This window comes from Podarcis melisellensis (assembly GCF_964234715.1).
Source record: "Podarcis melisellensis genome assembly, chromosome: 13".
Lineage (NCBI taxonomy): Eukaryota > Metazoa > Chordata > Lepidosauria > Squamata > Lacertidae > Podarcis > Podarcis melisellensis.
In genome coordinates, this window is record NC_138545.1 from 21955979 (window position 1) to 22095816 (window position 139838).

The 139838-nt window shown below is 45.1% G+C and overlaps 9 protein-coding genes and 1 long non-coding RNA gene across 23 annotated transcripts in view; 3 read left to right on the top strand and 7 right to left on the bottom strand.

Moving 5' to 3' along the window:
* The window catches only part of LOC309355973, a 5651-nt gene extending 4787 nt beyond the window's left edge, over window positions 1-864 (bottom strand). The window contains exons 1-2 of one of the 2 annotated variants that reach the window (XR_014162670.1): window positions 816-864; window positions 1-125 (exon numbers count right to left, since the gene is read on the bottom strand). The exon at window positions 1-125 is cut by the window's left edge and continues 58 nt beyond it. This is a non-coding gene — a long non-coding RNA (uncharacterized lncRNA). Of the gene's footprint in view, window positions 593-815 lie in introns of those variants that run through there. The other variant, XR_014162671.1, reaches the window with a different exon arrangement.
* Window positions 865-22147: 21283 nt separating this feature from the next.
* ELOB (elongin B) lies at window positions 22148-27779 on the bottom strand. The gene is made up of 4 exons (XM_081887159.1): window positions 27625-27779; window positions 24171-24305; window positions 23391-23499; window positions 22148-22510 (listed from the first exon to the last, which is right to left on the bottom strand). Exons 1-4 carry the CDS (start codon window positions 27625-27627, stop codon window positions 22398-22400), a joined length of 360 nt encoding a protein of 119 aa, XP_081743285.1. The 5' UTR covers window positions 27628-27779; the 3' UTR covers window positions 22148-22397.
* Window positions 27780-27874: 95 nt separating this feature from the next.
* On the top strand, window positions 27875-39160 carry LOC309355063 (serine protease 27-like). 8 transcript variants are annotated; one of them, XM_081885510.1, is made up of 7 exons: window positions 27875-27962; window positions 31263-31523; window positions 33898-33924; window positions 34024-34192; window positions 36321-36598; window positions 37671-37846; window positions 38698-39160. In XM_081885510.1, the coding sequence occupies exons 2-7, from the start codon at window positions 31472-31474 to the stop codon at window positions 38935-38937; spliced, it is 942 nt and encodes a 313-aa protein (XP_081741636.1). In that variant the 5' UTR covers window positions 27875-27962; window positions 31263-31471; the 3' UTR covers window positions 38938-39160. The 8 variants fall into 8 exon arrangements, with proteins under 8 accessions (XP_081741636.1, XP_081741639.1, XP_081741635.1 ...); XM_081885509.1 differs by lacking the exon at window positions 27875-27962 and adding an exon at window positions 27995-28255; XM_081885507.1 differs by lacking the exon at window positions 27875-27962 and adding an exon at window positions 28440-28575.
* A 108-nt stretch (window positions 39161-39268) lies between these two features.
* LOC309355062 (serine protease 33-like) lies at window positions 39269-49070 on the top strand. Of its 4 annotated transcripts, none has more exons than XM_081885502.1 (6): window positions 39269-39896; window positions 43082-43108; window positions 43652-43817; window positions 45345-45622; window positions 46245-46423; window positions 47845-49070. In XM_081885502.1, the coding sequence occupies exons 1-6, from the start codon at window positions 39725-39727 to the stop codon at window positions 48097-48099; spliced, it is 1077 nt and encodes a 358-aa protein (XP_081741628.1). In that variant the 5' UTR covers window positions 39269-39724; the 3' UTR covers window positions 48100-49070. The 4 variants fall into 4 exon arrangements, with proteins under 4 accessions (XP_081741628.1, XP_081741631.1, XP_081741630.1 ...); XM_081885505.1 differs by having other exon boundaries at window positions 39269-39366; XM_081885504.1 differs by having other exon boundaries at window positions 39768-40250.
* A 1377-nt stretch (window positions 49071-50447) lies between these two features.
* On the bottom strand, window positions 50448-59207 carry LOC309355074 (prostasin-like). 2 transcript variants are annotated; one of them, XM_081885535.1, is made up of 6 exons: window positions 58791-59207; window positions 55884-55904; window positions 54161-54323; window positions 52735-53003; window positions 51861-52030; window positions 50448-50878 (listed from the first exon to the last, which is right to left on the bottom strand). In XM_081885535.1, exons 1-6 carry the CDS (start codon window positions 58846-58848, stop codon window positions 50633-50635), a joined length of 927 nt encoding a protein of 308 aa, XP_081741661.1. In that variant the 5' UTR covers window positions 58849-59207; the 3' UTR covers window positions 50448-50632. The 2 variants fall into 2 exon arrangements, with proteins under 2 accessions (XP_081741661.1, XP_081741662.1); XM_081885536.1 differs by lacking the exon at window positions 58791-59207 and adding an exon at window positions 54582-54623 and having other exon boundaries at window positions 55884-55901.
* A 5222-nt stretch (window positions 59208-64429) lies between these two features.
* Window positions 64430-74155, bottom strand: LOC309355072 (serine protease 27-like). 2 transcript variants are annotated; one of them, XM_081885533.1, is made up of 7 exons: window positions 74056-74155; window positions 70664-70805; window positions 69615-69635; window positions 68398-68563; window positions 67711-67985; window positions 65926-66095; window positions 64430-64758 (listed from the first exon to the last, which is right to left on the bottom strand). In XM_081885533.1, exons 2-7 carry the CDS (start codon window positions 70719-70721, stop codon window positions 64513-64515), a joined length of 936 nt encoding a protein of 311 aa, XP_081741659.1. In that variant the 5' UTR covers window positions 70722-70805; window positions 74056-74155; the 3' UTR covers window positions 64430-64512. The 2 variants fall into 2 exon arrangements, with proteins under 2 accessions (XP_081741659.1, XP_081741658.1); XM_081885532.1 differs by having other exon boundaries at window positions 70664-70808.
* Window positions 74156-84949: 10794 nt separating this feature from the next.
* Window positions 84950-96429, bottom strand: LOC309354748 (serine protease 27-like; the record flags this gene model as incomplete). Its single annotated transcript, XM_081885019.1, has 7 exons — window positions 96309-96429; window positions 91241-91382; window positions 89886-89906; window positions 88756-88921; window positions 88049-88323; window positions 86022-86191; window positions 84950-85315 (listed from the first exon to the last, which is right to left on the bottom strand). Exons 2-7 carry the CDS (start codon window positions 91296-91298, stop codon window positions 84950-84952), a joined length of 1056 nt encoding a protein of 351 aa, XP_081741145.1. The 5' UTR covers window positions 91299-91382; window positions 96309-96429.
* Window positions 96430-104067: 7638 nt separating this feature from the next.
* Window positions 104068-112387, bottom strand: LOC309355073 (serine protease 27-like). The gene is made up of 7 exons (XM_081885534.1): window positions 112260-112387; window positions 110436-110589; window positions 109285-109305; window positions 107945-108110; window positions 107310-107584; window positions 106342-106511; window positions 104068-104781 (listed from the first exon to the last, which is right to left on the bottom strand). The coding sequence occupies exons 2-7, from the start codon at window positions 110491-110493 to the stop codon at window positions 104542-104544; spliced, it is 930 nt and encodes a 309-aa protein (XP_081741660.1). The 5' UTR covers window positions 110494-110589; window positions 112260-112387; the 3' UTR covers window positions 104068-104541.
* Window positions 112388-116157: 3770 nt separating this feature from the next.
* On the bottom strand, window positions 116158-122169 carry LOC309355963 (prostasin-like). Its single transcript, XM_081887154.1, has 4 exons — window positions 122072-122169; window positions 120882-121156; window positions 119071-119240; window positions 116158-117966 (listed from the first exon to the last, which is right to left on the bottom strand). Exons 1-4 carry the CDS (start codon window positions 122083-122085, stop codon window positions 117688-117690), a joined length of 738 nt encoding a protein of 245 aa, XP_081743280.1. The 5' UTR covers window positions 122086-122169; the 3' UTR covers window positions 116158-117687.
* Window positions 122170-132982: 10813 nt separating this feature from the next.
* Window positions 132983-139838, top strand: part of LOC309355071 (serine protease 27-like) — an 8032-nt gene continuing 1176 nt past the window's right edge. Inside the window, exons 1-4 of the mRNA XM_081885531.1 lie at window positions 132983-133620; window positions 137130-137150; window positions 138386-138545; window positions 139015-139286. Of these exons, the coding sequence (XP_081741657.1) occupies window positions 133566-133620; window positions 137130-137150; window positions 138386-138545; window positions 139015-139286 (508 nt within the window). The 5' untranslated portion in view covers window positions 132983-133565. The remainder of the gene's footprint in view (window positions 133621-137129; window positions 137151-138385; window positions 138546-139014; window positions 139287-139838) is intronic.

Sequence of the window (139838 nt, forward strand, 5' to 3'; positions counted from 1 at the left end):
TCCAAGATCCCCAGGCAATGATCCCAGACCAGCTCATGTTTCATCGAAGAGACTCTTGTGGTCAAATGCTGCTGGGACGGGCATTCCTGCCAAACTCCACACATTTCTGCAAGAAAGGAGCTGCCCTAAAAACCAGAGAGAGGAGGAGGACAGGTTAGGAAAATGGCTGCAAGGTCATATAACTGTTGCTTTCTTCAACAGAGGTGTTCGTCTTCTTTCCTATCAGTAGAGGGCAGGCATGTTGAAATTTCACAGCGCCCTTTCAGTGAAGGGCCTGAATAAGCATGAGTGTGCACCCACTGACTGTGCACAGCCGCCATATTTCCCCTTTGCATAAGCCACCCGTGTGACATCTTCTTTCGGAACTTCCCTATTCTTACTTCCCAGTCTAAGCCTGTTTAGGAGGCGGGTGGAGAGTTAGGACTAATAGCTTACATGCCGATGAACACCCCCGCATGCTCCCAATTCCTCATGCCCCTCTTTAAAAATACAGGTTTTGTTCTTCGAACAAGAAGACGGACCAAAATTAGCTTTGGCCCAGATCCCCATCCTTCCGTCTCCCAAACACCAGCCTCATTCTTCCTCTTGTTCCTTCCTAGACATCATGATAGAACTCCAGGAGTCCTAGAGCTTAACATCCACCCTGCGCATGGATGCAGCGTGCTCTCTCCAAGAGCCTCAGCTGCCTTATCTCTCATTGCACAGCCCTTTCCTGCCCTCCTGCATTCCCAGCTAGAACCCAGGACTCTTCAGTCAAGTAGCCCCACTCTTCCCAACTCCCCACCCAGGGATCCTGTCAGCCCACAGCAGTCTACCTCTTGGGTCGCTTGCAATCTACCGGGCCAGACGGGGAGACCAGTCGCCAGCTGAAGTCAAGAGATGGAAGTGCCAGTGCTTGGCCCATTTATAGACGCCTTACCGCACTGAGCCCGCCTCGCGTCTCCTCCCACTTGGGGAGAGAGATAATCACATGACTGTTCGCTATCTCTCCCCTCCCTGCCCCAAACCACAGGAAACGACAAGAGGCCTCTCTCCTCGAACTGGGGCAGGAAATTGCAAACACCCCCCCTCCTGCCCCGAGCTCAGAGTCTTGCACACCCCTCCCACCTGATGCACCGAGGAGCTGTGGTTGATCTCTTTGTGGGGGCAGCTCCTGGCTAGGCTTGCCTCCAGCAAAACGAAGGGGGCAGAAGGGTCCCGGGGGGCCGCAGACACCTGCATCCTCTGGTAAAGCTCAGGGCGTGTACATGTGGAACAAAGGCCTGACTATAGAAGCATCTTACGGAACCGAAACAAATTTCTCTTGAGCCCTTTCTTTTCGTGGGGGGCGGGTGGAGGAAAGGGGAGGCACCTCTGGGGCCCTTTCAGGGCTGTGTTTGCGGACATGGAGCTACGACTGTGCTATCGGGCACTTTATATGAATGAGTGCTTAGTGAAGGCTGACCTTGCAACAGTTGGCTGGTCTCTGTCACCCATGCAGTGTTCAAATGCAGGTTTTTCTGTGCACATGTTCTGACCCTCTTGCAAGTGTGTGTCTGGCCCTCTTACAAGTGCCTAAAGCAAAGCTAGCTTGAAGGGTGTGGAAGTTGCCAAAAGAGGGGCAAATCTCCTGCTGTGCTCCTCCTAACCCACTTCATCAAAACTAAAACAGACAGGACCTTTGGGTTTGGCCTAGAAGTTGGATGGTGTGTATGAGTGATCGTCTATTTTATGGTTTTGGGAGGCAATACATTCAACTCAGGGTTTCTCCACAAGGGTTTCTGGATGTTGTTGCTTGCTGACATTCCTCACCACACTTCTGTCTCACTGAGTAGCTCATTACTAGATGGGGAGAGCAAATAAAATCCTCACGAGATTGCTTAAAGTGCTCCCTTTCTTACCCTAAGCCTTTGCTAGCCTGGTGTCCTATGTAGGCTTTGGACAACAATGCAAGCTGGAGTTGATGGGAACCGTAATCCAAATCATCTAGGGTTTGCCGAAAGCTGCCCCAGGTTATCTCATAAGGGCCCTGAAGTGAGAACTTGTGCTAGCTCACAACACTCTTCCTCATTCACAAAGTGCCTGCGTGCTGATTTGTGTTGGGCGTGCATCTGTGCCCTGCTTTGCAAATGCACTTTTTGAAGTAGTGCCGAGAAGCTATGCTGAGGCGTAGGCAGAGTTTTTTTCTGTAGTGCAGGCATGTCCCAACAGGTAGATCGTGATCTCCTGGTAGATCACTGGACGTCTGCCGTAGATCACTGGTAGATAACTGTCTCCCCCCAAAAAGGGGGTAGATCACTGCCAGTTTTTAACTCTGTGAGTAGATCACAGTCTCTTGGGAGTTGGCCACCCCTGCTGTAGTGGAATCCATGCTATGGAACATGCTTCTTAGACATCCACACTTGGTCCCATCTCTATTTCTTTCCCCGCACCCAACCCTCTGCGAGTTGAGATGTTCTTATTTAGGATAAGCCTTTCTATTTGTGTAATGATTGTGGTAATGTTAAAACTTCTGCCCAATGGCTTTTGAGATGTTCTTAGTGAATTGCAGAAGTCTTTCCTCTTCCAGTAGTGTTATGTTCCAACTGTGTGTTAGTTTTGCAGCTGGGAGGTGTTTCATGGTGGCTTTTGGTACTGTGCTTATTCTACTTCTGTATTTTGCCTTGAATAATTATGTGTGTGTATAAATACTCCTTGCACACTAACTTCTGCATGTGAGTTTGTGTATGCCCAGGCTCTGGTATGCAACCATATATTTAGCTACCAGCCTTGGATAGATCTGGAGAGGGGTATAATCAAACTCCTAGGTTCCTATATCAAATTTCCAGGTAACCTGCTGGCATGAGGAGTTGTTTTGACTGCAATTCAGTTGACAAGAGAAAAACAAACTCTCTGCAATTTTTTTTTATTGAGCAATCCTATATCCTATCTTCCTTTCCCCGCCACTACATCTCCCTGCAGCTTTGCTTAGAGCCCGGTGATATTCCCATGGTTTTGGAAGAGGCCTCTTGCTCCTACCCTCTCCCATCCTATATGTCTTAACTTTTTCTTTTGGTCTCTTTCCCCTTGTATTTTCTTTCTGGTCTCTTTCCTTTTTAGATCTCTGCATGCCTACAGCAGGTATGGGGAACTTTTGTCCCTCCAGCTACTGCCATTGGCCTTGCAGAGACTGGTGGAAGCTGTTGTTCGGCAACATCCGGAGGGTCAAAACTACCCCACTACTGGCCTTTAAATGTTGATGTAGAGGAGTGGTCTGAGGCACCATTTTGGGAAACCCCAAGGGAAGAAGGCTCAGAGCCAGGGGATTGGTTGTGGGACCACGATGAGTAGTCAGAGGGAGCAGACTAGGAGGAGGTGGTGTTGGGAGATAAAGAAGGTTTAGTGAGCAGGAAGAGTCTGTGGCAGAGAGCAGTTCAGAATACAGTGGTACCTTGGTTTATGAACTTAATCCGTTCCAGAAGTCCGTTCTTAAACCAAAGCGTTCTTAAACCAAGGTGTGCTTTCCCATAGCAATTTACAAATGGAACACACTCAGCAGGAAGCGGAACAGGTTCTGCTTCCAAGGCAAAGTTCACAAACCAAAACACCTACTTCTGGGTTTGCAGCGTTCTTAATCCAAGTTGTTCATAAACTAAGCTGTTTTTAAACCAAGGCACCACTGTAAAAGGCTGGAGAGGAGGGGAGCCAAGGTGGGCTGCTGGAGAAGCCAGAGCATCTCCCTCTCCTGTTGCAACCAGCTGCCCTCCCTGCTGGTCTCCCAGAACCTGAAGAGGTAGGAAGAGGACAGAGCAAAGATAGACAGGATGCCAGAGGAGGAAGAGGAGTTTTGGATTTGACATCCCGCTTTATCACTACCCGAAGCAGCCTCAAAGTGGCTAAAATTTTCCTTTCCCTTCCTTCCCCACAACACACACTCTGTGAGGTGAGTGGGGCTGAGAGACTTCAGAGAAGTGTGACTAGCCCAAGGTCACCCAGCAGCTGCATGTGGAGGAGTGGAGACACGAACCCAGTTCCCCAGATTACGAATCTACCGCTTTTAACCACTACACCACACTGGCTCAGAGTCTTATATTGCTTAGGAAAGACCCAGGAGGAGGAGACTTGGGGAACTTCAGTCGTTGCAACTGCCTCACTGGGGCAAGATCTACATGGAAGAGTTACTGTATTCACTAAGCTTGGCCTCCTGAGCTGTTTGGTTTCTTTGACTAAAGAGAGTTAACTTTGCTGGCACTGTGTGAGTTAATTCTGCTCTGCTCCTGACACCCGCCCTGATAACTTAGGTGGACAAAGAGGTTAACCTGATATAAGGAGCTTATTGGCTGGGCCTGACTCGGATGCTGTCAACTCTCCCATGTCACAGTTTACAATGTGAGAATGTCGGAGATGGTTAAGCTCTCTTTTGAGCAACTCTTCCATAAGTACCACACTTCTCATTGAGGAACCGTGATAAGGATTCTGGAGAATTCCAGGTCTTTCGGGGGAGGGAGGAGGGAGACAAAAGCAGTGGCTCGAGGAAAACTGGATGCAAGGGAATAGGAATGGCGAATGCTGCTCCCCCCTCAAATCCTGAGATGATTGCTTCTTTTTACTAGGGAGACCTCTCTAGCAGATTTTTAATTCTTCCTGCCATCTGCTTGTGACATGCTATAATGTGGGAGCCTACTCTTTAATACATGTATGCACCTAATTCTGAATATAACCCTAACCCAACCTGATACAATTTGAAATCACAGTTTTGGAGGTGGGAGTAGTACATTTGTAAAGGTTTTGGAAAGTGTTGGGGCACTGGAAAAATAAGTTGGCTGAGATAGAAGACTAGATATGTGACAGCTGGAAGGTGTCATAATTGCTGGAACACTCCCCCCCCCCAACTTGTTGGGTTGTGTAAAATCTGTGGGCCATAGCAGACATTTTTTTTCTGCAGGCATTATGAGCAGAAATATATCCACTAAAACTTTTTTGGTTTGAAGGTGGCATAATTGGCATGGTTATCAGAGATTTCCCTGAATAAAACAAGGAGAGCTTGCTGGTCAATGGCCCATCTAGTCCAACCAGATGCCCATGGCAAGACTGCAAGCAGAATCTGAGTGCCCACCTGCAGTTGCTACCAACTGATAGTAGCCATTGACAGTCTTATCCTTCATTAAATTGTCTAATAATCATTTAAAGCCATCCCCCCAATAGGCCTTGAGGCACCTGGTTAGCCAGTGTTGGGTGTAGGGGGCAGAACTAAAGCAGCTTATCTGGCAGACTTGATCCCATGTTTTTGCTAGCTTCCATCTGTCTTGGGAGACAATGGAAGAGCGTGGGATGCCACCTTCTTCCCCCTAGAAGCCTAAGACCATCTTGAGACCTGTGCAGAATACTGGCTAGGGGACAGGTATGTGCAAAAAGGTAGTGTAGGTGGCAGAGAGCCAACTTTACTCAATTTGTCATATTCTTGGTTGACTTGCCTAAGCAACACATATCTTGCCTTTTCACCCCTGAAGGTTCAAAAGATAGAGAACAATCACAAAACAACAAAACAACATTGGGGTCAATAATAGTACGCTAACCTAAGAGGAGTTACAAAACTATTATATATGTTAAAAAAATTATTCCACCCTCCCTCCAGAGAGCTTGGACCACTGTACACCCCCATCCCCATTTTGTTCTTGCAACACCCCTGTGAGGTAGACTAGGATGAGATAGTGCCTACCCAGAGAGCTTTGTGGCTGAGTGGGGACTTGAGCCCAGCCATCCCAAGCCTTGTTAAACACTTGCTACTTACTGTTCCACACTGACTCTCACAAATGCTCACCCCAATCCAACTTGGGGGCCCCTTTTCAAAATAAATGTCAAGCGATGGGAGGTCTGATCTTGGAACTCCAACATCTCATCTCTCTCCCCCTTGACCACCACCCTTTGTGGAAAATCACACCCCCTCCCTCTCCTACCCCCGCTTTGCTCCCATATTCAATGAGATCTCATTACATGATTCCAGGTTCTCCCTAGTTCCGTTTTCTAAGGAGGAAGTGCTCTTCTCTGTGGTAAACGTGGGCACCAAGCCCAGCTCGGTAAGTTTCTCATGAAACTACAATTTGGGAGTCTGTATTCCTGCTAATTCCCTGCTTTAACTTGCTTTATGAGTGAGAACGGTACTGGAATCTGGCCAGAAGCTTTGTCAGGGATTGTTCTGCTAAAGTTTGTGTGTGTGTGTGTGTGTGTGTGTGTGTGTGTGTTGTGCGTTTTACAACTTTATGTTTCCCATGATGCATGTGTGCTGAATGGATTGGGACAAACGAGGATGTTTAGGAAGTGGAGAGACTGCAGTTCCATCACTCATTTGAGAATTGGGATTCTTTAGGCCTGTCTTGGCTTCTCCAGTGAAATCACCAACTAGACTCACACAAACACCCCACCTCCCCTAGGCAACATAACATTAGTCAATCTTCCCTCACTGTTGCTTTCAGAGCTTACCAGGCAGGACATCTTATCTGATGATAAGGGCGTTATTTATTTATTTCATTTTAGGCAAGCCAAGAAACAGTGGTTGCAGAAGCCGAAATGTTCACCCTTTAACAACTAGAAGCACCCATTCGTTTCTCACGTCAGAAAGCAGTAGAAGGTATGGTCAGGTATTGAGGCATTTGGGATCTCTGTTTTTCTTCTTCTTTTTCCCAAAGCAAGAGTAAGGTTCTGCCCTTCCAGAGGCATTTGCAGTGTAATAAGAACATGTGGCCCCAACTGTCTACTGCCGTGACCAGCTGAGAAAAGTGCAGGGATAAGGATGGTGAGATGAGGCTTTATGGCTGGTTGGAGAAGCTCAGTGGGCATTTGGTGGCATGCTGTCTCTGGATATAGTGGTCCTCTTTAGTCGTCGTTGCTGTGTGGAACTTCCTTCCCCTTGCCTCATGCAGTTGGCCACTAAATTCCAGCCCCCGGGGGGGCAACAACAGGTGAGGATTATTGCCTCAACACCTTCCTGTGGGCATCCAAGAGACATCTAGCTGGTACCTGGGAAGCAGGGTGCTGAATTAAATGGGCTGATCTAGCAGGGCTGGAGGCAGTCTAGGGAACATGGGCTATTCCATTTCCTGAGCTATGGCTAGCTGAGAGACCATAGCTCTGCAGCAAGAGGAATTAAACGTTTTTCCACCAACATGAGAACATAGAAAATCCACCTAGCCCAGTTTTGTCTACTTTGACTGGCAACAGCTATCCAGGGTCTCAGGCAGGGGTCTTTTCCATTGCTTGCCATCTGATCCTTCTAAACTGGTTAAATGCATAGATTGAACACAGGACCTTCTTCATACAAAGCAAGGGTTCTATCCCTGAATTCTTATTCTTACTTTTACATATGTATAAAACCAACTTTACAGCCTTAGGCAATCGTGTGCAACAAGACAAAAACAACACACACAAAAATACAAATTCTAAAAACAAAACCGTTCTTACAGGCTCTGAAAGCAATGAAACCATTCCTACAGTTTCCTATGGAAAGCCTTAAACAAATATGTCTTCGCCTGCCCAATTTTGGCTGGGAATTGATGCTGGAGTTGGCCACACCAAAAGCCCAGTCTCTAAGACAAACTAAATACACCCTTTGAGGAGCATAGTTACTGGGCAGGGATATATGGGGTGAGGTAACCCCTTAGGTAGCCTGATCCCAAGTTGTTTAAGGTTTTAAATGCTAAAAGCAGAATCTTGAACTGATCCAAGCTGCTTATTGTGGTACCTCACTCATTAAACTTAGAGAAGCGAATCATGGCAATATTTGGGAATCTCTGTTGCAGAGGCCTTAATTGGGAAGTTTTCCAGGACCTGAGATTTTATTCTTCTGACTAATTTGCAAGGTTTGGAAACTCCTTGGCTAGGTGAGGCACGCTTCAGCCACCTTGATTAATCATCAGTGGGTTATTTATATCTTTGTGGAAACTACAGATATAGTTGACCAACACCACCCACCATTTTGCAGTAGTGAGTTCTAAAAATGACTGAAGGAACTGGTTAAGTAGAATGTCACCTTTCTTTGGTTTAAGACTTATTTGTCTTCTATCTTTACCAAGCGCTGTTGGTGGCATTCCCCTGCTTTCTCCTCAGTCACTTGTTTCAGTCCAATTCACAAGTTCATGTACTACTGTAGTAACCCCCTGACCCCTATTAAATAATTACTTGAATTGGGCAATCCGTTTTATGACTTGCTCTTTTGCCAGTCCTTTTTGTCATTCTCCTCTATGCATTTTCCTGTTCTGAAGTAGGAAGTAAACACTCTGTTCTGTTCTCAAGAAATAGCACAATGAAGCGTTAGGAAAATCAACCGTGAAAACAAGGGTATGATTTTTGCCGTCAATCTTTTTTTATTGTTGTGTCCCTCATCAGTTACTTTCCAAAGTAGCAATGGAAAATCATGTCAACAATAGTTGGTGAGCCGTAGCTTAGCCACCCCTGATCTACACCTACTGGCAGCAACATCCTTGCCTAAGATTTCAGACAAGGGCCTTTCCTGGCTTATTTGGAGTTGCCAGGGGTTAAACCTTCAGCTCTACCACCGAGCTATGGCTATTTGGCAAATTCTTGGGTGTGATGGCTGACTGACAGAGACTTGTATTAAGTCATCTTTTTTTAAAAAAAAAAATAGCCTGCTTTTCCAGTTACATGTTCAAAGAGAGATGAAATAATTATAAAAATAAAAAAATAACAACATGATTAGAAAATGTATTTGTCTGAAAAGTATCTAGGGACAAATCCCACATGAAACGGGGATTCAAATGTTAAGATTTGAATGGGGGCTTCCTCATTTTTAACACCCACTCAGCCTTGAAGCTAGCTGGCTGAGTTACCGAGGGCCAATCGCTCTGTCTTAGTCTAACAGCCCTCACAGGGTTGTCGTGAGGAGAAAATGGAGAAGAGGAACAAGGCCCATTGGCCTTGGCTATTGGCCACCCTGGCTGGGGCTGATGAGAGATGTAGTTCAGCAGCAGCTGGAGGATCAAGGGTTCCCTTGCCCTGTGCTACATGATAAACAGACTTGCATGTTAAATTGGTTCCTATGTCCAGTGTTTCTAAAAGTATATCTAGCATGTGCTCTCCAGAACCTGCTGTGCTTTTTGGTAAGTCTGCTTCACCCCTCTGCTGTCTTGAGGTCTAATGTCAGCTTCAGGCATTTTTTTCTGGAGGGACTGGCTTGGGTGAGGTGTTCTCTGTCCCCCTCTCTTGAGAAGCACTCCTTATTCACTCCCTACTGTTCTGCTGCCCTGCCTCCTGCCTCTGGGCCATTTCTGTATCGCCACTTAGAGACAAGAGTTTGCTATCAGAAGGAACAAGTGGGACTTGCGCTAAAACATTGCTGTGTAGTCCCACCCCCAAAGGATGCGCTTGTTTAGAGCTTGGGACAAGAGTCTTGTAGGGCTTCATCCAACCTTGGGGCAGTGGGGAGTATGCAGGTGTTAAGGAAGGGGTCTAGCATCTTCTCACAGTAGCCAACCAGATGTCTACAGGAAATCTGGAAGAAGAACCTGAGTGCAACAGCTCCCCAGCAGCTGGTCTTCAGAAGCATGCTGCCTATTGTAGCTAGTAGCTGAATTTGTTTAATTCTCTTTGGAACCCACCCAAGTTTTTGTCCTTCTCTTGACTCCTGAGGTTGCAAATTCCATTGTTTAGACTTGCGGTATCAAGAAGGCTAGAGTGTTGTGTTTCTCTAGATTAGATAGGACAGAGGCTGATGAAATTATGTACCTAGGAAATATAATTTGTTTCTTCGTCCCTCTTTAACGCTATTTACTTGGGGGCACTCTCAATCTGATTGGCAGGAGATTCAGAACAGCCCCAATTCATAGAGCGGTTGGTGATGGGTAAACAGAATTTCCATGTACAGAGATACAAGTCCATGCCAGTTAATGGCTGCTGTTGTGTGTGTGCTGGTGGGATGTTTCAACAGTGAGAAAGACCTGTTGCCTTTATGCCCGGCCTGTGAGCTTTCTAGAAACTTCTTTCTGGCCAGGGAGCTAGATGGCTCTGTCAGCAGGCACTCATGTTCTTGAAGCATATTAGGTCACCCTGCCCTATATGCTTGTGTTCTCGCCTCTAGTTCCCTTTGCAGGGAGTTTCAGCTTAGCCTGGGAGAGGGAACTGCAGAGACCCAGAAACATTTGTCAGAAGAGAGACGGGGCAACCACATCCTGCCCAGAGCCTGAGAGAGGAAAAGCAAAGGCAGGCTCGCACATCGCTCTGTCTCTTGTCTCATGCGTAGTCTGTCTTGCTCTGGCTCCTCCTCCTTCCTCTCAAATTCACAGTCTCCTTTGCTCAGCAGGGCCTTGCTGTACCCACATGGCAACAGCCCAAGGTCACAATCCTGTCACACATCTGCTTAATAACTGGGGAGAGGGGCTCAGGAAGAGAGGCTTATTTGCGCTCTCTCTCTCTCTCTCTCTCTCTCTCTCTGTATGTGTGTGTGTGTGGTGTGCACTCATAATATGAGCAAAGTTGGTGGATCTAGCAAGGAGGACAAAAACTGGAGCTAGCCGGTTGTAAGCCTTATAAGCCTCCTGTTTCCCTCAACCACTTCCTCATAACAAGGATGGACCTGTGGCTCTCTTGGCATTGCTGTAATCCAACTCCCATCATGCTTGACTGTTGGCCGTACTGGTTGGGGCTGATGGGAGCTCAAGCCCAGTAACACCTGGAGGACCAAAGGTTCCCCACCTCTGAGGCAGTGGATGTTGGAAATGACCTCTGCCCTGGGACTCAGGAGAGAGCTGCTGCCATTCAAAGCAGGCACCATCAGGCTAAATGGTATTAAACAGTTGGGTGAGTGTCAACACATGGCACCCTTAGGGAACTGTTGAGTTCACAACATCTTGGTAGGGTCCAGTGCGGACACATGCCTTTGTTCCCTGTTTAAGAAAACAAAAACACATTGACCTGGCACTCCAGACGATGCTTCTGGGGTGCGGTGGAGAGCTGAGTGTAGCCACCATTTAAATATCCTACAGTGCTCTGTAGTAATGCTACACTGGGGGCATTGTGAGAAACTAAAATGGAGGCTTGACTCAGCGGCCCGGCACTGATGGAGATCTGCTGCTGTCTCCATTGCCAGATAAAGCCGCCAGGTCCCAGTGGCGGATGAGGGGGTCCTCCAGCGGGTGCTTTCCCCAGGGACCCCCTCCCAACCTAGAAGCAGCCCCATTAAGATACTCCCCTGTGTTAAGGGGGAAATGTGTAGCTTTCTTTACTGCAGAGCTGTGATCTGCCTGATGCTGCCAGGCTGCTATGACTCCCCTTCTTTGTTTAGGGGGCATGTAGAGGGAGGGAGGCTGGTGAGCCAGGGCCCATCCCCAGCTAGTCCTGTGCCTGTAGTGCCCTGCTGCCCATCACACCTGTCTGTAGGCGACTAGTGCTGCTGGCGGCATATCAGACTCCTCAAAGGGCTGGATTTAACTAGGGGAGAGGCCTCTAGTTTCTGATCTCTCATCTTGTCCCCTTAGGTGGATCCCAGCAGGGCAGCAGGGTTGCCATCTATTCCACTCTCATCCTTATTGACCCAGCATTGACTGCTGCTGTTCCCTGCGGCTGTCGCTGCCTCAGCAGCCTTGTTGACCCTATTTTCCTAAGAGGTGAATGTCTAGCAGCAGCCTGCCAGCAAAGGTCACAAAAATTGGCAATGTCTCCCCACTCTGCCATGTTATTAACCTCCCTTGCCATCTCTGCCAGTCGTTTTGCAGCCTACTGGCTCCCAAAAAGTGTTGGGGGATTTGTGGGGCAGGGAGGTGAAGCTCTTCTAGTTTTCAGGTTTGGCTGCCCAGTTTGGTTGTTTGAAGGCAATTTTACCTCAGGTACATGCCTGTTTTACAACATGAAATTGTTTTAGAATTGGATCTTCAACGCTGACAAATCTCCCACCCCACAATTCAGTTGCCTCCCCATTTTACCACAGCATATATGATAGAGAATTTAGGGGAGGGCATTCTCACAGTGTCTCTTCCCCCCCATTTGTCCTAGTGTGTCCTTAAAGCATCCTGACATTTACCAACTGAGGCTTTCCCACAGCCTTCAGATACAGTGATGGGGAAAGCACCACTTGCTAAATTTCAGACTGCTGAGAAAGAGCAGGACCCATAAAGAGGTTGACTGTCTTGCATAACAGGCAGGGCTTAAGAGTAGGACTGCATCCGACGAAAGAAACATTTCTTATTTTATTAAGAATTTCTTGTAAGTAAATCGAAACAGATAACTTTGTCCATGAGTCATCGAGCTGATACAAATTAATTGAGTCTGCGTTAATTTGCGTATGAAGAAAACCAGCTTTTTCCGAACAGAAAGTACTGTTACTTGATGCCCGCAATACCTTTCCTGGGGCCCCATTTCCTGTTGCGCTGAAGATTGGTGTGTGTGTGTAAGAATACCTCTTCTAAAGTCATTTTGTATTGGGGTATGTGTATGAAAATAATTCAATGTTAAAAGCTGCACAATTTTGCTGGGGGCACTTTTCTAATGAATCCAAAGGCTTTCCACCGAGCTCTTCTTAGGAGTTTGTCTCTAGGGCTAACGCAACAGTTACCACTTGAGCCTCTCAGCCCGGGTGGGAGATGTCATGGGTGCATAACCCCCCAGGCTTTCAAATTTCTGCTTTATTGACTGAGCTAAAAAAGGCCCTGCTTGTAAGCCTCCCCTTCCCCATCAGAAACCCCACCTGCTTCCTCTCCAGTTGTACCGTTCCCTTCACTTCCCCATTCTCTCAAAACTTGGGGGGGGGGCAGGCCAGAGGGGGCGGATAGGGCAGAGTGGTCTCTGCAAGGGCTTAAATCAAAACCTGTGAAAGTGAGTGAATGTTGGGGTGGGAGTCGGGGAAGGGACTTCAACTCCCTGCATACTTGTCGCTGGGACTGTCACCAGAGCCAGCTGCAGTTTCATCGTTTTCTGAGAAACATCCCCCCTCTCCTCAGAGAAGCAATTTCAAGGTTTGTTTGGAAAAAAGAAGTGCAGCTGGGACATTGTATATAAAGGTGTACATCTGGAGGATTTAAAGAACCCAAGGCTGGCGTGGCCTCATAGGCAAGAGACCTGAACGAGGATCTAAGATCCCCCCAACCCTCCCAGGATTCGTACTGTGCCCTTGGGCAAGTACGATACGATAATCTTTATTGTCATTGTCCCATACAGAAAAACGAAATTGAAAAATCTACATCAGACATTCAAAGACCAACAAGCCTGCTATCCCAACTATCCAAGCCAGGTTACTCTCCCTTTGCTTCAGTTCTCATCTCGTCTGTGAAATGAATCTAAAGAGAAGTTACCTCCTAAGGCTAGTGCCACAAAAACCTAAGAAAATAAATAAAGTTTTTGTGGGGTGAGGAGGGTTTATTCTATTAAGGGTCAATACAAATTCACAAGGACTCAAATGATCAATGGCTATGAGCCCCCTTTCAAGGACAGAATAAATATGGCTACCCAGTTTAAGGCACGATGCACAAAAAACTCCTGGGGGGCTGTGGTTGAAGCAAAAAAAATAAATGCTGGAGTAAGGTGCAGCTTTTGAAGAAAAGGACATTTGTGTGTGTCTTTTAAAGCATCACCATCATCATCATTATATTTATACCCTGCCCATCCTGCTGGGTTCCTCCAGCCACTCTGGGCTGCTTCTAACACATACAGTATTTGAGCCAGAATGGGTCAGAAAAGCAGGGTATGGAGGAAAATTTGCTACTTCTTCAAGATGGAGCAGTCAAAGTTAGGTGGAGGGGTTTTTCTTTGAACGCCTCCCAGTTACCAGCTTTTGTTTGCACATTTGTTTGGCTTGCTTTTGCCCTGGAGATGGAGGTGGCTGTTTCACCATTTGAAGGCAGATTTGCTGCCACCATCTCAGTAGCTTTTTTTCTTTTCTTTTTAACCTCATGGCAAATGAGACAGGAAGGACCCACCCTTATCCGACAGAACTGATCTTCTCCGAGCGATAAGGGACCGCTGGCGGGGGGGGGGGGATGTGGGGGCCGCCGGTTTTGAGATGAGCATGATGGTTCTGCGTGTGCAAGCCTACTGAATTCTATAGTCATCCTGGGTCATTTGCCCCTACTTGCTCCTTCTCTAACCCTTGCCTTGCAGAGCTGGGGCATGTATAGTTTCAAAGAAAGCAGAAGTCTGAACCCTTCCTTCATTCTTACTCTCTTCTCCCGAAGCTCTCCTTTCTCAGAGAACCCAGGAAACCTCAACTCCTAGCATCACAAAATTTCCTGCAGAGAAAACCAGGAGTCCCAGTTCCCAGACCTGCACCTCCCTTTCCTCCTCGCTGTGACCTACTAGATTCATCCTCCCCATGCCCTCTGGCCACCAAGTGGGGCAGGCTTGAGCTGTTGCTAGGCTGCTGAGCTTTGACTTCCCATGGTAGGCTGTGGGGCAAGCTGTAGCGCTGCATTGATTGCCTTATATGGGCAGAAACACACCAAGGACGGAGGGGGAGGGGAGGGCGAGGCCTTTGGCGCCATTTTTGTGAGGCAGGATGTGGTCGGCCTGTGGCTTCGGCTACTTGCAGGAAGACATTCAGTTATGTGCTTGTGGGGGGGATGGGCAGTTGTCACCTGTTAGCGTTTTAGACTCAGTGACCTGTTCTGAAACTTTCCTGGCGTTCTGCCCGCTGTGCATCTCCATTTCACGCTTGCATCTCTTCCCCCTCCCTCCCCAGCGCCCGCAGCTGGATCTCGAGCATGCAAAAAGCGAGCGAGAGATTGAACTGCACTACAGACTGCACCCTGGAATTGTAGAGTGGGAAGGGGTCCCCAGAGTCATCTAATCCAACCCCCTGAAATGCAGGAATCTCAACTAAAGCATTCATGACAGACGGCCATCCAGCCTCTGCTCAGAAAACCTCTTAAGGAAGGAGAGTCCACAGCCTCTCGAGGGGGGCCATAAATTGTGGTGATAGCAGTTTGCACAATGCTGTGTTTGGAGGTTCAGAAATTCTAAAACCTCCTGATCAAATTTGGGTGATAAGCACAGAACTACAATTGCAGATCTATGATTTTTGGGGGTGGGGAAGCTGACAGGAACTGTGTGTCCAGTTTGGAACAAATTTCCCCTCGGGATGAATGTGATAAAAGTGATGCACATTTTAATGGGGGAGGTGTAGAACAAGGCATGGCAAGGGGAGGGGCACAGGATAGCAATTCGGAAAGGGCAAAATACCATGGGACAAAATACAAGTGTCAAAGGCACTCAAAGTCTCTGTTTATCGATGATAATTATTGGAGAAGGGGTGAGGTCCATGTGGACTGGAGGCGACCAGAAGTTGTCCCCAGCTTCAAAAAGGGGTGTGGGAATCTGGGCAGAAGACCCAAGTAACTGCTCAGCTTGACACTGATACCAGGAAAGGTGCTAATACAGATAAAACAAGTCAGTTGGTAAGCACTTAGAAAAGGATGCTGTGTTTATGAAGACCCAGCATGGATTTCTCAAAAACAAGTCATGCCAGATAAATCTCATCTTTTTTTTGATAGAGTTACAAGCTGGGTGGATCAGGGCAATGCTGTGGACGTAGTGTATCTTGATTTAAGTCTGGCTTTTGACAAAGTCCTCCATTATATTCTTGCAGAGAAGCTGGTAAAATGTGCGCTGGACAAGGTTACTGTTAAGTTGATTTGTAGCTGGTTGATTGAGCCCAAAGAGTCCTCACTAATGGTGCCTTGTCCTAGAAAAAGTGACATGTGGGGTGCCACAAGGTTCTGTCCTGGTCCTGTTGTTGTTCAATGTCTTTATAAATGACTTGGATGAAGGAGTTGAGGGGATACTCATCAGATTTGCAGATGACACCAACCTGGGAGCGGTGGCAGAAAACTGAATAGGGATGCACTATGACTAGATTGGAGAACTGGGCCCAAACTAACAAAATGAATTCCAATAGAGACAAATATAAGGTTCTGCACATAGGCAGAAATAACCAGCTGCAAAAAGATGGGGGACACCTGGCTGTCCAGCAGTACATGTGAAAAGGATCTAGGGGTCTGAGTAGACCACAAGCTGAACATGAGTCAACAGTGTGATGCAGCAACAAAAAAGGCTAATGCAATTCTAGGCAACATCAACAGAAGTCTAGTGTCCCAATCAAGGGAAGTTCTGGTCCATTTTGCCTTGGTCAGGCCACACTTGAACTCCTGTATTCATTTCTGGGCACCACAATGTAAGAAGGAAATTAACAAGCAGGAATATGTGCAGAGGAGGACAACCAAGCCTAATGACGAAAGGTTGAGGGAGCTTGGTATGTTTAGTCTGGAAAAGAGGAGACTGAGAGGAGGTACAGCCATCTTCTAATATCTAAAGGGCTGTTACATGGAAGTTTGAGCAATCTTGTTTTCTCCCGCTCCTGAGGGTAGGACCCGAAACGATGGCTTCAAGTTACAAGAAAGGAGATTCCAACTAAACATCAGGAAGAACTTTGTGATGGTAAGAGCTGTTCAACAGTGGAACGATCTCCCTTGGGAGGTTGTGAGCTCTCCTTCCTTGGGGTTTTTAAAGCAGAGGTCGGATGGTCATCTGTCATAGATGTTTTAGTTGATATTCCTGCATAGCAGGCGGTTGGACTAAGTTACCTTCCAACTCTACAATTCTATGATTCTATGGAGAAAGATACTGTATACAAGTGGTTTTTTTCATGATAATACTAGAAGCCTCTGCGCCAAGATAGATGAACTGGAGTCTTACAGGGTGGCATTGATATAGTGGGCATCATAGAAACCTGGTAGAATGGAGAGGACCAGTGGGCGCAGAAGATAAAAGATGTACTGGAGGTGGTGTCAAGGCATTATGTTCAGCAAGCTAGAAGTCCTAAAAATGCAGATTCCTCCACAAAATGGTTGTGGGTGGTGATACTGGACCCTAAGAGCAATTTAGTACTGAGGATGTGCTAACGTCCCCTAGATCAAAATGTCACTGAGGGTGGGGAAGATACGTTGTAGATGAAAAATATTTTCCACCAAACTTTTGATACATAGGAATTGGAAAAGAGTCTGAAAAGCATATTATTTTTGTGAACTGGATATGTGGGGACCTTACAGCCCTGTGCAACACATACTTGGGTTTTTTCCCTCTTGAGTCATTCTGCCTTGCCATTAGGGAGTTGGAGCAGTGACACTCTGTATAGGATTCATTTTAGTGTAGCTTATTGCCCAAACTTTGCTAAATCCCACTCTGCTGTGGCCACATGGATTTACTTCTGCTCAAGAATAGGTGAATTGTGCAACTTAAATTCATTAACTACATTTGCATGCATTTTTTTAGACCTAATTTTATCTGCTAGGCCTGAGGAAGGGCAAGGAGCAACACCCAGTACAGACATCTAGCTCCATAACAACTGGAAATATTTATTGGCAAAATATTTCAGCAAGCATCACCATGACTTTTCATCATTTACTTTTGTAACCTTAAGGACCTGATGTTTGCTTTTGTTGGGGGTGGGCGGAAACCCCAAAAGCAGAGATTCCCAGAACGAAATCCCGTGCTTCCACAACGCTACTGTGCATACACAGGATAAATTCCGCTTGAAAACCTATTGCAGTTGCACACTCCAATCCTGTACCTGGTTTACTCAAACAGGTCCACTGTGTTAAATGAGGTTTACTCCCAAGTGGGGTTGCCATATTTAAAATAGTGAAACTATGGACAAAAAAGGTGTTGAGCTTTTCTTGAGCTATTTTTATGAGAAACCGGCAAAAACAGCACTGATGACATGGACTGCCATACGTCCATTTTTCCCCAAGACATTTGTTACCGATTTCCACCAGGACACTGCTGCCGACTGCAGTATTCTGGATATTTCCGGGAAATCCTGGACGTATGGCAACCCTTCTCCCAAGTAAGCTTGGATACATAACTCAGTAATGTATACTGGAGGGATTTCAGAGTCTTAAAAGCTTGTTTTCTCTTACACGAGGACTGCAGCTTCTTTTCAGAGTCACACAGCTGTGCCTTTAAAAGGCATTTGCACAGGGGCCCAGACCACGCTAACCATTTGTGGTGAGTCTCCCCTTCGCACAGACACCGACTGTTACAGTAAACTGCTGCCACCCAACCGGGACGTTGTTCTCCCATCTTAGCTGTTCCGTGACATGGTTGATTCGAAACCAAACCAACGTCTTCTACCCACATGCCTCGTTGCATGAAGTCAACCACGTGGTCTCCAACCGACGGCAGCGCTGCAAGGGAATTTGTTAACTCGGGCGGAGATACTGCAAACCAGAAACTTAGCATTTGAAATATAAAAATGCAGTTGCTAATTTTGTGTCAGTTCATGTGGAGTAAATGCTTCCTTCCACTTCTGCACTTGCAAGCATTAAATCCACCCCTTTTTCTTTTTAAAAGAAAAAAAATGCTTTTTTACTATTATTAAAAAAAAGATGATTTTGACAGACTCCGACTGGCAAGTGCCAGTGATAATTGCAGATGGGAGCCGTAGTTCATTGGCCCCTTGAGGAACTATTGATTGACTTAAGACTGGGGAGACCAGAGTTCAAATCCCCAGTCAATCCTAAAGCTCACAGAAATAGGCCAGGGATCGTCTCTCAGCCTCACCTACCTCAAAGGATTGTTATGAGGATTAAAATGGCAGAGGGAGGAGCCGTGCACACCACACTAAGCTCCTCAGAGGAAGGGTGAATTGGGGCTTCAAGGTTTGCAGTGCAATTCTATATAAATCTACTCCGAAGGAAGCCTCATTGATTTCTGTGGGACTTCCTCCCAGGTGAGCATGCACAGGATTGCAGCCACAACTGATAAAAAACGAACACTGCCAATTCAGAGACAACATGGCCCTGTTTAATTGGGCAATTTTTAATTAAAAAAACAAGTTACAAAACTTGGATCTGGTTAATGCCACCTTGAAAGGGGCAACTCTCCCTTCATTCACATAGCAGGTAATGTCTCTCTTAAGCTAGTGTACAACAACACATATAATCTAAAAACAAAGTTTATGTTTCTATTTCTCACCAACCTCCCCTGCTTTGAACCACTCCTATCCCCTCTGCTTGAGCCCCCTGTTTTAATGCAGCCAGCATACATAGTTGTTATTTTTTAATCTCCAACAAGTCTGTGAGGTGTCTAAGGATGGTTGGTTGAGGCGAGAGATAACAACTTGACGTTCTTGACAAGGCTAGGCGGTTTGAATCCAGTTTCTAGACCAGCACGCCTCAAAATGACTCTCCAACTATCTTTTGCTTTTAAAACTGTTTTAACACCACCTGGTGGTTTGTTCCTCCTATGTATGAGTTTAGACTTCTACCCCTTGGAAGTGAAAGCGAGGGCTGTGAAAACCTGTGATCCTTCTCTTCTCTGCCTCCCACCACCTTGCCCTTTCACATAATCTAGGGGTAGGGAAGATATGCCCCATCAGCTCCCACCCAGCTTGATCATGGCCAGGGATGATGGAATCTGTAGTCCAACAATCTGTGGCAGGGGGCGAGCCAGTGTGGTGTAGTGGTTAAGAGCGATAGACTCATAATCTGGGGGACTGGGTTCGCGTCTCTGCTCCTCTACATGCAGCTGCTGGGTGACCTCGGGCTAGTCACACCACTCTGAAGTCTCAAAGCCCCACTCACCTCACAGAGTGTTTGTTGTGGGGGAGGAAGGGAAAGGAGAATGCTAGCCGCTTTGAGACTCCTCAGGGTAGTGATAAAGCGGGATATCAAATCCAAACTCTTCTTCTTCTTCTTCCCCATCCCTGATATGCACCTTCCGTGACAACAGGACAGTTGGTTCAGGCTGCCACCGATCTACCGAGCCACATTAACATGTTTGTTTAGGAATAGATTTGTCATGAAATTGCTCCACAAAAGAGCCCCCTCTGAAAAGTATCCTGAATCCCTCTCTCCAGATGTTCAGCGCCAGATGTGGAGTCTATGTGCAAATATAGCTCAGATAGTAGAGCATGAGACTCTTAATCTCAAGGTTGTGGGGGCCAGCCCCATGTTGGACAAAAAGATTCCTGCATAGCAGGGGGCTGGACTAGATGAACCCATGTGTCCCTTCCAACTCTACGATTCTATGAATTAAAAAAAAAAATCGAGCAAGAGCTGTTCTTTTAAGCACATTGAATGGCATATATTTTAATAGGAATCTGTTCTTGCAAATCTTCTGGTTTCTGAAATGAGAGAGCCTGACACAGATGGGATTGCTTTCTGGCCATGATTTAGATGGGCAATTTTAATAGCCTTGTTTCTTACCTTGCAACTATTTTAGCACACATATATATATATATATATATATATATATATATATATATATATATATATATATATAAATGGGAATTTGAGGCTGTATGAAATACTGACAAGGAACCCCATGGACTTGTGAAAAAATAACAATGGCGCTCTGTGGTAGGAACCCTTTAACGAGCTGCAAAGGGTTTTGCTGCGTTAGTCTGGTCCATCAAAATCAGCAAAGCCTTGTGAAATCTTAAAAGACCAATAAATTAAAAACCAATACCCTTATAGAAGAAAAATCTGGGGCCCTCCAGATGTTGAATGACAACTCTCCTCGTCCCTGACCATTGACTATGCTGGATGGCTGATGGGAAACTAGTGCCTTAAGTTGTGTTTTATTTCAATTTTTTAAAAAGGCCCAGTGGCTGGGGAACAAAATGTGCTGCTTGAAGACCTTGAAGAATATCCTTGAAAATTCTGGGAACTAGCCACGCTGAAAGATCTTAAAACAAGGGTTTTTCCAAGTACAGTCAGCCTGCAACTTACACACATTTATATTGTGTACAATCAGCTTTGTGCACTTGGCAAAAAAAAAAGTAAAAAGGGAGCAGAATAGGGGTGGGTGAACTTTGGCAATCTTACCCACCATTGTACCCATGTGTTTTGGATATACGCGATTTTGGGTTTAGGCGGGATCATTGGAACGCAACCTCCGTGTGTTGTAGGCTTACTGTAATTTTAAATGCTATACCAGATAGATTACAGGTAAGCCCTTAGCTATGCCTAGCTCCCTTGCAAAAACATCATTCCCAGGTCCTTTGAGAATGATGGAACTATGGCAATTGACCCAGTTTATGGTTTCACTGTAGATGAAGGATGGGGAACCTGTGGCCAAGATGTTATAATTTATTACCCACCCTTTATTTACCTCAGGGCCACAAGGTGGGTTACAACATCAAAACGCATTTCTACAAACCGTTTAAAACAAATTGTCACCACAGAATTAAGGTGAGTTCTAAAAATATACACCTTAAATGTCAAAAGCCAGGGTAAAGAGGTGCATCTTCGGCAGTTACCAGAAACAAAAATAAAGGTGCTATAAATGCCTGTGTCAGGAGTTCCACAACTAAAGGGCTGCCATAGAAAATGCTTTCTCCTGGGCTACTGCCTCACAAGCCTCTGAGGGCAGAGGAACTACCAAGATGGTCCCTCTGCCTCTCAGCACTTGAGAGGGTCTGTAGGGAAGGAGGTGGTCTTTCATGTAGCTGGGGCCTGAGTCATTTAGGGCTTCACACATGAATGTGAGCACCTTGAATTGGCCCCAGAAATGAACTGGCAACCAGTGCAGCTGTTTTTAAAGGGGTTCTATGAGATCCAACAGAACCCAAGTCAGTATCTGGCTGCTGTATTTTGGACTAGTTGAATTTCTGAGTCATCTTTAAGAAGAAGAGGAGTTTGGATTTGATATCCCGCTTTATCACTACCCGAAGGAGTCTCAAAGCGGCTAGCATTCTCCTTTCCCTTCCTCCCCCACAACAAACACTCTGTGAGGTGAGTGGGGCTGAGACTTCAAAGAAGTGTGACTGGCCCAAGGTCACCCAGCAGCTGCATGTGGAGGAGCGGAGACGCGAACCCGGATCCCCAGATTACGAGTCTATCGCTCTTAACCACTACACCACACTGGCTCTGCAATGTGATAATCCAATAATAAAAAAGTTGTTGGACTCAAGTTCCCACCAGCATGATGGGAGATGGCCATTAACATTTGTTCGGTGACAATATACCTACCCTGGGGCTTAGAAGAGCATTTTTAGCACACAACAAATTCCAGAGTGGGAGCCTGTCCTAGTCTTTAAGGTCTCGTAAGACTCTGCTTGCTGGAATCTCAAAGACCACAACAAATTCAGTGTGGCATAAACTTTTGCTAGTTGTCACGACATGATCCCAGTCCCCGAAAGCAGGGTTCTTTTTGTGTTTCATAGCACAGGCCCACAACACAAGACAAGGGGAAAAAAAAACCAGCTGAACTTTTATTGTTTCCAAAACCAAAAATGAAAACATTGCTCTGTTTGATGAGTGGGGAGGGGCTTGGAAGGAGGTGTGGTCTTGTATAGAGAGGGGTGGAGTAAAAGGGGAATCTGGATTGGAGGGGTGGGACAGTGCCATGTCTCTCTCCACGCCGGAGGGTTGAGGGAGGGAGTGGGTGGTGGGGAAGGGGCGCCACGGGTTGTGCAGCTCGCTCTGTCGCCCTCTGGCCTCTCACTGCACCGCTTGCTCGTTGGCGCTGCTGCCAGAGTCCTGGGGCTTCATCACGTCTGGGAGCTCCGGGGGGCTGGAGAAGGGATCAATGCGGAGGGGCTCAAAGGCATCTTCTGCACGAGAGGAGGAAGAGGAGAAGACGACACAGTTTGAATTTGAGCAAGCTGGTAACTAGCAAGGCTGGAACCAAACAATTCCACAAGCCACATGCCAGTGGTGGACAAGGCCTGCGGTCAGAGCAACAAATGCAATTTCCCCATTTGCACAGTAGGCTAATTTTCAACACACACTCGCACACCCCTTTCTATCTAGGCAAACAAGAGGCATCGTCACAAATTCAAGGACAGGTTTCAGACAGTCAAAAAGACACAAGGAGGATGCAAAGCATGGCTGGTGTCCTGGGGAAGAGTTCTGAAGACCAGGCAGAGAGGACCGCATTAGTATCCCAGGCCTGAGGTTTCCAACCCCTTTACTGAAAGCTTTTGTAAAGGCACGGGTGAGCAGAGTGCAATGCAAAATAGCAGCTGCTTACTCCCACATCAGCCCCAACACATGTCTTTCTTAAAAAGAGGCTTTTACTTCTATACTGTTTCGCACAGATGCTTTGAATTGGGTGAAATTATTGTAGCATTTCTCTGCGTTGCCTCCTGCAAACTAAGGGGAAAGAAACTACCCATCGGCTTCCCCTATATTCCTTTGCACTGCAAGACAGCTTTTTGCCCCAAAGCAGCAGCTACACACTATTTGCCTTGTCAAAAAGGGTCAGGAGAAAAAGCCAAGGATCCGGCAGCACCCAGATTCTTCCCACCGACTCATTCCTGCACAAGGCAACGGGTGGCCTGATAATTTCTACCAACGTGAATGGCAACAGGTGATTTAATGGCTAGTCAGCCTAAAAGTACCCAAATTGTAGGGCAGACAACAGATGCATGGAACAAATAAATTTTATTCCTTCCCCTTCCCAAATCTAGAAAGCAAGACACCCCAACTCACCACTGGCTCTGAAGGCCAAGCCAACTGTTGCTGGGGCCTGAGGTCGTGCCGTCTGGCTGGTGAAGCCACAGTCTCCGAGGGTTTTGCTGTCATCCAACAGTTGGTCATCCTGGAGGGTGAAGTGGCAATTGCACAACAAATTAAATCTTAGCAATGCACAAAAAACCAAAAAAAACTAACCTGTTAGCACAACACAACTTCTGCTGCAGTGGGGTGGGTAAAGATCAGCAGAGATTGCCTCTGTGAGGACAGGCCGCAATGTGGCCCCATAACACCAGCAGATTGGAGCATGCAAAGGCACACACCATTGTCACAACAGCATGCATCCTGGGGGGGAGTGATGGGGATGGGTGTTTAATGAGCAACAGTAGGATCGAAGGGTAGAGCTGATATTTCAAGACTTGTTCTGGGGCATTCCAGCAGGCTGTGAGAGAAGCGGGGTTAAAAATTAAGCCAATGTGTTTGGTAAATCCGCAACCCTATACTTTTCACAATGGGGAGGGCCCCCACAGCCTTGAGCCCTGCTCCACTCCATTTGTGAGCAGTGGCATTACCCTGAGAGGGCAGGGACTAAGGACGAGGGGGAATCCCAGGGGCATCACTGCTGCCCAGGGTTGGCCCCGAGATAATTTTGCCCCCCCCAGGCAAAGGACGTTATCTCTCTCTCCACCCACACAGTATACAAAAGTTGACTAGACCAGCCGTTATTATAATAGCTGCAATCCACAGGGAGGGGATACTGGGGTATGCTCTGCAGTGAGAAAAAGCATCCCCCATTACCTTGTATAGCCTTTGTTCTTCTGGGGGTCTCTTAAGTATCCCCTCAACAATTCTTTTCAGCTCATACACCGTACTGGACTCCTTGGCGTCTGTGAAGATGGTCGTCTTGTGACGTCGGATCATTAAAAAGACGTCCTGTCAAATGGAAAAGTGGCAATGGGGGGTGAGCAAGTATTCGCTGCACAACACCTTTTCAGGAGCTTGAGCCATGGAAGCCATTTATAACTTTAAAAAGAAAGAAGAGAGAGAACCTCTAAGTTCTCAAGAGCGTTCCTACTCACTTCCATAAAGGCAGTTATGACCTTTCACAAGTGTCCATGTGAGTGGCTATTTACAGGTTGGAGCAACTCATAGAAACCTGCATTATACTATGTCTGACTATCTGACCAAATAGCTCAGCTCTGATTGACACTGGCTTTCTATGGCTTCAGCTTTCCCCACCACCATCTCCCCAATCCTTTCAACTGGAGGCACTAACCCGGGATTTTTTTCCCATGCAATGAAGGCGATTTTCTCCTTAACAGTTGTTTGAACCAAACAAAGACACCCTGAAAGCTGTACAAGTTGGTGGAAAGCACTGAACCACTTCAGACTGTAGGAAAAAGCAACATTTTCAAAATCTTCCCCAAAGCTTAAAAACAAATACTCCTCCACTTTTGTTAGAGAACTAGCACATCAGCATCTAGCCTAGAACCTATCTTTCTAGTGTTCTAGTTTTCTGCTTGCAGGGCATTTTTACCTGGAGGATCAGTCCAAAGTGTGGTGTCCCACCTGCGTCCTGACGTGGTAAAGTCTGCTCTATCACCTCAGTATCCAACCAACTCATTCTGCTGCATGTGTAGACTAGTCCTTAAAATTCTTTTGGCACAAGCTGCACATCCTGTGGTGTTTATATTGGCTTTTCAGCACCTGTGGAAGACTTACTTCTCTCAACAAGCCTTCTACGTGAAGGTTTTTTTTTATTCTGATGGGATATGGGATCCAAAATTATTTTTTACATATGCAATGGTTTAATATGTTTTTATTGTATTTTAATTAAATCACTTTCAGATGTTTCATAGGAAAAAATTCATAAATAAAATAAATAAATATCCTTTAAGAAGTTAAACTAGCATGGAACAGTCTCCATTCAAGTTGGAACTGAAAGAATCCCAACTTGTCTCATTATCGCAAGGTCAGATGTTCATGCACTGAAATACGGTAACAACAGTGATAAAGGTAAAGGTAAAGGTAAAGGTACCCCTGCCCGTACGGGCCAGTCTTGACAGACTCTGGGGTTGTGCGCCCATCTCACTCAAGAGGCCAGGGGCCAGCGCTGTCCGGAGACACTTCCGGGTCACATGGCCAGTGTGACATCGCTGCTCTGGCGAGCCAGAGCTGCACACGGAAACGCCGTTTACCTTCCCGCTGGTAAGCGGTCCCTATTTATCTACTTGCACCCGGAGGTGCTTTCGAACTGCTAATTTGGCAGGCGCTGGGACCGAGCAGCGGGAGCGCACCCCGCAGCAGGGATTCGAACCGCCGACCTTTCGATCGGCAAGTCCTAGGCGCTGAGGCTTTAACCCACAGCGCCACCTGTGTCCCCACAACAACAGTGATAAAGAGCTCCAAATGCAGACTGTTTCCTCCCCATTGGCCCAGTATTTTGATTTCTAAATCTGTTCACTGGATCTTGTTTCAGGGGAAGACTCAACATCTTTCCTCTTTAGGGCTGACAAATTCTAAAACAATAACATCCCACAATAGGTAGTGCAGCAGTTTTGACACTGCATATAATGCAGATACATAATTTCAAGTATCCACATTAGCCTTTGTTCTCACATATGTGGGCATCATTTTCCAGCTCATTTTCTTTGAGGTGTAATCCACAGTCTTTTCTCCTCTGCTGAAAATCTTAGGCCTGTCTTGGATACCTTTCCATTAAGAATTTGAGGGTCTCTGAAAGGCCATTTAGCTTCTCCTACCATACCTCACAGGGTGGTTTTGACGATAACATTGCGTGGGGTTGGGTGAGAATGACTGTGTATGCTTCCTCAGCTCCTTAGAGCAATTGTCTCCTGCATTTTCAGACACAGAAGCCACCTTCAAACACTTCCCCCCTTCTCTCAAGTTTAATTAGGAAACAAGAAAAGATTGGTGTCTTGACCCACCATAGGACAGGATGAGACCCAAGTCCCACCCCACCCCTTGAAGCCCAAGGAAGGATGGAGTAAAATAACAACAAAAACAATAATAAAACAAATACAGCTTTCTCTCACCCAACTCTCAGTGGCTGTAGGTTGGCATCTTGCTTCAAGCAACCTCTTATATTGAAAAGTCTTATCCCCCCACCCTGCTCCACAAACTAAGAGCACTCAGGCTCTTCAACCTTTCCTTGCCACTCCTGTAATCCTGAAATATCACTGAATGCATTTTCCACTCCCCTCAACTTCTTCTTGGCTTTTCTGTCAACATAAAGCAGCATGGACAACCTTGCTTGAGAAGCGTCAAACATTTACATTTAAGCTTACTAGGGAGTGGGTGGAAATCTTAGATAAGAGGTCACCTAACATAGGAATCTCATTCTCTTCCCTATTTGGTAGTGATGCTCCACAACGCAACACAACGATAGTCTGTGTGTGTTAACGTGCATTTGTGGCATGCCATAATTACCAACGCAGGATAGATGTTGGTGGGTGGGTGATGGTAGAAATGAGGCATGCTTTGCAGAAAGACAGAAAGGACTATAACCAGGTCATTGGGTGTCATGGGTACATTCTAGAGTGGGGCTTGAGTTCAGATTCTCCCAGAAAAAAGGGGTGGGGACTGTGAAACTTCCTGCTCGACCGTGTGCCAATCATCTCTTCCCAGCCCAACCTACCACACAGGGCTGTTGTAAGCATTAAATTTCGGGGGCCGGAGCAGAACTACAAACATGGCCCTGGGCTCTATGGAGGAAGGGAAGGATAAAAAAAAAACACCGCCTGGACGCTATTATTAGTGTGAACAACAACAAGGGAGCGCACACACCCAATGCTGGGCAGAGAGGGAAACAGGAAAGGGAAGAAGAGGACGAGACGCGGAGGGACCTCCTCCCGTTTTGACAAGGGGGGCTGGAAAGGGTTGCCACCCAAAAAGGGGAAAGGGATGGTTGCCACGAAATAAGATTGTAGGGGGTGGCAGAGAACAGGGGGACTGGAGGGTAAGAGGGCAAAAAGAAATGAATATACGAAGAAGATGGGGCGGGGTGGGGGGAGCCACAGGGGAGGCGCTGGGGGGTCGGGAGGGAGATGCTTAAACCTGGGGTATGGGGGGTGTAGAAAAAGGTGAAGGGGGCCGGCGGAGGGGCGGGGGCCGGCGGAGGAAGTGGGAGGGAGAGTATCCTATCCCTGCCACTATTACTACTACCAGCACTATTGTTATTATTGCCGACGGCCCCCCCTCCCTCCTCTCCTGCTCCCCCTCCCCTACTCACCATCTCTGCAGCCGCAACCTCAGCCCAGACCCCCCAGAGAGGAAAAAGCAGCAAAACCCCCAGTATCCCAACATGCACCGCAACCTCGGGACGGCCCAGCCGGGTTTGACGGAAGGAGCGGAGCGGCGCATGCGCTTCGGTAGCGCTCGGCTGCTTTCGATTGGGTGCGGAAGACCATAGACAACTAAGTCAAAGGGACGTTCGAGAAGGAACCATAGAGATAAAAGAGAGAGCGGGGAGTGGTGGTGGTGCGGGCGGGGCGAGGAAGGCAGGCGGGTTATGACAGGAATCGCCGCCATCTTGCGAAGGGCGCGCTCAAACGCAGCCATGCTGAGAAGGTCTCCTCCGCACATAATTCTCCTCTTCCCAAGCCCCATTTTATGAGGCTTGCTTCCGCCAGTTTGGGGGAGGTCAAAGGTTGCCGTCATGCTACCCGTCTGTCAAAGCTCCTGCGTCTCTCTGGTCTCCGGGGAAGCATTTAATCCTTATCTCTGGTGTTTTAACCCTGTTTAAGCCTTGGCAGCAAGCCTTGCAAGGAAGGATAGAAACGGCGATCGCCGGGAGCCATCTTAGGAAGGTCGTTTCCGCATCCCCGAGCCAAGGGAGGCTGCCCAACGACCACTGGGATGAGGTGGTCAAGCGCAAGATCGTTATGTAACTGTGGACTGAGGCTGCTGCCATCTTGAGAAGGACTCCCCCCCCCACTTCTTGGAAGGACCACCATTTTGTAGCATTGTGTTTCATGGACTCTATAGAGTCCATAGCTTCCTCATAACGGCAGCCAACTGACAGTTTGGATGCTGGCTGGAGAAAAGAGGCTCTTCTCTTTGCACCAATCTTTTACTCATTCATTACTGCTTGTGGAGGAGACCTGTGGAGTCCCTGTGCGATTTTTATGCGTGACAAAATGCATCGTTTCATTTACATGTAGCCATAACCTGACAACTACAGGTAGAAAGGGCCAGCTTTTTACAAAATTACTGGAGTCACAATGATAAGGGATTATTCCAATGTGTGGTCAGTTAAGACTGCAGGGAGGTGAGGATTCCCTAACACCTGTGCACAACCTCTCTCCCTTTGCCACAAGCTTGCGTGTGTAAACCTTGCATGTCAGGAAAAGGCCATCTCCTGACATGTACGCTTTGTGATCCCACGTGAGATTTGCACTTGCTTCTGCCTATTGTCCTGGTGACTGGGAAATTGCTATTTCTATTGTGTTGTATGGATCAACGTCCTCTTTTCCTCTAGCCTAGGAGAAACCCCAGCCAGGGAGCTGCACAGGACCCTGCTTAACAAACCAGTTTAAGCTCCCAATCACAGTATTGAGCCTAAATTTAGGGCTCAAGTTTCAACAAAGTGTACATTTGAAAACATCCGGAGAAATGTTGGGAGTGCCTTTTGAAAATATTAATCTGCATACAAATACAACCAAGTTCTGTAAAAAACCCCAAAACAAATGTAGCCATGTTGCCCCATGAGGAACCACACTCCTCTAAAATCTTAATACATTATTAAATGCCACAGAAGCGTGGCAAGCTTTCGGATTCCGCAGAGCTCTTCATCAGGCAAAATGTTATATGAAGCAAGGGGATGAGGCAAAATGGGGTGGGTGGGGGGAGTTCATCAGGCTGATGTTATAGCCATGAGGCCACCTTCCAGAATCCAAAAATAGTACAAATTATTGACATACAATGACATACAATGAAGTTGGGCAATGGAACCAAATGGCTGCTAAGCATATCTGCATGTGTCTCCACATCTCGCCACCAGGGGCCAGCAGGCACTATGTTGTCCAATCAATATTTTATTTGACCAGTGGGAGGTGGAGTGGGGTGTTCAGTCCACCATGCCCTGTCCTACCCCACCACTCCACTCCATTCCATTCCTCCACCCACACTCCATCCACTTTGGTTTGAAGCAGTCGTATTGTTTTGTTTGTTAGAAATAAAGATTGGACTTGGGAGTGGTTCAAGTCATAAGTGCCAACTCCCTGGGGCCCTGGGTGCCCAAGCACCCATAAAATTTCAGGGCCAAGGCCATGCACGCTGCATGGCACCCACGGCCCTGGGCACCCACAGTTGCGGGACCAAGTTGGCACTCCTAATTCAAGTAGCTTGGAAATGGTGACAAAAAGAAGTGTATTGCCTGTGTGAGAGAAGAAAATAGGCAGGAAGAGATCAAAGAACCATAGACTTGCAGATTTGGAAGGGGCTCTGTGGTCATCTAGTCCAAACTCCTCTTATGCATGCTCAATTTGAGCAGTAACTTGGCATAACTAATAATAGTAATAGTAATAATAATAATAATAATAATAATAATAATAATAATAATAGTAATAATAATAAATTTATTAATACCCCATCTTTTTCACTGATGGGACTCAAGGCAGCTTGCAGATACTAAATTGACCTCATAGCCCCCATGAGTGGGTCAGTAGCAGTGGTAAACCCTCCAAAAGGAACTGGCATAAGTTCCCCTCATATCCCGTGTGTGTCAGTTGCTGTTCTTTATCTTGGAATGGGAATAAGAGTTTCAACAGCAATCTGGTATGCACTCTGTAGCAAGGTTAGGTTAAAAATGAATGAACTGAAGTTTCTGAACCAATATGTGAATAGGAACACAGCTGTCTCCTTTGAAAATTGCACTTGCCTGAATAGTCAGATGCAGCTCTTCAAAAGAATGTGCATCCAAAAATGTGTGTATTAGTGAAAATAATGTACAAGAATGCATTCTGTTAAGGAGGTTTTGCTTGCATGCCTCTACTAGGAACAATTGTGCACAACTATACAAATATTAGGAGAAATGTTCATTTTTGAGGAGGGAATGTGTAATGACTGGGAAAAGCTGAAATGACAGATTCATCTACCCTGTTGCCTGCTGCTGTTACCTTACAGCAGAGTTTTGACTTTCAGGGGTTTACAACTTTTTGACATCATGTGGCTCTGCCTCATCATGACACCACAAGCCCCACCCCCTTGCCCTTCAGGCCTTGGGGTGCTGGGGGCCTTGAGAACTTTAGGGCTGGGATGTGGATAAAGGCTGGGAGGAGATGGGATGGTGTTTGAGTTTACACTGAGTGCTACTGCGGGCAGAGCTGAAGATCATTTACCTGTTGGGTTTTGTAGCACAGTGGCTGTGCTTTGCTGGCTTAAATAGAGGGCAGGGCAGACCACAACCTGTGATCAGAAGCCATCCCCCAAATTCTGCCTTGTATCAGTCCTCCAAATTTTATATTATTCCCCCAAATTCTATATTACCGTATTTTTCGCTCTATAAGACGCACCAGACCACAAGACGCACCTAGTTTTTGGAGGAGGAAAACAAGAAAAAAAATATTCTGAATCTCAGAAGCCAGAACAGCAAGAGGGATTGCTGCGCAGTGAAAGTAGCAATCCCTCTTGCTGTTCTGGCTTCTGGGATAGCTGTGCAGCCTGCATTCGCTCCATAAGACGCACACACATTTCCCCTTACTTTTTAGGAGGGAAAAAGTGAGTCTTATAGAGCAAAAAATACGGTACCTCATTTCTCCTACCCCCCCCCCCACCTATGAGATAGGTCAGTATTATTACTGTCATATTTTACTGTTTGTTTTATGCTGTTCACCAACATTATCCTTTTTCTCATTATTGGTGGTGTAGAAATTTCTGCAAATAAATATCGTGAATGGAGTGGTAGATGTTGAAAGAACAGCTAAGCAGACTCCACCAGGACAATAACCACCAGCTCTTGGGTTGTGCCCTTTCCCTGGTGCACTGATCCTGCAAAGGTTGCTTGGACTAAGCAGCCGAGCCCAGCAGTCTCTTCTCTGGTTGGCATCAGAGTTGGATGATCCAGGGCTGCCCGGACTATGCTGAGTTTCTGCTCTTCCCAGATTGTGCTCCTCCTCCTGTTGCTGAGAGGTGAGGCATCAGGAGTGGTGTATATTTGTCTGTGTGGTCCCCTGGGAATGTGAGAACTACCCCTGTTCTCTTTCCCTCCACGCATGGCAGCCATTCTGTGTCCCATCTGAGCTGCCAATTTTGCTCGTTTTGGGGAAGGAATGATCCAGGACTCCTGGATTCTCTTGGAGGGGGTGGGGAGAGGAATTGGGGTTGGGATATAAAGTGGAAGAAGCAAAAGGGCAAAGATACTTTAACTGAGAGGACAGTGGGTCATAGCAAGAGGCCCTAGAAGCCAGGGGATATGCAGATTCCTAGATGCGGACTCTAGCTGTTAAAGCAGTTGTGTTAGTAGATGGGGTGAAAGTTTGGTGGGAATTAAGGGGGCTTGAGAAATGAGATCCAGGGCCCTAAATACCTAAACTATATCCTCTGCTCTGGGAGCACTTTTTGCCCTTGCCAGACCCAGCGCAACTTATGCAAACATTCAAATGGGTTGCTTTTCTTTTGGAGATGCAATATTGGGGAAGATTTCACTTGTCGACCCCTTGCAAGCAGAAATCAAATGCACTGGGACCCTGCCAGAATCTGGCTGGCAACTCTAATGTGGGGAAATGTGTGATTTAGAAGAGATGTCTTTGTGTATTCGGAGCCCAGAGTCTGGAACGTGGGAGGACTTGAATTCTGTTTTCTGGTTCTGTATGATCAGACTTGTGGCTAATCCTTAGCTGGACCAAAACATGGTCTGCCTTTCAACGACTTTTGGGAGGTTTGGATTTCCTCTGTGCACCTATTTCTGTGCTACCGAACTCAGAAGATGTTTCTTATCAACACCCCAGAGGCAGATTAATTGCTGTGTTCATTGGAGCCATTGCTGGCTTTTTAGTGGCTTGCTCTGTCATGCTCTTGACATGGCCACACTTCACCATAGAGCAGCTTGGCGTTCCTGTGGGCTCATCTCCATGGAGGCTATCCATCACATCAGTCTGCCCTCAGGCAAACCTCAGCTGCCTCCTTCCTTCCTTCCTTCCTTCCTTCCTTCCTTCCTTCCTTCCTTCCTTCCTTCCTTCCTTCCTTCCTATGCCACTTTTCATTCACACGAGTCACAAAGTGGCTTATAAACAATAAATATCAATAACATAATGTTGTTGTTTAGTCAATTAGTTGTGTCTGACTCTTTGTGACCTCATGGACCAGAGCACGCCAGGCGCTCCTGTCTTCCACTGCCTCCTGGAGTTTCATCAAATTCATGTTGGTTGCTTCTATAACACTGTCCAACCATCTCATCATCTGTTGTCCCCTTTTCCTTGTGCCCTCAATCTTATCCAACATCAGGGTCTTTTCCAGGGAGTCTTCTTTTCTCATGAGGTGACCAAAGTATTTGAACCTCAGCTTCAGAATCTGTCTTTCCAGTGAGCACTCAGGGTTGATTTCCACCAGAATGGATAGGTTTGATCTTTTTTCATTCCATGGGACTCTCAAGAGTCTCCTCCAGCACCACAGTTCAAAAGCATCAATTCTCTGGCGATCAGCCTTCTTTATGGTCCAGCTCTCACTTCATACATAACTACTGGGAAAACCATAGCTTAAACTATACAGATTTTTGTTGACAAGGTAATGTCTCTGCTTTTTGAGAAGCTGTCTAAGTTTGTCATCACTTTTCTCCCAAGAAGAAGGCGTCTTTTAATTAATTAACAAAAACATAATAGAACATCCCAATTACAACACAAATCATATAAAATAATTAATAAGTCATCAGTGAGTAATGACAAATAATCAGCAAAACAACCGCCTTCTGTAAAACACAATTAACAAAACAACTAAAAAAGAGGATAAACAGCACAGCCACAATAAAAGTCATATTATAAAATTCAAAGCACTACATCTGTAAAGCAATATTAACAACGTTAGCAAACAAAGAACCAAAAATGAGCTAAGCATGTTTGAATTCACTCACACTCTCTTCCCACCCCCGTGACCCATGGTCTTCCACTCCGTTCATCACAAGACACACACAATGCCTGTGGCAGCAGCTCCATTCTGAAAGCTCCCAGGGTCCCCTGAGCTGGAGAGTGGGGCAAGCAAGGTGGAAAAAGCCCTTCCTGGTGGTCAGCACAAAGTCTCATTCCCCTTCCTTGCTTCTAGTCCTGAAGGTAGCACTAACTGGCAGCTTTCTCCTCTTTAGTCTTGGTGTTGCCCCTTGTAGAACTCAGTAGGGAGGAGGATGGGGGCAAAATGAAAATTAGTTGGCTCTGCCAGCTCTGGCGCCACCTACTGTTGGCCTCCTTGCCTCCCACCCTATCAGTCCCAATGGGGACCAGCCACCACTGCTCCACCTTAATGCTCACAATTTCCCACCCTGCCTTCTTGACTCCTGTCTCCTTTCCTTTTGCAGGTACCAATAAAAATTCTGCTCAACCAGGTGAGGAAGATATGTGAGTCCATAGCTACAAGGGGCAGGTGTTCACCAATCTTAGCTTTGCTCCCTGCCCCTCTGACTGCTCCTGGTTCCTCTCTGCAGCCTGCGGCCAGCCTGAAGTGAAGCATACCACTCGTTTAACTGGGTGGCAGGAAGCTGATGAAGGGGAATGGCCGTGGACCGTCAGCATCCGAAGGAACAGGGTACATGTGTGTGGTGGATGCCTGATCTCATCCCAGTGGGTGGTGACAGCTGCCCATTGCTTTGACGGGTGAGTCGAAAGCAACCTGTTGGGAAGATCAGTGCAGCCAACCATTATTATGGGGTAACTGTGCCCCTGAAGGACCAGGTGCGCAGCCTGGGAGTCATTTTGGACTTACAGCTGTCCAAGGAGGCACAGGTTAATTCTGTGTCCAGGGCAGCTGTCTACCAGCTTCATCTGGTATGCAAGCTGAAACCCTACCTGCCTGTAGACTGTCTCGCCAGAGTGGTGCATGCTCTTGTTATCTCCTGCTTGGACTACTGCAGTGCGCTCTACGTGGGGCTACCTTTGAAGGTGACTCAGAAACTGCAGTTAATCCAGAATGCAGCAGCTAGACTGGTGACTGGGAATGGCCGCCGAGATCATATAACACCGGTCCTGTGAGATCTGCATTGGCTCCCAGTACATTTCTGAGCACAATTCAAAGTGTTGGTGCTGACCTTTAAAGCCCTAAACAGCCTCAGTCCTGTATACTTGAAGGAGCATCTCCACCCCCATTGTTCAGCCCAGGCACTGAGGTCCAGCACAGAGGGCCTTCTGGCAGTTCCCTCATTGCAAGAAGTGAGGTTACACGGAACCAGGCAGAGGGCCTTCTTGGTAGTGGCGCCTGCCCTGTGAAACGCCCTCCCATCAGATGTCAAGGCAATAAGCAACTACCTTACATTTAAAAAACATCTGAAGGCAGCCCTGTTTAGGGAAGTTTTTAATGATTAATGCTGTATTGTGTTTTTAATATTCGGTTGGGAGCTGCCCAGAGTGACTGGGGAAGCCCAGCCAGATAGGCGGGGTATAAATAATAAATTATTATTATTATTATTATTATTATTATTATTATTATTATTATTATTATTATTGTCTAATCCAGTGTTTCCCAACCTTGGGCCTCCAGCTGTTTTTGGACTACAATTCCCATCATCCCTTGCCACTGGTCTTGCTAGTCAGGGATGATGGGAGTTGTAGTTAAAAAACAGCTGGAGGCCCAAGGTTGGGAAACACTGGTCTAATCAACCATTTCGAGCCATACGATTGGCCCGGGAGGCCCTGTTGGTGGTGCCACTTCTGGCTGCTGCCCAGTTAGCATTGACCTATGACACAGTGTGACAGGGACTTCTCACTGGTGGTTCCTCATTTATGAAATGCCCTCCCTGGTGAGATGCTCCTGTTTCCCTCTGTATTGGTTTTCACTTGAAATTTAATAACATTCCTGTTGACTCAGGCATTTGATGGCCGAGAGGTACAAGACATGGCAACCCTGAATTTGATGAGGGTATGTAATTGCTTTTAAATGATTCTTAGAGGCTCTAAATTCTTTCAGACGGTTTTAAATTGTGTTTAAATGCTTTTTCTTGATTTTAAATTTGCAGTGTTTTAACATTTTGCTATTTTCCACCCTGAGCTCCTTTGGGATGAAGGGCCTGATTACAAATCATCATCAACACCATGTGATCCAGCATCACCACTGAAATTCTTCAGTGCAAGAAATCCATGTTGCTGATACCAAAAATGGCAAAATTTGGAAACTATGTTTAGAGTTAACAACTTGAAATGTGACTCTCTAAAGTGTAATATTAATTCACCTTAATAAAATACAACATTAATAATAGTTATAATAGTTACTCATAGTTAAGAGTTCATCATGTCAAATGCAGACTTAACACTATTATGCTGGCAACTGATTCATAGAATTGTAGAGTTGGAAGGGACACTCAGGATCATCTGGTCCAACCCCCGGCAATGTAGGAATCTCAGCTAAAACATCCATGGCAGATGGCCATCCAACCTCTGCTTAAAAACCCCCGAGGAAGGAGAGTGCACAGTGTCGGCTTAATTTAAATCCTTATTTGGTGTATTATAATGGTTTAGAGCATATGTCAGAAGCCAGGAACAGTGCTTGGGTACTTCATCCATTTTTCTCTGAATATCTAAACCTGTTTCTATGGAAGTAAATCCTATGTGGGTGTGTGGGGGGATAGGTTTTCTTCTGAGGAAACTACTTGATGATTAGCCTCCCAACAACCCCTTGAAGACAGAGTGGGCTCCTTTCCAAAGGACTCCTAGAGAACTTCAGAGCTGAGTAAGGATTTGAACACGAGCCTTCCCACTGCGCAAGTCACTGATTGCTCCTTGTCTCCCACAGGCCACTGAATGTACGTGAGTACAGAGTAAACCTGGGGGAATATGAGCTCACTGCACCCACAGCTGCCATGTTCTCATCCAATGTCAACAAGATCATAATACACCCATTTTATGCTGGAGTTGGCCTTAGTGCCGATATTGCTCTGGTGCAGCTGGCAAATGCAGTGCATTTCTCCAAAATGATTTTGCCTGTCTGCCTCCCAAATACTTTTCAACCTTTTGTCTTCTACGGAGGGATGATGTGCTGGATTGCTGGCTGGGGCGTCCCCTTTAAAGGAGGTAAGAACAAGCTTGGGGTCTTGCTAAGTCATGCTGTTTATTGGAGATGGTGGCACTGCTTTGTGGCTTTAGGGGAGAAGAAGGGTTTAGGCAGAAGGCTGGGAATCATATTGTCTAGGAAGACGGGAATCTGTGTTGATAAGAAGTTGGGAAGATGGCAGGAGCGCCCCATAACTATGATCACAAGTAGGGGAAAGCATGATCAGGGACCAGGTTTCAGTGCCCCCAGAAGCAGTTCTACCAGAGGAACCTGTAGGGCCAGCATGACCCCAGCCAAAGGAGGTGGCACTGCCATCTTTGGACTGGGAAGACTCCATGGAGGGCCAAGCGTGACCAGAGACTCACCCAACCCCATCACAGCATGAGGCTAGTGGAGAGAGCTGGCCTCCTTTAAGCAAGGTAGCATCTTCCAGGATGTGTGGGGTTCACCATGAAGACTCAGCTGTGCTGCTATTCTAGAGGGCTGAGACTCAGCTTGCTCCCTGCTGAATCAACATAGCAGCTTTGTGGTTGTGGAGCATAGCCTGGGTCCCTGCATTCAGCTTTGATGCTGCCTGGTGCCCAGCTTGAACCTCGCCCTGAAGCCAGTCTAAGTTCCACCTGGCCTTGGCAGAGAGCATGACCCAAAGAATGCAGGTGGATACAGACCACCTCCTCTTCTGGCCCTTCCCTCACTTCTCAGGGGTGTAGTTGCACAGCTAGTGAGCTGGCCTTCTAGCCTGGTGGAAGTGCTATTGACCACAAGTTGGTTCCTAACAGAATCATAAAATAGTAGAGTTGGAAGGGACCCAAAGAGTCCTAGTCCATCCCATTGCAATGCAGGTATCACTGTTAATCACTTTGTTGTGATTTGATGAAAGAGCTAGTGTGGTCTGTATCACTGAGCTGCAGAATTTTTTTGTGGGGAATGAAGCCTGATTCAGAACATGCCCATCCTTTACAAGCTGGGCAACTTTGTGTTCCAAACCAGCAAACTACGTGCTGGTCGGCTCTTAAAAACCATTAAGGCTGTAATGAATGTGGTCTGGTGAAATTTCAGACTGTGCCTTATGCTTCCTTTCTTTTGCCCAAGGCTCCCTAGTCACTCAGACCCTACAGAAGGTGGAAGTGCTGATCGTAGAAGCTGAAGACTGCAACGGAGTCTATCACAACATAAGTAGTGACAAGGCCATCCCCAAGGGCTACAGGTTCATCTATGATGACATGATCTGTGCTGGGTATTCAGAAGTTGGGAAGCATGCCTGCTTTGTAAGAATCATGAACCAGAGTATTATAGCAATGATGTAGGATATTGCAGGGCGGGGACAGGAGCAGCTTGTGAGGCTACGATGGCAGAAATATTGTGAGTTTGTGATCATTGCAGCTGAACCAAAACTTGTTTTCAGTAGCAGTGTCCAGCCCTGGAAAATATAGACGGTGGTGTAGTGGTAAATTTTGCGGTATGTGTCATGACAGAGCCATCCCACCACATTCCAAGAGAGTCCAGAAATACAGGCAGTGGTGTTGATGTTATATTATCTCAAAGAATAGCAGCAATATGTCACATAATATAATGCCAGTTTGTTAGGATAGAGAAGGGAATTTTTTTTTATTCGGTTTGCATTTAAGGCAAAGCTACCTTATTTGCACTTTGCAAAACAAACACAGCCATCCTTTGAAATATGTTTTGGGGGGGCTTTTTTGGCAGTGTAGTTCCCCAGTCAAGTAATATGTTCAAAAATGCATGTGCCAAAGCAAAGTGTGCGCGTTAATACATACGTTAGTCAAAATAACATGTAAAATTGAATTATATCAGAGGCAATTGCTTTGCAAAAAATGTGCATATTAGGCAAAATGGTGTTCAAAAATATTCATATCAGGAGAAATTTGCTCTCAAACGCTGATTAAATTTCATGAGGACTTTTTTTATTAAAAACAATTGCAAGCTGATGTGGAAATGTGGAGAACTGAACTTCAAACTTGAAATGAAAAACAGGACTGGATACCAGTGTGATAAATAAACACATTCATACAATTTGTTTCAGGTTATCAAACCTTCTGTACATTTTGGTGCCTCTTCTCAAGAGAGTAATGGAGACCCTGTCTCCTTTTCTTGGCAGGGCGACTCAGGGGGACCTCTAGTCTGTCAGCAGAATGATGTCTGGTTCCTGACGGGAGTGAGCATAACATTTGGTTGTGTGGAGAGCTCTCAACCCGGCATCTACACCCTAGTCACCTCCTTCATGGATTGGATTGAAGACACCACACATGAGAAATTGGCAGCCACTAATGTCCATACCAGTTTGGCTACCCTCTTGATTCCATTCCTTCTCCTGGCCTTAACCAATGTCCTTTTGTGACCCACCCTACCTTCTCCCAATGTGTTTCACTGTGGCCATCTTGCTTTGGCGTGCGAGTTGGCCTGTCCTCAGAGAAAGCTTGGAAGGTCTGAATGCTGACCCTCGAAGACTGAGCTTCTACTGGGGGACCGATCTGTGTATTTCCTTCTTCCTTACCTTGTTTTGCTCAACTGATGAGAAGCGACTAAGCTAGATTTGAAAAATAAAATGTCTGGAAATGTAAGGAGGAACCAGAGTTTTAAAGGCACAAACACAAATCAAAACAAGGTAGCCAATGTGCCTTCCAAATGTTTTATGGACTACAACTCCTATCATCTCTGACCATTGGCAATGCTGGCTTGGGTTGATGGGAGTTGTAGTCCAACATTCGTCACAAGGGCACCATGTTGGTTAGCTGTATAGGAGAAAGCATCCAGAGAAAGAACACAGGTAATACCAATAAAACCTGATGGCTGAATATGGGGACAACCTTGGCCCCCTGCAATAAGCCAATATTAGTACTGAAATTCTGTACTGTACTTAAGTGGTGATTTTCTATTCTTCTAGAGAAAAAGGGATCGACTAGCTTGGGGCAGACCCTCTTCCAGGAGTGGGGAGTTGCAACATTTGCTGGAGAAGTCCTTCCTTTGTTTATTGGGGGTGCCTCCAAACCATCACTATGAAATTTGGGTCCTGGGCATAGGATTCCAGGAATGATTGGTCCTTTGAGTGCCCATATCGCAAACCATTCAAAGGTCAGTCGCAGCAACTTGAATGGAGCCCAGGAACAAATGTGTAGCTTTGTACGATGTTGAAGGAAGAATTTCTGTGGGCGTGCAGAACAGCTTTCCCCTCTCTGTTGAATAATGAACTACGCCAACTGAAATTCTCTGTTCCACGTGACTTTAAAGAAATAGGAGCCCCATCCTCCGTAGCCTATGGTGATCCTACAACAGGCACACATCTATGCATGCAAACAGGTAGGTGTGCACATGTTTCATGAACTAAGAGCTCACTAGCCCTTGCTCCCCAACCAGAGAGACAGTGGTGGAGATGGAAAGAGCTAGGGAGCCTTGCTCTCCCAGTGGTGAAAAGTAGGCAGCTGAGTTGGCTTCACTGGGTGGCTGTAGGCGGGTGGTGGACGGCAGCACCCAACAGCTTGGATTTAGCTACTTGGCAGCCAGTGACACCAAGAGGCTGCTCTGGGTTTTGTGCCAAGGGTGCTTCAGCAACCAAGCCCAGCGCTCTCTCCTTCCTTCGTTGACCTCGGAGCAGGATTACCATGCTGAGTTTCTGCTGTTCCCAGATTGTGCTGCTGCTGCTGTTGCTGAGAGGTGAGCCACTAGGCGGGGGGGGGGGGCTGGGGCTGTGGTTGGCGGTTCGAATCCCCGTGACGGGGTGAGCTCCCATTGCTCTGTCCCAGCTCCTGGCAGCCTAGCAGTTCAAGTAGATAAATAGGTACCGCTGCGGCAGGAAGGTAAACGGCATTTCCATGCGCTTTGGTTTCCGTCACTGTTTTTCGTTGCGCCAGAAGCAGTTTAGTCATGCTGGCCACATGACCTGGAAAGCTGCCTGTGGACAAGTGCAGGCTCCTTCTGCCTGAAAGTGAGATGAGCACCACAACCCCATAGTCACCTTTGACTGGACTTAACCGTCCAGGGGTCCTTTACCTTTTTTAACCTTTAACCAACCTGGGGAGGTGAGAACAACCCCTGTTCTTTCCCAGAGGGGAGCAGTTCTTCCACATCTCACCTGGGCTGTCCATTCTGCTTTTCTTTGGATGATCCAATTCTATGGGAGAGGAGTTGGGGGGCTCTGGTAGGTTGTGAGATGGAAGGATCTGTGAGCAAGGCTACTACAAGAAGCATATTGGAAGATTTGGGACACACAGAAGAAAGGACTTCTCCACACGGCACATAAACTCCGGAAGTAGCATTGGCCGCTGACTTGGATGGCTTTAAAAGATCAGACCAATTTCATGGAGCATGGAATCATAGAACTGTAGAGTTGGAAGGGACCACAAAGGTCATCTAGTCCAACCCCCTGCAATGCAGGACCCTTTTACCCTATGTGGGGCTCAAACCCATGACCCTGAGATGAAGAGTCTCATGCTCTACCAACTGAGCCAGCCACAATGTCTATGCTCTCCCTCCATTGTTGGAGGCAGGGTGCCTCTGAGTACCAGCTGCTGGGAATCTCAAGTGAGCTTTTGCTTTTAGGCTTCCCACAGAGAGCTGCCCCCGACGAAAACAGGATGCTGTACTAGGTGGGCTATTGGCCTGATCCAGCAGGGGTCTTCTTATGAGAAGGGAATGGGCCACAGCAGGGAACCCTATAAGCTAAAAAATTCCCAAATGATATACTGGGATGCTTGCGCATGATGATTTGCCTCAGCTGGACCAAAATGGTTTCTGCCTCCATACCCCTCATGAAAGCTTTGGGTTTCTTCTGTGTTCCGTGTTAGGTGATGTTAGTTGTTTGTTGTCAGTGTGGTATAGAACGTTAGACTAGAACCCACTCAAGTCATGAAGCTCACTTCAACAGGCAGCAGGGCCGGATTTAGGTTTGATGAGGCTACTGAAGGTAATGGGGCCCTTTACAAATTGCCACTGTTTTTTGTTGTTGAATATATGCTATATGGTAATTTATGGACCTAATACAGGGGTCAGCAAACTTTTTCAGCAGGGGGCCGGTCCACTGTCCCTCAGACTTTGTGTGTGTGTGTGGGAGGACTATATGTTGCCATGATTATGACCCACATTTCTGGCAAAAACCCTTATTGGGACTAACCCCAATGTTGCCCAAATGTGATCCTTTTTTTTGGGGGGGGTGCTCCTTCATATACCCATGCTGCTTCCTTTGCATTTTACGCATTGACAGTTATTATTTTCTCGTAAGGTGGGGTGGGGGGCTGAGGTAAGCGTGCCATTCTTGTCAGCCCTGGAGAGCATGTTCACATGCGTGGGTGAAGGGAAAAGCCATTGGCCACGTTAAGTCAGGCTGGTGCCGCTCAAGCAAAAAAGTTCTTTTCCCCGTGTGAAGGAAGACAAGGCGTTGGCTATTTACCTTTCCATGGGTTGCACCTTGTAGCTAATGAGCGGCCTCCCCAGCAGAGCGCAGAACTGCTTCCAAGTGCATAGCTGCCTAGGCGCTCCCCGCTTCCTTTGGCGGGGAGCACCACCGCCACAGACATCTGTGGGCATCGCTCCCGAGGCGCCTCTGAGCCCCTGCCGCCGCAACTAGCCTTCCTGAGGTCAGTAGCAGGCAGCTCCATGGTGGAAATCCGAACTGTGGCTCCTTTTCCCTCTTCCCCACCCCTCATCCTGGAGGAAAAGATTGCTGCACACGTGCGACAGATGGAGAAGGGGCTTGTATCAAGCAGTTGCCCTCCTCACTTTTGACCCCCAAGCCTGACTGAGTCGCAAAAATCATCGCACGTGGGCGCTATGCTGGCTGCCTGGATTCCGGGATTGTCAGCGGGCTGGATCTAGAAGGCAATTGGGCCTGATCCGGCTCACGGACCTTAGTTTGCCAACCCATGACCTAATAGGTATCCAAAGCCATGTATTTTATCAAAGTAATTGTTGAACTGAAATACAACTAAGAAGAAGTATATTAATAGTGAAATACAATTAAGAAGAATTATATTAATAGTGAAATAATTATTAAGCTCTAACTTAAAATGATGTAGGATTTATTTTATTTGTTTTTTATCCTATATTTTGGAAATGTGCATCCAGTTTTCCCCCCCTTTAATTTTTTTTGGGGGGGGGCCTCCAAGAGAGTGGGGCCCCAAGCTATAGCTTGTTTAGCTTATACGTAAAACCGGCGCTGCCAGTCAGTATCTCTCAGCCTAACCTACCTCTCAGGGTTGTTGTGAGGATAAAATGGAGCGGGGAGAAGCATGTAGGCATGCTACCTTGAGCTCCTTGGAGGAAAGATGGGATAGAAATTTAATTATGAATGAATGAATAAATGAAATCCAGTGCTGGAGAAGAAACAACCCTTTGGTGTTCTGCCACACCTCAGGCTTAGTGGCAATTCACCACGGACCAGATTTTGGAATGAGGGAGGGGGTGGGGCTGTCAGGAATAGGACAAAAGTGTTCGCCTTCTAATACCAATCACCTCCCATTATTTTGACCCTGTCTCTTTTTCTCTTGCAGGTGCTGAAAATGCTTCCACACAAAGAGGTGAGAGGGGATTTCTGGGAAGGGACACCTACACCCCCCTCCTCCAAGAAATCAGTGGGATCAGGCTCCAAGGTGCCTCTGGAAAAGTTGCTTCCATTTCTCTGGACTCAGAGAGATAGACCTCTTCTTGTTTAATATCCCGGGTCCCCTCCCCCCCCCCACAACTCTTTCTGCCTCTCTCCTTTTAAAAAACAACAACAACCAAGAGAAAATTTTGGTGGGTCCACCAGTTTGAAGATGGACATATTTCTAAGGCCACTGGAAAAACACAGGAGGACAGTGATCTGACTAGAGCGAGTGGCACGCCCTTGTGTCGTTTTATTGCCATCTCAGTCCTCCACCTGCAGGCAGGTTCTGCACAGCAGCATCCCAAGCCAGAGCTGATACAGCTCTGCCCTGGGAAGACAAAACTATTAGCCGCAACATTTAGCGTGGCTTACATTTGCTGCAGAATTGCAATGGAACCCCATCGAGGGTGATGCTCGCCCGCTTCTCCTCCGCTCTCTGCCCCATGCCTGACGCCTCTCCCTCGTTCCTTTGCAGCCTGCGGACGGCCCCACGTGTTCGCCCCTCGGATCATCGGGGGGAAGAAGGCCGACGAAGGGGAATGGCCGTGGCAAGCCAGCATACGAAGGAACCGGCTGCACATTTGTGGAGGAAGCCTGGTCTCGTCCCAGTGGGTGGTGACGGCTGCTCATTGCTTTGAAGGGTGAGAGGGAAAGGACGCGGCTTTGCACTGCTCCACGAGAGGGCGGTCGAAGGACGGTGTCAGGGAGAAGGAGCAAATTTAGTTCAGGAAGGGACAGATCTGATGCTTGCAATGATTTAGGAATATATTTACGGGACTGGCTCTGATGGTCTTCTTTTATCTCAGTTATTGAGAATTGCCCCACTGACTTCATTCAGCGCCCCCTGCCTGCTTGCCTTCCTTTTTTCCAGCCAGTAATGGGGGTTGCTCTGCCTGTCGGCTTTCTTTGCCTCACTCTCAGTGATGCCCTTAAGGGAACTCAGCAGGGAAGAGGACGATGAGAAGAAAACTGTAATTAGTTTTCTCTGCCTGTCAACCCAACATACATGGAATCCAATAAACGGCTCCTCAGAAGTAAGTTCCGTTGGGTTTCCCCAGGGATGACGCAAGACAATTTGGTGCCTAGTGTAGAGCAGCAAATGGCAACTCCCTCCTTCCCCAAGTCAAGCCAAGTCAGTTCAGTTATTTTATTTTTTTATTGATTGATTATATCCCACCTTTCCTTGCAAAGGAGCCCTGGGCAGCATTTGAGACCACATCGACAAAATACAGACAAACACGATTATACCACTTTAAACAGTCATGGCTTCTCCGCCCCCCCCCCCAAAAAAAATTTGGAAGCTGTAGTTTATTAAGTGTGCTGAGAGAAGTTAGGAGCAGGGCATCCCGTCCCCCCCCCCCCCCGGTCAGAGCTCACTGCAGCTCAGTTCTGGCACCTCCTTTTCCAGAAAAATAGCACTGGTAAGAGGCCTCTATTTCTTTCATGGAGCTACAGTTCCCAGTGTTCCCTGGGAAGAAGAAGAGAAGAAGAGTTTGGATTTGATATCCCGCTTTATCACTACCCGAAGGAGTCTCAAAGCGGCTAACATTCTCCTTTCCCTTCCTCCCCCACAACAAACACTCTGTGAGGTGAGTGGGGCTGAGAGACTTCAGAGAAGTGTGACTAGCCCAAGGTCACCCAGCAGCTGCATGTGGAGGAGCAGAGATGTGAACCCGGTTCCCCAGATTACGAGACTACCGCTCTTAACCACTACACCACACTGGCTCTCAGAGGGATCAATGGTTAAGCCATTCTGAGAATTGTAGCTCTGTGAGGGGGAAGCCACGACTACTTAAAGTGATAACATAGAACTTTACATGTATGGTGTAAATATGGCCTAAAAAGTACTCTGTGTGGGCATAAAAATGCCACAAGAACAAATGTCCTATCAATTGCTGCTCTTTAATTACAGCTGAAATAATCTGCCTTAGGCAGCTGCCTCACTGTACCAAATGGTAGGACTTGCTCTGGGCTTCCTCCCTCCAGGTGGCTATAGGATTGCAGCCTTAGGGTGCAAAGTGCTTGACGGTTAATAACCCCGAGTTACCCACCAGGCAAACCTGTGAGGCAGAGTAGGATTAGAGAATGTCTTTCATCAGGGCTGAGATGGGATTTGAATCCAGGCCTTCCTACTGTGCAAGATGCTTATTGTTCCTTGTATCTCACAGGCCACTGAACCTACCCGAATTCCGAGTAAACTTGGGAGAACATGAGCTCCCTAAGCCTGCGCCCAGCATGGTCTCCTCTGCTGTCAGCCGGATCATAGTGCACCCGTCTTATGCTGGAGAAGGACTTAGTGCTGATATTGCCCTGATGCAGCTGAAGGAGGCAGTCAATTTCTCCCGAACCATCTCCCCTATCTGCCTTCCGAGCTCTTCGGATCCTGACACCTTCCCTGTAGGGATGGCGTGTTGGGTTACTGGCTGGGGCCTCATCTCAGCAGACGGTAAGAACGGGTTGTAGTGCCATCTGCTTCATTCACACGAATGGTCCTGAGTTGGTCATGTCCTTTAATTTAAATGGGTCTACTCTGACTGGCAAAGGGATGAGGGTGGTGCTGTGGTTTAAACCACTGAGCCTCTTGGGCTTGCTGACCAGAAGGTTGGTGGTTCGAATCCCTGCGACAGGGTGAGCTCCCGTTGTTTGGTCCCAGTTCCTGCCAACCTAGCAGTTCGAAAGCACGCCAGTGCAAGTAGATAAATAGGTACCGTTCCGGCAGGAAGGTAAACGGCGTTTCCGTGTGCTGCTCTGGTTTCAGTGTTCTGTTGCGACAGAAGTGGCTTAGTCATGCTGGCCACATGACCTGGAAAAACTGTCTGCGGACAAATGCCAGCTCCCTCGGCCTGTAAAGCGAGATGAGTGCCGCAACCCCAGAGTTGCCTGTGATTGGACTTAACTGTCAGGGGTCCTTTACCTTTTTAAAACTCTGACTATGACTAGAAGTTACCCAAAGGGGAAATGCATTTGGGCTGAAAAAATGGGTTCACTATGTCTGGTCTAAATGGTATATCCTGTTAAGGGACATTGAGTCTGTGGCTGATCTTGGTCCTTTGCTTTCCTTGTCTTAGGCTACTTCATGGCTCGGACGTTGCAGGAGCTGGAAGTGCCAATCCTAGGCACTGAGGAATGTGACCAGATGTTCCACGAGGACTCCAATGGCACCGAGACTGTGCCTCTGGGCCACCGGTTGATCTACAAAGACATGATCTGTGCTGGGTACCCAGATGGGAATAAAGACACTTGCCAAGTAATTGTGGATCAGAGCAGCAGATTAAGGGCAATGGAAACTGGGGAGGGGTCAGGGAGGAAGCAACTGGCAGCTAGGATGAGAGGGTGACTGTGGATTAGGGTAGATCAGGGCAGAGCCAGAATCTGGCTTCAGTACAACAGTTCAGTCCTTAAAAATACAGATTCCGAGAAAAGTGGATCTTTGGGGCACTTCCAGATAAGCCACTGCTTTTAGGTGGCAATTCAAGTCACATACTGGCAAATTCAGGTGGTACAATTATTATTGATTGGGAGTTTTCCCAAAACACTATCAGACTGTTGCGATCAAGAAAGCATATGCACTGGAAAGTGTGGGACATAACACTTGCATCGAAGCAACCTTGTCTAGCCTCCCTGCAGACAAATCAGAACGGATGCTCATTAAATAGCCAACATTGTCTAATCTCCCTGCAGAGAAAGCAGGATGAGAATGCTCAATAAAGAGGTTGTCTGGAAGTGCCCCTGATTTCTGCAAGAGGTTTATCTCAAGATCTTGGAACCTTCCAACGCAAGAGGGACAGTGGGTGCTTCCAGATGAGTGCTTAATATTGCAAATTCAGATATTGCAAATGGGCCATTGGAAATAGAGATGGGGGAGAAATCTGATTCCACTGGTATTTAAAGGCTAAGTTGCCACATTTGCATCATCTGAAACAATATGTGGACTGAAATGTAGTTCTCCAGCCAAGCAGTATGTGCAAAAATGCATATACTAGGGTAAAACGTGCCTATAGATGCATATGTTAGTGAAAATCACACACAAAATTGCCCTTGGTATCTTCACTTTGATCGCTGGAGAATTGATGCTTTTGAATTGTGGTGCTGGAGGAGACTCTTGAGAGTCCCATGGACTGCAAAAAGATCAAACTTATCCATTCTGAAGGAAATCAACCCTGAGTGCTCACTGGAAGGACAGAGGATCCAATACTTTGGCCACTTCATGAGAAGAGAAGACTCTCTGGAAAAAACATCTGATGTTGGGTAAGATTGAGGGCACAAGGAGAAGGGGATGACAGAGGACGAGATGGTTGGACAGTGTTCTCGAAGCTACCAGGATGAGTTTGACCAAACTGTGGGAGGCAGTGGAAGACAGAAGTGCCTGGCGTGTTCTGGTCCATGGGGTCACGAAGAGTCAGACACGATTATATGACTAAACAACAACAATGTCCACTTTAAGGATCAGGCGGCAAGTGATAAGAAAGTCCCTTGCCTGCGACCCTGGAGAGGTGCTGCTGCCAGCCAGGTAGACAATACTGGGCTAGATCACACAGTAGTGAAAAGAGATCTACAAATACTGGAAAATGAATGAATGAATGAATGAATGAATGAATGCACAAAAAGGCTGGCCTTTTATAAGGCAATCTGTTATATTTCCTTGTCTTTCTCTCTCCCTCTCTCTAGGGTGACTCTGGGGGCCCTTTAGCTTGCAAGCAGCATGGCACCTGGTTCCTGGCTGGAGTGGTGAGTTTTGGGGTGGACTGTGCAAAGCCCAAGCGGCCGGGAATCCACACACGGGTGACTTCCTACATGGACTGGATTCAGCGCACCATGGCAGAGAAAGCAGCCCATGGTGGCGGCGATGCCCATCTCTTGAGTGCCAGTTCTGCCACTCCCTTGCTTCTACTTCTTCTCCTGGTCTTGACCCACAGCCTTTGATGACCCATGCTGCCTGCACACTTGGGGCTTCAGAATGGCCATCTTGTGTTGATAGGTTGGATCAACCAGCTCAGAGTGACCGGACTCTGGTCTTCTGTAGGCTGAGCCTGAAGCAGAGGACTTCAAGGACAGAAGAAGAGCCCTGCTTGACCCATCTAGACCAACATCTCATTCTCATCAGGGCCAACCGATGCCCAGGGGAAGCTTGCAACAGCAGCTCTTCCTACCTATGATTCCCAACAACTAGTATTCAGAAGCATATCACCTCTGAATATTTTAAACAGCTTTGCCACCATCTGAAAGATCGCCCTGTTTTTGTTCAATAGGTGAAGAGAAACAATGTGTAACTGAAAGAGGAAACAGAAACAGAAGTAGGGACAAGAGCCATTAAAATAAGATCAGAGCACATGGATCTGCAAGGGGTGCTCTTCTTCAATGTGCCAGCCAGCCTGGCACGCCTTCTTTCAGGCTACTCCATTCCATCTGTCTTCTGTCCTTCCCCACCCAACAGCCAATCAGCATTCTGTGGCTACTGTACTTTTTTTTATTCTGCAAAACTTTGAGTGCCTTCAAACCTGCAAGTACCACCCCTGCTGTGGGTGGATAATGCCATTTTGGTTACATAAGGATCATAGCTCTCAGAGCAGGAGGTCAATATTAGTACATAGGATTAGCGGATGGCAGTAGAAAGAATCCAGAGGAATAACAGAGAAATGAAATACAGATTGGTAAAAGATAAATGTTAATTCAACTGGTTGAAATTAAAAGGGTACTTTTCTGTGTAACAATGGACCATTTCCCCAGTTCACAAGTAATTCAGACATAGGGGGTGGAGCCTTCATGGGAGAATATCCTGGTGGCTTTTGTCCAAAAGTGACCAGGCGGCAGATGTTAGGGCAGCTTTTGCCAACCTGGTGCTCTCCAGATATTTTGGACTGCATCTCCTATCAGTGACAGCCAACATGGCATGAGGCTGCGGGTCCGCTTCAATTTTAATCATACAGTCCTGTGAACATGAGCAGCAGCTGGTAACCGGCCCCTGTTTGAACACCCAACCAACAAGAAAGCCCCACAGGTATGCTTCAACTGTCGGTCTTTATCTGAGACAGTCCCTGTTTCCCTGTACCCATCCCTTGAAAACGTTCACTGCTAATATTTTGCCTCCTGGATTGGTTTTCGGAGGTGCCTTTGACACATGTGGGTTAGAACTGGGTGTCGGTCTGTCTGTTTGTAGAGTAAATGAACACAGGAAGGGGGAAATTCAGCCATATATAATGAAGTGCCATGTTTCGCTGGGATGGAACTAGCCAGACAATGTTGGTATCGAACTATCAAGCTGCAAATCTTTAGAACAGAAGCTATGAGGTGATCTCAGCTAAGACAAATGCATTTCACAGACACCACACAGTACCCAGGAAACACTCTCCCAGGTAAGCTGCTTATTTAGCACAAAATTGGCTTGGAGGTTATACGATGTCCACTGTTTATTGAGCATTCATTGTTTGCACTCATTCGTTTTCACTGAGCTATGGGGAAAGGGCCGTAGCTCAGCAGAGGAGCGTCTGCCTTGCATGCAGAAGGTCACAGCTTTGATCCCCAACATCTCCAGGCAGGACTGGGCATGTCCTTTGCCTGAAACTTTGGACAGCTGCTACCAGTCACTGCAGACAGTACATAGCCTAATAGTCTGACTTCATAAATGGCAGCTAGTGCCCCGTGTTTCAATGAGATTACTGTATATAGCTCCCTGTCAATCAGTGGTTATCCCAGTGCATTTTCCTGTTGCTTTGCATACTCCAAAAATCCTGTCTCTTTTGTATTTAGTGGGTTTGTTGCACTACAGCGCTTTAACCCCCTTTGACTGTGAAAATTTACATTTTCAATTGGATTCCTTCTGCAAAACAGTGACAGTCTAGATCCTCCCTTTAATTTTTTCCCAATGTGATAGTACCAAAGCATTGCTACACATGCTGAATACACATTAAAAATTGTGCAAAAAAAAAAAGTTCATAAGGAAGGTAATTCTCCAAAAGGGCTGACAAATGACACTGTTTGGATTGCAAAACTACCTTTGGTAATCCCAGGTATGCAGCTGAGCGACGAGAGGAAAAGAGTCCGTGAACATTCAAAGAGTGCAAGAGCCAAAACATTTGTAAATATAGCAGTAGATTGATGATGTAAACAAATGTACCACAGACAAACCTGGACTGCATCAAAAACATCCACATAATTCAAAGAAATTAAATTCAACATTTTTCTCCCACCTCAGCTGCGGAATTGATTTGCGTAATTTAAACTCTCTCCAGGGATTTCCCCTTTAAAACTGAGTGATTGACATTAAACACCAGCACTATCAAAGAGTTTATTTTTTCTTTAAAAAATGGGTAATGCCGATGTGCCCCAATTAATTTGACAGAAGTGGGAGAAGATTCCCAGAAACTCTACCCTACTTCACACAGTCCTTTTGGATATTTCTTAACAGAGTCCAGTTGGCAGTACCGTCTGGGTTGCGGGCCAACAGAGAGATGGCACCTCAAGGGAGGGCCAGAGCAAGAGGCGCAAGGAAGAGTGTCATAATGGGGGCACTGTGCCATCCAGCATGGTTGCACGCCACAAAGCTTATGGTGGGTATGTTGTCGGAGATCCAGTTGGCATAGTAAGGCACTAAGGTGTAGACACCAGGGTGTTTGGGTTCGGCACAGCCCTCTCCCCAACTCACAACCCCAGCCAGGGTCCAACCTGCATCACACCTGCAAACCAAGGGTCCTCCAGAGTCACCCTGTGGAGACAAAGAGAGAGGGGGAGATGGCAGCTAGAACGTGACTATGGGAAGCCTCCTGAGACCAGATTTGGGTTAATAAGTTGGAGTAAGGCTCAGGTCTCACTTGCAAGCCAGGTGCTTGCAAGCCCCTATAACTGAACTCTCATTCCTACTCATGGCCTTCTCCTCAAGGAATTTGTTTAATTCCCCCTTTAAAGCCACCCACGATGATGGCTGTCGCTGCAACTTGTGAGAACGAATTTCCGTTTTAACTATGCAATGCATGAAGTCGTATTTCCTTTCATCCACCCTGCATCCCTCAGCATTCCACTTAATTTGATGGTCCTGGGTTCTAGTATTATGAGAGAGGCAGGGAGGCGAATTGTCTCTCTATCCTTTTTCTTTATACCAGGCATCATTTTATACACCTCTAAAGCATTTTGTTGAGTAGTCATTTGCTCTTGGCTCCACCCCACCATGTTGACCCAGACCCCACCCAGTGGCGGTACAGTTTGCTACTGAAAGATTAGCTCCTTGATCCCCTAAAAAAAAGCTTGCTGGTCCCAAACCTCCAACATGCCTCAGTGAAATCGAGACATGTGCCTTTCGGAGTGGAGGCCCTGCATAAGTTAAGTGACTCTTCTGAGATCATGCCCCCCCCAAACATTCATCTTTTGGGGCTGTGCTTTTGTGGGAGCCAAATTGGGACACCCCAGGAGCTCATCAGAAGCTGAGGTGTCAGGGGTGTCTGGGACAGTTGACGGGGATGGCTGATCCATGGACTAGGTCCAGGCCAGGAAGACATGGCTTGGGGTTCTATAGGCACACGTCTTTTTACAGTGCATTTAGTTCCCTGTCTTTTCTCAGGATACTGTAGAGTCGGGAATAGAAGTTCCCACTGAGTGAACTTACAACACTTCTGAACAGTTGGTTTTCACTAATAATACTAGGCCCAAGACTGGCAATGGTTTTATGACATGTAGGATAGGGAGTATCTTACATGACAGGCATCTTTCCCGCCTTCTGGGTAACCAGCGCAGATCATATCATCTAGGACAGGATTCTGAGGCAGGTCTGGCGCTGGGGCACTGTTGAAGAGAGAGTTGCATGTGTCTCGGTCAATGAGGGGCACCTCCAATTCCTGAAGCGTTTGTGGGGGTGGCAAGGCCTCTGCAGAAGAGAAAAATTGGACAGCTGAATGAAAATGGAATAGAGGGTCTCTGGGGCTGGATCTAGACACATCCAAAAAAAAGTTTCAGGAAAATGCGTTCTAAACTTCATAAAGGGAAATCACGTTGACAAAAGACGGGACCCCACAGCGCCATCTGGTGTCACAGTGTTATAACGCATATAAAGCACTTTTTATTTGCCAATGTAACTGAGTTCTGGGTGCCTCACACATACTTTTAACAGTGAGCACATTGTGGAAGAACACACCACACTTTGAACACTCAGACAAACCTCCGCCCCTGGTAACCTGCACTGGGGAAGCCTGTTCTGCTGCTTTTTAGAAGTAAACAGTACTTGGCTTGGAATACAGCAGCTGTGAAAGGCTGATTTTTCAGCAGTAATTGAGTTTGGAAACGCTTCCCTGCAAATGTGGATCACGAACCCAGTTGCATACTTTCCCTCCAAAATAAAAGTAGTCATTCTAAGCAAGCATGAACAACATAATATTTAGTTTGGCCCTCAAAATTTAAAACAGATTTCTTCAACCAGGTTCTCCCTGGATACTTAGATTGCAACCCCCCATTGTCCCTGTCCATTGGCCATGCTGGCTAGGGATGATGGGAACTGTAGTCCAAACCATCTAGAGGGCACCATGTTGGGGAAGGCTGGTCTGCATGAGAGCATGCCCTGTCTCTTTTCCTCACCTCCGTCTTTAACCTGCCCCCAGCCTGTGACCCAGCAGGATGTGTCCATAGAGAACTGTGCAGAAGAGTCTGGCAGACAGACTGGGAGGATGTAGTCGTTCAAATCCAGTGAGTCCTTCAACTCCACTAAAGCGATATCCCCGGGAGAGCCATCACTGCCGTTATAATTTGGGTGAGAAATAACCTGTTGCACAGTAGTTATCACAAGGCTGGAAGGGGGGATTGAGAGTTGATAGGCCCCCAGCAGCACATCATACTGTTCGTAACCCCTGGAAGAGGGAAAACAAGAGTGAAAAGCAAGTGAAGCAGGGATTTTGGTTTCTGTGCAACCTGAGATCCTGTCTTGCTGAGTCCGCAAGCAAGGCTGCTTCCTTTGAGTGGCTATGCTTTGTTGACCATGCCTTATAACACGGCACATCTTTAAACATGCCACTCTTCATAACATTCACCTCTACTCAGGGCCGTCTTAAGTATATCCGGTGCCATGGTGCAAAGATCCCTCTGCCCCCCCCCCCTGTTTCCTAGAGTTGCCAACCTTTTTACGGCACTACTGGCAGCTTTGTGGGGCTGGAGGAGGCAGGCAGCAGCTGGAGGGCGGCTCCTCCAGCAGGGAAGAGGCGGAGGCTCCGGGCGTGGTGCTGCTTTAGTGAGGCGGGCGAGGGTGGCAAGCTGATACCAGGAATCACTGCGCCTAGCCTCAGCCTCTTCCCTGGTCCCATGCCATGGTGGGCACGGCAGGTGGAGGCTCCAGGCATGGTGCTGCTTCCGCGTGGCATGGTGGAGGTAGGCGAGGGCAGCGACCTGATGCCAGGAGGCTCCGCATCCAGCCTCCACCTCTTCCCTGACGCCCTCCAGAACTTGGCGCCCTGGCACCCTGTGCCACTTGCCTCTATGGGCAAGTCACCCCATGCCTCTACTTTCCACTAGTCCTTGTCATAGGCTTGGTGGGATATACACTGTGAAAGAACTGCTCTATCATTGGACAGAGGGAGGTGGCCACCTTGGGCAAAAGGTGCAATGGCAGCAGCTGTTCTTCCTGAGTCTGTCAGGTGTTGAGTGGACATGGCTGTATGTAGCATGTAGCTTGCCTCAGACTCCTAAGCTAACCTGCTTCGCTTAGGTGTGGTGGAGGAAGCTGTCCCACTGCCTGTGTTGTAGGAAGATTCAGCTGCCTGTCTAAGTCACTTGCGTACATAGCCTGGAGAGGATACCATCTTCCTCTTCACTTCAGTCTGAAAAATATTGTTGGGCCCGCCCTGACACCATGGCTCACCTCATGGAACAGCAGGTTTTTGGTTCTCAAATGTTCCATCGTTTTTGCAACTGGTCTCTCAAAGACCTCCCTCCATCTGCCTGGCCTTACAGCTGCCTCTGGGACAAAGCTGCATAATGGCTCCCCAGTGGCATGCAGGTATTGGATACTCACTTAGTGAAGCAGTGAGCTGCAGACACCACCCACTTCTCGTTGATGAGGGAGCCTCCACATATAGGCTTGTTGTTCTCCATAAAGCTGACTTGCCATGGCCATGCACCCTCGGGGGCTGGATTCCCTCCCACAATACGTGGAGATATCACAGACTGTCCACAGACTGTGAAAAAGAGAGAAGAAAGAAAGGTAGATTGTAATGATCACAAAAACTGAAATTCTTACAAGGCAAGATGTGAAATGAAACGTCTCAATTTGCCTTGGCAAATTTATTTGTATAATAATTTCTAAGTAACATTTCCAGTGACTGCTCCTTTTGGGTATTGAGGAATATTTCCCCCCGGCAAGTAAATACTTTTTAGTGCGGTCTTATATATGTCCTATCCAGAAGTAAGTCCCCCTGGAGTCATCTGGTACTTACTCCTAGGTGTGAAAGGATTGCAGCCTTATGATTTTGTTTCCCCTGAAAAACACAATCCTATGCACATTATTTTGCAATGTTGAATGTATGAAACACGTTTTATTACATTGCCGTCTGTATAAACAGGTTAGACAGCATATAATCAAACCAATACTAACAGAACAACCTGGAACTGCTGACTCTTTTCATGTCAAGGTTCTCCTTGGGGATAAGATTGATACTATTACACTGGCGGTAGCAAAATTCCCAGGACCTTGGAGTAGGGAGGGCACCCCCCATCCGATAGACTAAAGATCCAACCCAATGCCATATTTGACACCAAGTTGTGACAATTGCTATGAGGCTGGCTAATTGCCTGAAAGGCCCAATTAGTCTGAAGGCAAATTCATCCCTGGTCCCAAATATGGCAACTGAAGGGTAGGTGGAGGAAGCTGCCCATGACTGAGGCTGGGGCCTAAGTGCAATTGGCTTTATGGCCAGGGAAGTGAACCAGAGGGAAGAAGTTTCCCTTCTGGTCCGCTCCCTACCAATGCCCCCGAGGTTGCCTGTGATTGGTTGCAAGTGTGGGTGAGCCCCACCACTCAGTGCGGCTGATGGAGGAGGAAGTGATGTCCTCCCCTGGCCATGTCGAAGCCAGAAGGCTGCCACAAAGTGCCTCGGCTGCACCACTCCTTTCCAGCTTGCGGTAAGCAGTCTTTCTGGAAAAATGAAGTTATGTCTGTGGGACACCTTGTTTGCTCTGGCTGTCTTGTGGTCTAGATTCAGTACAACATGGGTGAATTGGATCTACAGCAGCCTCACACAACCTGTGGCCCTCCAGATGTTTTTGGACTGTGACTTCTATCATCTTTGACCATTGGCCAGGCTGGCTGAGGCTGATGGGAACTGGAATCTAACAACATCTAGAGGACACTAGGTTGTGATAGGCTGCGATCAGAATTTGGACTGGATGACTGTTAGGTTTGTATCAGCACAAGAATTCTGAGAGAGCTTATTTTTGTTTAACCATTCACTCTCCCTCCGGCCAGTGAAATTCCTGTACAGTGGTACCTCGGGTTAAGAACTTAATTTGTTCTGGAGGTCCGTTCTTAACCTGAAACTGTTCTTAACCTGAGGTACCATTTTAGCTAAGGGGGCCTCCCGCTGCTGCCGGGCAATTTCTCTTCTCATCCTGAAGCAAAGTTCTTAACCCGAGGTACTATTTCTGGGTTAGCGGAGTCTGTAGCCTGAAGTGTCTGTAACCTGAAGCATATGTAACCCGAGGTACCACTGTACAGAAATAGTTTCCAATATATTACATACCTGCTTCGGAGCCAGCAGCATCTGGGGGAAAAAAGAGAAAATATATTTCAAAAAAGAGACAATGCACAAAAATAAGTTTGTAGGTAAGAGCAGAAGGAAGACCCTGCCCAATTTTGTTAGAAAATTAATACTTCTGACTTCATGCAGCGCATAGTTAAACTACGGGATTTGCTTCCCCAGGAGGCAGCGATGGCCACTAACCTGGACTGTATCAGTGATGGCCCTGACTATATCTGTGATTAATGCATCTCAGGTGTATTTGCCTATTAGTCAGTGTTACTTGTCCAGTGAATTGCTGAACTTATTTAGAGCAACAGAGTAACTTTTACTTGTATGTATCTGTATCTGTATACTGTATATCTACATCTGCAAAAGCCTACAAGCTGTATATATCTACAGCCAGAACTTTTTGAGCCTTATCTTCTGCAGGAGTAAACTATCTGAAACTTTCTCTTGATTGTGTGCGGTGACTGGCCTGGTACTGGGAACAACTTTTACTGTGGGGGTATCTCACCTCAGATTCCCAACAGGTTTGTCACGAAAGAGGGTAAGTTTAGCAAGGATACATGCACACCATAATTTGCATTACAAGATCGAGAAACCCAGCCTATGCATTCCATAAAATGACACATATGAAATATAACTGGAAGATATCTCTTTGTTCTAAAGGTCAGAACATTATTACAGTGGTTCATCATTAAGAGATAGCAGAATGCTGGAAGGTCTTCAGTTAAAGTTAAACATTATATCAGCAAGCTGTGGGAACTTGTTCACATTCACGGCTACTTAGTGGTCCTGAGCAAAGGGCTCTACAGGAACAATATTTGTACGAATGAAAGTGAAAGCATGTCTGGCTATCTCAAGGAGCCAAAACAAAAAGAGCTTGGGTGAAATTTAGAGAGGAGAAGCAAGCTGGGGTGAAGATGTGCAGCCATGGGTGTCTGGGTGTGGGGTTAGTTACTCCTTGATGAACCATACCACCCAGCTTCCATTTTAAAAAGATTCAATTTTTAACAAACACCCACATCTAAATATTTTTGTGCTAATGCTCTAGATCTTCCATAAATGTCAGATATGGGCAGGGTGATTGTAAAAAAAATGATGGTGATGTCATGCAGACATGGTGTAAACACAGCGATGAAACTGTCTGGCAAATGGTATAGAAGGTTCATCTGGAAACACTCCAAGTTTTGCACTTCAGTGGATGTGTTTTCCTTCCTTGTCAAAGGAACAAGTTGATGTGTGCATAAGAGGGAAATTGTCACGATGACCCTGCCCATCCCAGGTAGTAGAAGTTGGAGGGCCAGGGAGGTGGCACTTATCTGAATGCCCATCAACAATGTCACTGTGATGTATTGGGTGTGTGTGTGGGGGGGGAGGGTAAGGCAACACAGTTGACAGGACACAAGCTAAATGCTTCTGCTCTGCCTCTGTGACTGCTATTGCCAAGGGCATGGCTTGAAAAAGGCACAGGATACAGAAGCTTTGCGGAAGCTAAGCTGGACTGTGTGGGGTCAGTGCTTGGATGAGAGACCACTGGTTAACCCTGCTCATGTGACCTTCAGTTCCATGGCTAATGGGAAGGAAAATTAATAGCTAAATAATCCTGAAACCAGGAGTGCATTCCACATCCTCCTCTTTTAATTTATCACAGAGATGAATATGTTAATAAACAGACTAAGACAATGCAGAAATTATACCCCAATTGCTGAGATGACTGAAAACGATATGAATTTGAACAAGGGTTGCATTCACAAGGTAGTTTGTTCCATTTTCCTGATGTTTTCTTAACTGTTAATACCCACACCTGAGCTTTCACATGGTGTAAAAGCCATTTTCAGAAAAACAATGGAATATAGCACATGTTTAGGGCTCATTTCTGGGTTATTTGATTCCAGAAAAAAAAAATCTGTTTGTAGCCTCCTTAACCCTGAAAATCACAGACGTAAAGTGATGGAATTTGGGGCAGTGTATCAGCATGCAGTGATGCCCTGCTGTTTTTGTGGGAGAATAATAGGGGAACAGAAGCACCCGTGTGCAGAAGGGGAGGGGAAGTAGAAGCATTGCCTGATGACATTGCTTGTTGTGTTGTACACACCCACTGGTGTGAATGCAATTGGGCAAGACATGCCGGTATATTGGTCAAAAAGCCACAGTTCCATAACACAGCATGTACTTCAGTGGGAAAGGAACATTAGGAAACAGGACAGAATCTCTAGCATTATATAAAAAAAGGAAAACTAATTCAATATTCCCCAGGTGTGAATGCACCCAAGGTCTCATCACATTTTGGTGTGAAGAAGACAGACATAGATCCTAAGTGCCTCGAAATGGCTTCTGAAAACAGATTCTCTGTCCTGAAAACAAATGTTTTAGAATACAGTGAATGCATGTCAAAATCTCCTTAACCCCACATACTGTCCACATCTCTTCACCCTTTGTTTTCAGAGTGCATCTGAGAGTGTGCAGAGTGTCTCTAACTGAACCAGCTCCCCATAAAGGAGAAGGCTGAATATATGACTCTCTAGAGTCTAGTGGTCTCATTTTCTTTTACATATCAAAGATGGTAATGGGGGAGGAGTCCTCTGCCTACAAATCAAAAAGCTAAAGCTAAAGAATCCTGAGAACTGTAGTTTACCCTTTACAGAGCATCTTTAACAACTACAGTTCCCAGGATTTGTGTGTGCGTGTGCACGTGCACACTTTAATTGCGTGGTTTGTACAGAGCCTGCGTTCACCCTTGACTTGCCACAACCCTGTATTGTTGTTTCACCTGTGTCATTGATTACTCAAAGACTCCCTTCTACACTGTCCTCCATCTTACTTCTCTTAAAGATGCAGGAAACTTAAGAGACTGACTCCCACATTCATTCCCGCCCCCCCTCGCCCCATCTCCCCATCAATCACCTTTCAGCACAATCAGTTGCAGCAGCCCCAGCAGCAGGGAGGAGGGCACAACTGCCATTGGCTCCCCCCTTTCTCTGCTTGCTTCAGTGGTCCTTCTTTTGCCGTGTCCTCGAGATAGTTCTGCTCCAACCAGTTCCTGGTGAAAGCTGCTTTGCTTCAGTTTCGGTCACCTGTGCTATACAATTTCATGTCCAAAGGTGAAAGGGCAGGGCTGGAGGCATTTTCCTCTTCCCTGAGCTCACAGGAGCCCCCCTGAGTTCTGGGGGTGGAGATGCAACTTAGAAGCCCGGCTTCCCTGAATCCTTCCTCTCGGCCGCTCAGTAAAACTCCTGGCTCTCTCCCAATTACCTGAGATCTCCCAGCTCCCCAGTCCTAATGCCGGTGTGGCAGAGCTTTCTGGCAGAGCTCCTGCGGCAAACATTCCACAGTGAGATGCTGTGATTGGGCACGGCCGTCCCTGTTGAAACTCTACCTGCCCTGTGACGCCGGCAGGTGCAAGGACGTTCTGGTGCAGGGGGCACCCTCCCTCCCTCCCCCCCCGTCCTCCATGCCTCCTGCACAATTGACGGCCCAAACAGAGCTCAAGTTCTCCTCCCCATTATTCTGCAGCAGACGCAGCAGGCAAAATAGCTGTCTGTGTACAGCAAACAGGTATGAGGTAGAGAGAAAATATGCACCCCCTGCGTCCTCCTTACTTCCCCTGAAGGGGGAGATGTGCAATGAAAAAGAATGACAAGGCTCACAATTCACTTTAAGGCTACACACACACACACACACACACACACACACACACACACACACACACACCATCTAAAGCACATTTAAAACACATTTCCCACCTCCAAGAGTTCTGGGAACTCACTGAGCTACAATTCTCAGAACGCTTCCCAACTCAGTTTCCAGGAGTCTTAGCGGTTGTGGTGGGATGTGCTTTAAAAGTACAATAGTATCATCTCCGAAGCCAAAAACTGGGGCAAAACAATGATTTCCCAGAACAAAGGGTTTGTTCCTGTTGCAGCATATAGGAGCCCTGTCACTTTAACTGCTAGATACGCCTTCCCTCCCATAGCTGAAGCATAATTCAGCCTCCTTCCCTTTATGAATTAACCATTAAAAAGTTATACATTTCTGCCTGTCTGTTTTATGGTCTCCTTCCTGGCTGCATCAGCAGGTAAGTGGTTTAATATTCAATCAAAAAACAGCATTTCTAACCTTTATGGAGAGAAACGTCTGAGCTCATTGCTTAAATAGATGGAAGTTAATTTCAGAATAAGCACATGCCTTAAACAGAGGTCTGATGAAGTTCCTTCGACCACCCTCCTTCCCTCTGAGGGAAGGGCCTTAGCTCGGGGCTAGAGCATCTGCTGTGAATGCAGAAGGTTGCAGGTTCAATCCCTGGCGTCTCCAGGTAGGGCTGGGAGAGATCTCTTGCCTGAACCCCTGGAGAGCCACTGCCAGTCAGCGAAGACAGTACTGAGCTTGATGGACCAAAAGTCTCACTCAGTATAAAGCAGTTTCCTGTATGTTCCTGCAATTCCCCCCCTTAAATGCTACTGACCTCTCCTCAACGCTGCCGCCTCCACTCTCCAGAAAGACAAGCGTTCTCCATTAGCTGCAGCACCCTACCTGGCTCTTTCTGGACTCACCTGTCTGGAAAGACTGTATACCATGAAGGGTTGTTGATTTTGGAGAGAAGGAGGAAAACACACACACACACACACCACATTCTATAAATACTCAATCTCATTCTTTCCATACAATTACACCTCACCTAAATCACTTCAAATAAAGACATTTGCTTCCTGGTTCGAACAAAGAGATGCCATCATTCATTTTTGTTTTTCATTTTGAACTGGCTGCCAAGAGTTTGACTCAGCATGTGCAGAGTGCCTTTGACAGGCACAAAGTGGCCTCGTGTAGTGAAGTCAGGCTGTCAGTCTACTTGGCTAAGAGTATTTCTGGGAGTCCAGCTAGACACATGGCTAGCAATTGCATGAATGCAGAGGATGTCCATACCATTAGACAGGTTGAGGTGGCTTCCTTGGGTGGCAGATGCCTGGAGTAGCGCAGTGGTGGTAGTTCTCCTGCCATTCCTCCTGGCCCTCTAGCTATTCTCCTCTATTGGAGGACATAGCTGTGTGTGCCACACAACCAGCTCTCTGCCCCTTAGGCTATCATGCTGCTCTGAGGTGAGGTGGAGGACTCTATCCTGCCCCCAAGGCTGAAGAGCCAACTTCCAGTTGGAATGGAGGGGGCTGCCATTTTGTTCTTTGCTTCAGGAGACATTCACACTATACATTGAAAGCACTATTGCACCGCTTTAACAGTCATGGCTTCTCTTAAAGAACTCTAATGTGTTAAGAGCATTGTTGAGAGACCCTTTCATAGAGCTATAATTTACAGAATGATTTTACTATCAACCCCTCTTCTCGGGGAACTCTGCCTCCCACTTGTTCTTTCCAGGGCCAACCCCTTTCCACGGAATTCCAAGTTTTATTGAAGGATGTTCTTTAGTTTCTGTTGCCTGAGGAGACAATTGAACTTACTCCATTTTTAATCTTTTAATTAAAGGGCAATTTTCAGGGGATCAATTTGGTTTAACAGCAACATAAGAAAGCTGAACACTGCACTGTATTATTAAGATAACATTGTGCTTTGTAAGCAATATAAGAAGAGTTCTGTTAGCTGAGAGGAGAGGCCTATGTAATTTAGCGTTATGTTCCCACAGTGGCCATCTAGATGCCTATAGGGAACCTCAAAAGGAGGATATGAAGACAATAGCCCTCTTCTGCTTGTGACACCAAAAGTCAACCCATTTACCAGACTGTAATGCAGAGGCAGAAACATCTTTTCTTGAACTAAGTGCCCCTGCCCAATTTTGCCTGGTCAGGTTCTGCGGGGTATATGGTTCATTGGTAGGTAAAGGTAAAGTGACCCCTGACCATTAGGTCCAGTCGTATGTGTATTGCATTGGAAAGTGTAAATTATATAGGGTTGCCTTTAAATGTGAACAGAACTGAATTTCTTCGCTATTCTCATTTGCTTCCCCAGATTACTACCCATTCAGATAGTCATTGTTGCTGAATGTGGGGACAGTTTGTGATATTCCATGTTGTTATCTGGCAGACTGAAAGGCTGTTGGTTTCTTAAGAAGAGTTAGAATAACATACACCAAGGTGAATGTCACAACATGGGGCATTGGATGGTCAGCCATTTTGTTTACCAAACCTGTTTCTACTGTCATGTATTCACTTGGCATAGAAAGGCACTGAAATGTAGATGCCTTCACAGCCTCTTCCCAAGCTCACAACCCCAGCCTGGGTCCAACTTGAGCTGGCAAACTAAGGCTCTTCCGGAGTCACCCTGTGGAGAAAGATATGGGAGATAGATCCCACAATGACACCAAAGCCAAACAAGGTAAAGGAGATGGAATAAGTGTCTCAATCAGGGATGGGGAACCTGAAACCCTCCATATGTTGTTGGGCTTCACCTCCCAGCAGTTCCATCCAGCATGGTCCATGGTCAGGCATGGTAGGAGTTGTTGACCAGCAACAATGGAGGGTCAGAGGTTACCAGTGTCTGGTTTAAATCTTTAGTATCTCCAGCATTTACTGGCGAGGTAGTTCTAGTGATTCTGTTAGCCTCTGCCCCTTCCCACAACATCTGGGCCAATGGTCTAACTCAGTACAGTGGTACCTTGGTACTTGAACGGCTTGGCTCCTGAAGAAATCAGCTCCTGAACGCCGCAAACTCGGAAGTGAGTGTTCCGGTTTGCGAACGTTTTTTGGAAGCCGAACGTCCAATGCGGCTTCCATAGCTTCTGATTGAGTGCAAGAAGCTCCTGCAGCCAGTTGGAAGCCACACCTTGGTTTTTGAATGGTTTTGGGAGTTAAACGGACTCCCAGAACAGATTAAGTTCGAGAACCAAGGAACCACTGTATGCATGCAGGATGCAGAAAGAAGAGGAAAAAGCTGAGCAAAGCATAAAGAAGTGGAGGTAGCTGAAGCAGACAGAGATAGTACATAAAAACATTCTCTTTCTCTTTGTGTATACATACAAATATTAAAAGAGAAAAGAAGAAGAAATAATAATCATACAAAGAATAAAGCAGTAAAACTATCGCTGGGATTTTATAATAATTTATTGATAATTTTAAAACCCTGAAACATCACAAATAAAAGATCAAGTGACTGAAGAAATTCAATTTAAAGTTCATAACTTATTATGTTTTGTCCCAGGGGTTGAATTTATCTACCACTTGTTTCCACGTCATTTAAAAATGTCAATTAAAAATGTTAATTTTCTTTTAGGAACGGAACGACAGGCATCACTTCCCGCATCACTGTAGAAGTCTGAAATGTCATAGCTTCCAACTGATGTCCATGGATGGAAAATTCTCAGCTTCTTTTCCAGGTGACAATCTTGGGGTTCTTTGGGTGTAACAGTAAGGTGTCATGGTTAGAGTGTTGGACTAGGACCGAGGAGACCAGGATTCAAATTTCCAGTCAGCCTGTGGGTGGCCTTGAGCCAGTCATACACTTTCAGCTGAACCTACCTCACAGGGTTGTTGTGAGGATAAAAATGGGGAGGAGGAGAGCCATGTATGTCATCTTCAGCTCCATGGAGGGAAGGTGGGGTCAAAATTTAATAATAAATGAGCGCTCACACTTCCCTTTGTGGGTGTCCTTGTGGGACCGCATGCAGCACCCGGAGCCATGTGGGACTCACCAGCTGGTTGGGCTGGCCCCCCTCTTTGTCATCAGCCATTGGGGGTTCCCGCCAAACCCCAGTTTAAACATATTAGGGGCTTCTTTGGAGATGGGGCTAGCTGAGTGGACCTTGAATGGGCAGGCTTCCCATTGGTCCGCTTAAGATGTATATATGGGAGGCGGAGCCAGCAGCAAGCATGCAGTTGGTTCTGGAGCTTCATTCACCCAACCCTCCCTTTGTATAATGCTTGATTGCAGGTTAACCATTTTCCTTCCTGTTCAGCGGGCGTTGCTAGAGTCTTTTGATGGTTGCTGTTGAGGAGCCTGGAAGGAATTGCCTTCCCCATAGCAATTGTCACAACTTTGGTGGCTTTGGGCAGAATCCTTTAGTCTATCTTGGGCAGAATCCTTTAGTCTATCTTCCCTAAATGGGGGGTGGGCGTGAAGTGGTGACTCCCCCCCCTCCTGCTACGGCAATTCCAGGGTTCCCTCTTAAAGGGGTTTGTGAAAAGGGAGTAACTGGCCATACATTGAAAGATTGTCAGTAAACTCCCCTGCGTTGCACGGATATGGGGTAGGCTGCCTGTGTACACAAATGTCTTGCAGTGCACCCTCCCCTATCCCATTAACTCCAAGGAGCCCCAATTCCCCAGCTGGGGGGCTGGGAGGGATACATGCCCAATGCCTAAGCCAAGGTCTTCCTACATCTGAAAGGTTTAATAAACTTGTAGCCAATTTTAATTCCATAACATGTTGTCATGAGTTATTATTCCTTCTGATGGCCTCTCTCTTCTCCGCCTGGGCACGCAATGCCTAAACTATGATCAAATGGTTAGAAAGGAATTGAAATGTGACAAGGCTAATGCCTGTATTAATCAGAGAGAAGTGTGTGTGTGTGTGGGGGGGGGGGGCTTTCCCAGTAGACTGCATGTGGTGATTTAAACAGAGTCCTCCAGCAGCCTAAATATTCCAAGCAATTATAGGTAAGATGCAAAGTTAATTGATTGGTTTTTCACAGAAGGACTAGCAGAAGAGATACCAAAGTGAATGTCACAACACGGGCGTTGTGTAGTTGGTCGCTTTTGCCGCCACTCCCATTTCTACCACTCATCTTGTCTTGGATCCAGTTGGCATAGAAAGGCACTAGAGTGTAGACACCAGGGTGGTCGCTTCCACCACAGCCAACTCCCCAACTTACAACCCCAGCCTGGGTCCAAACTCCTTCAAGTTGGCAAACTAAAGGTCCTCCAGAGTCACCCTGTGGAGAAAGAGATGGGAGGTAGCAGAGGATCTACGCTGAACACTCTGATATCAGACTCTGAATCTTGATTGGGTGAAGCAGCTGGAATCAGTGCGATAATCAGGGATGGGGGACTCTACCTCCCAACAGTTCCAGCCCATGGAAAGGGGTGTTGGGAGTTGTAGCTGAGCAATATCTAGGCTCGTCCTCAAACTAGGTTTGTCCCACCGCTGTTGCCCAGGAAAACGTGCTGTTTACCACTGAATTGGAATGGATGTCAGTTTGTTTTTCTGCGGATTAATGTTAATGGTAAACAGTAGGTTTTTCCGGGGAACATGGCAAGACAGAGAAAAAACCGCTCATGCCTCAAATCATGGGACAACACTTGTAATGTAACAAGAATTATGGTAAGAATGAGATTTTAAGGAAAAATAGAGAACATTTGAAAAAGATTAACAATGGAACCTATGGAGGGAAGTCCAAGGATTCAGGGACTACTATATGTTTATGATTACGATTTTGGTTTGAATGTAAATGTTAATTGTAAAATTAAATAAAAAAAAATAATAAATCTTTATCACCTCAGGCATGAATGGATAAGATAGTTCAAGTGTTTTATGAAGATCACCCGCTCTGAGACCCCACAGCTAATTCTCCCCTGGCCTCCTCGCTGGCCCAAGTAGGACCAATTCAGCCAGCTAGCCCTCGGGGTTATCTAATTGATTTTTGATTTTTATTGTTATTCGTGTTTTTATACTGTATTTTATGCTGCTTTTATAATTAAATGTTTTAAAGTGTTTTAAATTTGTTGTTAGCCACCCTGAGCCCGGTTTTTGAACTGGGAAGGGTGGGGTATAAATAAATAAAAAATTATTATTATTATTATTGATTCTGCCAGCCTCTGGCACCTGCAATATTTGGGGTATTGCCCAAAGAAGCAGCATCATAGTATTTAAGATGAAGCAAAAGCAATAACACTTTGAAAAATGGGAGAATCTGAAAAATTGTCAAGAACCATCTCCCTAGCTAGAGCCAAATTAGTAAGCAATGCCCTAAGTACTATATTCACACAATGTAAGTTCATAGATAATGACATAAGGGATTTTCAAATGCCACCACGCCAGATCCTGCCTTTGTCTACCACCTGCAATGGCTGTATGAAGAACAGGTCATGGAACAACCTACCTGGCAGGAATCTTTCCCACCTTCTGGGTAACCAGCACAGATCATATCCTGCTTGATAGGATCCTTGCCCAGGCCTAGCACTGGGCGACTGTTATAGAGAATATTGCAGATTTCTCGAATTATGAGTGGCACCTTGACTTCCTGGAGGGTTCGTGGATCTGGCAAAGGCACTGGAAGAGAGAGAGAAAGAAATGGAAAGCAGTCATGGAAGGCAGAGGCAGAATAATTCAAGTGCATTCAGACACATACACTTTTAGCAGTGAGTGCATGATGGGTGTGCACTCACTACACCTCAGAGCATGACATGTGCAGAAGGCGGCAGTGGGACATCATATTTCACTCAGGGGTGGCATGTCCCAATTTGGCTCCTGAGGGAAAACCGGAACGTGCCAATGCTGCTGCCACCCCCTGCCAAATCCTCTGTTATATGGGTAACAGCAGCGATGGCAGGTTTGGGTGAGATCTCAGTAGTGGAGTCTGTGGGGCACTTGCAAGGGCTGCTACCTCTTAGTGTTCTGCCGCCCGAGGCGGCTGCTGCAGCCTGCCTCACCGGTGGGCCGGCTGGGCTTCCACTATACCTAAGAGCAGCAGGTGAGCTTTGGAATGAAAGTAAGATAACACGGCTGTTTCACATCTCTCAGTGCTTGCCAGCTGAGGCACCTGCTTCACTCTGCCTAATGGTAGAGTTGGACCTTGGGAAATAATTAAAAAATGCATTTTTTAAAAAAAGAAATCCTCATGAAAATCCAATCGCATACCAATGCAAATTTCTCCGAATATATGCATGCATTTTCATTAACCCATGCATTTTTATACAGACTTTACACCAGCATTTTTGTGCACATTACTTGGCTGCCGAACTGCATAGCAAAATTCAGAGTGTGACAATATTTTCGTTTGAGTATGGTTTGGAGAAAGTGCAATTTAGGTAGGTTGGTCTTAAATGAAAACGGAATCAAATTTCTCTCCCATCTGTACTATTCCATGCCTCCTTCTTTCCCCATGGAAATGTTGGGATTGTCCTTGGGATAGGGAGCTGTTCCCCCCCCAATTCATACTGTAAAGCACTGTGGAAAATGATGGCATGAAAATTCTGTCACTGAATTTGCCTCCAGAGTGTCAGCATTTTGTGGGAGAGATTCAAGCACATACCAGAATGTTAGGTTTGGGGATTCCAATTGCAGTATGATCGCATTTTGCACAGGCGTTCAGTTCCAGGTGTTCTGCGCATGCACAAAATTTGCTTATACCTAAACCCTTGGAGCTGCCCCATAACCAAATGAGACTGAATGCTCAAGAAGGAAAGGACTAGAATTGGGGCCTTCTGGATATCATTTTTATTGTGCATTCCACTTTCAATACTGCTTGCATCTGCAAAGGTTTTGGGGTGGACATACTGCTTCATTTCCCATTGGTGCATGTTTTGTAACTTCCTGCTAAAATCCTTTAACTTCTGCTATCACAAATGTACAGGGACTCTTTTTTTTTTTTTTTGGTCCTACTTCTGTTGCACTATAGTGTAAAAGCGCCCTACCAGATAGTAAGAATGCTAGGACATTTGAGAAGCACTGCAGAAAAATGGCGAAAGGGAAATCATGTGTGGATGGCCCTGTATAAATCTACCACTAATACACTATTATAGCGCAGACAACTTGTTGCAGAACACACCCTCAAAGAAACACCAGTCTGCAGGCGGCCATAATATTAACCACTATTTAAGCCTTATGCAGGTGAATCTGGATGAGCCCCAGAGTCTGAATGAGCCTTTTGAAGAACACCCCTCACCTTCAGATCGAATATCTCCCCATCCGGTCACCCAGCAATATTCGTTCAAAGGGAACTGTGTAGAGGACTCTGGCAGGCAGATGGGGAGGATGGAGTTGGTGAAATTCACAGGGGACTTCAGCTTAATTAAAGCAATATCTCCACTGGAGGCATCCATGCCATTGTAGTCAGGATGGAGGATAATCTGCTCCACGTCAGATATCACGGCATTATCTGAGAGGTTTGAGAGCTGATAGGCACCTAGGAGGACATTGTATTGGATCAAGGGTGACATTCTGTGAATAGAAGGGCAAAACAAACAAACAAACAAACAGATGGATCTGTCAATGCTGACTTTTGAGTTTCTGCTGCTCACCCTAACACTGGACTCCCCAAAGAACTATAATTCCAAGAGCTCAATTCCCTGGGAAGAGAGATGGATTTTGAAACCATTCTGAGAACTGTAGCTCTGTGTGGGGAACAGGAGTCTCTTAACAACTCTGAGCACCTGTAACATACTATGGTCCCCAGGGTTTTTTTGGGGGGGAGGCCACAACTGTTTGATGTGACATGGTTCTGCATTAAATGTATTGTACACCTGAGACACCAGGTAGCTGACAGACAGACAGTGGATATTAGCCTGGCCTTGAGCCGTCTTTTGGGTGACACTTGATAACGTCTGCACAGCAATACCCATCAGATACTCACCTGTTGAAGAAGCAGTGAGCTGCTGAGAGCACCCATTGCTCGGCTATGAGGGAGCCTCCACAAATAGGATAAAGGTTCTGTAAAATGCTGACCTGCCAAGGCCACGACCCATTTGAGGCTGGTTGGCCACCAACAATTCGTGGAGAGTTTATTGGCTTTCCACACCCTGTGAAGGATGAGGAGGAAATGAGAGGACTTGCTATTATGGTTTGCAGCACAGCCATGTTGGAGCTCTTTGAGCAGAACATGACGAGGACATGAGGAATCAAAATTTCTGAATTTCAATTGGTTTTCCAGTCAGTGTTTTCAGTCTTCAAAACAAGATTTCCAGTTATCAGTTTTGATGGATTTAGTGAGCATTTCATCTGTTAAGTAAAACTAACTTACTGTTTCTTAACACAACATTTATTGACCAATAATTTCTCCTCAGGCCATGTGGACCAATGCTGTGCATGTTTATCATAAGTAAGTCTCATTTTCTTCAATGAGACCCAGCTACACGTGGTGTTAATTATGTGGTTTGCCACTGAGTGCAAAATCTTTGCATCCCCTCCCACGCCACAAAGGCTTTAATGAAAATTCACCTGCATTTTTGTACAATTTCCCCTAATGTAAACATTTTTGCAAAGCTATTTTCCCTACTATAATACATCTTTGTATGTCATTGCTAACATATGCGTAACACATCACACTTTACGCTAGCATATGCATTTTTCTGCATATTACCTCACTGGAGAACTGCACTGTGAATTCTGGAGAAGGGAGAATTTGGAAGGAGAGCTGTGTTTAAGTTCATGTATTGTTTCAGAAAATGTTAACCAGGTAGGTTCATCTTTAAATGTGAATTGAATCAAATTTCCCACCCAGCCACCCAAAAGTCCAGCAGTTTCTACATCCCCCCCACATCTCTCTGTTGTCCATCAAGGCAAGGAAGAGGCACCAATACAGTTCAAGGACGCTTTCCAAGCAGACAGAACCACTCAAGGACAGCATGGAGCCTGGCTGGAGAGAGATGTGGGCTTTGGAGGGTACATGAAATGGGGAGAGCCTTGAGGACTGACTAGCTTCTCCATTCCTGTTTGTGGCTTGGCTGAATAATAATAATAATAATAATAATAATAATAATTTATTTATACCCCGCCCATCTGGCTGGGCCTTAAGGAAGTCGGGTGAAATTCCTGTACAGAAATGCTTACAATATATCAAATTGCTCTTACCTGCTGTTGAGTTGGCAGCACCTGAGGAAAATGAAAAAGCAGAGAAGGTACTTCAGGTAAGAAACAACAACAACAGCAACAACATTTTGATATCCATGTTTTCATGTGAATGTCTGCACAAGATATATCTCTTGTAAGGAAATGGGCTGGGGCAGAGGCACAAACATCTAAAGAGGATTGTGGGGACTTGACATAACATCCTGGCGTCGCAAACACAATGTTGTATGGAACCAGGGAACAGAGCTGAACACCCTTTGAAAACTGAGGGGGCCCACCCCCCTTTAAAATGTCCCCTGAAAGTGCCCTGGCTCTTTGGAGAAGGTGGGGCTTGAAGGAGTTTTGGGGGGATGTGGGCAGGTCTGATCTGGTGGGTATTCAGTATTGGCAAGCAGTGTGAATGGGGATGAGTTCCCTAGGGCTACAATAGAGCAAAGGCTCTCAGAGCTTTTAGATGCTGCTACGTAGTAGCAGCAGGGGTACAAGAGAAAGCTCCTAGCATCATTCTAACCTCTAAGTTTAGTAGAGGGCAGGTTTGCCCCTCCACTCTTTCAGTTTAGAATGAGGGACACTTGATGAAGCCAGGTAGACTTGACTCTCAAAATCTTTTGCTCTTAGAAATAAGAATTCTGTGTTATGCTGAATTCTGTGTTATGCTATTCCTCCTCCCTCAGGCTGCCTCCTCAGCCACCGCTGCTGCCTCCAGCTTCCCCTGGCAGCATGGCGGAAGTCTCGCAAGAGAGGGGCTGCCTGCCCGCCACCACCCGTCTCCTCACGACGTGCCCCTGAGGGGGAAAAGGGAGAGACGGAGATGCAGCAGCTTGTGCGCGCGCTTTTTCTCATGGCGGAGGACCCTGAGCCGCTGCTTCCCTCCCAAGTCGGGCGAGCATGAAACCCGGGAATTTTAAGGGACATTATCAATAAGGGAAAGCAGCGGGACACGTCACTGTGATAAGGGAGTTTCCCGCCAAATAACGGACGGTTGACAGCTATGCCCCTAAACGAAGGCTACATGGAGGGAATTTCTGCATTTCCCAAACCCTATAAGTCACCTTGTAGTATGGTCAGCTGCAGAAGCCACACAGCCAGCATGAAAGACACAGTTGCCATGGCTGTCCCTCTTCTGAAGTGTCCTCTGAGTGGTTGAGCACCAGTCAATTCTGGATAATTGATGTTTTATTTCGGTCTGGGTGTCTTCTAGGATCAAATACAGTATCAAGGGTGAAAGGATAATGCTTCCTTCACTGACTCTGGAGATGCAGCACAGTCCCTCAATCCTCTGCATCCTAGCACCCCAAATCGCTGTTGACCTCTTGAGACCTCCTGTCTCCTTCATGCCTTTGACTATGGCTGTCAAACTTTCTGGCAGTGCTTGAGTGATATTGTGGATTTGGAATACTTAGATAAAAAGTAGTACGTAAGTGTTTTAAAATAAATAAATGAAAATAAACAAATTACCAATTAATAACAGTGTAAAATAGTTATTGGGTGTATGAGGTATCAGGGGAGGAGTAATACCCCTGGTGGGGGACAGATGGGTGACAACAACAACAAAATAGCTGGTGGTACTATTGGTGGTCGTTTATCTATAGCCCCATTTATATGCATGGCATTTATGAAGAATAAAAGTCCTTGCCCTGAGCTGTTTTCAGTCTAAAATTCAGCACATAGGAGATAAAAGAGGAAGGGGAGAAAAATGCAGGGCTCAATGGATGAATCATATTGATGCATGCTTCTTGCTTTCCAAGACTGTAAATGGCAGCACTCCTTTGAGTTTTTATTTCCTTTCGGGGAGAAAACTTTGGATTTTTTTGGTAATATTTAGCTTATTTACAGATATACAAGCTGAGCATAGTACACTTCCCCCTTGCAGCAGGTCTTCCACCCCCCTTTAGGGAGATAATGGCCTCACCAAGGTGCCTTTCCAGCTCTCCCTCTTGTTGCTTTTGCATCTCTCCAAAACTGCTTCTTCTCTTCATTTCTGCATGCACAAAACTGTTCCTTAGCTTGACGGAGGGAGCTGGGCATGCCACCTTCTCAGAACCTGGGCCAGGACCTTTGCTTCCTGACCAAAGCACTCCCTGCATGTGGGTGTGTATAAGTGCTCAGCTTCACACCCAAGCTGAGGCAGTTTCACACTGAAAAATCGTGTGCTTCTTTCAATGTCAGGAAAACCCCCCCATTCTGCCTGTGGTACAGTGTTATGACACCCCTGAACCAGTAGATGCTGGCTCTTGAGGGCAAATGGAACATTCTTCCACCAGCCTCAGCCAGTCCCCACCTGCTGCAATTCCTACTTAATAGCCAGTTCAGGGGCTGGAACTGCCTAGATCTCAGCAGGGAGGGTGAGGGTGATGTGAACAAAACTAGAATTATTTGGCCCTGCCTATTACAGGATCTTGTTCCATCTAGCGTTGGTCTTCACCCTGACTTCCACTCTACCATTACAATCAGCATCAGCTACCTCTGCTCAGAATACCCTAAGGCATGCTCTAAGGCAGGGGTAGGCAACCTAAGGCCCTGTGGCCGGATGCAGCCCAGTCGCCTTCTCAATCCGGCCCGAGGACGGTCTGGGAATCAGTATGTTTTTACATGAGTAGAATGTGTCCTTTTCTTTAAACAGCATTTGTGGGGCATAGGAATTCGTTCATCCCCCCCCATATAGTCCAGCCCACCACATGGCTTGAGGGACAGTGGACCGGCCTACAGCTGAAAAAAGTTGCTGACCCCTGCTCTAAGGGAAGCACATAATGAAGAAGCTTTGGAGAAGCTAAGCAGTTTTGGAGGGAGACCACCAGTAAACCCTGTTCATGCAATCTCAACCTCCAAGGAAGATGGGAGGAGAAATGAACAAACAAATAACCTCAAAAACAGAGGGGCACTCCCCCCCTTGCCTCTTTTAATCTACTAGAGAGAGAGAAAAATACTAGGTTAACAGAATAACACTGACTTTTGCATTTCCCAATTTCACACACACACCACCCAGTAGCTTTAGAAAGGACACAGTGGAACCCCGGTTTGCTGACCCAAAAGTTTTTGTTTGAGCCATTTAATTTTATTTATGACTTCTTTGTTTAGTAAATTCTCAATTTGTGGTTGTTATAGCCTAATCCCCACTTGGGCTTCCTTGTTCTTAGGATGTTTGCCAATTCTTTTTCATTCTGTCTTATTTCTTTAAGCATTAGGTTGAAGTTTTGATCTCTGTTTTTCTTTTTCATAGCAGATTGTGGGATGCAGAACCCCCTCATATATGCCTTACTGGCATCCCAAGTTGTCCGTCCCTTGTTTGTTATTAATTTGAAAAAATTCTTCTAATGTATCTTTGGTTTTTTAAACTATATCTTCATCATTCAGGATACTCTCATGTAGTCTCCACCTTTTCATGTACTCTTTCTTCTGTGTTACTTCCAGCATAGTCGGGTTATGATCTGACATTACTCTGGGCAAAATTTCTGCTTTACTTGGTCTTAATACTATTTTCTTGGAAACCCGAATATTATCTATTCTACCTCCCAATTTTTGGGATTCTGAGAAGTGTGTAATATCTTTCCCATTTGGGTGTTTAATCCTTCATATGTCGCAAAGATCAAGATTCTCTACAAATTGAAAGAAGGTAAGAGGTAACCTCCCAACGTTCATAACCCTATCTCTTTCTGTTCTGTCCAAGTCTACAGAGGTCACACCATTAAAGTCTCCTATGAGAATTATATTTTCATTATTATGATCCCAGATATTTTTCTTCTAAATTTTTAGAAAATTCTGATTTCTTACTATTTGGGGCATAAATTCCTATAATAGTTAATTTCTCTTTCCCATATTTTCTTTCCACTCCAAATACTCTACCTTCCTCGTTTTGAATAGTAACTTTGGTTCTAGGTCGGGGTTAACATACATCACAACCCCCTTTTCTTCTCTGAACTTGCTGAAATAAATTCTGAACCCAGTCTTTTATTAATTAGAATTCTTCTGTTTCGTATTTTATATGGGTTTCTTGTAGGAACATAATATCCCCCTTTTTTTAAAAAAAGAAAGAAATTATGTTCTATTTTATTTTTTTAGATTTACTATTCAGTCCATCAACATTCCATGATATACATTTGAGAAGGGATGCCTCTTTTTAAGCCCTTTTTACAAACAATTTTCCCTTACAGCCAATCTGTTTGTGGAGCATTCATCCTAATTTTTCGGCAGGGAGATTCGCTGTTACTGTGCTGAGCGGATATTCTCTTGCATTTCCTAGTGCATTTCTCTTCACTCTCATCACAAAAATATCTAATTTTGCTAGGAAGTGGGTTTGCTACGCACAACCTGATTTTGCTGGTTATGTCATTGGATCCCCCTGCCCCGCAAAATAGTGACAGTCTAGAGCTGTCACTCTTTAAACCCGTCTCCTTTTTACACCCCTGAAAGGTGGGGAAAACTTGAGGGATTGATTCCCACTCACCAAACCATCACCTTTTAGCACAATTAGTTGCAGCAGCCGCAGTACCAGTAAGGAAGGCAAAACAATAATCTCCACTCGCTTCTGATTCTGCAGTCCTTCTCTGAAGTATCTTCCCGATGGTTCCTTTCCAGTCAACGCCAGGAAAAGCTGAACTTTGATCTTAATTAATTGTGCTATATAATGTTCCATATCAAGGGGAAAGGGTGGTGCTTCTGTGCATTTCCTCCTCTTTGGGTTCCTGAGAGTCTCTCTACGTCTGGAGTGGGGGTGCAACATATAGATCTCAGTTCTTTGAATACATACCCTCCAACATTTTTCTGATGAAAATAGAGACGTCCTTTTCCATAATAATAATTTTATTCATTATGCTCTGGGAGGCTTCTAACATATAGAAAAACAAAATGAAACCAGGGCTTTTTTCAGCTGGAAACAGGGCTTTTTTTGGGGGGGGGAAAGCTGGGGTACCCATACCCGTAAAACATTTCGTGAATCTAAGTTTGGCCTCACTGAGGAGCAGTATTTCAATATGAGTAGGAAAATGAGCACAGGCCAGAACTCACCGGAACTTAGTTCCGGCATCTTTCAGGTGGGGCCCATTGCCAGAGAACAAGGGAGGTGTTCATGGTGAGTTTCAGCGCTACTTTTTCTAGAAAAAATAGCACTGAATAAAACAATAAACATTTAAAAAATACAGGGCTGCCTTCAGATGTCTTCTTAAGATTATATTGTTACTTATCTCCTTGACTCAGAGGTCACATGACTCCATACCCACCAACATTTATCTGATGAAAATAGAGACATCCTAAGGAAAATTGGGACATCCTGGGATCAAATCAGAAACCAGGACAGCTTTTGTAAATCCAGGACTGTCCCTGGGAAATAGGGACACTTGGAAGGTCTGTTGAATTATCTAAGCCCCATTGCAAAACCTCAAATTCTAACAATCCCAGACCTCTCATCTCCCCATTCCTACTAGTGGTATTGACATGTTTTCTGGCCAGGTTCCTGTGTCTTTAAGTCAGGCAGGGCCGACTCAAGGCATTTTTCCTGACTGAGGTGAACAATCAGATGCTTGAGGTGGAGGAACAGTGACAGACTGACTTTTGAATCTTATTTCAACACTGATAAAGCACAGTGCCCTCGATGGCACCTGAGTGCAGTAGGATTGTGTAAGGGGCAAAGGGCAAGCTATGTGGCATGTACAGAATCATAGAATTGTAGAGCTGGGCCTTCATGAGTCATTTAGTCCAACCCGCTGTAATGCAGTATAGTTCAGCCCTCCAACATTTCAATCCTCTTCCCTGTAGTATTTGCCACACAGGGGGAAGTGGCAGTTTCAAACAAGTTTTGAATCCAGAGCTCGGAAAGGCTTTGTTGTAGTAGCTTTTTGTGTTGTGCTCATTTCTGCTATTTGTACTTGTTAAAACTGGCTTAACAAAATAACAACCCCTCAGTGTTACTCCATCCCTGCTTTACTCAAACTTTTATTGTTGTATAAAACCACCATTTTCTTCTCAGTGTACTGCTACTTCTGCTTTACTCAAACATCTGCTGTTGTTTAAAATCACCTTTTCTTGACCTAACTCTAGAAGGATCTAGAAGGATCTTGCTGGTGCTAATCTTACATATTGCTATTTGAAAGTTTGGGAAACGTCACGTCTTAAAAAATCACCATATTAAGTGAAGGGTCTTGAGGGGTCAAATTAAAGAGATTTGTCTGTTTGGTACAATGTTATTATGTTTGTCAACAATGAGGAATATCATATTGTCTTACACTGAATCTAAACAAAAGACTTTATAATCTGAACAAAAAAAGAGAGACATTGCATGTTATTTTGTATTTCATGAAAATCTTTAATAAAAATTAATTTTGTTAAAACCACTGAAGAATACAATCAGTTGCTACCGAGGTCTTTTCAAAGATTTTGGTTAATATAATAATTCTTCCTATCTATGCCTCTCTGCCCTGACATGTATTCCTATGGTGAGATTAATATGAATATATTTGGATATTGAGTTCTCCCCTTTTTTCTGTAAGTACATTCATGCGGGACAGAATGGGCCCTTTGCCTGACCCAGCAGTTTCTTCTTACGTTCTTATGGAAACTTCAAGTCAAGAGGCAGTCTATCTAGATTCCTAGGTTCCTTGGGGTATTTGGCAGCCAGACTCATCTGATGTTATTATGAGGGCACCAGGTTGACGAAGGCTGAATTAGATACTGGAGGTGGGGAGATGCTATTCTCTGGCCCCACACATTCTAGCAGTCCCTCTATCATTGCTACTGTTGCGTGATGTGTGTGGGGGGGTGCTGCTGCCTTGTTTGCTTTTAATTCTTTGAAGACTCTTAGCAGAAACATCCCCTCCTTTTGAGGTTATATATATATAAAAGCCCAGCAAGCAATGATTCCTTCCTCAGACATCCCCCTTGCCTTCTCCAACACCCCCCTACACCCAATTCTCTTCCATGTTGTGTTACTGGGCATGCCCAATCCTGCAAAGGTACTTCACCCAGAGCAGGGATTCCAATACAAGCGAGGAGAGCCCTGGGCTCAAGCCTGACTTCTTGGCTGATATGAGATTGAACAGCGCCCCCTAGGGAAATCCAGGATCGCTATCTGCTGTGATCAGCAAGTAAATTATTATTTTTATCACTCCCCTCAATTATCACCAGAGTGTTCCGAGTGCTTCATGCCCATAATCTCCCTCCTCACGCTAGAACTCTGTGAAGCTGAATGTTGGATGGCTCAGGACAGAGAAAAGAACGGGCTCCTTCATAGTTAAACCATGAAACTTGCTCCTGCAGAAGACAGCGACGGCCACCAAATGGGATGGATATTGGGTGTGATCACTTTAGTCATGCTCAAAGTAGATCCCCTGCAATCAGAAAAAACAGTTAGCATGTTAATGTGCATTTTTGTAATTTTGTATGCAATTCTACTTAATATGCATGTTTGCAAGCCTCCCAGAGTGGTCGGGGAAACCCAGCAAGATGGGCGGGGTATAAATAATAAAATTATTATTATTATTATTATTATTATTATTATTATGCATTGAAGTTCTCACCCTGGCCACCAGGGGGTATTGTGTATATAGTTTTCACTCAGGTCCATGTAAGTTAATTTAGGCGGGAAACCCTGGGCTGTTGTTGTTACAATGTTGACAGCTGGCTGCCTATAAAAGCAGGCCGGCTGAGCTGTTTGCTGTTCAATACAGTTTCAGCTTACTTATAAAGAACTACAGTACTTGGGGAAATCTTTGTGTCGTCTACTATGTCCACCCACTACTTAATACTGATGACGAGGATTGGATAGGATGGACATCAGAGCATAGCCAAATTCGGACACTCACTGAGTAGAATCACTGAGCTGAAGCACTGAGCGAAATCACTGAACAGAACCCAATTCAGAGCTGACCATACTGGCTGGAGCACTGTGTTCCACCCATTGCCAACCACTTCGGCATTGGAAACATGGCTTCACTTGTGCCTTTACTGCCATTTGTCCCAGCCTCTGAATTATGGACTCATACCTTGCTCAGTTCGCCTGCTACCTCCAAGCAAATGAGCTGACGGAAGGGTCAGAGGAGCATAAGCAAGGCCTATTTCTCAGCCTCTGTGGGCCTGAGGTGTTCGAGACGGCCCGAGTTTTGGTCGTGCCACTAGCAGTCCAGGCAGCGCCATGCGACGTGCTAAAAGAGAAGCTTAAAAACCACGACGCTCCAAAGCTGTCCAAAACTGCTGTCCACCATGCGTCCTACCATTGGGACCAGGCAGAGGGGGAGTCAATCAACAGCTACATTGCCGCCCTCCGAAAGGCTGCACTGCAATGTGAGTTCCGAGACTTAGACCTGATGGATCGACTGGTCTGCGGGGTTCAGGACAACTGTCTGCAACTGCGTCTCCTCGCCAAGCCAGACCTCACACTGCAGAAAACCACCAAGGAGGCTGTGGCCTCAGAAGCTGCTGAGCTCTCCACCCAGGAGATTCGCAAGGACAGCAGCCCGCATCCTGCTAAGAAGCCAATCCCAGTGCACCACGAGGAGGCCAGCAATGCTCCAGGAGGGGCCACATAGCTAAGGTCTGTCAATCGGCTCTGTCCGACAAGCCCCCTTCACTGTCTCGCAAGTCCAAGTCTTATCCCCGGTCCGCCAACAGAAGCTGTTTTGCCCTCACCAACTGCCACTGCTCGTCTGGATTCATGATTGGACAAACCAACTCACCTACGTGTCACAAGCTACACATCACTATGCTCATTGAAGGAGCTCTGTGTGATATGGAGATTGACGCCAGGTCTGCCTTGTCCGTCGTATCCTGGTCCAAGAGGCAACTCAACCCACACCGCATACATTTGAGAGACTACCACGGAAATGACATCCCCATGGTAGGCGTTGGCTAGTTCTGGGTCGCATTCAAGAATTTTTCAGGCCTGCTCCGACCGGTGGTGGTCGAAGGCCTACAGCCTAGCCTTCTAGGGCTAGACTGGTTTGATGCTCTCAGCCTGGAAGTCACCGGCATCAACTGCATCTCCTTTAGCCTTGATCTGCAGGTCGCCCCCATCCAGCTAAAGCCACGCTGGGTTCCGTTTGCTCTCAAAGCTAAGGTAGATGAACAACTTGACAAGCTGTGATCGCACAAGGTGTTTTGGAGCTGATTGACCATGCTAAGTGGGAAACTCCCATCGTCATGCCTGTTAAGCCGGACGGGTCGGTGAGAATATGCGCAGACTACAAGTGCACGATCAAGAAGGTGCTTCAGCAGCACGCTTATCCAGTTCCCGTCGTCCACCACCTGCTGCATTCCCTCGGTGATGCAAGGTCTTCGCTAAACTGGACTTTGCCCAAGCCTATCAACAACTGCCTGTTGAAGACACCACCACTGATGCTCAGACGATCATCACCCACTGAGGGGCGTTCCGGTGCCGCTGGATGCAGTTCGGGGTAAGCGTGGCTCCTGGCATCTTTCAAAGCCTATGGAGCGTCTCCTGCAGGGGCTTCCAGGTGTGGTGCCATATTTCGATGATGTGTTGGTATCCACAGCAGCTGTTTGAGCACATCCACACTGTGCTGACCAGGTTCCAGGAGGCTGGGCTCAATGTGAAAAAAGAACAGTGCCAGATTGCTGTTCTGCAGGTGGAGTTTCTGGGCTACCTTATCAATGCCTCCGGTCTTCACCCAACTGCATCCAAGATCCGGGCCATTCAGCAGGCCCAGGTCCAAAAAGCACGGTGGAGTTGCAGGTGTTCCTGGGGCTGCTGAACTTCTACAACATGTTCCTGCCCCACAAAGCAACGCTAGCCGAGCCTCTATACCACCTCCTCAGCATGAAGGTACCGTGGTCCTGGGGTCATTGGGAAACTACGGCCTTCAACACAGCCAAAGCCCTCCTCTCATTGGACAGTGCACTGGTACAGTACAGTGAAGCCAGGCCGCTGGTCCTTGCCTGCGATGCCTCACCCTTTGGCATTGGCGCCATCCTCAGTCACCAGTTTCCAGATGGTAGGGAAGCACCGCTTGCCCACTTCTCCTGGATGCTGTCTCCGGCCAAATGGAATTACAGTCAGCTTGACAAGGAGGCACTGGCACTTGTGGCTGGAGTAAAGAGGTTCCACGAATACCTCTACGGGAGAACATTTGACCTCATCACTGACCACAAGCCACTCCTGGGCCTCCTCGCCGGTGATTGACCAACTCCACCAGTCCTCTTGCCACGTATGCTGTGATGGACTGTCTTTCTGGCAGCTTACAGCTACCAGCTCGCCCATTGCCCTGGAAAATTGATGGGCCACGCCAATGCTCTTAGTCATTGCCCTCTCCCAGCATTTGTGGAAGACCCAGCTCCTGCTTCATCGCTCCTCCAAATTCCAGACCTCCCAGCAGCACCAGCATCAGCAGCTGATGCAACCTCCGCATCTGCCCAGGACTGCACCATCAACCATGTACTCAACTGGGTGTGGAGGGGGTGGCCAGAAACGTCTTTCGCACCAGAGTTCCAGCCGTTTGCAACCAGACTGCACAAGCTCTTGGCTCACCGCGGCTGCCTACTGTGGGGAGACTGAGTCATGATTTCCCAAAGACTCAGTCAACGCGTCCTTGGGGCTCTGCACATCAACCACCCTGGGATCGTCAAAATGAAGGCATTGGCTTGGTGTTACATCTGGTGGCCTAACATGGAAGATGCCATCAGTTCTTCGGTTGACTCCTGTCAAGCATGCCAAGAGTTGAGACCTGCACCATCGGCAGCTAAGGGCAATACCTGGGAGATTCCCAAGGCACCCTGGTTGAGGGTGCACATCGATCTTGCCGGCCCCTTTCACAGCCAGACCTTTATGGTAGTGGTGGACGCCTATTCCAAATGGCTGGAGGTGGCCCTGATGCCCTCCACCACTACCGAAGCTGTCATCCAGGTGCTGCGGGGCCTGTTTGCAACTCATGGGTGTCCTGATGTTCTCATCTCGGACAACAGACCTCAGTTCATGTCAGGCACCTTTGAAAGGTACCTCTTGGGGCTAGGCATCCACCATGCCCTAACGGCACCATTTCACTCGGCCAGCAACGGGCAGACAGAGAGAATGGTGTGCTCACCAAAAGAGGCACTGGTGTGCCTGGAACAGAGAGACTGGCATGAACAGGTCACTGAATACTTGCTTGTGCAGCACATCACCCCTCATGTAGACACAGGGTGGTGCCCGGCCGAACTGCTTATGGGCCACCGCCTCAGGTCTCTGCTTGACCGGCTGCACCCAGACTTTGGTATGGCCGAGCCCCCAGGCTGTACTAACGCGCCATGGTCCTTTATTCCGGGGAATCAGGTTTTTGTCCAGAACTTTGTGGGGGACATTCATTGGGTGCCGGCCACGGTAGTGGGAGTCATGGGGCCCCATTCATACCAGGTGGCACTCGAGAACAGATGCTTGTGGCGCTGGCACATAGACCAGCTAAGGCGCAGGGTTGGGGATATGGACACAACCGCTGTGCCCCCAACTGTGACCTCAGCTCCAGAGCAGATGCTAATGGAAGGCAAGGCTTCACCTTTATCTTCCTTACAACCTGCAGGCGTGGACCTGAGCCAAGCCGTTTCAGTGTGTCTGCCTGGCTCTCCAGAGACTTGGACCACTGCCATACCTGACCGTCCACCGAGTCCGCTCGTGGTGGTTTCTTCGACAGCAGGGGAGCCAGGGAACTCAGGCTAAATGCCACATTTGGTCACACCACAGTCCCAGCCAGAATCGGGCGGCCACCCAGACTTTGGTACTGGCCCTTGGCGGTCTGGCAGGGTTTCCAAGCACCCAGCTTATTTAAAAGACTATGTTCACCGGACAAACTGCACATGTAAAGCTGTATGGTGAATAGGGTCAATTAATATGTGGTGGTGAGTCTTACGGACAATATAGTTGATAGTGAAACAGTTATGCCTGCAAATTTATAAAATTGGAATCGATATACGTATGTGCCTTACTGAATCAATAAGGGTATTGCTGTATGGAAGGAAACCACTATGATTGTAACTATGCCTTATCTCGGTGAGGAGGGGTGTTATGTATTGAAGATCTCACCCTGGCCAGCAGGGGGTATTGTGTATATAGTTTTCACTCAGGTCCATGTAAGTTAATTTAGGTGGGAAACCCTGGGCTGTTGTTACAATGTTGACAGCCGGCTGCCTGTAAAAGCAGGCCGGCTGAGCTGTTTGCTGTTCAGTTCAGTTCCAGCTTACTTATAAAGAACTACTTGGAGAAATCTCTGTGTCATCTACTATGTCCACCCACTACTTAATAATAATAATAATAATAAACAACAACTGTTATTATTATTATTCTTTATTTTAATATAACATATTTTTGTATGCCATTTTCACTAATATATCCACTTTTAATAAAAACTTCCTCCTAATGTACGGTACTTGTTCTTTTGTGAATTATTTTTTTGGATAACTGCAGCACAAAATTAAGAGGATTTCAAAGGATAGCTGTTTTTCGTTTGCATGTAGTTTGGGAAGTGTGAATTACTTATGTTTGCATTACAACATGGGGCGTTGGGTGGTTCACCATTTTGTCTACCGAACCTGTTTCTACTGTCTTGTATCCACTTGGCAAAAAAAGGCACTGAAATGTAGATGCCTTCACAGCCTCTTCCCAAGCTCACAACCCCAGCCTGGGTCCAACTTGAGCTGGCAAACTAAGGCTCTTCCGGAGTCACCCTGTGGAGAAAGATATGGGAGTTAAATCCCACAATGACACCAAAGCCAAACAAGGTAAAGGAGATGGAATAGGTGTCTCAATCAGGGATGGGGAACCTGAAACCCTCCATATGTTGTTGGGCTTCACCTCCCAGCAGTTCCATCCAGCATGGTCCATCGTCAGGGAAGGTAGGAGTTGTTGACCAGCAACAATGGAGGGTCAGAGGTTACCAGTGTCTGGTTTAAATCTTTAGTATCTCCAGCATTTACTGGCGAGGTAGTTCTAGTGATTCTGTTAGCCTCTGCCTCTTCCCACAACATCTGGGCCAATGGTCTAACTCAGTACAGTGGTACCTTAGTACTTGAACAGCTTGGCTCCTGAACAAATTGGCTCCTGAACGCTGCAAACTAGGAAGTGAGTGATCTGGTTTGCGAACGTTTTTCAGAAGCCAAATGTCTGATGTGGCTTCCATGCTTCCGATTGAGTGCAGGAAGCTCCTGCAGCCAGTTGGAAGCTGTGCTTTACTTTTTGAATGGTTTCGGGAGTCGAACGGACTCCTGGAACAGATTAAGTTCGAGAACCAAGAAACCACTATATATACATGCATGCAGGATGCAGAAAGAAGAGGAAAAAGCTGAGCAAAGCATGAAGAAATGGAGGTAGTTGAAGCAGACAGAGATCGTACATAAAAACATTCTCTTTCTCTTTGTGTATACATACAAATATTAAAAGAGAAAAGAAGAAGAAATAATAATAATAATCATACAAAGAATAAAGCAATAAAACTATTGCATGTATTTTATAATAATTTATTGATAATTTTAAAACTCTGAAGCATCACAAATAAAAGATCAAGTGACTGAAGAAATTCAATTTAAAGTTCGTAATTTATTATGTCTTCTCCCAGGGGCTGAATTTATCTCCCACTTGTTTCCACTTCATTTAAAAATGTCAATTAAAAACGTTAATTTTCTTTTAAGAATGGAACGACAGGCACCACTTAAAATAAATAAAAAGGAATTGTGGACATTAAATCATCACTTTCAGTATCACTGTAAAAGTCTGAAATGTCATAGCTTCCAACTGATGTCCATGGATGGAAAATTCTCAGCTTCTTCCCCAGGTGACAATCCTCGGGATCTTTGGGTGTAACAGTAAGGTGTCATGGTTAGAGTGTTGGACTAGGACTTAGGAGACCAGGGTTCATATTTCCAGTCAGCCTGTTGGTGACCTTGAGCCAGTCATACACTTTCTGCTGAACCTACCTCACAGGGTTGTTGTGAGGATGAAAATGGGGAGGAGGAGAGCCATGTACAGTATGTCATCTCAGCTGCATGGAGGGAAGGTGGGATCAAAATTTAATAATAAATGCTTAAGCTATGATCAAATGGTTACAAAGGAATTGAAATGTGGTAAGGCTAATTGCAAACATGCACTGGATTATGGAGAAAGCTAGAGAGTTCCAGAATGACATCTACTTATGCTTCATTGACTATGCAAAAGTCTTTGACTGTGTCAACCACAGCAAACTATGGCAAGTTCTTAAAGAAATGGGAGTGCCTGATCACCTCATCTGTCTCCTGAGAAATCTCTATGTGGGACAAGAAGCTACAGTTAGAACTGGATATGGAACAACTGATTGGTTCAAAATTGGGAAAGGAGTACGGCAAGGCTGTATATTGTCCCCCTGCTTATTTAACTTATATGCAGAATTCATCATGCGAAAGGCTGGGCTGGATGAATCCCAAGCCGGAATTAAGATCGCCGGAAGAAATATCAACAACCTCAGATATGCAGATGACACAACCTTGATGGAGGAAAGTGAGGAGGAATTAAAGAACCTTTTAATGAGGGTGAAAGAGGAGAGCGCAAAATATGGTCTGAAGCTCAACATCAAAAAAACGAAGATCATGGCCACTGGTCCCATCACCTCCTGGCAAATAGAAGGGGAAGAAATGGAGGCAGTGAGAGATTTTACTTTCTTGGGCTCCATGATCACTGCAGAAGGTGACGGCAGTCACGAAATTAAAGGACGCCTGCTCCTTGGGAGAAAGGCGATGGCAAACCTAGACAGCATATTAAAAAGCAGAGACATCACCTTGCCAACAAAGGTCCGTATAGTTAAAGCCATGGTTTTCCCAGTAGTATTGTATGGAAGCGAGAGCTGGACCATAAAGAAGGCTGATCGCCGAAGAATTGATGCTTTTGAGTTATGGTGCTGGAGGAGACTCTTGAGAGTCCCATGGACTGCAAGAAGATCAAACGTATCCATTCTTAAGGAAATCAGCCCTGAATGCTCACTGGAAGGACAGATCGTGAAGATGAAGCTCAAATACTTTGGCCACCTCATGAGAAGAGAAGAGTCCCTGGAAAAGACCCTGATGTTGGGAAAGATGGAGGGCACAAGGAGAAGGGGACGACAGAGGACGAGATGGTTGGACAGTGTTTTTGAAGCTACAAACATGAGTCTGACCAAACTGTGGGAGGCAGTGGAAGACAGGACTGCCTGGTGTGCTCTGGTCCATGGGGTGATGAAGAGTCGGACACGACTAAATGACTAAACAACAACAACAACAACAAAGGCTGATGCCTGTATTAATCAGAGAGAAGAAGGGGTAGGTTTTCCTGGATCTACTGCATGTGGTGATTTAAACAGAGTCCTCCAGCAGCCTAAATATTCCTGGCAATTATAGGTAAGATGGAAAGCCAATAGATTGGTTTTTCACAGAAGGGCTAGCAGAAGAGACACCAAAGTGAATGTCACAACAAGGGCGTTGTGTAGTTGGTCACTTTTGTTGCCACTCCCATTTCCGCCACTCTCATTTTCGCCAGTCTCATTTCCGCCACTCCCATTTCCGCCAGTCTCATTTCCGCCACTCCCATTTCCGCCAGTCTCATTTCCGCCAGTCTCATTTCCGCCACTCCCATTTCCGCCATTAATCTTGTCTTGGATCCAGTTGGCATAGGAAGGCACTAGAATGTAGACACCAGGGTAGTTGCTTTTAGCACAGCCAACTCCCCAACTTACAACCCCAGCCTGGGTCCAAACTCCTTCAAGCTGGCAAACCAAAGGTCCTCCAGAGTCACCCTGTGGAGAAAGAGATGGGAGGTAGCAGAGGATCTACACTGAACACTCTGATATCAGACTCTGAATCTTGATTGGGTGAAGCAGCTGGAATCAGTGAGATAATCAGGGATGGGGGACTCTACCTCCCAACAGTTCCAGCCCATGGAAAGGGATGTTGGGAGTTGTAGCTGAGCAATATCTAGGCTCATCCACAAACTAGGCTTGTCCCGCCGCTCTCGCCCAGGAAAACCTGCTGTTTACAACAGAAATGGTAAACGCTTTTAAAAACATCTTTATGCGCCCCCTCCCAGATTGTCCAGAGCTTTGGGCTGGGTTTTCACCAATATGCTTATGACACCCAGCTCTATCTGCTGATAGACGGCCACCCCAACTCGACCCCGGACACACTGACCAGATACTTGGAAGCTGTGGCTGGATGGCTTCATGGGAGCCGACTGAACTTGATGGCTGCCCAAAGAAGCAGCATCACAATATTTAAGATGAAACAAAAGCAATAACACTTTGAAAAACAGGAGAATCTGAAAAATTGTCAAGAACCATCTCCCTAGCTAGAGCCAAATTAGTAAGCAATGCCTAAGTACTATATTCACACAATGTAAGTTCATAGATAATAACATAAGGGATTTTCAAATGCCACCACGCCAGATCCTGCCTTTGTCTACCACCTGCAATGGCTGTATGAAGAACAGGTCATGGAACAACCTACCTGGCAGGAATCTTTCCCACCTTCTGGGTAACCAGCACAGATCATATCCTGCTTGACAGGATCCCTGCCCAGGCCTGGCATTGGGTGACTGTTATAGAGAATATTGCAGACTTCGCGGCTTATGAGTGGCACCTTGACTTCCTGGAGGGTTTGTGGATCTGGCAAAGGCACTGGAAGAGAGAGAGAGAGAAATGGAAAACGGTCATGGAAGGCAGAGGCAGAATAATTCATTTTTCCTCCCCAAATAATTTTTATTAACAGGCCAATCAAATCACATTAATTCCAAATTACACAGCCAAATTTTAAAATTTTTGTTGGGGTTTCCCATGCTTCGAGCTCAGAAAGGGATCCAAACATCTCTCTTGCTGCTGCTTTAATGTACACAGTTCTGTCCAAATAGTATTCACAGTTCTGTTCAATCTTCTCTTTGTTATTTTCCTCATCTTCTTGTTGTTGTCATATATTCCTTTCTTTGTGATCTCTGGTAGTCTCCACAAGCGGGTTGAAAACAAACGTTGTTATATCCTGTGTGGATTTTACACTCCTCCAAGAGCCATATCAAGATAGACAGACGCCATTCCGCACCTCCGTACAAAACATTCCCAAAGTCTGTCCGTTAATTTAACCTTGCCAGGTCAAACTCACAGTCCGGTATAATAACATGCTATGGTCCTCCTCCCCCTCAATCATCCTGTGGCCAGGCCTGCCGTAACAAATCTCTTTTTATAACTGCGTCACGAAGAGCTTCCATTCCTTTCCCGATGTTCCCACAAACCATGCCTTTGATTAGTAATTTATTTCCACACAGTTCTTAATCATCCTGCTTGTAATCAGTGAGGCAGAATAATTCAAGTGCATTCACACACACACACTTTTAGCAGTGAGTGCATGGTGGGTGTGCACTCACTACAGTTCAGAGCATGACATGTGCAGAAGGCGGCTATACTGGTGCTTTCTTTAACATGCGCAACGGGACATCATATTTCACTCAGGGGTGGCATGTCCCAATTTGGCTCCTGAGGGAAAACCGGAATGTGCCAATGCTGCTGCCACCCCCGTCAAATCCTCTGTTACCTGGGTAACAGCAGCAATGGCAGGTTTGGGTGAGGTCTCATCAGATCTCATTGAAAGCTGTCACCGCCACTGCCACTGCTTCTATGCCAGAAGTGGAGTCTGTGGGGCACTTGCAAGGGGTGCTGCCTCACCGGTGAGCCGGCTGGGCTTCCACTACACCTAAGGGCAGCAAGCGAGCTTTGGAATGAAAGTCAGATAACATGGATGTTCCACATCTCTCAGCGCTTGCCAGCTGAGGCACCTGCTTCACTCTGCCTAATGGTAGAGTTGGACCTCGGGAAATTTTAAAAAAATGCATTTTTAAAAAAGAAATCCTCATGAAAATCCAGTCGCACCCCAGTGTAATTTTCTCCTAATATATGCATGAATTTTCATTAACCCATGCATTTTTCTACCGACTTTACCCCAGCATATGTAAGCATTTTGTACATATTACTTGGCTGCCGAACTGCATGACAAAATTCAGAGAGTGACAATATTTTAATTTGAGTATGGTTTGGAGAAAGTGCAATTTAGGTAGGTTTGTCTTTAAATGAAAACAGAATCAAATTTCTCTCCCATTTGTACTGAATTTGCCTCCAGAGTGTCAGCATTTTGTGGAAGGGATTCAAGCACGTACCAGAATGTTTGGGGATTCCAAGTGAAGTATGATCACATCTTGCACAGGGGTTCAGTTCCAGGTGCACAATTTTTTTGCATGCACAAAAATTGCTTATACCTAAACCCTTGGAGCTTCCACGTAACCAAATCAGACTGAATGCTCAAGAAGGACTATAACTGGGGCCTTCCAAGATAGCATTTTTATTGTGCATTCCTGAGGATTTGTTCTCATGAAGGTCTTGGGGCAGTTTCAATGGGTTCCACTTTCAATACTGCTTGCATCTGCAAAAGTTTTGGGATGAATCAGGATGAGCCCCAGAGTGTGAATGAGCCTTTTGAAGAACACCCCTCACCTCCAGATTGAATATTTCCCCATCCGGTCACCCAGCAATATTCGTTCAAAGGGAACTGTGTAGAGGACTCTGGCAGGCAGATGGGGAGGATGTAGTTGGTGAAATTCACAGGGGACTTCAGCTTAATTAAAGCAATATCTCCACTGGAGGCATCCATGCCATTGTAGTCAGGATGGAGGATAATCTGCTCCACGTCAGATTTCACTGCATTATCTAAGACGTTTGAGAGCTGATAGGCACCTAGGAGGACATTGTATTGGATCAAGGGTGACATTCTGTGAATAGAAAGGCAAATCAATCAATCAATCAATCAATCAATCAATCAATCAAATAGATGGATCTGTCAATGCTGACTTTTGAGTTCCTGCTTGTCACCCTAACCCTGGACTCCCCAATATAATTCCAAGAGCTCAATTCCCTGGGAAGAGGGATGGATTTTGAAACCATACTGAGAACTGTAGCTCTGTGTGGGGAACAGGAGTCTCTTAACAACTCTGAGCAACTGTAAAATACCATGGTCCCCAGGGTTGTTTTTTTTGGGTGGGGAAGCCATGACTGTTTGAAGTGACATGGTTCTGCATTAAATGTATTGTACACCTGAGACACCAGGTAGCTGACAGGCAGACAGAGGATATTAGCCTGGCCTTGAGCCGTCTTTTGGGTGATGCTTGATAATGGCTGCACAGCAATACCCATCAGATACTCACCTTTTGTAGAAGCAGTGAGCTGCTGAGAGCACCCACTGCTCGGCTATGAGGGAGCCTCCACAAATAGGATATAAGTTCCGTGAAATGCTGACCTGCCAAGACCACGACCCCTTTGAGGCTGGTTGGCCACCAACAATTCGTGGAGAGTTTATTGGTTGACCACACCCTGTGAAGGATGAGGAGGAAATGAGAGGACTTGCTATTATGGTTTGCAGCACAGCCATGTTGGAGCTCTTTGAGCAGAACATGACGAGGACATGAGGAATCAAAATTTCTGAATTTCAATTGGTTTTCCAGTCAGTGTTTTCAATCTTGGAAACAATTTTGATGGATTTAGTGGGCATTTAATCTGGTAAGTAAAACTAACTTACTGTTACTTAACACAACATTTATGGACCAATAATTTCTCCTCAGAACATGTGGCCCAATGCTGTGCATGTTTATCATAAGTAAGTCTCATTTTATTCAATGAGACCAAGGACCCAGGTACACGTGGTGTTAATTATGTGGTTTGCCATTGAGTGCAAAATCTTTGCATCTCCCCCACCCCACAAAGGCTTTAATGAAAATTCACCAGCATTTTTGTACAATTTCCCCTAATGTAAACATTTTTGCAAAGCTATTTTCCCTACATCTTTGTATGTCATTGCTAACACATGCGTTTATTCATACTTTACGCTAGCATATGCATTTTTCTGCATATTACCTGACTGGAGAACTGCACTGCGAATTCTGGAGAAGGGAGAATTTGGAAGGAGAGCTGTGTTTAAATTCATGTATTGTTTCAGAAAATGCTAACCAGGTAGGTTCATCTTTAAATGTGAATTGAATCAAATTTCCCACCCCACCACACTAAAGTCCAGCAGTTTCTACATCCCCCACCACATCTTTTCTGGCAAGGAAGAGGCACCAATACCGTTCAAGGATGCTTTCCAAGCAGACCAAACTACTCAAAGACAGCATGGAGCCTGGCTGGAGGGAGATGTGGCCTTTGGAGGGTACATGAAATGGGGAGAGCCTTGAGGACTGACTAGCTTCTCCATCCCTGTTTGTGGCTTGGCTGGATGTCTTAAGAAAGTTGGGTGAAACTCCTGCACAGAAATGCTTCCAATATATCAAATTGATCTTACCTGCTGTTGAGTTGGCAGCACCTGAGGAAAATGAAAAAGCAGAGAAGGTACTTCAGGTAAGAAACAACAACAACAACAGCAACAACAACCCCAATTTGAGATCCATGTTTTCATGTGAATGTGTCTGCACAAGATATATATCTTGTAAGGAAATGGGCTGGGGCAGAGGCACAAACATTTAAAGAGGATTGTGGGGACTTGAAATAACATCCTGGCGTCACAAACACAATGTTGTATGGAACCAGGGAACAGAGCTGGACACCCTTTGAAAACTGAGGGGGCCCACCCCCCCAAAAAAATGCCCCCTGAAAGTGCCATGGCTCCTTGGAGAAGGTGACTATGGGGTGGGGCTTGAAGGAGTTTTGGGGGGATGTGGGCAGGTCTGATCTGGTGGGTATTCAGTATTGGCAAGCAATGTGAACGGGGGTGCCTTCCCTAGGGCTGCAATAGAACAATGGCTCTCAGAGCTTTTAGATGCTGCTACGTAGCAGCAGCAGGGGTACAAGAGAAAGCTCCTAGCATAATTCTTCCCTCTATGTTTAGTAGAGGGCAAGTTTGCCCCTCCACTCTTTCAGTTTAGAATGAGGGACACATGATGAAGCCAGGTAGACTTGACTCTCAAAATCCTTTGCTCTTAGAAATAAGAATTCTGTGTTATGCTGAGTATGTGGTTTCCTTTCCTCATCAAAGCAACAACAATTTTTTGTGATTTTGTGTGAAGGAGAAATGCTGATTTGATAGCTTCCCACCTTTGTATTGCACGGCTTAAAAGTGCAAGATGCATCAACCTTGCTGAGGTCCTGGCGCGAGGAGTTCCATCGGCCCTTCCCCGCCCAAGAGAGGGGGGGGAGGGAGAGAGACTCTCGCCCACGCCACCCGAGGGCCTGGCATGAAGTGCTTACGGCGCCGCTGCAGCTGCTGAAGCGCCGCCCTTCTGCGTCCCTCCCCATCCCCTCCTCTTCCTCCTCCCTCAGGCTGCCTCCTCAGCCACCGCTGCCGCCTTCGGCTTCCCCTGGCAGTGTGGCGGAAGTCTCACAAGAGAGGGGCTGCCTGCCCGCCACCACCACATGTCTCCTCATGACGTGCCCCTGAGGGGGAAAAGGGAGAGACGGAGACACGGCAGCTCGTACGCGCTCTCTCTCTCGCGGCGGAGGACCCCAAGCCGCTGCTTCCCTCCCAAGTCGGGCGAGCATGAAACCCGGGAAATTTAAGGGACATCATCAATAAGGGACAGCAGCGGGACACGGCGCTGGGATAAGGGAGTTTCCCGCAAAATAAGGGACGGTTGACAGCTATGCCCCTAAATGAAGGCTACATGGAGGGAATTTCTGCATTTCCCAAACCCTATAAGTCACCTTGTAGTATGGTCAGCTGCAGAAGCCACACAGCCAGCGTGAAAGACACAGTTGCCATGGCTGTCCCTCTTCTGAAGTGTCCTCTGAGTGGTTGAGCACCAGTTGGTTCTGGATAACTGACGTTTTATTTCGGTCTGGATGTCTTCTAGGATCAAATACAGTATCAAGGGTGAAAGGATAATGCTTCCTTCATTGAATTGGAGAAGCAACACAGAACCCCCAAGTCTGTAATATTGTAATATTTAGCTGATTTACAGATATACAAGCTGAGCATAGTACACTTCCCCTTGCAGCAGGGCTTCCACCTCCCTTTAGGGAGATATTGGCAGCACCAAGGTGTCTTCCCAGCTCTCCCTCTTGTTGTTTTTGCATCTCTCCAAAAATGCTTCTTCTCTTCATTTCTGCATGCACAAAACTGTTCCTTAGCTTGATGGAGGGAGCTGGGCATGCCACCTTCTCAGAACCTTTGCTTCCTGACGAAAGCACTCCCTGCATATGGGTGTGTATAAGTGCTTAGCTTCACACCCAACTTGAGACACCCAGTTTCACACTGAAAAATCGTGTGTTTCTTTCAATGTCAGGGGGAAAACACCATTCTGTCTGTGGTATAGTATTATGACACCCCTGAATCTGTGGATGCTGGCTCTTGAGGGCAAATGGAACATTCTTCCACCAGCCTCAGCCAGCCCTCACCTGCTGGCCTTCCTACTTAATAGCCAGTCCAGGGGCTGGAAGTGCCTAGACTCAGTGTTGCCCTTGTAGAACTCAGCAGGGAGGGTGATGGGAACAAAACTAGAATTATTTGGCCCTGCCTGTCACAGGATCTTGCTCTATCTAGTGTTGGTCTTCACCCTGATTTCTACTCTACCATTACAATCAGCACCAGCTACCTCTGCTCAGAATACCCTAAGGCATGTTCTAAAGGAAGCGCTTAATGAAGAAACTTTGGAGAAGCTAAGCAGTTTTGGAGGGAGACCACCAGTAAACCCTGTTCATGCAGTCTCCACCTCCAAGGAAGATGGGAGGAGAAATGAACAAACAAATAACCTCAAAAACAGAGGGGCACTCCACCCCTTGTCTCTTTTAATCTACTAGAGAGAGAAAAGTACTAGGTCAACAGAAAAACACTGACTTTTCCATTTCCCAGTTTCACACACAGAAGCACAGCACCCAGTAGCTTTAGAAAGGACACAGTGGAATCTCGTTTTTTGAACGTAATCTCTTCTCGAAGTCTGAAACATTCAAAAACTGAGGATCAAAGGGCTGTCAGCAAGTTCAATAGGGAAAATGGAGAAATTCGCCTCGGAAGCCGTTTGGAAGTGTTCGAAAATGGAAGCATTTGCTTCTGCATTTTCGGTGTTCAGCTTCCAAAACGTTCAGCGGCCGAGATGTCTGAAAACGTTTTTTACCAAGAGTTTTGTTTTTTCTTTATTAATTTTGAAACCTGATAGTAGTCCAAATTCCTTTGTTTTTTCCAGTGCTGCTGCAATACTCTCTAGTGGGTTTTCTGTTGTGATTATTAGGTTGTCTGTGAAGGCGCTAACCTTATAAATCCTATGACCAAATTTTATTCCTTCTATCTTAGTCTTCTCTTATTGCTTTCAAATATACTTCCAAAACTATGATAAAGAGGAGAGGTGAAAGAGGACAGCCGTGTCTTGTTCCCTTAGAAATACTAAAGTGAAATAAAAGAAGGAATTGCAACTACTAAAAGTTGTCCAGATAGTATATCTATAATGTATTATAAAAAATTGGAAGAGACAATATAACCAGTGTTAGAAGAAATAAAAACAAAATTTTAGAAGGAGGTCAAGTGCCAGAATCATGGCAAGAGGCTCTAATTACATTAATACCAAAACAAGGATCCAACTTAGAGGAAATAAAAAATTATAGACCAATTTCCTTTCTAAACTCAGACTATAAATTATTTGCAAAAATTCTAGCTAACAGATTGAAAAAGATATTGGCAAGAATAAGAAATAAAGATCAGTCAGGCTTCCTACCGGGAAGACAAATTTATAATAACATAAGACTGGTAACAGATACAATAGAATACTTAGAAATGAGACCAGACAAGAAGGCAGCACTGATCCTGGTGGACGCAGAGAAGTTTTGATCTCTGTTTTTCTTTTTCGTAGCAGATGCAGAACCCCTTCATATATACCTTACTGGCACCCCAAATTATATCAATGTCCGTCCCTTGTTTGTTATTAAATTGAAAAAATTCTTCTAACGTATCTTTGGCTTTTTAAACTATATCGTCATCATTCAGGATACTCTCATTTAGTCTCCACCTTTTCATGTACTCCTTCTTCTGTGTTACTTCCAGCATTGTTGGTTTATGGTCTGACATTACACTGGGCAAAATTTCTGCTTTACTTGTTCTTAATATTATTTTCTTGGAAACCCAAATATTATCTATTCTACCTCCTGATTTTAGCGATTTTGAGAATTGAAAATTGGAAGAAGGTAAGAAGTAACTTCCCAACGTTCATCTCTTTTCTTTTCTGTCCAAGTCTTCAGGTCACACCATTAAGGTCTCCTATGAGAATTATATTTTCATTATTATGATCCCAATTTTTTTATTCTAAATTCTTATAAAATTCTGATTTCTTACTATTTGGGGCATAATTTCCTCATTTTAAACACTTGCCACAAACAATTTTCCCTTACAGGCAACCTGTTTGTGGAGCATTCATCCTAATTTTTCAGCAGGGAGGTTTGCTGTTACTGTGCTGAGCAGATATTCTTCTGCATTTCCTTTTTTTTAATAATAAATTTTTATTAAATTTTTCCATAAAATCTCCAATCATACAAATTTCCACATCACATATTTTAACTTATTGGACCCCCCTCAACTCCTCTGACAATCATCCGTAGTTAAATTTCTATCTTCACATTCCTTAATTATAGTATCGCCTTTAAATAAAATTTTTCTGTCCTCATTTACATTCTTGCAATATTCCTTATTTTTTTCACAAAGCTTCTTTAAAACACACTAGCGTTGTATGTTCCTCACATACAGTTTTCAAATATTCTCTGAATTTTCCCCAGTCCTCTAGAAACTTATGGTCTCTTTGGTATCTAATTTTTCCAGTTAATTTATCCAGTTCTGCATAGTCTGTTAGTTTTGTTCTCCATTCTTCCAAAGTTGGTACTTCTTGTTGTTTCCATTTTTGAGCCATCAATATTCTCGCTGCTGTTATTGCGTACTGAAAAAGTTTACAGTCCCTCTTATTTATTTCCTTTCTAATTATTCCCAGTAAGAAGGTTTCTGGTTTCTTTACAAAGCTATATTTCAGCATTTTCTTTAACTCATTATATATCATTTCCCAGAACCCCTTCACTTTCTTATACTCCCACCACATATGAATAAATGTACCCTCTTTCTCTTTACATTTCCAACATTTGTTACAAGTTTTGTACATTTTTGCCAATTTAACTGGTGTCATATACCATCTGTATACCATTTTCATAACATTTTCTTTTAACGTAGTACATGCTGTAAACTTCAGATTTTCATTCCATATTTTTTGCCAGTCTTCCATATCTATATTATACCCTAAATCTCTGGGCCATTGAATCATAACCGTTTTTACTTCCTCATCTATCGTGTGCCATTCCAATAAAATTTTATACATTTTTGAAATTATCTTACAGTCATTATTAACAATTTCTATTTGAAATTTCGAATCTTTTTCTTTATACCCTTTTTCTTTCACATCCTTTTTGAACATATTGCTTATCTGATAATAGTGCAGCCAGTCAAATACATGTTCTTTTACTTGCTCATATGGTTTCAGTCTCCATTTCTCTCCTTCTTTCACCACCAGATCTCCATAAGTAATCCATTCACTCCTCATATTAATTTTCTTGACTACTATCACCTCTAGTGGGGATAACCAATGTGGGACCCCCATTTCTAATAAGTTTTTTATATCTGTCCCATACTTCAATTAGCGATTTCCGGAAGATATGGTTTTCAAACGATTTGTAACCCTTTTTCTTCTCTTGCCATAGATACGCATGCCACCCAAATCTGTTATCAAATCCTTCTAAGTCCAGGAGTTTTGTATTTTTAAGTTTTATCCATTCTTTTATCCAGCAAAGACATGATGCCTCATAGTATAACTTCAAGTCTGGCAGGGCAAAGCCTCCTCTTTCTTTTGCATCTGTTAGTAATTTATATTTAATTCTCGGCTTTTTGCCCTGCCAGATATATCTTGAAATCACTCTTTGCCATTTTTTAAAAATCATTACTCCTTTTAATATTGGAATCATCTGAAATAAGAATAACATCTTTGGTAGCACCGACATCTTGATCATTGGAATTCTACCCCAAAAGGATAATTTTAACCTTCGCCATACCTCCAGATCTTTCTTAATTCCATTCCACACCGGAACGTAATTGTTCTGGAACAAGTCAATATTTTTTTGGAGTTAACCATATTCCCAAGTATTTAACCTTTTTAACAATTTCAATACCCATTTGTTGTTGCAGCACTTCCATCATTGTTTGTTCCATATTCTTAATTATCATTTTGGTTTTTTTCCTATTTAATATAAAACCTGCCACATCACCATTTTTTTCAATTTCCTCCAAAACTTCAGTTGCACTATTCATCGGATCTTCTATCATTATAGCCAAATCATCGGCAAAGGCTTTAACTTTATATTCATTTTGGCCTACTGTCACCCCCTTTATCCTTTCATTTTTCCTAATTGAGTTCAGAAAGACCTCCAGGACCATTATAAACAGTAAAGGTGAGAGCGGACAGCCCTGTCTAGTACCTTTTGATATTTTAATTTCTTCTGTTATCACGTTATTTACTATCAGCTTCGCCCATTCTTCTGCATTTCCTAGCGCATTTCTCTTCACTCTCATCACAAAAATATCTAATTTTGCTAGGAAGTGGGTTTGTTACACACAACCTGATTTTGCTGGTTATGTCATTGGATCTCCCTGCCCCGCAAAATAGTGACAGTCTAGAGCCGTCACTCTTTAAACCCGTCTCCTTTTTACACCCCTGAAAGGTGGGGAAAACTTGAGGGATTGATTCCCACTCACCAATCCATCACCTTTTAGCACAATTAGTTGCAGCAGCCGCAGTACCAGTAAGGAGGGCTAAACGACATGCTCCACTCGCTTCTGATTTTACAGTCCTTCTCTGAAGTATCTTCCCGATGGTTCTTTTGCAACGAATGCCAGTAAATGTTGAACTTCGATCTCAAATTTTACTGTGCTATAAAATGTTCCAAATCAAGGGGAAAGGGTGGTGCTTCTGTGCATTTCCTCCTCTTTGGGTTCCTGAGAGTCTCTCTACGTCTGGAGTGGGGGTGCAACATATAAATCTCAGTTCTTTGAATACATACCCTCCAACATTTTTCTGATGAAAATAGGGACGTCCTTTTCCATAATAATAATTTTATTATTTATATCCTGTCCCTCTGACTGGATTGTCCCAGCCACTCTGGGCAGCTTCCAACATATAGAAAAACATAAGGAAACCAGGGCTTTTTTCAGCTGGAACCAGTGCTTTTCTTTCTGGGGTTACGCAGGGGTACCCATATCCCTAAACATTTTGTGAATCTAAGTTTGGCCTCACTGAGCGGCAGTATTTCAATATGAGTAGGAAAATCAGCACAGGCCAGAACTCACTGGAACTTAGTTCTGGCACCTTTCAGGTGGGCCCCATTGCCATTATAAGAGAACAAGGGAGACGTTCATGGTGAGTTCCAGCACTACTTTTTCTAAAAAAATAATAAAACAATAAACATTTAAAAAAACCAGGGCTGCCTTCTAAAGATTATATTGTTACTTATCTCCTTGACTCAGAGGTCATATGACTCCATACCCACCAACATTTCCCGATGAAAACAGAGACATCCTAAGGAAAAGTGGGACATTCTGGGATCAAATCAGAAACCAATATAATAATTCTTCCTATCTATGCCTCTCTCCCCTGACATGTAAGGGGTATTCATATGGTGAGATTAATATGAATATATTTGGATATTGAGTTCTCCCCTTTTTTCTGTAAGTACATTCATGCTGGACAGAAGCAGTTTCTTCTTACGTTCTTATGGAAACTTCAGGTCAAGAGGCAGTCTATCTAGATTCCTTGGTCCTTTGAGGTATTTGGCAGCCAGACTCATCTGATGTTCTTATGAGGGTGCCAAGTTGACGAAGGCTGAATTAGATACTGGAGGTGGGGAAATGCTATTCTCTGGACCCACTCCTTCTAGCAGTCTGTCTATTATTGCTAGTGTTGCGTGATGTGTGTGTAGGGGTCTGCTGCCTTGTTTTCTTTTAATTCTTTGAAGACTCTTAGCAGACACATCCCCTCCTTTTGAAGTTTTATATATATATATATATATATATATATATTTGCTTTCGTAGATTTTCACGGGTACAGGAATGCAGGTTTTGGTGTCCTCGGGTGTCTTCCCGTGTAAAAGTTGGGGTGTCTATGCGACGTTTCGACGAGGTCTCACTCGTCATCTTCAGGCTGGTGCTTTCGGCTTCTTGTTACTGGAACAGAGCAGGATCTCAGTGTTTGAGTTCCTATAAATACTGTTGAGGGGGTGTGGTGTATAGCCTCCAATGTTCTGGGCAGAGAGGAAGTTCCCAGGCTAGTGTGCCTTTTCTTCTTTTGTTCCTTAATTACTTGAGGGATATCCTGAGTGATTTCTTGAGTGATATCCTGAGTACCACTTAGGTGGGTCATTAGGTGTGGATTAGTTGCTAAAGTCTTTGTGTCTTGACCTCTTGAACTTTGTGAAGAGTTTTTCTGAGAAGATGGCTGTACTGCACTTAGTTGTGCTCTGGCTTGGCTTCGTGTATAGGGGCGAGCTGTGGTTTTGTGGCCTGTGTCAGCCAGATCTGTGTAGGGATTGCAGGGGGGTGCAGCATCCGGAGGTGCCACCATGGTTTGGCTACTGGATGGTGTCTGTAATTTATCTGTGGAGAGGGTCTGGGTTTGGGTCTGGTGTGGTTGATTGGTGATGGCGTTCTGTGTGCCTCTGGATCTGGTGTCAGTTTTTGTGGGGAGGGCTAATTTCCAGATGTCTGGCAAGCGGGATGTGTCGTCACGCTTGTTCATGTTGTGAGGGTGTTTCTCTATCTCGATGGCTTCCATGATTATTCTCTTGTGGTGATGTTCCATGTTAAAGAGCAATTTGGAATCTGCAAAATTAATTTCGTGTCCTGTTTCTTTCATGTGTTGGAAAAGAGAGGAAGTTTTTTCTTCTTTTTTGACGGCATTCTTGTGTTCTGCGATACGTGCATTTATTCGTCTGTTTGTTTGTCCAATGTACGTGGCTGGGCAGACTTTGCAGGGTATTTCATAGACCCCTTGGTTTTCCAACTGGATTTTATCCTTGGGGTTTCTGAGGATATTGGCTATTTTTTGGTTGGTGCAAAAGGCTGTTTTGATATTGTGTTTATGGAGGATTTTGCTAATTTTATCTGTAGTGCCCTTGATATAAGGAAGGAGGGCCATGCCATTGTTTTCTTCTGTGTCTTGGTTTTTGGGGGGTGTTTCTTTTTGGATTAGCTTCGTAACCCTGTTTTGCTGGTATCCATTGGCAATTAACACATTTGAGAGATTCTGTAACTCAGTTGTCAAGTGGTCTTTGTCAGCCAGGCGTTTGGTTCTGGAGATGAGAGTCTTGGCTACGGAGTTTATTTGTGCAGGGTGGTGGTGTGATTGTGCATGTAAGTAGCGGTTGGTGTGTGTTTTTTTCCGGTAGATAGTGTGTAGATAGTGTGTTTCCGGTAGATAGACTTTAGCAACTAATCCACACCTAATGACCCACCTAAGTGGTACTCAGGATATCACTCAAGAAATCACTCAGGATATCCCTCAAGTAATTAAGGAACAAAAGAAGAAAAGGCACACTAGCCTGGGAACTTCCTCTCTGCCCAGAACATTGGAGGCTATACACCACACCCCCTCAACAGTATTTATAGGAACTCAAACACTGAGATCCTGCTCTGTTCCAGTAACAAGAAGCCGAAAGCACCAGCCTGAAGATGACGAGTGAGACCTCGTCGAAACGTCGCATAGACACCCCAACTTTTACACGGGAAGACACCCGAGGACACCAAAACCTGCATATATATATATATATATATATGTATGCCTAGCAAGCAATGATTCCTCCCTCAAACATCCCCCTCGCCTTCTCCAACACTCACCCACCCACAATTCTGTTCCATGTTGTGTTACTGGGTCTGCCCAATCCTGCAAGGGTGTTTCACCCTGAGCAGGGATTCCACCACAAGCTAGGAGAGCCCTGGGCTCAAGCTTGACTTCTTGGCCGATATGAGATTGGACAGCACCCCCTAGGGAAATCCAGCATCGCTATCTGCTGTGATCAAAGTAGATGATTATTTTTATCACTCCCCTCAATTATCAGCAGAATGTTCCGAGTGCTTCATGCCCATAATCTCCCTCCTCACGCTAGAACTCTGTGAAGCTGAATGTTGGATGGTTCAGGGCAGAGAAAGAGGGAGGAGAGGGCTATCAATGGTACTAGTCACATGCCCTCATGACTAATAATTTCATGGTTGTCAGGGACAAGAGCTTTCAGCCATCCATGATGGCATCTTGCTATGCAACCTAAATGGTGCCTTTATGTTTGCCCTCTGCAGCTAATTGTAGCTGCAAGTGGATGGGGTTTGGATTTGGGAAATCAATGTAGGAGGAAATTCCACAGGGAGATACATAGATCAACTATGCAATATTCACTTTGGCTCCCTCAAACAACATTGCCTGTGCATTCCAAACATACAAACATCCTGTCCTAGTCTTGCCATTCCTACCTGGTTCCTTCATAGCTGGGTGGAAAAGACTCTGTATTCTAGGAATGGTGCCTAGTTTTAGAGGGAAGGATAAATCACCCTTTATAAATATACCAGATGTGTTATTTTATCGTGCGGCATTATGTAGTAGTCACTCCAAACAAACACATTAGTTTCCTGGTTTGAACAACAATAAACAAAGTATTTTGATTTTTTTAAATAAAAAAACAGGGTGTAACTGCATGCAGCATGAGATGCAAAACAGACCATAGAGAAGGAAATGGTTAGAGCAATCCACAGAAGCATAACTGGGCAAGATATGGGGTGTGATCACTTTAGTCATGCTCAAAGTAGATCCCCTGCAATCACAAAAATAGTAAACATATTAATGTGCATTTTTGCAATTTTGTATGCAATTCTACTTAATATGCATGTTTGTAAGCCTCCCAAAGTGGCTGGGAAAACCCAGCAAGATGGGCAGGGTATAAATAAAATTATTATTATTATTATTATTAGTAGTAGTAGTAGTAGTAATGTAACATATTTTTGCATGTCATTTTCACTAATATATCTGCTTTTAATCACACTTCCTCCTAATGTATGTGTTCTTGTGTGCATTATTTGTTTGGATAACTGCAACACAAAATTAGGAGGATTTCAAAGGATAGTTGTGTTTTCGTTTGCACATAGTTTTGGAAGCATGAATTACGTAGGTTTGCGTTAAAATGCAAACTCAACCAAATTTATCCCCTAAACCTATTCTAAGGAGAGGGTACTTGTGAGGCAGTTGCATCAACTATTGGGGCTGTTTCCTCATTCCAAAGCTCTACATAGTTTTATAGAATCCAGCACCAGCTATAAAGATTTGCATGTCAGTATCGCTGCCACACCTACTGCAGTGAATACCGATAGAAGGAATTTATTTCATTTGCTTTTGTTCTTTTACTTCCATTTATTCCATTGTTATAGTATCATTTGATGGCAACTATAGGCTTGCTTTGGTTGTATTCAAAGCATTACATGTAGCCATCGATGGCCAAACAAATAAAGTTCCAGTGTGGTTGGCAACCGTACACACTCGGTCATCCAGCATTGTAAGTCATGTCAGACCTTTTACTTAACAGGTTTAATGTTAATAATGCAATGGATGGACACAAACGACTCACACCCACTACCCACAGTGAGGCACCAGGTAAAAACATTCCCCTTCAACCAGGCCTTGGGATGATTAACATGCGATGTCCTTTTAATTATGGTTTTACTTTGGCTTTCTTCTTGTTTTTATTAAGCACTTTGTGTTTCTATTTTGTGTTTTTATGCTGTGATGTGCCCTGAGATCTTTGGATGAAGGGTGGTATGCAACCTTAATAAATAATAAAATTAATAGAAGAAGGAGGAGGAGGACCTGGTGCATTGGTTCGGCACATGCCAGTGCTGTACTGACAGCCTAAGGCAACATTACAGGAGCAGCTAACATGCTGCCTATTAGAAGCTTTCGGTCTTCAGCCCTGATGTGCCACAGCCAATAGTAAGAGAGGCTGTAGTTTAATAGCATATGGAGGGCACCTCGTTGAATCCCCCGTTCGTGTATTTCCTGTTTGTCGTTCCCTCTTTCTTTGTGTTGAGCTTCTGGCAAGATGACAAGTCTATGGGTAGGGACTGTTTGTTTTTTGGCTGTGGTACAGGACCATACCTACCAGGTAAGCAGCATGCCGCTTACAGACTCAGATGAATGCATATGGTTATTGAAATTGCACTTCTCAAATAGCCGCTGCTAACGTAATTCAATACAGTTCAGCAGCTGAGGAAATTCTGAGACTTCCTGATCTCTGCTGGAAATTTGCAGCTCAAGGAAAGGGAATTCTAGTGTTTTGACAGCTGCTTTTTCAGGCAGGGGTTCAGATAAAGATGGATTTTTTACTGACTTTCCAAAGCAGTCCCTGTTTTATACAGGGAGGGGATTGTGGTGTACAGACTGCTTGGTGGCCAAGAAATATCCCCATCACAATTTTGATGTTGCCCTTTATGCAGTGGAGGACCTTGGGGGTCTTACATTTTAGTGGTGCCCCGTACAATGCCAAAATGTGGTGGTCCCTGGCCTCTTGCCTTTCATTCTACATCATAGTTATAGCATTCCCTGCAGCGCCCCCAAGGCTCTGTGCCCAGTGCGACCTAAATTTGCCTCTGCTTTATGTAAAGGTGCTCAGTCTGTGGTTGAGTTCTTCCACCTTCTGTCTCTAGAAGGTTCCTGACTGTCATCTGCAATAAAACAGGAGGGCTGATGTGACTGGACTGTAATTTCCATTATGCCTGACTATTCATGTTGCTGTAGAAGCTGATGGAAGTTTTATTCCAACAATATCAGGAAGGCACAGTGTTGGCTACCCTTGAAATCAGAAAATTTCTGAACATACTGTAGTTCTTTTTCTTCTTCTTTTCAATATCATCTTAACACCCACCCCCAGCATTTTTCAACTCAAAATGGACAGTCTTCATTTTTAAAAATTCTTATCTTTCTCAAAACTGTTTGGTGGTATTGCTGTTCTGTCATAATAAGCCATAATTATTTACTTGTTACACAGATGTTTCATATATTTCTATTCTTTTATCCAGCAGCTCAGTTCAATTTACACAGGGCCTTGCTGCTTTCTCAATGATAACACCGTTGCTTAGCTATGCCATCACAAAAGCATCATAGTTCCAAATAGTTTCTGAAGATTGCTGTAAAGAATAATGGCTCCATCAACTATATTTTTTGTCAATGGTAAGAGATTCCATTCTATTACTATTCTGATCAAGGTTGAGGCGTTACTTTGGATCAGAGCAAGGAATAGGGAACATCATTCCCACTTAATATGACAACATACTAATCTTAAAAGGGGGGGGGAAAGTAATCATACAAAGAATAGAAGCTGTAAAACAATTGCAAGCATTCTATAACAAATTATTGATGATTTTAAAATCATGAGTAAAATACAAAGCAATCTTATTGTATCCAGACTATTGCAAATAAAAGACTTGTATGAGCTGAAAATTTTCAATTTATAGTTCATTATGTTCCAGGTGATGAATTTATTCACCACTTGTTTTCATGTCATTTAAAAACGTCAATTTAATAAAAAATAAAATAAATAAAAAGGAATTGTGGACACTAAAGCAGCACTTTCAGTATCACTGTAAAAATCTGAAGTATCATAGCTTGCATATGAAGACCATGGATGAAAAAAGTCTCTGCTTTTTCTCCAAGTGACAATTCCAGGGCACTTTGGGTGTAACAGTGAGGTGTTGTGGTTAGCGTGTTGGACTAGCACCTACGAGACCAGAGTTCAAACTCCCACTCAGCCATGAAGCTCGCTGGGTGACCTTGAGCCAGTCACACTCTCTTGGCCTAACTGGCCTCACAGAATTGTTATTGTGGGATAAATCAGCGTCATATAACCAACATGCTTAACTCTAATTCATGCATGAAGGGGTTAAGACCATAGAGTAAGCTGTCCAGCCAGGTTTAGCTAGGTCACACCCCCTTACTTGGGGAGAAAGCATTAACAAAGCCTTTGCTCTCTCTCTCTCTTCTACCATGTAGCTGCTCAGTACAGATGTCTGGGCTGGTTGCTGGTTGGTTAACCCACTATCAGATTTACAAAACAGTTGAAATGTGATAAGGTAGACATGCTGAGATTAAATAGGGAGAAGTAAAGGTAAGCATCCCTGAATCCCTACTACATGTGGTGATTTAAATGTGTCCAACCAGCAGCCTAACTCATGATATTCCATACAATGAATTGAAAAGGATGTTCAAAATAACTTTTATAAAAAAAACCCAGAAGCTTTTTTGGGGGGAATTATAGGGACAGAACTACAGTACCTAAATTGTATAGAAATTTATTTATGTATGTAAAGAAGCAGAAGTCCCAGCAAAGGAGGAATGGATACAAAAACTTTTGGAATTTGCAGAAATGGTGAAACTGACCGGAAGAATGAGAAATCAAGATAACAAACTTTTTATAAAAGAATGGAAATGGTTTATTGAATATTTACAGATAAATTGTAAACAGATAAAAACAATAGCAGGATTGTTGTAATAACATGCAGTTATATAAGAGTATATATTTGCAGTTGATAATGAAATGAGCAAGTTAAATGAATTTGGATATGCAGAAGATATTAAAAAAAAATTTAAGGAACCACGGAAGAAGGGGTAAGGAAGTCAAAGATTGTCCTGCATACTGTTAATAATAAAACTCAAATGTATACGCTAATGTAATCATTTTTAGTTGTGAATATAGCAGTTGTGAACATATCCATTCATCTGCTCTTGATTTTGTTTGAAAATTATATATTTAGAGGAGAAAACGAGCTCAAAAGGAGAATGTTAAATTGATTGTAAACTAATGAAATGTATAAATTTGCAAAGTATAAATAAAAACTAAAACTAAAAAAGAAGAAGATATTCCATACAACTGGTGGGCAGACTGGAAGCCTGCAGACTGGTTTCTCACAAATGAGCCAGTACAAACGCCACCGAGGTGAAAGCCATAACATTGGGTAGCCCACCAATTTCCCCACCACCCCCATTTCTACCCTGTATTCTCTCTTGGATCCAGTTGGCATAGAAAGGCACTGAAATGTAGACACCTGGGCGGGAGGGTTGGCCACAGCCCCTTCCCCAGCTCACAATCCCAGCCTGCACCCAACCTTCTTTGAGCTGGCAAACTAAGGGTCCCCCGGAGTCACCCTGTGGAAAAAGACATGGGAGATAGTACAGGATCTGTGGTGAACACGGCAATGAGCACTCTGATTAGGAATACCGATTAGATGAGGGAGCTGGAATGAGGTTTATAACCAGGGATGGGGAACTGGTGGCCCTCCAGATGCCTCTGAACTCCACCTACCAACAGCTTCAGTCAGCATGGCGCATGGTCAGGGATGGTGGGAGTTGTATTGCAGCAACATCTGGAGGACAACAAGTTCCCAGCATCCGAAATAAATCTTCATTTACCTCCGGCAGGTACTGACAAGATAGTGATCCTGTCAGCCTCGGCCCCCTTCTATTGCACTTGCAACACCAGGGGTAAAAATATGGTTCTACTTTGTAGGGTTCAAAAGACTGTTGAAAAAATTAATAAGGATTATTCAATTCAACAACAACAACAAAACTAATTCTAACAATTGTAGATGAGTTGGGGCATCTTAATGAGGTATTCAGGTCTGTGTGTGAGACAAAGGGGGGGGGAGCATCATCTGTGATGATATGTGTGGTGTCCATCTTTCAAAAACAATACAGTATAAGTAGACTTTATTCCTTTTAGAACTGATGGCTTTAATCTCAATTCTCAAATGTATGTGGATTTTACTGAGTTTCAACATTTGAGCCCCAAGCCATATAGTTAAATGACCAGGGCTGCAACCCTATACCCATTGACCTGGAACTAAGTCTTGTTGAAGTGAATAGGACTCATTGGGGCAAACAAAGGTCCTTCAGATTCACTCTGTGGAGAAAGAGATGGGAGAAAACATGGAATCCATGGTGGAGAATTCTAGCAACAGATTCCAAATACTGATCAGCCGAGGGGGCTGAAATAAGGTTTATAATAAAAGATGGGGAACCTGATGTTGTTGGCCTCTACATCCTAACAATTACAGCTAGCATGAGCCATGGTCAGGGACCTGAGACTAACCCTACCAAACAGAAGAGGACTTGTTTCTGAGTTGACATGTATGGGGAACCTTTATTATTATTATTATTAAGAAAGGTGTGTCATACATATTTTTAGGTTTTATTGCTAAAACAAGCAGCACAGAAATATTTTTAAACAAAACAACAAGAACTCCTGGGGAAATAGGTGAATATGAAAAGCTGCAAGGTACCATCTCCCAATGGTAGACCAAAATTAGGAAGAAATGGCTAAGGGCTATGTTCACACAACACAATCATTCATAGAATCATAGAATTATAGAATTGTGGAGTTGGAAGGGACCCCAAGAGTCATCTAGTCCAATCCGCAGCAATGCAGGAATCTCCGCTAAAGCATTCTTGCCAGATGGCCATCCAACCTCTGCTTAAAAACCTCAGAGGAAGGAGAGTCCATCACCTTCAAAGGGGGTCTATTCCACTGTTGAACAGCTCTTACCATCAGGAAGTTTTTCCTGGTGTTCAGGCAGAATCTCTTTTCTTGTAAAATTCTCTTCATAAAGACATAAGGTATTTTTCTTTTTATAATGCAATCATGCCAGTACCTGCCTTTGTCTACCTTCTCTGATGGCTGTATGAAGAACAGGTCATGGAGCAACCTACCTGGCAGGAATCTTTCCCACCTTCTGGGTAACCAGCACAGATCATATCCTGCTTGACAGGATCCTTTCTTAAGCCCTGCGCTGAGACACTGTTTAAGAGAGCATTGCAGACTTCTCGGCTTATGAGCGGCACCTTCACTTGCTGGAGAGTTTGTGGGGCAGGTAAAGACACTAGAAGATTGAGAAAGGGAAAGTGTTCATGGAATGCAGAGGCATTCAGTAGGACAAAAATTTAGCACTGAACACACCGTAGATATGTAGCTGCCACACTTTGGGACAACTTCTCCTCCCGTATTTATTTCTAGGGAAACCTAGGTGCAGCCCAATACATTTTGCTGTCTGAGGCAAAATACCAAATTCCCTCCCTCTGAGATTCCACGAACAATACTGGTGTTTTCTTTAACACAGGCAGTGGGACTGGGCTGGTTTGAGAGCGCAAGCAGATCACATGACGCCTACAGTTCTGACTGCTCCACACTCCACACCACCTGAGTTGTCTGTACCACTCTGCCTAATGGTAGGATTGGTCCGGGGGGGGGGGATGTTCATTTTGCAATTCTTTTTTTTAAATCCTCATGAAAAATCACCATCATTTTAGTGCAAATTTCATTTTGGTATGCATTTTTCTATGTTACTTTTGTGAGGGAAATGGATGGAGTACGCATGTGCAGTCAACCACCTAACCGCATCCGCGTCACCCAGGTGATCACAGCAACAGAGATAAGAAAAGAAGAGTTGTTCTGTTGTCTGGAGAGGTCACTTCCTGGTTTGCATGGAGAAACCCAGAGCCCAGTGATGGAAGTGCACAGATGTACTGAGGCAGCGTTGGATGTTGAAATGTTGTGTCCCTAACAATTTTGCGCCCAGGGCAACTGCCCCTGTGGACTCTCCCCCCAATGCCACGCCCCGGAACTGTTCATTTGGATGAGTCACAGAGTCTGAAAAAGTGCTACGAAGAAAACCCCTCACCTCCAGTTTGAATATCTCCCCATCCAGTTACCCAGCAGTATTCTTCTGAAGAGAAGCTTGTAGAGGACTCTGGCAGGCGGATGGGGAGGATGTTGTCAGTGAAGCTCACAGGTGACTTCAGCTTGATTAAAGCAATATCTGCTGTGTGGTCAACGCTGCCATTGTAGTCAGGATGGAGGATAATCTGTTCTGCAGCAGATGCTACAGCATTATCAGAGAGGTTTGAGAGCTGATGGGCACCTAGGAGGACATTGTATTGGAACCTGGGCCCCAGTCTGTGAATACAAGGGCAAAAGATTTAGCTGACATTTGATTTCCTGTGGCTCACCCTAACTGTATACTTCACAAAGAGCTACAATTCCAAGAGTTCAATTCCCTGGGAAGAAGGATGGATTTTGAAACCATTCTGAGAACTGTAGTTCTGTGTGAGGAGCAGGACTTTCATAACAGCTCTCAGCAAACTAAAGTCGCAAGGTTTCTGTGGGAGAAGCCATGGCTGTTTAAAGTGGTATGATGATGTTTTAAGTGTATGGTGTAGCAGAGGCCTAAGACACCAGGAAGCTGACTGGTAGGCAGCTGAAATTAGTCTGGCCTTGTATGGTGAAGCTTTATAATGGCTTTATAATGATACTCACCCATAGAAGAAGCAGTGAGCTGCTGTCAGGACCCACTGCTCGGCTATGAGGGAGCCTCCACAAATAGGATAAGAAAACAGTGAAATGCTGACTTGCCAGGGCCATGACCCATCAGAGGCTGGTTGGCCCCCAACTATTTTTGGAGCATTTATCAGCTGCCCACTCTCTGTGGAAGAGGAAATAAGAGGATTTGCCATTACAAGTTGCAGCACACACATAATGGAAGTAATGTAGCAGAAGATGTGGAAAACACAAGGAAACAAAATTTCTAAATTTGAATTAGTTTTTACAAGTAGGTTTTTTTGCAGATTTTAAAACCATATTTCTTGTCATTGATTCTCCTGGGTTTAATGGGCATTTCATCTGGTAAGTGAAATTGACCTTTTTATTTCTTAGCATGTTTACAGCAGTTTAATTTCTGCAGTGCAAAATTAGGAAAAGGGTGAAGTTCGTAGTATGGTTGTATTTTGCTTCACATATACTGCTTACTGCTTGAGAAAATGCAAACTGGGCCTTTAATTACCTTTAAATGTGAACCAAATTAAAATTCTCATCCATCCTTACTCATATATGTGGTAGTGGAATCCATGAGTCCTGGACTCTTAGCTCTCAGTTTTGGCATCCCTTTCTCCCATACGTCTTCCACCATCATAGCTAGAAGTAGAACCATGTAAAACCTTGGGGTTTTTGGTTTCCATGGGTCAGAGATTAAGATGGCAGGAGTCATTTTAAGATTCTTCATGTGAGATGCTTGATGGGTGGGTCTTTCTTCCTCAGCTTAGTGGGCAAAGGAATTGAGACTGTTACCTTTGTAAAGTAGAGCACATTCCAGCCACGCAAAAGTCCAGAGGCTTCTGCATCCCCTCACTGACATCTCACCATCCAGATAAGAAAAAGGTAGCAGCACAGTTGAAGGACACGTTCCAAGCAGGCAGTATGAATGGCTGGCTGGTGAGGGTGGGTGACATGGGGAAAGCAGTGTAGCCTTTGGAGGGGGCATGAACTGAGGAGAATCGTGAGGACTGAATATTTCCTCCACCCTGGCACTACAGCGTGCAGCTTGGCACCATGGCTTAAGGAAGTTGGACACCTAAAACCAATTCTTACTGAAGACCATGCAATCACATCTAGAATGCGACACCTTGTTTGCTCTACTCTTTACTTGTGGTGTGGCAACATGAGCTTGTGGGTTCATCTTCCTCATATCAATGCGACATATTAAGGAGTATCCTATCTAAGGTGAGGATGTTGGATTACAAGACCTCTGGTTTTTAGGAGGCCTTTTCTTTAGTTTCCTCCACACAGATTCCTGTGAAAAACTCCTTCCAATGTACTCTTACCTGCTCTCGAGCTTGTAGCACCTAAGGAAAATAAAGAAAGAAGATACCCCAGGTAAGAGTCATTGTAGAAGAAAGACACAGTGTAGGATTGTATGTATGAACAAGGGGGAAGGGAACTTGTTTACACTGGCCCACTTCAGACAAACATGTCTCGATTCAACAAGCCAAGGTATGCACAAATTCTTTGCTTGTGAACAGAGCCCCTTCACTCCTCTCTTTGGGCATGCCACACTCAAAGCAAGAAGCCTCTAGTTAACTCTGTTATCCCATGTTCTGAGAACCAGGTTAATCACTTTTAAACAAACCAGGTTATAAAAAAGTAGGTTGAGAGCCAGTGTGGTGTAGTGGTTAACAGCTGTGGACTTGTAATCTGGTAAACCGGGTTGGCTTCCCCGCTCCTCCACATGCAGCTGCTGGGTGACCTTGGGCCAGTCACACTTCTCTGAAGTCTCTCAGCCCCACTCACCTCACAGAGTGTTTGTTGTGGGGGAGGAAGGGAAAGGAGATTGTGAGCCGCTTTGAGACTCCTTAGGGTAGTGATAAAGTGGGATATCAAATCCAAACTCTTCGAAATTGCCTGGCTAGTTCTGAATTTGGTAACCATAGTTCCCTGGTTTGGACAAAACATGAAACATGAAGATCCCTTAGAAGCTTCCTACTTTAATCACAGCTTGGGGTGAGGGGAGGAGCAAATAGACTGTGTGGGGTGGGCAAAAGGCACCATGTGCATATGTCAGCTTAATAACCTGACAGATGATTGTCTGTGAATGCAGCCAATCTTTTCCCAATTGGTTGAAAAATTAACACTTTTGACAATTGTGCCACGAGTTCATTCTGAAACATGGTTCTTAGGGGATGTATTCAGAACCACATTTAAACCTGGGCTCATCAGGACTTTAGCTCTTTTAATGTTATGGCTCTACCCTGGAACTATCTAAGTTGGGAAGAACAGACGTCCTAAGGAAAAGTGGGACATTCCAGGATCAAATCAGAAACCGGTATAGCTTCTGTAAATCTGGGACTGTCCCTGGAAAAATATGAGCACAGAGAAGGTATGATTTCCCAGGAGTCCTCACAACCTTAATTTTTTTTAAAGAAATGAAACCTTGGAGTAGCTGTTCCCCAAGTATTTCTCCAACTCCATCAGTCACCTTGTAGCATAGTCAGCTGCAGAAGCCACACAGTCAGTGCGGAAGTAACAATTGGCATTGCTGTCCTTCTGAAGTATTCTCTGGGTGGTTCAGCTCCAGTCAGTTCCAGACAACAGATGTTTTATTTCAATCTGAATGTCCTCTACGAGCCATACTATTAAAACACAATATCAGCAATGAAAAGGTAGTGCTCCTGTCATTGGCCTGTCTGTTGCTGAGTCTGGAGAAGCAGCGCAGAAGCCCCAAGTCCCTGCAATCTCTGGATCCTAGAAGCAGCAGCATCCCAAATCTCTGCCAACATCTGAGAATGCCCACAGGTGTGCAGGTTGCGCATAGGTGGAGGCAAGGCATGTATACACTTTCCTCATTGATGTCCACATCTGAACCAGCTCCCCACTTTTTTGGAATAGGGAGAAGGGGGAGAAGAAGAGACTCTCCAGAAGTCCCCACCCACCCATCCACAAACATAGAAATGAAGGTGGAGACTTCCTTCTTCATACTTGCCACCAGCTATGGTCACTTACAGGCAACCTGTTTGTGGAGAAATAGTCCTAATTCTTTTAGCTGGGAAGTTAGACGGCATGGTGAGAAGCAAATGTCATGCCACACTTTCTAGTGCATTTCCTTTCATTCTCCTTATCACAAAAACATCCAAATTTGGGGGAAAGTGGGTTTATTATGTACAACCTGAATTTGCTGCTTATGCAATTGAATCCAGCCTGCAAAATAACAACAGTGTAGCTGTTGGCCTCCATCCGTCTTGAGAGAAAGCCCAGGACCCCTATCCACACTGCCAAGGCTTGCGTTCCAGGGAGGTCACTTTGGTGCTGCTATTGCAGTGGTTTGACTTCAGGCCTGGAGGCGCACTTCATTGTCTCTGGAGACAGACGGGTGCCAACAATCTGCTTATGTATTTATTACTGCTAGATTGTACTCTCTATAAAGATTTGAGGAGTGAGGTTATTACCCCTCTACTATTACCCAAACCAGGTCGCTCAAGCACTGCTACTGTGTCTTTCTTCTGGTAGATCAAGATAACCAGGCAACAGCAAAAACTGCAAATTTTTTAGCAGGGGCAATTAGAATAAGATCTATTATTTGATTAACTTTCTAATATTCCTTAGCTTGGGGGGGGGGGGAATCAAAAGAAAGCCTGTTGGGTCACATGTTTTATCTGTGGTTAAAGGATCATGTATCAGTTCTGTCATTTGTATTGATGTAGACCTCCTGAATGTATTTTGTATACCTAACTATTTAGTTCTATCCCCAGTATATTTTTTCTTATTGCTATGGCTAGTGGCTAATGCAAATAAAGTTTCTATCTATGCATGCTTTTATTACAGTTCTTTTCAAAGCGACCAGGGCAGCAAACACCAAAATGTAACAACAATGTTAATACAGTATACTGAAAATACAATACGATTAAAAAAATAAAGTAAATACATAGTAAATGTTAAGAACAATGTAAAACACTTAAAAGGATCTAAAAACAACGAATAAAGGTCTAAAACATTTAAAAGACAAATGCATATCATCACAGCTCCTAATTTCATGATTGACAGGAACAATATATTTCAGCCATCCAGTACTGGATCTTTTCATTTAACCCAAATTGTGCTCCTATGTTCAATTACTGTAGGTAATTGCAGCTTCAAGGCACTGTGGATTTGGATCTGGGGAATCAGTTTGGGAGGAAATTATGCATGGAGAGACATGCATGGAGTCATATATCGCCTACATAGCATCTAGTTTGGCCCTCTCACATGACTCTGCCATTGCGTTTCAAATATACAAACATCCTTTCCTAGTATTTATCATTCTTACCTAGCTTTTTCAGAGCTGGCCAGAAAAGACTTTGTACTTCTAGCAGAAGCAGTTAGTTTTAGAGGGAAGGAGAGATCACCCTTTTTAAATGCACCAAGTGCATTCTTCATATGAAGTAGCACTATGTTCCGTCATTCAAAACAAACATATTAGTTTCCTGGTTCCGCCTCTTTCTTTGTCACACACATGCCGTAAAGGGTGTGACTTTGTATGCAAAGTGAGAAGGTTGCAACAGTAGAGTTGATTCCAAGAGAGCAGAGACAGACCATAGAGAAGGAAATGTCTAAAGCAATCTATACAGGCCATAAGTGGGCTGAATATCAGGTGAGGCTGACTGTTAGTCATACTCAATGTGAATCCATTGAAATCACAAAAAGGTCTGAAAAGGAGACCCTGCTTGTTCTCCTGGACTTCTTTGGTGGCTTTCAATACCATGACTGGCCCAGGACATATTGCAGCCTGAGGGAAAGGAGAAGATGGTACCTTATCCCATGGGCAGAAACCAACTGGACAGACACTTGAATCTTACTCAACAACGGTGATGGGGAAGTATACTTCACTTTTTACAAGGGCAGCAGGCTAGCTTAGGAGGTGTAGGCAGTGCTTTATTGGTAAAAGTGCCATGGCTGTGTATGGGAAATGCACCTGGAAGACAAAATGTATCGAGGAGTTATTGGTCTGATATGGAGCTCTTTCTGCCTCTTTTCCACCCCCCCATGGAATGTCAATTTGAATGTTTTGAGAACAGTCTTAAATATTTTGGGAACACGGGGACGAGGTGAAGCCCTCCCCAGCCCCCCACAGCTGCCTTATCAGTTGTGGAGGATAGTGCTACTGGAGGTACCACCCACACACTTCTGCTGCACCTTCTGCTTGTGTGGTGGCACCTCAGCAAAACCTCATCTTACTGTTTATAGCAGAGTATTTCCCTGGCAGCAGACGACAAGAACAGTAGTCATAGTCAAAGTCCTCAGCCAAGAGCTTCTTTATTGCTTGACTGGTTGCACAAGAATTTCTATTACAAATATATACAAACTATTTAGTAAGGTAAAGGTGCATGGACCATTAGGTCCAGTCGTGGCCGACTCTGGGGTTGCAGTGCTCATCTTGCTTTACTGGCCGAGGAAGCCGCCGTACAGCTTCCGGGTCATGTGGCCAGCATGACTAAGCAACTTCTGTCGAACCAGAGCAGCGCATGAAAATGCTGTTTACCTTCCTGCCAGAGTGGTACCTATTTATCTACTTGCACTGCATGTTTTCGAACTGCTAGGTTGGCAGAAACAAACTATTTACATGCCTTCTATATTTCTCCAGCACAGTACAAACTCAGTGTGTGTGTGTATGCTTTCTTCGTGCCTCAAATGGCAAACTCATAGCTCCTCCTTTTAACTGCATCTTCAGCTGACTCCAATTAAGCTGGCACTCCCACACATTGAAGAAACTTCTGGAATGCTTTTTAAAGTTTAAAGGAACCTTAGCTGATTCTTTAAAGAATGTATTCCTAACAAGTGCTGGGTACCTTCTTTCATGTTTGACATGTTTTGAGAAAGTGAGGCATTGGGAGGGGGTGGCTATGTATAAAATCGGACAGTTTGGGCAGAGTTTCTTTGAAACTCATGCATGGACTGATTGGGCCATGCAAACTAAGGCTACCTGAGGGGAGTAGCTTTAACGCTGCTTGAGGGCTTCCAAGTGGCAGATTGAAGTGCTTGCTTGGTATGTATGAATTGCTTGCTGTTTTAGAATAAAATATTTAATCTTCTTACTCACTTGTGTATTTTGTATTGCTTCTGAATATCATTTTAAAAGAACCACCTTGCCAGCACAAAATGGCTGCCATGGGCAGCAAGAAAAGGGGATGATAATAAAATAATAATAATAATAATAATAATAATAATAATAATAATAATAATAATAATTGGCTGGGATGGTTCACTATACCAGTGAATAGTGTCACAAAAAAGCACTTGGTGTAGGACCAGGGCTTTTTTTGCAGCTGAAACTCACAAGAACTCATTTCTGGCACCTCTCAGGTGTGCACCACTGCCATTAAAAGAGAACAAGGGAGAAGTTTGTGGTGAGTTTCAGCACCTCCTTTTCTAGAAAAATAGCACAGGGTAGGACAGAAAATAAAGCATGCACAGCAGTGGGGGCTGGGGACTAGTGGGATAGGAGCAGGGAGCCCAAACAGTCTGTGGAACCTGAGTTAATGACTAACAGAGCCAACTAATTCTAAAATGGTCCCCTGCTCCCTGCTGAGTTCTAGAAGAGCAAGAGGAAGCTGACAGCCAGTGGCACCCCATGGACTGGTTGGAAGTAAGATGATAGGCATATGTGGGCTTGCTGAGGGCAGATTGAGGTTGGTGGGGCAGTGGCCCGTTTGGCCTAATGGACCAGCATCCACTGAGCTTTAGTCACTCCACACCCCTTGGCATCTGCCACCTGAACTGGCCATCTTACTCTGCCATGAGTACTTATTCCCAGGTAAGTCAAAGTAGGATTGCAGTGTTATTCAACTAAGAGAAAGAATACACATGCACACAGCTTACACTCTGCAGCACAACTACTGTAATAGCCTTTCTTCGGTGCTGACTATTAGCTGTATTTGCACAGGTTTTTTGAGTGAGTAAATATGCATAAATAAATAATCAGCTTCAGCAACACCGGACAAAAGCTTAATTGATACTTTGGTTCTGTATACTCAGTATGGCAAACAGGAAGAAAGTTAAATCTAGTCTCTGTTTGGTAGAGCAAAGAAATTGAAAGGAGGATAATTCTGCACTTACAGTTCACTTCAGTGCATGACTGAACCCTACTTTTCTACGGGAGTATCCAAATCAGTAACTCATTTAAAGGGCAGCATCAAAATTTAACAAATCAATAATTAGAGGATTCCTCAAGGGTGCAGAAATATATTGATTGATCGGACCCTTCATGGAAAGGTCCCACGATGGCTTACAACAATACAGAGATACAATATTAAAGTCAGTTAAAGCAATTAACAATCAGAAGAACAAGGTGGATCCTGAAAATATATTTAGGTATCAGAGGCCAGGGCAAAGAGGTACATCTTTAGTGTATGAATTGTATGTGCAAATTGTGAACTTGGTGGCATCAAGCCTATCAGTGAAACAGACTAAAAAGGTAAAGGTACCCCTGCCCGTACGGGCCAGTCTTGACAGACTCTGGGGTTGTGCGCCCATCTCACTTAAGAGGCCAGGGGCCAGCGCTGTCCGGAGACACTTCCGGGTCACGTGGCCAGCGTGACATCGCTGCTCTGGCGAGCCAGAGCCGCACACGGAAACGCCGTTTACCTTCCCGCTGGTAAGCGGTCCCTATTTATCTACTTGCACCCGGAGGTGCTTTCGAACTGCTAGGTTGGCAGGCGCTGGGACCGAGCAGCGGGAGCGCACCCCGCCGCAGGGATTCGAACCGCCGACCTTTCGATTGGCAAGTCCTAGGCGCTGAGGCTTTAACCCACAGCGCCACCTGTGTCCCTGTGAAACAGACTAACCACAGACAAAGTAGGGATTTTCACATACTTCCAAGATTCCCCTATTAAGCAGATAATTATAAGCATATGGAAATAAAAAGGTAGTATACCCCACCCCAAAGCAAAACAGCCACTTTCTTTCCTATCCTCCTTTGCTTCTCTTGGTATTTCTCTCTCAACAACTGATACTCAGCTTTATTGCAAGGGCTGGTAATATGCCCACTTGCCAGACCAACATAAAAGAGTACGCCACAGACAACTGAGATCAATCACACAGGAATGGATTCGATGTGTAATATACAATGTATAGGAAATATTAAAATACAAATATGCTTCATTTTTCTTTTTATTTACATCAGTGTGTAAGTTTTACAATAAAACCTCAACAAGGAGGAGCTAGGCTTACAGCAACACTGAGAAGAAATCCCAAGGATATCCTTATTTTGAAACAATTAGACCCACTCTATACATTTAAAGCGCTCTTCCGCCATTTTAACAGTAATGGAGAATCCTGGGAATCATAGCTTGGTAAGGGAGCTGGGGATTGTAGTTGTGTGGTGTCAGCACCCTTAATAAACTACAGTTCTCTGGGTTCTTGAGGAAGAACCCATATCTGTTAAAGTGGTATAAGAGTGTCTCAAACAGGTAGTGTGGATGCGCCCAGAAAACTACTCAATATTCATTTTCCAATGAATTTATCAGTCTTCTTTCTAGAGAAGCAACTTGAAAGTGTCAGTTTACTCCTTCAGGTGATGTTCCACGTTCTCCTAAACTGTGGATTCCCAAACTGTGGCCTGTGGACCACCAGTGGGCTATGAGATATTTTGAATGCTCTCTAGAATATGATGTAGAAAGTGCCAAAAGAAGGTACTTCCTCAAAAGTATGTGTGCACCCCCCCATAGAAAGTTGGTCCAGTTGCTCATTTTAATAATCCTGGGTATTTCTGGGTACTTCTTTCAACATGTCCAGCAAAGCAAAATATACAGCAACTTTATATAAAGAGTAATAGCAAGAAATCACAAATATTTATAAATACCATATAACAATTCTTTGATCAAGTACCAACAAGCAGAAGTATAAAATTATCTGAATTAACATTATAACATTGAACTGAAGATAAATTACAACCCCACTATTCTGGGCGCCATATTTCTTTGTGGCTTCTTACCACATCGTTTAACTCTTTCAACAGATTAAAAGAATATTGAGCTTTGCATCCAAAAGGTCTTAGGCTCAATCAGGGGTGGAAGAAGGGGTGTGTGGTAGGGGTGGGCCACCCCAGGTGTCACCACTGTGTGTGTGTGTGTGTGACAAAATGGCAGGTGGCGCTCACTATGGGGCCTGTAGCATGCCCAAGCCATGTGTCTCTCCTGGGAGTGATGCAGTGGCTTGGGCCCCTGCAGGTTCCACGCTGCCCCAAATGGTCCACCCGCCGCCTCCCCCTCAGCTGTAGGGCGGCTGAGTGGGAGAAGGCAGGCAGATTCCTCAGAGGTCCCATGGAGCGTCCTGCCCTGGCTGGCCCCGCCCCGTGGGCAGCTGACCCCACCCCCAGGGGGGCTGGCCCTGCCTCTGGGCGCAGAGCATGCATGCCACCCCAGTCGCCTGATCGGCTTGCTCCACTGCTGGGTTCAATTTCCACCATCTCCCAGTAGGGCTGGGAAAGGCTCCTGTCAGAACCTTGGAGAGCTACTGCCAGGCAGGATATAAAATCCTAAACTAGATGAATTGACAGTCTGTCTTGCTATAAGGCAGTGAGTGGCCTGTGTTCCTGTTGCGTCCCCAAACCAGACCCCTTGGTTGAATAAATTGTCAGAGAATATAGGGCTTAAATCAATACTGATCAGTACAGCAATTTAAATGCACCTGTGATCAAATTCTGAACAAATTCCACATAACCCATCAGTAGATGGGCTGAAGGCAGAGAGAGCAGCCTCTCATAGAAGGGTCAATGTAAAAAACACTAGGAGGAGTGTCACAACAGGGTAATTCTGTTCTCTGCCATTCACCTCACTTTTCCCACTTGTACTCCCACCCTTTCCACACATCACAAAGGTCATATTGGGTATATGTTGGGAGATCCAAGTGGCATAAAAGGGGGTTGAAGAATAGACACCAGGGAGGCCAGGGAGGCCACAGCCTATCCCCCAGCTCACAACCCCAGCCAGGACCCAATGCCCATCACATGGGCAAGCCAAGGGTCCCCCGGAGTCACCCTGTGGAGAGAAAGATAGGCGTCAGTCCACAGTTACAGGAAGCCTCCTGAGAGCGGGTTTTGGAGACTGGTTTTAAAACAGATTATGCTTATTTCCTTTACAGATCTGGTCCTGTCCTCATGTATAGTTCAGGAACCATCTCCCAGCTAGACTAAGGTAGTGGAGAAATGGCTAAGGTATGGAGGAGAAACTATGAATAAGGCTGAAACGACCAAATTTGAATTTCCCAAAACAATATGGGAACTGAAACATAGCTATCTATTGAAATTCGCACATATCTGAATTTTGTAATTCAGTTCACCAACTAAACAATGTTAACAAAGATGCATATATTATTAAAATATTGCTTGCACAGACATGTATATTTGTCAAAACGGCAAATGAAATTGTGTTTATTGGGAGAAATTCACACTAAAATGCTGAAAGTCGAAATTGACAGATCCTTCTATCCCTGGTCCAGACTTTCAGTTTCAGTTTAATGAATATATAATGCAGCCTTGTAAAGCAGTCTTCCAATGTTACTGGCCTGCAAAAATGTATGTTAGCTTGCTGTGGGCCTGCAAAAATGTATGCTTGCTGTGGGCCAGGAGAGGAGAGACAAACAGCTCAGTCCTTATCGCAGCAGCCCACTGTATTTTAATGCAGGGCCTGGAGCTTGGAAATTGCCTCCTCCAGCAGACCTCTTGGCTTCTGTGGTGGACACAGATTAGAGATGGAGCACCCTGTCTCTCGTCTGCCAGCCTGCTCACTAGCTTGCATGTAATGCCTTGCCACCTATGTCTACTACTCCACTGCTAAAATACATGGCTGACATATTGCATTTCCACATCAGGTCTATTTAAGTAGGCCTGAGAAGGCTACATTTCTGAACGGCTGGCCCTGTGAATAAAACCAAGACAAAGGATGGAAAAATCTGTGGCCTCCCAGCTGTTGTTGGACTCCAACTCCCATCAGCCCCAGCCAGCAGAGCCAATGATCTGGGGGATGACAATGTCTGGAGGGCCACAGGTTCTCCATACCTGAGCTAGACCTTTGGAGCCTGTCCTCTCCATTTCTGGGGTGCTCCTGCCCACCACAGCCAACCCCACTTATGGAGCATCCTACCTGGCAGGAATCTTTGCCCCCTTCTTGGTAGCCAGCACAGATCATACCAGGGCCGACCGGATTATGGAGTTGTGGTTCATGTTGGGTAGCGCTGAAGAGAGCATTGCATTTTTCTCGGTCTATGAGTGGCACTTTCACTTCCTGGAGGGTTAGTGGGGGTGGCAATTCCACTGTAAGAGGAAGCAAATGTATCATTAGGGATGTGATCAGGTGGATAGCCACCCATCCCAATTATATCTCTTACCCCAATGTATACTCTAATAGCTGCCTATTTTACATTGTCCATTCTGCATTTAATATAGACAGAAGAAGGCAAAAGCAAATAGTGACTGCGTCTATCTCCCCTGACCACTGGTTTCTGAGATTTCACGAAGCACTGCCTAGACATGTGCGAAACTTTACAGCATACAGAGAAAGAAATCTGCATTTTAACATCAATTCCCGATAAAGAAACCAGGGACAATAATAAGGTATGATTAAGTGGCCAGCTGATTGCCTTTTCCTTGCGCTCTGCTTATAGAATTGTAAAAGAGGGTTCACTTTCACCATCTACTGGTGAGAAAAGTGGTAGCACTGTTAGCTTCCAGACTTGGAGAACAAGGAACCTGTGAGCCTCTGGAAGTTGTTCGACTACAACATCTCCATCCCCTACCCTTGGCTCCATCCATTTTTCAAGGGGAGAAAGTGTGCTGGAAAGTTGCATGCTTGGACTTCAAACCATGCCTCCTCATCTGTCCTATTCATCTGTAGTTACTTTGTGGTTAATAAAAGCAGCAATGAGTCTTGAAGCACCTTAATGACTAACACATTTATTATGGCATAAGCTTCTGTGGACAATTCCACAAAAGCTTATGCCATAAATATATTTGCTAGTTTTCAAAGTGCTGTACTTGGCGCTCTCTCTCTCTCTCTCTCTCTCTCTCTCTCTCTCTCTCTCTCTCTCTCTGTGTGTGTGTGTTTGCTGCAACAACGTAACATGATTACCGGTACACTATCAAAAGGCACTCTGTCTCACAGACATTCTGTCTCACAGACATTCTTTCTAATGCATGGGTCTGAAGGCCATTTTTCTACCATTACAAGGCAGCCCAGAAGTTGAGCTCTGGCCCGGCCTGGCTCAAATTCAGGCCTGTAGATACCATCCCACTGCTGCAATGACATACCCTCCAACATGTTGAGTCCTAAAACCAGGATATGTGTCTTCCCAGCTGTGCTCCGGTGTAAGTCACATGACCTGGGTGAGATCACATCTATGGACAGTGTGAGTTGCATTCTCAGATTAGTTCCCTTTACTGCCTTCCTGTTCACTCTCAGGTCCAGCAATAACTCTTAGTCTTCAAAATAATCCATGGTCTTGTTCTGCTTTTGATGTTTCTCTCCTCATACCCAGCCTGAGGCCCTAACTATTCATGGTTTGCAGGTATTTATAACCCTTAGGGGTAGGATCTTTTTACAGTGGCCCCTTGTCTCTGCAATACTTTACCATCTAAGATCGATTAGGCCTCAGCACTGGGCTGATTGGAGGTTGTGATGCTTTCCAGATGTTGTGGAATATAACTCCCATCAGCCCAATACATTATTGTCCATGGTCAGGGATGATGGGAATTACAGTGGACAACTTCTGGAAGGCACCTCCTTGGCTACTCCTGGCTGCAAATCATACCCGCCTCTATCCTCCAGCATTTCAACCGCATCATCCAGCATCTTCCACCTGAGCCAGCTTGCCCTATAAAAGTGCAGTGTACATTGCTGGCATGAAAGTAAACAGAGCTTGAAGGAGAACATCAAAAAGCACTTCTCCATCTCCTCACCTCCAGGTTGAATATCTCCCCATCCAGTCACATAGCAGCTTTCTTCCATTGAGAACTTTGCAGAGGTCTCTGGCAAGCAGATGGGAAGAATGTACTTGGTGAAACTCACAGGGGACTTCAGCTCTACTAAAGCAATATCCCCTCTGGAGCTATCACTGTCATAGGTGGGATGGAGGATAATCTGTTGGATATCAGATGTTACTGTGTTACTTGAAGTGTTCAGGAGCTGATAGGCACCCAGCACCACATCAGAATGGGTAGTTTGGCTCTTGATGCTGTAAGTGAAAAAAAACAAGAGCAAAATGCATAAAGATCTTTGCCAAACTGGTCTCCAAGAGGTGAGTGCCCTTAGACCTTGTAATTCAGTCTCATGTCAACATGTCTAGTTTAAAGGAGAGACTAGGGCCATAGCAACCCAGTGGAGAAAAGGTCGTAGCTCTTTCCAAGCAGAAGACCCCAGGTTGACCCCTCCATGTCTCCAGACAAGTCATTAGCACCCATTCATTTTTGCTTTCCCTCTGGGTTTTTTTAAATTGTGCATAAGCATAAGTCCTTGCTATTTCTTGAAACCAGCCTATAGGGCAGGGATGGAGAACCTTTGGTCCTCCAGATGCTGGACTTAAACTCACAACATCTCTGGCCACTGACCACATGGGATGGGGCTGATGGGAATAGGAGCCCAACAATATTTGCAGGGCCATTGGTTTACATCCCTGGCCATTGGCAAGTCACCTTGTTCTCTTTACCTCCAAGAGGGAGCTACTGGCATAATTTCTGATGTGTTTTGTTATTTCAGTGCCCTCCCAAATCAGGTGGTCAGCAGATATCAGATGACACAATAGTACAAAAGTGGAGATGAGCACCACACCCCATAGTCAAATTTGACTGGATTTAACCGTCCAGGGTTCCTTTACCTTAATGGCATTCAACTTGAGCCTATAAAGTTTGTGATTTGAGTTTGGCTCTGGAGTTTGAACAATTTACTGCTCAGGCATAGACAGAACTATGCTTGTCAGTGCATGTTTGTTTCCATTTGCGTGTTTTAAAATATGCAGTATGCATTCAGAGCTGCATAGCTTGAATGTAGCCTACTGTACAAAGGTGAAAGCTGCTGCTGTTGCTCCACTGACATTCATCTCTGGCCCCAACCACCTCCAGGCTGAAAAAGATCCCCCAGCCCCACTCTATACCTTCTGCCAGCCATCTGCTTCCTTTAACTTTATTATTCATTGCTCTGTCAGGTTCTGCTTTGGCAAGGCCAAGGCACTGAGTAGCTGTTAGGCCAGCCATGGGCAGTCATTCTGGGTCAATGGACACATTGGGAATGTTGAGGAAGTGTTTGGGTGCTAGTCACAAAATGGCTGCTCTGGGCTGTGAGGTACAAAACAAAATGGCCACCACATCTATAAGAGACAGGAGATGTTATTTGCTGAGACATTTTGTGGATGCCATAAGGCGTACTGGCAGGGACACTGGTGCCTGTGAGTGTCACATTGATGCCCTCTGTGTTAGGCATATAATATTAGTTTGGCCTTGCAGCTGCCTCTAGGGTGAAACTGAATGATGCCTTCACAGCCAAGTACACCAGAAAACTTACTTAGGGAAGCAGTGAGCTGCTGACAGGACCCACTTCTCGGCTATGAGGGCGCCTCCACAAATAGGTTGGTCCCGATATAAAATGCTGACTTGCCAGGGCCATGACAACCCATCAGAGGGAGCTGGCTCACCCCCTATAATTCGTTGAGCTGGCTTTCCACAAACTGTGGAAGAAGGAAAGAGGTTTTAAAAAGATAGGTCACAACAACACCAGCACTGAAGCAAACCTAGAAACAAACATAAAAAGCCTTGCCTGAAACAAAAAACAAATATTTGTATGCGACCTTTTAAAGAACATTTCCAGTTATTGATAATGGTTTCCAGTCAATCATATTTAGAGCCATAATGCCTCTAACTGCAGGAAGGCTGCTCACCATATATTGAAGCAATTGAAGCAATATTCAGTTTATTTATTTATTAAGTATATTTCTAAATCCGCCTGGAGGCTCCTGTTTAACAATAGCATGATCATTAGGTTTGTAGCAGTCCTATATTTTGATGAGACTCCCCTTTGGTTCAGCCCATCCATGAGCCTGTGAAATTGCTGAGTAGGAAAGACAAAATATACAGGGGTTCCTACCTGCTTCAGAGCCGGCAGCATCTGTAGAAAACAGAAATAAAGGGAAAACATTTCAGTTTTTCATATAAGAGACAATGAAGCGCAAATACTGAAAAACAGGTGCCTATGTAGGAGAAAGAGGAAGAGGCCCAGGTTACCAATGTATCTGTTACCAATGTATTTTTTTTTTAAAAAAGAATACAGCTCTGTATTGTGACACATATGCTATAAGTATATTTTCCTAGCCAAATTGGTAGAGCTTATTACAGGGCTTAATTTGAACAGAGACTCATTGGGACTTTAGCTCTGGAGCATGCTTCTAGCACCAAGACTCTATCTTGAAGCATGTTATGTATTTTATGTAATTAAGTAAGTAAGTACTGTACCGGTAAGTATGTAAGTAAGTAAGTGTTTTGCATTGTTATCAAATGTCAGCCTCGTACATACTAGGGGTTAATAGCCCTCAACTCATTTACCTGAGGTCCCACCTTCCAGCCCACCATTTCCCTCTGTGCCACAGGACTAAATCTGATTTGCTTCCTCAGATGCAGTGGAAGGGTGTGAACCTATGGCTAGTGTTGAAATAAAATTTGGCTGCCAGTTCAGTTGGTTTCTTTATGTGGAATAAGGCGGCACCATCTTGTTCTTTGCCTCAGGTGGTTACATGTCTCGGGCCAACCTTGGACCCAGAGAAGGCTAATTGTCTGTTGCCAGGTACTACCATGAGAAAAAAAAACACCTTCCACACACATACACACATCAAGTCAGCTATAACACAGTGAAAAATGAAAACAGAGACTTGGATTTCAAATCCTGCTAGTCCAACTTGTCAAACAGAAAGAGCCATAGGTAAGGCAAATGAGCACACCTTTGAGTAGAAGAGGGTGGGGGAGTGAGGACCAGCTTTGGTTAAGCAATCCTGTCATTTTTCAACCAAGAATCGCTATCCAGGTTCACAAGTAATGCTAAACTAGTTAAGCCAACATCAAACCACAGTTTGCTAACAAACCCTAGTTAATAAACCATAGTTGAACATTACATGAGAACAAGGCCACTATCTGCTGACATACATTTGTCTCCCTAGCGGAAAGGAATACGAGTTCCACTTGAAAGCCCAGTGTGTGAGAAACTCCTTTGTTTGCACTTATAAACCATGCATCTCCTTTTTTGGCTTAGTGCATCTCCTACTCCCATATTAACTCCTCTGAGAAGCGACTGCTTCTCTCATCCTCAATTACCTTCCCTCCATTGTTTCCCCACCCCACAGAAGCCAACTTCTAGGGACCAGAGTCTCTTCAGCCCCCCCATAAAATATTTGAGGGGGCCACCTTGCTTCCCAAGTGGATGGGCATTGCCATTCAAATGGTGTCTGTGCACTGAGTCTTGTGACTAATTATGCAGGGTGGGGCTTACCTGGGTCCCCAATATTTTCAAGCTAGCACCCCTGCCCCACACCATCACTCACCTTGTAGCAGCACAGGCAGTAGAAGCAGCCACACAGCTAATGAGAAGGTCACCATTGACATTGTGGTCGCTGCTTCTGAAGTTTTCTGAAGTGTCCCCTGAGTGGTTCTGCTCCGAGTCCAAGCAACAAATCCTCTGCTTCAGTCTCAATTATTTTGTTATCTGAGCTGCAAAATGTAATATCAATGGCAAAAAAGTATTTCCCCCGAATCCTCTTGGTATCAGCAGGATGGCAAATCCTTGATCTCCCCTTGTATCTGGGATCTTCTATCTTCACCAGCTGTTGTGTTGCTAGACTTGCTGGTAGAGCTCAGTTGACCTTAATAGATGCACAGCATAATGATGATGTTGATGACTTAAGTTCCAGTTATCGTTGATTATGATAATACTTATTTAGTGTTATCAATATGCACGGCACTTTTACAAAGTGCAAGGCGGCCTGTTTCTACCCCATGGAAGCTACAGGGCGGCATTCAATCTTATGCTGGCAAATTTAGGATGTACAATTAAAGATGATTTGGAGCCCTTGTACAAAGAGACACTTCCCTCCCAAAACTGAGCCTTATTGCAGTACGGAATGCGATGGGATAACTTTTTTCTGGTGATAAAGAAAGTAACAGGATAGAAATGCCCTGGGAAGTGTGGGATAACAACTGCTTGATGCAACATTGTCTAACCTCCTCATAAACAAATTTAGAATGAATGCTCAATAAGTAGCTGATGCCATCTAATCTCCTCCTCACAAACTTCGTTCAAATGTATCAGGATGAATGCTCAAATAAACAGGTTGCCTCTGAAAGTGAGCTTACCTGGGGAGGAACGTGAACACTGAAAGATTACAAAGCTAGCAACTCACTATAAAACTGTTAATATCCCCAAAGGCAAAAGCTAGAGGCACTGTGTGCCTGGCGTGCTCTGGTCCATGGGGTCACGGAGAGTCGGACACGACTAAACGACTAAACAACAACAACAACAAAGAGGCACTGTTTTTTCAAGGGTAGATACAAGGAAAGAGAGTTGCCAGTCTTTTGCTTAAAGCAGATGGTTTTACTTCCCTCCCATAGCTGCAGTAGAGCCCATGATCATATCTTAAAAGTCCTCTGACCATAAGAGCAATAAAGCTCTATGGAACTGCTTTACAACCCCTTTCTTGGCTGTGGAGCAAGTCTGTGGTTTAATATACAATCTGAAGATGCTGTTTCACCTTTATACAAATAGGTTTTGGGCTCATGCTTTGAAGTGGCAGGAGTTGATTCTGGAAATAGTGCACACATCTGTTAAGCACAACCCTGTTGAAACCTCTTAGACTATCCTTCCATGCCTCTGAAAGTCCTGCTAGGGCAGGTGTGCTGAAACGTTGGCCAACCAGATGTTGCTGAAAAACAACTTCCATCATCCCTGGCCATTGACTGATTGGAATTGTAGTTCAGCAACATTTGGAGGGCCAAAGACTCTCAACTCCTGTGCTAGGGCCTAAGCAGACATTCCCATGGGAAACGTGGGATTGGATACCCTTGTGTATATTTAATAAAGCCATATAGTAGAGTTACATTTGTCCCTCTCCAGCTAAGAGCAGCTTAGAAAGGGAGGAGTGATTTACAAAGGGGTACCACAGAATGTTAGTGTTGGAAGGGACCATGATGGTCATGTAGTCTAACCTAAGGTTACCAGATGTCCCTGTTTCCCAGGGACAGTCCCTGGATTTACAACTCAGTCCCCATACAAAATCCATTGAAGTTGAAAAAAAATCTGGTAACCTTAGTCTAACCCCCTACTCCAAAGCATAAAGCAGCTACAGGCTGTCACTCATCCCTGTATGAAGCTCTAGCAAAGAACCGCCCGATCCCTCCCGAGGAAGTCAGCTCCACTATAGAACAGATCTTACTCTTAAGAAGTTGCAGTTTCTACCCATTGGTTCTAGGTTTGTCCTCCTCCTCAGCAGAGAACAAATCTGGCCCAACTTCTGCACGATAACCCTTCAGACATTTGAAGACCACCCCCATGGCTCCCCTGAATCTTTTCTTCTCCAGACTAAACATACCAAGCACTTTCAACCATTCCTCACAGGATTTGGTTTCCAGACATCTCACTATCCTCACTGTTCTCCTCAGGGCACCTGGTGTAGGGGGAAATGGCTGGGCTCCACCTTCCCACCCATGCTGCGGCTGCTTTTAGAAGAAGAAAATGATGTGGGGAGATCCAAGCATAGATCCCCCATGTAACATTAGAATCATAGAATTGTAGAGTTGCAAGGCACCCCAAGGGTCATCCAGTCCAACCCCCTCCATTGCAGGAATATCAGCGTAAGACGGCCATCCAACCTCTGCTTAAAAACCTCAAATGCAGGGGAGTACACTGCCTTCCAGGGGTGCGGGTGGCATTGTGGTCTAAACCACAGAGCCTAGGGCTTGCCGATCAGAAGGTCAGCAGTTCGAATCCCCATGACGGGGTGAGCTCCCGTTGCTTGGTCCCTGCTCCTGCCAACCTAGCAGTTCAAAAGCACACAGTGCAAGTAGATAAATAGGTACTGCGGGAAGGTAAACGGCGTTTCCGTGTGCTGTTCTGGTTTGGTACCATCTCTGAACTCTACCCATCTCTCATCTTCAAATATACAAGCATCCATTGCTGTTCCTACCTGGTTCTTTCTGGGTCCGTTCAATAAGAGTCCCGTATTTGACGATTTGCTCCTGCTTTTAAAGAGAAAAATCCTCTACACAAAGCTCCCCGATGCATTCTTTCTGTGAGATAGCATTATGTCTTAATCACTCAAAATAAACATATTAGCTTCCTGGTTTCAACAAAGGTTCGATACCATCTTTTGATTTTTAAATTGTTTAAAACAGCTGTCTGTGAAGGATGTGACTCAACTTGCACAGAGTGATGTTTTTGCAAAGGTGGGATTTGAAAAAGAAGAAGAAAAACTAATGCGGAATGCCTCTGTGTATACACCATGCCTCCCTTCCCTGAAGGGAAACACGTAAAAAAAAAGAGAGCCCAAAAAGGAGGTTAAATAAATAATCACTTGAGAGTTGAATGGTGTCTACAGAATGTAGATTTTAAATGTGAACTGAATCAAATTCTTTGCCTATTCTGAGTAATAATGCATGTTATATAATGCATCTAGTACTAACCTGCTAGATTCAATACAGTTTACCCCCACAAAACCCCAAATTGAACACTTTCTATAAATACTAATATGGGAAATATGTACTGGGATATTTTATAAGCAAACATTATTCCTTATTATTTTGTTCCTGCTGTAGCTGAAATAGATTGACACACTCTCCATTGAAACTAGGGGTGATGAAGGCCAGAGGTTCCCAAGTCTTCATATGAAGAGAAGAAATCAGCAGATTTTCTGCAGTTTTTATTGCTTGAGGTTCTCAAAGTTCTGAGTTGTGCTTGTTGATTTACTATCATTCAATTAAGAGGCAAGCATCCATGGGTTAATGGCTGCCCCACATCAATGTGCATAGTGCCCAGAGCTGGTCAAATTATTTTAGCACCAGAGGTAGAAAATTTCATATTTGGCTTAAGGGTTTTGTTGTTGTTAAAATAATAATAATAACAATGTAAAAACCCAAAACTGCCCAAGAGATTTGGGAGGCTTTTACTGTATAACTAAAGTTACAATCAAACAAGAAGCTGTTAAGTCCTTGTCAGCCTTTGAACATAGCAAGGGTCCAGGTGTTACAGTAATATAAAAATTTTAATAGCCTTAGACAGAGAGGACTTTGTCAGGTTGGAAACAAGCTGGGAGGTTGTTCTACATACCAAGCATGATTTAGCCAGATGGAATAATATGTGGTAAATTTTTCTCTCTGTTTTATCTAAGCTCATATACAGGAAACCATTAAAAAAACTTCTTAATTTTTATTTTATTTTTGTAAATCCTTTTGTAGTACTTGGGTTTATTATAGCCAAGGGCAATATAAATGTTGTGAAATAATTAAACTACAAACACTATTTAAAGGTCACCTTACCACGACTGAGATTTCCTGTTTTATCCTGAATCTCTCTTCTCAATGTTCGTGCTGCAGATCCAGTAAAAACCTATGCTACCAGTTATGGTGGGCCTGCCCACCAGTGGCCAAATTTTGGGACCTGATTTTTCTGACATTAATTTAATTACAAAACAGTAAGTCTTTTCTGTGGGGTGTCTGGGACAGATTGAATAAAGACTGTTGCGACAATACTCTGGTCAAACACCTACTAGCTGCAGCACAAATGCTTATAGCTAAAAGTTGGAAATATCTGAAGGGGATTAGCAAAGAGACCTGGTACAAACAGTTCTTTTTTTAAAAAAATGGTAATGGAACACAACAACACCAACAACAAAAACCAACAAAAAACCAACCTCTGTTAAAAGAGTCCCAGTTTTGGGGTGAGTCCTATGACAGCACTGTATGGCTCAGCTGCAAGGGAATTGCAGGCAAAAGAAATGGAAAAGATGGGGCACATAGGTCACACCCACACTGTGCTTTTAAAGCATGGGGCTACTGCAAAGGATCATGGGAGCTGGGAATTGTTGCTCTGTGAGGAGTAAACGATAGGTCCCAGAATTCTTTGATGGAAGCCATGTGTCTTAAATGTGCTTTAAAAATAGTTTAATGGAAATTTAATACTGAAATTGTCAAGGCCAATGGCTAGTACAGTTCAGCTGATAAAACATACCAGCACAGAGATTAAACTGGCATGCCTGTAATCTCCTCATTCTCACTGACCTACTTTTTATGGTATTATCTTAGTCAGTTGTAAGGAGCCTTACTGTAGAGTCAAGATAATAAGAGTATTTTTTTAAAAAAACCTCAATAGGCGATATATGTATTTATTTTTTTTAAATTGTGACAACATGATGTGTGACTCATTTTTTTTAAGAAGTCAAGCCTGGGAACTTCTGGTTGAGACAGTTTTTCAGAAACCTGCACCATCTTTCTCGCACTCACCTTAATGAGGGCAATTCAAGGAATTCATTGAACTTACCTTCAGTTTCCTTGTCCTCCAGGGATGGGCAAATCTGTACATTTTGGTTTCTGTCTGTTTCTCACTTTTCCAGTATTAAGTTCAGTTCTCCACATTTTTACATCAGCTTGCATTTAAAAAAATGCCCTCAGGAAAATTCACCAGCATTTTTGTAAGAATTTATCTTAAAATACATAAAAAAATTCCTTAGAGTAGCACCTTAGAGATCAACTAAGTTTGTTAGACAGCATCTTAAAAAGCAGAGACATCACCTTGCCAACAAAGGTCCGTATAGTTAAAGCTATGGTTTTCCCAGTAGTGATGTATGGAAGTGAGAGCTGGACCATAAAGAAGGCTGATCGCCGAAGAATTGATGCTTTTGAGTTATGGTGTTGGAGGAGACTCTTGAGAGTCCCATGGAGTGCAAGAAGATCAAACTATTCTTAAGGAAATCAGCCCTGAGTGCTCACTGGAAGGACAGATCGTGAAGCTGAGGCTCTAATACTTTGGCCACCTCATGAGAAGGGAAGACTCCCTGGAAAAGACCCTGATGTTGGGAAAGATGGAGGGCACAAGGAGAAGGGGACGACAGAGGACAAGATGGTTGGACAGTGTTCTTGAAGCTACCAGCATGAGTTTGACCAAACTGCGGGAGGCAGTGGAAGACAGGAGTGCCTGGTGTGCTCTGGTCTATGGGGTCACGAAGAGTCAGACACGACTAAACAACAACAACAATTTTGTTATTGGGATGAATTTTCGTGTGCATGCACACTTCTTCAGATACCTGAAGCATGCACACAAAAGCTCATACCAATAACAAACTTAGTTGGTCTCTAAGGTGTTACTGGAAGGCATTTTTTTATTTTGTTTTGACTACAGCAGACCAGCATGGCTACCTACCTGTAACTAGATTCTTCAAATACATGTTTGTATGCAATTTGGCGCAATATACTTGTTGCAAGTTTCTCTTAGTCAGTGAAGACAGACATGGGTTCTTTGAGAAAGGTCTTGTTTATTAAGCTGTGCAGTGGCTTCAGAGAGATATTTCTCAAAGCCTGAGTCCCAAATATAGGTGGGGGCTCCTTTATATAGATTGTGACAAACAACATCTATATCAGTCCTATAGCAAAATGCATGTATAAGCAAGATTACACACCCGTTACACAACTCTCACAATTTCCTTATCTTGTAACAGGTGTTACTCTTACTATTCCAGGAACCTTACCCCCCCCCCCCGTCTCTGGCTATGGAGGAATTTACAAAAGACCTTTTGGTAATCTCTCGGGTGAGGGTTGTTGTGACAAATAGATTCTAACTTCTTCTTCCCTCATACCCAATTTTGTAAAAAAACAAACAAACAACTTCCCCATATCTAATGCATTTTTGTATGTTCCCTCCCCTAAAACTATGCATTCTGTGCACACTTTGCCAGAGTAGTTGCATATTTGTACACGTTGCTTGGTTGGAGAGTTGCATTGCGAAATTCAGAGAAGCGTGAATTTTGAAGTACGGGGCTGTGTTTGGGTTCACCTAGGGACAAAGCGTCCAAGATTTCCACTGCCTTGTTATGATCCTTTGGGAAGAGCTCTCCTGAAGGCAACTTCAGCCCATCTCCCCTCCTGCTTCTCTAGGCATGCTAACAACCAGTAGCGTAGCCCAACTGGTCTATGCAATGGGGGGGGGGGGAAGGACCCAACAAACTCTTGACTGTGTTCAGAAAACAATATGTGCAGCCCAGAAATGCAAGTGAGCAGTTTATTTCATGGGAGCACATAAAATACGGAAATGGGAGGGGGGAATAGTGAGTATGTAGATCAACATGGAAATGAAGCACTGTGGATTGTTGGTCTAACTGTTCCTACACTGGAACAAATTCAACACAGCTAACCCTATTCTCAACCGCACTGGCAGCTTGTGATGTAAGTTTATTTATTCATTTGATTCCATCTACAAATCACGTCCCATAAAATACTTCAAAGTGATTTCACAATTCCATATATGAAAACAATCTGGCATATGCAAACAATTAAAAACAATCTCTAATCCAAATTGCATACAGACTGGGATAAAGAGCCAGGCTGCTGGTTGAAGAGGTCAAGAAAGATGAGGAAGTTGGCAACAATCCCATTCAAAAGGCTCTTGGCCTAGTTGGGTTTTGAATGATTGGCAGGGAGCACTGTCTAGACAATTGAATGAGTGCCACGTAGCCAGAGGCTAGAGGATGAACAGAAGTGTAGAGTTGGAAGGGACTCCAATGGTCATCTAGTCCAGTGTTTCCCAACCTTGTGCCTCCAGCTGTTTTTGAACTACAACTCCCATCATCCCTGACTAGCAAGACCAGTGGCAAGGGATGATGGGAATTGTAGTCCAAAAACAGCTGGAGGCACAAGGTTGGGAAACACTGATCTAGTCAACCCCCCCGAAATGCAAGAATCTCAGTTAGACATTACATGACAGATGACCATCCAACCTCTGCTTAAAAACCTCCAAAGGAGGACAGTTAATTGCCTCTCACTGTCTGTTCCACTGTTGAACAGCTCTTACTATCAGAAAGTTCTTCCTGGTGTTTGATTGAAATCTCCTTTCTTGTAACTTGAATCCATTGGTTCAGGTTCTAGCATCCGAAGCAGGAGAAAACAAGCTTGCTACATCCTCCATGCAACAGCCCTTTGGATATTTGAAGGTGGCTATCATATCTCCTCTCAGTTGCTGCGGCAGGGAGACGGGGTTGCCAAAGGGTTGGACAGCAGTTATTTCATCAAGATTGTGCAGTAGGAAGTTGACCAGTAGGACATGATCCCTCAGCCTGGGCAGAGTGGAGGATGAGAGGAACTGGACAGTTTTAAAGAGACATTAACTTGGGGTCTGAGCAGGATGCAGACTGTGGTGTGGGAAGCTTTTTATCCAGCCTTTAACTTGGTGCCCTCCAGATGTTTTGGAGCAGAGCTTCCACCATCTCTGACCATTGGTCATGGTGACAGGAGCCAATGGGAATTGTGGTCCATGATATTTGGAGAGTTCCTAGTCAGGGAGGGCTGCTTTAATCCTTTGCCCTTTCTGGTCCTGATCAAACCCAGTATCCTGAGCCCTGAAATTTGCAGTAGGAGGAAACAGCTAGTTGATGTTCCTTTTGTTTACTTAATAACTTTTTAATGATTGCTAAGCGGAAGAAAGGTTCGCATTTATCCTGATGCTGAATTGTTTAATGTTTCTACAAGGAGGGGGCTTAGACTGGTGAGAACTGGCTCCTGGTGTGAGATGCAGGGATAATTGTACACACTGCCACCCACAAATTCCCACTCATAATTCTGCCAACGGGAATCCACCCAAACCCTCAGGCTTTTCCAGCGTAGTTTCCCTCTTGAGTCCTCTAATCCTTTCCCCCACTATTAAGTCTAATCCAGGTAGTGACAAGGCTCTTCTTCTATAAACTCATTGTTACCTCTTCTGGTTCTGTTCCCCACTGCAATATTTATATGGCTGAATGACAGGTGGAGGAGAGGTCTAGGGAGCAGAATACACGTGATGGTTACATGGTGTACAATATGGGTGGGATCTAGAGGGCTTTGGGTAGCAGGCAGGACTACTGGGTTCTTTCTCCAGCTATCACTCAGTCACAGTGGGGATTTGGTTCTGCAGCCAGTTCTAGAAGGGGACTTCTAGTGGGTGAGATTGGAGCAGGACCCCTGGGTTCTCTTAAAGGAAACAGGCTGCCTAGTGATTGTAAAGGCTAAGAGCCAGCGTACCCGAATTCTCAGAAGATTTAGCTCATAAAATTTCATAGATTTGTGGTGGGGTCGCAAGTGAGTTAAAACAATGTTGTCCGGTGGACTTTAGACTCTCTACAATCCAGGCTGGTTCGCCATGTTTTTTAGGGAGAAGTAACAGAAAGAGTGAATCTGTTGACACTCTGGAGTTTTCTACCCTACTTGTGGTTGGACTCTTGGGTTCTTCCTGTTTTGGGGGGAACATTAGTTCCCTTTCTGTTGGGTATAACAGCTTCTTAGACTCCTTTGTAAACCTGATTGTCTGCCTGGAGATATCTGCTCATCCTGTCCTTCCCTACACTGAGGTCGCCAGACAAGAGGGACAAGGTCTACATCATGGCCACAAAAACAATGGGGTTCTTGTTTCTTCTGATGCTGCCCCTGATGAACAGTGAGTACAAGAAATAGTTCCTTCCTTTCTCTATGCTTCCCACTCCCCCCGTATGCTTGATTATTGCACACATCTTCATCCCCATTCTAACTTTAATTATTTGAAGCCAAATTGGATACAGTGGGATTTAAAGAAAATATATTTATTAATATGAAACATTTGTAGACCACATTTGTAACACACCACAAAGTGGTTAACAGTTAAACATTTTTTAAAGACAAAATAATGAAGCCGTTTAAAACAAAGGAGTACAATCAAAATTATCCAAATTACAGAAAAGTCAGAAGAAAATGAGACCCAAGGGCAACACACCATGTCACTCAAATGCCTGCCACAAGAGAAGGGTGTTACATCCTTTCCGGAGCTATACAGCTGCAAATAAAACCTTTAAAGTGTGTTTTAAGTGCAATATACAATGTGACACTAGATGGTGATGGTGAGCCTTATGGAGAATTCAGTGTATTTTTTAAAACTTTTTTTAAAAGCATTTTCAGAATGGTTTGTATATGTGTGCGTGGAATCCCCCTTGGTGAAGGAGTTTGTTAACATTTTATTCAGTATTTGTTTTTCAGCTATGTACATAATTCTTGTCCAGGGCATCTGAATATGTTGAATGCATAGGTGAACAAAGCCATCGTGGCACAGAAGCGTGGGACACATTTCAAACCTTTCACATTATTTTTTTTAAACTAAATACTTATAACATAAGAAATAGTTATAACTATTAAGAACAACATTTACAGTAGAGAAGATCTCTTGCGCAAATAAATCTTGAAATACTATACCCTCTTCATAAAGTCAACAGAAAGGAAATATTTCGGGCACAGTTTGGTAGTGAAGATCAGCTGGCTGAGGAACAATATGATTTGGCAGAAGCCCAACTGTGGTGGTGGAATATCAGCTACAGAGCCATCATGACAGGGATCATTCTCAGGATCGGGGAGGAAAGGGCCATTTTAAAAATAAAATAAAATAAAGCAAATAAACATGCACCTAGATTGTAAGGGGTTAAAATACCATTAATTCAAACAGGGTTGTGGGATGGTACATGGGGGCACAGCTAGGCTGCAGTGGAAAACTTTATGTTTTCCCAAATCATGGTTGTGTTGAAAGAGTGTTGTGTGACGGTGGAGTGGGGAGCACATGGTGAAGTAAAACACTGAAAGAGGAGAGCAGGCCAATCTCTCACAAAAATGGAAAAGAATAGCACTGGTACATTTTGTTTCATATCTTGGTTCAATAAATGTTAGAAACTTATTCTTTTTCTTTTAAATGAAAGCTGGAATCTGGGGTAATATCTATGGGGGTGGGGGAGAAGGAAACTGCTCCCCCTTCTTTGTGGGGACCCATGCATGGATGAAGAGTTCAGATTTTCTTTTTAAAGCATGATGCTGAAGCTACACTCTCAGAGCTGAAATGCCATTTCCTTGAATGTCGCTATGCCTGCAATTTGGTGACAGCTGCTCTGTGGTGAGGAAAAGGCACTTTGCATGTTGTCAGGAGAACAGTCGTCTTTCTGACGGCTCTGCTAAGCCCTGGCACTGAAAAGGGATTATGGCAAACTCTGTATAGATGTACATGTGAGAGCCTGGAGAAGAGGAGGTTAAGGGGTGATATGATAGCCATGTTCAAATATATAAAAGGATGCCACATAGAGGAGGGAGAAAGGTTGTTTTCTGCTGCTCCAGAGAAGCGGACACAGAGCAATGGTTCCAAACTACAAGAAAGAAGATTCCACCTAAACATTAGGAAGAACTTCCTGACAGTAAGAGCTGTTCGACAGTGGAATTTGCCGCCAAGGAGTGTGGTGGAGTCTCATTCTTTGGAGGTCTTTAAGCAGAGGCTTGACAGCCATATGTCAGGAGTGCTCTGATGGTGTTTCCTGCTTGGCAGGGGGTTGGACTCGATGGCCCTTGTGGTCTCTTCCAACTCTATGATTCTATGATTCTATGACTTTCTGCTTCAATGTTTCCAATGCTGTCTTAGTTACTTCTTTGGATGCTTTGTTGCCGATATTAATATTGCAGTTTTGAAGCAACTGGAAGCATAAGAACTGACTCCTTCTGGAATAAATTATTGTCCAGGCCCATAAAAATATTATTCAAAATTTTACTGGCATGACTCTTTAAAATGAAACAGAATACAGTGAGTGATTCCTCCAAAACACCCATGCAATGTCTTGTGCTGTCCAGCACAGGCTCAGCATCTTACAAAATATGAAATAATCCAGACCAACCTAGGAGCAAAGGCCTCTCCTTCTCCACAGTCTGCATTCCAGCCTCCAGGCTGTTTACTCTCCCTTCAGGAGAGCTTCTTTACATCTTCACTCCATTGAGTTTGGGAGACAACAACAACAACAACTTATTTATACCCCACCCATCTGGCTGGGTTTCCCCGGCTACTCTGGGCAGCTCCCAATAAAACATTAAAAACTTCCCTAAACAGGGCTGCCTTCAGATGTTCTCTAAAAGTCAGGTAGTTGTTTATTTCCTCGACATCTGATGGGAGGGCGTTCCACAGAAAACTCCCTTCAAAATGGAAATTTTGCAACCTAATACCTCTCACATGATCTAAGGTTACAACACCCTCATGTTAACTACCAGTGGACAACAATCCATTAGTTAATCATTAACTTAGCAAGTGTTCCCTCAGCCTGTCTCATGCAAGGGCTAATTCTACTTCCCACAGCACAAAAAGCTCTGCAACTCCTGCACATTTTATTTTTTATTCATTTGCCTACAGGTAACACCTTTGTTTGTATGAGATAGCTGCAGGTGGAGAAAGAATGAGATTTGGTTCAACGCTGCCCCCTGATGGATTGTTTGCATGCTGGAGCCTGAGGTGTGGCGGATCTGAAAGCTCACTTTCCCCTCTCACAGCCTCTTTCCCAACACCGTGACTTTAGGATGCAAATACATTATCTAAACATTATGAAAGGATAACTTAAGAGATATCTGCAGTGGCCGCCATGAGTGTTACAGGTGTTATGGTGACATTACATTTTTTTGAGGGGTGTGTGCAAGGCTCCCCAAAACAGAGTGCAAAGGGATTACATGACATCACAGAAATGGCACGAGCAAATGGCAAGCAAGCAAGTGGACAGTATTGCTATAAGCCACATAAATGAGGCAGCCAGCAGAGGCAGCTCATTGCAATGGTGCACTTTGAAGCCTTCCAGTGCAATTGGATACACGCTTACTTAGGTGCAGGTCTCATTGAGTCTATGCACACACTACACATCTAAAGCACTTTCCTACCTCCCAAGAATCATGGGGACTGGGGTTTGATAAGGGTGCTGGGTGCTGTAGCTCTGTGAAGGGCAAGCTACAGTTTCCAGGACCCCCCTGCCTTCATTTATGCTTACTCCCCACCCCAAGCAAGTGTGCACAGGACTGCAGTGTCAGAGTTTGGAGGATTTTTGAAAAATAAAAAGATACATCCTCTTCCCAATGCTAATAATAATTTACTTCTTTCTCCCTCCACCCCCCTTTCCTGAATTCTTTCCTCAGGGGCAGATGAATTGTTTTCAGGTAAGAATGTCACCCATGCAATACAAAGCAAACTAGCCACCTGGACTCTCTCCTCAGGTTCAGTTTCAGAGTGGGTTCCTCACTTTGAGTGGAGGGGAAGCAAGGGGGGGTGTGCCCTGGGAATTATGATCTGTGGATTCTCCAGAGCATGGGTCAGCAAACAAAGGCCCATGGGCCAGATCAGGCCAAAATTGCCCTCTGGATCCGGCCCGCAGACAGTCCTGGAATTGCCGCTTGGATCAGTGTGATCGTTCGGGCTGTGCCATTTTTTTGCATTGGGGGGGCACCATTTCCCCCCCTCCCTCACACACTGCGGCGGCACCTTCTCACCCCTCCTCCTGGCTTCTCCCTGCCCTGCAGAGGAAGGGAACTGGGCTTTAATTGGTGCCAGCCAATCCAAAGCCTTGCCGCCTACACGCTGAGGCGCAGCCCAGACTCGCCACCCACCCGCTGGCCTCTCTGTCCATGGCCGCACTGTGGGCATCGTGATGGGCTGGAACTTGGCATGCCGGCTGGCCCCATGCCTGGCGCCTGGGAGAACTGGCCCAGAAAGGAGAGGTGCCCCCGCTGGCTCCCAACCGCAGGCGAGAGGAAACTGGTTTGCAAAAATGTTTGTATTATGCAAAACTGCACATGAACATATATATTAGGAGACATTTGCACTATAAGCCTGATGAATTTTCCTGAGTGCTTACCTTTCTCTGTTAAATCACAAACCGATGTGTAAATGTGGAGAAGTGAACTTCAATTTCGGAAACAGAGAAACTGAAACTGACATATTCACTGTCATCCCTGCCACAACATCAGGAGGACCACAGGCTCAAATTCGTACAGTAGAGGTTGGGCATCCTAGTGTAGAAAGGTAGGGTGACCTAGTACTTTCAGGCAGTTAGAACCCAAACAGGTGTGAGTTGGGAGATCTGTGATTGGCTTTCCTTAATCCTCTCTTTTAAAGCTGGTGTGGGGAGTCCTGATTTTGACAGAAGCAATGGCATTGGGATCAAGCCTATTTTTGTGTGTGTGTGTGTGTGAAAGAGAGAGATATGGAGGAAGGGAGGTTTAGAACATGAAAAAGGATGCTAAAATACATGCCGCCTCCCATAGGTATTATTAAGCAAAGAAGGAAAAGAAAATAAGATAATCTGGCCATGTTTGCTTTAGCTCCCAGGAGCTAAAATATCACCAACCTTTGGCAAGGAAACAATCAAAGTCCGTGTTCTTCTTTCCTCTTCAAGTCTGTGGTCAGCCAGTGTTGTCTGACCGAATTGTGGGCGGCCAAGCCTCACAGATTGGAGCCTGGCCATGGCAGGTCAGTGTCGGTTGGAAGGGGAGGCATTTTTGCAGTGGGTCCCTCGTGGCACAACAGTGGGTTGTGTCAGCCGCTCACTGCTTTAGGTAAGTACCAGCAAGGAGGTAGTGACATTTCACCGGTGTGCTTCAGAAATGTCTCAGTCTTTCTGCATGATGGGGCCAGCTAGGCATGGCAACATGAGCAGTTGCATCAATATCATGTTAGAATGAAAAGCTGGTGGGTCCCCTGATTTGGATTGGGACTCTGGTGGTGGTGGTGTGTGTGGCAGGCATTTAACTCTTTGGCGTTTAACCATTTGACCCCCAGTCTGAATCAGGCCCTTTGCACCTGCTAATAACGCTAAAAAGGAACTTATTCAGTGCAAAGGCTAAAAGTGTGAAGGTGTCATGGCTAGTATGGACCACTGTTGGCTTTGAATCACAGCCTGGAGGTTGCTGGATCCTGGGAAACCCATTTTTATAATGCTCTTTGACTGTTAGTCAGCGACTCCATCCCTTGCTGCAGGATCACACCCCAATGCATTTTCTTTTTTGTTTCATTTCTGTTTCTCAGACTGAACCCTTTCTCAGACTTCACTGTGACCTTGGGAGCATATCAACTTGCAAATCGAAGCTCCAAATCCCAGACCGTTCCTGTCGCCCAAGTAATCCGTAACATAGCATTTAATGGGACTGGGACAAGAGGGGACATTGCCTTATTGAGGCTCCAAAGACCCATGAACTATACCCCGTACTTCCTCCCAGTGTGTGTGCCATTTCCTTCGGCTGTGTTCCCTGAGGGCATGGCGTGCTTTGTGACTGGATGGGGAAACATTGGATTTGATGGTGAGAGCCTGGTGAGAACATGGGGTTGGAGGTCAACCTGAAATGAATTCTGAAAGAGAGTAGCATGTTTTGGGAGGGTTTATCCTTTAGTCATGGGGATCCCTTGAGCCAGAAGTGGCTCACTGGATAGCACAGATGGCTATTCTAGCTTCTTGACAGAGTGGTTGCTTACTGGTAGGGAAAGGGAATGGATCTGCTGGTGTTTGTGCAATGTCAACCTTCCCACACCTTGCCTCTCCCCCTCCTGGTGGCCACCACTGATAAGGCCCTGCTCTAACTGATGTGAGTCTAGTTGTTGTGAATGATGGTACCTGGAAGAAGCCTTCTTCAGAGGGGGAAAGGTTTATATGGGAAGATATGCTGATTAGACTCACGTCCTAAGCTGTTTACAGCTTTAAGGTTGACACCAGTACTTTAACTTAGCCCCCATAACTATTTGGAGGTAGCTGGTAAGGACATTTGAAAACTAGAATTGTATTCTCCCTGTGGCTGGCTCCAGAGAGTAGCCAGACTACCATGTTCCAGTAAGGCTTATCCCTTTTGTGTTGTCTG

Coding starts and splice junctions, on each gene's coding strand:
- ELOB (XM_081887159.1), bottom strand. Junction 23,500..24,170: donor AAGAACAAAGGCTATACAAG/GTAATGGGGGAT, acceptor TTCACCCTCCAG/GATGACCAACTGTTGGATGA. Junction 22,511..23,390: donor CTTGGCCTTCAGAGCCAGTG/GTGAGTTGGGGT, acceptor CCTCTCGTGCAG/AAGATGCCTTTGAGCCCCTC.
- LOC309355063 (XM_081885506.1), top strand. CDS start 28,422: ATGCTGGCTGGAGAAAAGAGGCTCTTCTCTTTGCACCAATCTTTTACT. Junction 28,576..33,897: donor CCATAACCTGACAACTACAG/GTAGAAAGGGCC, acceptor TTCCTTTTGCAG/GTACCAATAAAAATTCTGCT. Junction 37,847..38,697: donor TTGGGAAGCATGCCTGCTTT/GTAAGAATCATG, acceptor TTTTCTTGGCAG/GGCGACTCAGGGGGACCTCT.
- LOC309355062 (XM_081885502.1), top strand. CDS start 39,725: ATGTTGAAGGAAGAATTTCTGTGGGCGTGCAGAACAGCTTTCCCCTCT. Junction 39,897..43,081: donor ACATCTATGCATGCAAACAG/GTAGGTGTGCAC, acceptor TTTCTCTTGCAG/GTGCTGAAAATGCTTCCACA. Junction 43,818..45,344: donor GCTGCTCATTGCTTTGAAGG/GTGAGAGGGAAA, acceptor TGTATCTCACAG/GCCACTGAACCTACCCGAAT.
- LOC309355074 (XM_081885535.1), bottom strand. CDS start 58,848: ATGGCAGTTGTGCCCTCCTCCCTGCTGCTGGGGCTGCTGCAACTGATT. Junction 55,905..58,790: donor GCAACTGATTGTGCTGAAAG/GTGATTGATGGG, acceptor TTTTTCCCCCAG/ATGCTGCTGGCTCCGAAGCA. Junction 52,031..52,734: donor GGGGCAGGTTAAAGACGGAG/GTGAGGAAAAGA, acceptor TCTCTTCTGCAG/AGGCCTTGCCACCCCCACAA.
- LOC309355072 (XM_081885533.1), bottom strand. CDS start 70,721: ATGGCAACTGTGTCTTTCATGCTGGCTGTGTGGCTTCTGCAGCTGACC. Junction 67,986..68,397: donor GCTCACTGCTTCTTCAACAG/GTGAGTATCTGA, acceptor TTCTATTCACAG/AATGTCACCCTTGATCCAAT. Junction 66,096..67,710: donor GGGAGATATTCGATCTGAAG/GTGAGGGGTGTT, acceptor TCTCTCTTCCAG/TGCCTTTGCCAGATCCACGA.
- LOC309355073 (XM_081885534.1), bottom strand. CDS start 110,493: ATGCCAATTGTTACTTCCGCACTGACTGTGTGGCTTCTGCAGCTGACT. Junction 108,111..109,284: donor TGCTACAAGCTCGAGAGCAG/GTAAGAGTACAT, acceptor CCTCTTCCACAG/AGAGTGGGCAGCTGATAAAT. Junction 104,782..106,341: donor GTGGGAAAGATTCCTGCCAG/GTAGGTTGCTCC, acceptor CTTTTTCCACAG/GGTGACTCCGGGGGACCCTT.
- LOC309355963 (XM_081887154.1), bottom strand. Junction 119,241..120,881: donor GGGAGATATTCAACCTGGAG/GTGAGGAGATGG, acceptor TTCCTCTTACAG/TGGAATTGCCACCCCCACTA. Junction 117,967..119,070: donor GGGGCAAAGATTCCTGCCAG/GTAGGATGCTCC, acceptor TTCTCTCCACAG/GGTGACTCCGGGGGACCCTT.